The 136,765-nt window shown below is 45.0% G+C and overlaps 3 protein-coding genes and 1 long non-coding RNA gene across 11 annotated transcripts; all 4 read left to right on the forward strand.

Moving 5' to 3' along the window:
- Positions 1-11,180: 11,180 nt before the first annotated feature.
- On the forward strand, positions 11,181-31,186 carry WDR44 (WD repeat domain 44). 2 transcript variants are annotated; one of them, XM_015860411.3, is made up of 20 exons: positions 11,181-11,357; positions 15,109-15,142; positions 17,537-17,611; positions 18,088-18,718; positions 19,343-19,473; positions 19,573-19,665; positions 20,341-20,477; positions 21,095-21,178; positions 21,442-21,548; positions 21,922-22,073; positions 23,491-23,629; positions 23,725-23,789; positions 24,952-25,065; positions 26,473-26,595; positions 27,167-27,358; positions 27,587-27,688; positions 28,353-28,468; positions 28,748-28,875; positions 29,583-29,714; positions 30,108-31,186. In XM_015860411.3, exons 1-20 carry the CDS (start codon positions 11,281-11,283, stop codon positions 30,200-30,202), a joined length of 2,727 nt encoding a protein of 908 aa, XP_015715897.2. In that variant the 5' UTR covers positions 11,181-11,280; the 3' UTR covers positions 30,203-31,186. The 2 variants fall into 2 exon arrangements, with proteins under 2 accessions (XP_015715897.2, XP_085400655.1); XM_085544529.1 differs by lacking the exon at positions 11,181-11,357 and adding an exon at positions 11,393-11,856.
- A 3,675-nt stretch (positions 31,187-34,861) lies between these two features.
- On the forward strand, positions 34,862-101,443 carry DOCK11 (dedicator of cytokinesis 11). 6 transcript variants are annotated; one of them, XM_015860404.3, is made up of 54 exons: positions 34,862-35,061; positions 47,562-47,678; positions 47,916-48,005; positions 48,665-48,747; positions 49,207-49,276; positions 51,243-51,338; positions 53,121-53,255; positions 54,121-54,298; positions 54,769-54,848; positions 55,122-55,205; positions 57,172-57,312; positions 58,839-59,048; positions 59,487-59,609; positions 59,945-60,027; positions 60,747-60,869; positions 61,042-61,118; positions 61,873-62,057; positions 62,136-62,201; positions 62,381-62,473; positions 62,877-63,000; positions 63,574-63,695; positions 64,054-64,140; positions 65,100-65,189; positions 66,535-66,653; positions 68,624-68,693; positions 68,772-68,897; positions 69,433-69,504; positions 69,588-69,734; positions 70,195-70,278; positions 70,472-70,583; positions 73,403-73,581; positions 75,512-75,628; positions 76,180-76,255; positions 76,388-76,482; positions 78,787-78,898; positions 79,037-79,103; positions 79,436-79,483; positions 80,444-80,586; positions 80,775-80,890; positions 82,304-82,441; positions 86,708-86,890; positions 87,592-87,705; positions 89,100-89,315; positions 89,397-89,454; positions 90,904-91,010; positions 91,981-92,103; positions 92,739-92,852; positions 94,204-94,350; positions 94,964-95,174; positions 95,494-95,684; positions 96,305-96,405; positions 97,718-97,856; positions 100,374-100,386; positions 100,482-100,524. In XM_015860404.3, the coding sequence occupies exons 1-53, from the start codon at positions 34,960-34,962 to the stop codon at positions 100,377-100,379; spliced, it is 6,090 nt and encodes a 2,029-aa protein (XP_015715890.2). In that variant the 5' UTR covers positions 34,862-34,959; the 3' UTR covers positions 100,380-100,386; positions 100,482-100,524. The 6 variants fall into 6 exon arrangements, with proteins under 6 accessions (XP_015715890.2, XP_015715886.2, XP_015715887.2 ...); XM_015860400.3 differs by lacking the exon at positions 100,374-100,386 and having other exon boundaries at positions 100,482-101,443; XM_015860401.3 differs by lacking the exon at positions 100,374-100,386 and having other exon boundaries at positions 76,391-76,482; positions 100,482-101,443.
- Positions 101,444-106,882: 5,439 nt separating this feature from the next.
- IL13RA1 (interleukin 13 receptor subunit alpha 1) lies at positions 106,883-120,887 on the forward strand. The gene is made up of 10 exons (XM_015860421.3): positions 106,883-107,308; positions 110,379-110,536; positions 111,889-112,024; positions 112,939-113,059; positions 114,537-114,721; positions 115,077-115,228; positions 116,564-116,696; positions 117,113-117,209; positions 117,689-117,773; positions 118,150-120,887. Exons 1-10 carry the CDS (start codon positions 107,023-107,025, stop codon positions 118,267-118,269), a joined length of 1,473 nt encoding a protein of 490 aa, XP_015715907.2. The 5' UTR covers positions 106,883-107,022; the 3' UTR covers positions 118,270-120,887.
- A 7,996-nt stretch (positions 120,888-128,883) lies between these two features.
- Positions 128,884-135,779, forward strand: LOC107312658 (uncharacterized). Of its 2 annotated transcripts, none has more exons than XR_014945118.1 (5): positions 128,884-128,945; positions 129,283-129,356; positions 130,713-130,829; positions 133,121-133,212; positions 134,043-135,779. It is a non-coding gene; the product is annotated as an uncharacterized LOC107312658 (long non-coding RNA). The 2 variants fall into 2 exon arrangements; XR_001554533.3 differs by having other exon boundaries at positions 128,911-129,108.
- The last annotated feature ends 986 nt before the right edge of the window (positions 135,780-136,765 follow it).

The raw sequence follows: 136,765 nt of genomic DNA on the forward strand, positions 1-136,765 counted from the left end.
CTCACTGGGCTTTTCACACACAGACGCCATCTCTTAAAGCGTTTTCTTCTGCTCTGTGATGTATTTCTTTGTACTGCACACATCTACCTGGGGATTTGTACACTGTCCCAGAAAGGGCAGGTCTCTATCTATGGGCTCGACAGAATAAGACGCTCATTTTGCTGTTGTTGTAAAAACAAAAGGGGAAGTAAAATCAGTAGGGCAGCAGGATCCTACCCTGCGTTTCTAAGCACTACATGAGCACATCCTGCACAGGACTGGAGGCAACGCAGATGCGATGGGCAATGAGAGCAGCACAATGAAGGGCACCTCCTACTGCTGCACTGTTATCTGGGGATCTGGAGGCTGTGATGATTGCAAGGCTGTTTGCTGGGATTTAACTGTGCTCTCACTGCCATTAATGACAACAGCTGTTAAAAATGCAGTTGTTAAATGAAGGCATCTGGAGGATGTCACGGAGCATTCCCGCAGCTCAGCCCACTTCCCTTATCCCTGGAAATCCTCCCAGGATTTACTGCACCGTAACAGTGCCCATTCTCCTGACCCAGCACTGTCCTCAGGGTGCTGCACCAGGCTGGAGCAGCTCTCCAGGGCTCTGCAAGCTGCCTTCCAGACCGGCTTCTCAGACTGAAACTCAGTGCAGGTGTGTAAGATGGGAAATCCTAAGAGGAGATAAGCAACAGCCAGCAGGCTGCAGTGAGCTGCTTCCAACAGACCCTGCCCTGTGCTAAGGGTCCATTGGTGCCATGATGCAGCGTCCTTCCCAGAGACCTCAGGAAACCAGATTTACAGGGCTAAACTCATAAGAGTTAACTTGATTTTGTCTTTTAGCCTTTCTGAAATTCCTGTACTGAAGAGTCTGCATTTCTGAGTTAGGAAAGCACAGCCAAGGCAAGCTGTGAATGGAGTAATGGGGATCAGAGCTTGCTTTACCACAGGCACACTGAATGTGTTATTTCACTTGGTACCCAAGCATCAAACTGCTCAAAATGGGGTGGGGGGAAAAAAAGCTGCCAGGGTTCTACATTCTACAGTTAAAAGAGGCTCAAATTAACCCTTGAGAGCTGCCACAGCAGTGAGCAAGTGGATGGGTCCCAAAGAACAGAGTACACCCAAGCTCAGCTCTCATGCAGAGGCTCACAAGTTGGTTGCTTTTTCCAGCCCCTGAGGGAGGTATGCTTTTCCCTTAAGGAGGGGCTGAGCTATCTGATATTATTCAACAATAGTTTCATACCCCTATGGGGACCAGTGGCCTCAAAGCCACCAGCAGAGCTTAAAACTGGAGTCCCATCAGTATGGATGTGTGCCCATTTGCTCAGGAATCATTCCAGTCCCACTGGGAGCCGCCTCTGAGCCCCACCACATCCAGCTGCTGTCAACAGCATCAGCGTGTGCTGTGCTGCTTAAAAGTAAAACCAAGGTTGTTTCTGCCAGGCAAAACACTCCCTGTATTTATTTTCTTTAATCTGTAACTGTGATCCTCTGTTATTGTGGGTTTGGTTTGGGGTTTATTGTTTTTTTTTACACTACAAACCAGTTTATTTTTTGCTTCTCTGATAGTTCCATGCTCTGGGGAATCCCCCACAGACTTCTGGGCAGTGAGAGCTGAGGGAAGGGAAGGGAAGGGAAGGGAAGGGAAGGGAAGGGAAGGGAAGGGAAGGGAAGGGAAGGGAAGGGAAGGGAAGGGAAGGGAAGGGAAGGGAAGGGAAGGGAAGGGAAGGGAAGAGGAAAGGAAAAAGAGAAGGGAAAGCAGGGGCGGGTCGCAGCGACGCCTGCCTTCCTGCTGCCTTACACCACACACGCAGCCCGAGCTCTGCCCGCTGCTCACCGCGGGGTCCCAGCGCCACCGTCTGGGGACGCGGCCGTCCCCTGTTCTCCGCCCTCTGCCCTTCGCTTCCTTCCTTCAGCCCCTTCTCGTTCCTGCGCTGAGGCAGCCCTGCACCAAGCAGTTCGTCGTTGTGCCTGCGGGGCTGCTGGGAGGCGCTGACCCGTTGGCTCTGCTGGGCTGGGGCTGTTCCAAGCCCTCTGCAGGACTATTGAGGGCAATGACGCAGGTCAGGCTGGCAGGGCACTGGCACGCTGCAGCCTAGCCCTGCCATCACCAAACACAGCTGCTGGCTGTGCAGCAGTGCAGAGACCTGGTGCTCAGCATCTGGCAGCCCTCAGCTCTTCATGCCAAAGCACAGCATGCACGGAGCACGCAGGGCCAGAAGAGCATCGTGCTGCATGGCTGTCATTTATCCAAACATTGCTCGTACAAACAGCACAAATCACTGCAAAATAAATCACTGTATAACTTTAGTAACACGGCACGGATATGTGTACTTTATGACTGCTTATAAAAGATTCCTCTTCTTATTTACTGCCCCTTCCAGGGTTTGCTGAGGAAGGAAATAGGAAATGTTACTCTCTGGCACGTGTGAGTGTGGCTAAGATGCTGAGGAGGAAACGGGGCTGGGACTGGTGTAGAACAGTGCTTCCCAGCCAAGCTCCGTGGGGTGTTTCAATTTGCATTGCATTGGAAGGGCCCAAGACAGGCATCCCTATGCAGCCCTCCCTGCAACAGGGCAGCACCTTTCCCCTGGCTGCTGGTGGTGAAGGTCAGTGCTAGGAGAAGAGGCCATGAAAATCCCCATTGCTCCTGGGGGGAAGAGTTGAAAGCCAAACCAGAGCAACAGGGAGCATTGCTGTGCTTCCTTTCCATAGCTGCCAACCACTGTCCAGCCATGGCTCAGCTGTGCCACTCTGTCCCCAGAAGCCAGCAGTGGTGTGTCACTGCTGTCCCACTGGGTCACACTGAGAAGAGGGCCAAGCATGTGACATGCAGAAGAAGGTATTTCCCTCCCACACTAAATATAGGAGCAGAAAAACTGACTGTCTTGTTCTTCCCAAGGGTATGGAAAGGCTTGGAAGAGGCTTTTCCTTCACCTTCACTCCCAGCCACCTCCCTCGCCTTGCTGGCAGGGCACTGATGGGGGCTCAGCACCCACTGCTTGGGGATTTTCAATATCCCCCAATACCTGAGAGTGCAAATTGCCCACAGGCTGGCTCTGAGCAAGGGACACAATAACAGCCATCAGGTCCAGTCCCCCTTCCTAGGTCACACCCCAAACTCCAAGCAGCACGAGCCTATGGCCACAGCTGCTTCTTTCCAGCAGAAAGCTGGCTCTAAAACAAGTGACATCAACTTCATTGTTTCTTGGCTCCAGCCTTGAAAAGTCCAAAATGTTTTTGTTATTCCTGGTGTTAGTCACGCACACCATCGGGAGCCCAACCTGTAATTCTGGCTTTGCTGCTGCTATAAAACATTCACACTGCGCTCTTCTCAACCAGGAGCACAAACCTTTAATTTAGTTCCACTAGAGGAGTTTAATCTAGGACTATGACATTTCAATTACTTGGTAATATATCTTTAACATTTAGCTGTACACGTCTAAAATTAAACACAGAGGAGGAAAAATGTTGGACATAAGCAGCTGTAAGGATTTAATTTAAAGCTGGTAAAAGCTGTAAAATTAGAACCAAGTTCTAAACAAAGGCATTCAAAGTAAACTCTTTGGCCTGTTGGGTTGCGTGATTTATGGAGCTCTGCTCAAACTGAAATAGCTGAGACTTCCATTTCTACTTGCTTTTGAATTTCTGGCTGACAAAGGATATTGAAAGTTTCCCGTGGATGGGAAAACCATTCCTGAGGCACGTTGGGCCCAGCCTGGAGCTCACAGATGTTCCTCATCTCCAGGGCTTGGTGCAGCAATACAGGAAACCAATGGGGATTGTTTGCATTGCTGCCAAGAGCCAGGTGTGCTGGTTTTCAGCCTAGCAGTCTGTAAAATAATGGGATAAGCAACACGCTGCTACTTCTGCCTCTCACACAGAGAACACGGGCTCATTGTTCCCAGCTTTGGCTTTGTCTCCTGGTGTCCATAGGGGGCCCCTTGTTGCTTTGCAGCTGAGCTGTGAGCTCTCCTGGGCAGGGTGTTTGTCCAGTGTTTTGATGTGGCACTGGGGGGCATGATGGAGATGGGTTGGGGTGGGACTGGATGATCTTAGTGGTCTTTGCCAACCTTAATGATTCTATGATTCCATGCCTCACACTGGTGGGCTGCTGGCCCAGTGAGGCAACACATCCAGAGTGTAGCATTGATGTGCTGTCATACCCCAAGTTCTTGACACTTTGGCTCCTTCCATCTTGAGAAAACTTGGCTTTCTCAAGTGGTGTCATTAAGAAGTATCTCCAGTCTGACATTCTCTAACATTGCTGCTTTCTGCATCCCCATAAAAGGTTGTTTGTTGTGCACTGCCAGAGAAGTTTCTGCTGCTCTGTAGCGTAAGCACAATAAATCAGGTTCTTTTTAGCACAGCCTCAAGAGTTCCCTGGGCAGTTTTAGTCCTGCAGGCCCAGAGCAGGACTCAAAACAGCAAATGGATAACCAGGCTTTCCCAAGCAACCTCTGTTTCTACCCAGAAGTTATTAATGGGTACTATTTGTTTTCATTTCCACGGTGGTTGGTACTGGAGATCTCCAGCCTCAAGGATAACCTCTCTGGGCAGAGCTTTGCAAGGCAAACAGAGGCAGTGCTGGCAGGCTGTAGGGTGCAAGAGTTCATGAATAGCACAGGAAGCCTAGGGAGAAAGGAAGTAACCCCACCGAGCTGCAGCAGTTTGGAAGCAGCTCCATGCAGGCAGCTGTTGGGGTGGGAAATGGAGTTTCCCCACTTGGGCTTGCTCAAGCACATTGGTCCCTGTGGGCAGGATACAGCTGGGTTTCTGCACTTCCTGAATATCTTTGGGTTTATTATTAGTTTTTAATTGAAACGAAGTTGCAGGAAATTAAGAGAGGTGAGAATGAGAACGCAGGTGTCAGCAGAGGAGCTGCGCTGCTGTTTCTCATCTCAGCAGGGATCTGGACCTGCTGTGTGAACCTCAACAATACCAACACCAGGTTCTGGGAGCTGCTTCTACAAATGACCACTGATCTCTGTTAGCTTCCATAGCAGATATCAACACTGTAGAAGGAAAGAGATTTATTCCCACTAATAACGCATTCTCTGCCAGCAATGGAGAGTAAGTTAAATAGTGCTAGCTTTGTCTAAGAATAATGGATATAGGGCATATACTGCCCTTTGGAAGCTCAGAGGTGCTGTTGCTACTAATCTCACTGCTAGCAAAACAGACAGGCTGCTCTCCTGGCTGCCAGAGCATGCAACAAGGCTAAACGTGGTGCTCAGCATATCTTAAAGGGAAATACTGACTCATTAAGCATAATAGCATATAATAACCTGATATTCATTTACTTAATGTTCATGGCATTAATAGATCATATTGACCCAAATGTCAGAATAACTTTATCCAGTGTTCTATCACCTACCATTAATCCTTATCAGCTTTGTGGTCATGCTCAGAGATCTCCCTTGGGTATGTTTCCTGGATGCTAGTAAACAAATACATTGCCTCTGCTGGCTGTAATTAAAGAAATACATCCAGAAGCAAAGTGGGACCCTGTGTTATCCTTCAAGCTAAGTGCAATGGCACTCTCCCTGCTGGCAAGGAAAAAGCAGAAAAGAGAACGTGAGATAAACACAAGAAGGGCTCTGATCTGTCTTGGGCACCTCTGCTTTGCACTGCTGTCATCCCAGCCTTACTTGCACCTCTCTTTGCTGCCTTTCATGGACACACGGTACCACCTGGCTGTCCCTGCCCCTCTCTGTCCTCTACCAATGTTGCTCCTTGCACCAGGGAGTGCAACTCAACTCCAGGATTGCAGCAGGTGATTCAGTGAGCAGTTCTTTGGTGGATCCTTTCCAAACACCAGAAAACCCCAAAGGCCCATTTCAGATGGTTCTCCCACATCTGGCCAGGCAAGTTCGCAGATATTCACCATGTTCTGTTTCTGGGCACTGGAGAGAGCGGTAATTTAATAATTCCCTCTGGGACCTAGAATCCATCAAGACTCCATGAAGTAAATAGTAACTACCATCAAAAGCACAGATATATATAAACTGGGGTTAAAGTAATGCTAAGGTTGAGGCAGAAAACCATGAAACCAGGAGAATTTAAGGCAACTCCAACTCACCCAACGTGGCTGGGCATTGCAGTGTTTCTGCAGGAGCTCCAAGCAAGTGCCCATGTTCAGCACTTTATGGATGTTTTTGGACAGGTAACAGAGCTGCTGGCCAAGGTAGCCAGTGTGTTTGTGGAAAAGGATGTAAGTTTTAAGGAGAGAACTGGAAACTTGGAGTTGGATGGTACAAATACGAGCGCTGGAAGACCCAGGCTCTTGAGTTAGGTTCAAATACCTGCACTGGTAGACCAAGGCCTACAAGTTAGATAGCACACAGAGTCCTGAGCCCCCAGCTCCAGCAGGACATGGCAGCAGTAGATGAGTCAGGAAGAGAAAGCAAAAGTTTTAGTAGTGAAACTTGGAACAATGAAACCCTGGCTGCAAGACTTCAGTCACAGCCAGCTCCAGCACTGGACCTGCCAGCAGAGCTACTGACTTCCCCTTCCCTCTACAACCAGCAGATATCTCTGTGTGACAGGAACAGCTTTATTTTCCTCCAAGCAAAATTACTCATAGCCATTCCTCTCTTTGTGTGGTTTAGAGTAGTGGTTGCAATTGTTCTGTGGAGGAAAGGAGTCAGATAGAAACCCAGTTAAAGAATAGCTTGACCTGTTTGGTTGTAGCACAGGGCAGTCTGGGCTGTTCCCAAATCCCAGCAGAGGGAGTTGTCCAGGCACGTGACATAATGGACATGATGGCCACAAATTTGGGAAGCTTGCTTTGTATCGATTGGCTTTGCACTAATGGCACCTATAAAGCTGTAGGGAGCCAGGGGGTTGACCTCTTCTCCAAGGTAGCAGCAATAAGATGAGAGGTAACGGGCTCCATCAGCAGCAGGAGAGGTTCAGGTTGGGTGCCATAAACAATTTCTTCACTGAAAAAGTGGTGCTGCAGTGGCACAGACTGCCCAGGGAGGGGTGGGATCACCATCACTAGAGGTGCTCCGGAACACTGGAGGTGTGGCTCTGATGGATGTGATGATGGTGGGGATGGGTTGGACTTGGGGATCTTAGTGGTCTATTCAGACCTTAGCTTTCAGTTGCCATAAAACAACTTGTGGTGTTTTTGTGCCTGTCAAAATCTATCTGGCTGGGTTTTTTGTTTGTTTGTTTGTTTCCTTTTAGAACGCAGTCATTTTGGCTTAAATGTGTCCAATGCAGAAAATGTACACAATGTACTTCATTTGCTGCATGTCATTAGTTTTTCTGTTCCTACATTTCCTTTCAAACGTGAGCGTTCTGTACAGCCACGTCAGTAAAAGCTACTTGTAATTTTGGATTCTCTTTTAATCTTCACAAGTTGCTAATTATCCTTTCAAACCTGACAAAATTCAGTTCAAAGGAAGCTGCTCCCAATTCTTCCTTACAGGAATAGCGAATGCGCTTCTCTTAGCATGGATTGCTTTCATCGTGACTTTCGGTGAGCTGCAATGAAGAACAAAAGCAGATCTCCAGAGGGAATCATAACTCATGGCTCCGCAGCACAGTGATGTACCAACTCTGATTCATAAACTAGCAGCACACTCTTAGGCACTCAAAGACGGAACACAGAGCAAACAAAACTGTAACAAATGTGTACGAAAGCACACGCATTCACTGAGCAGCTTCAGGCAAAAATAATACGTGGAAATTTGGAGGATGGAGCATTTGCATTGGCAAAGGCTGAGACGCAATGCATCTGCACAAGCAGCAATTGTCAGTATGCCAGGAAGAATGAATAAAGAGCATGTCTGTGTAATTAAATTGGTTTATTTGCGAGGGCAGATGATGTAGTACAAGTCAGAGCAGCAGGAGAATTCTGCTGTGCATAGGGAGCTTTGGGAGGGCACCTCGGGAGGCAGCCAGGGCCCTCTTAACCATTTAAGTTGAAGGAGGGAAGATTAGGTTGAATGTCAGAGGGAACTTCTTTGCTATGAGAGTGATGAGGTGCTGGAAAGCTGCGCAGAGAGGATGTGGATGCCCCATCCATGGAGATGTTCAAGGCAAAGGCTCAGTTCCAGGCACCACACCCCCATGCCCATGGGCTGGAAGCAGGGCCCGGTCCATAAGCAGGGGAAGTACTCCCTGCTGGGTTTACCCAGGGTGGCACTGGCCTTTCCAAAGGAAAATGAAGCCAACAGCTTCAACTGCAAATCAAAATTGCCTGCTGAGCACCTTTCAGCTTGGACTGACTGCTCTGCTGTTGTGGTGGCCAGGCTGTGCTGGAATGCTGAAGGACCAGATATGTTGTGCCACAGAGAAATCTAACATCACACATGCCTCACATTCTGACTTCAAGCACATAACTCCTGCAGCCTGTTGCCTCTGGAATATAGGTGGCAAACAGAAGAAAAGTAGCATGGGAAGAACTGAGTAGGGACAGCCTGCAAGGTGCTGCTCACAGCCTGAACCTCCCAACAGCACCAGCTCTGCTGTCAGAGCACCTCTCCCTCTTAATCACATCTGGAAAAGATGCCATCCATCATGGGATAATATTTTCCAGAGGAACTCTTCTGCATTTTGCAGTGATATATATTCTTTCCTACAGTGTGACTGGTACCGAGCACTTTCCATGCTCCCAAGAAAGAAAGGCACATGTTAGAGTGCTGCACAGCCCCTGCATGAACACAAACCCATTTGCTGCTGGCATGAACAGCACGGCCATGACATCTTCCCGGTGTCACTCAGTGACAAGCAGCCAACAGATGCCTCTGTCTGTTTGCTCACCCACCACAGCCAGCAGCATCCACAGCCAGCATCACCAGAGCTCCCCCTTGCCCCATGTTCAGCAGACACTGGGTGTGTGATGTATGCTTGTTGGCTGATCTGATTTACTACGGAAGAGTGTTTTGTTGCTGCTGTCACTGGGATTCCTGTCTGGGAGCCCTCAGCTGAGCATGTATTTCACAGCACAGGTTTTCTTCTCCTCCATGCCCAAGGGCAGGTATTGGACAGGTATTGATGGCAGGGAGCAGCACATCCACTGGGACCACAGCAGGGGAAGAAACAAAAGGAAGCAAAAGGAGGTAAAAGTGATGGAAAGGAAATATATTATATTCCAGCATGCATGTACAAGGTATTCCTCCTCCTCTTAGGCCAGCAAAGGCTTGGTGCTCAGGACTTTAACCCAAAGAAAATCATCCTCCTTTAACTGACCACTGATGCCACCCCCAAGCCCCAGCACAGTTCCACACAGACATTACCTCTCGTCATCTTGTTTCTTGTACTCTTACAAAACACCATATCCTGGGGAACACAGCCACACAGACAAGCATCTCCAAGCTCTGAAATCAGATGCAGGAGACCTTGGAGTGAATCTTTGGTCAGCCATATGTTTTGGGTTCAATTTCTACCTCCCCATCCCATGGATGATGCGGAATCAGCATTTCTACCCTTGCATGTCTCCATGCAGTCCTGAGACAGGCAGGAGATCCCCCACTGGCTGTGGAGGTAACCAGTTCAGAAGATACTTCTCGTCCTTAGTTTTTAATGCAATAATAAAAATAATAATAATTCTACTTTAAAAGCTTATGTCCCTAGGAGACTAGATGAATCAGGAGACTGGTAATGTTCAGCAGAAGCTTTAAATCTACCCTGTATTGGTCTGTAGTGAGTATGTTAAGATTTAGTGGAAGGAAGACCTATCTGCCAATGTCAGCACTGCTAGCAAATGAGCTAGGAAACAATGGAGAGAGATTCCTGTGTTTCCTGGGCCTCCAAACCAGGAAAGCAGCAGCACACTCAGTGAAGCAAACGCAACTTTTTCTGCCAGAAGTCAGCCTGGCAATGGCCAAAGGTTGAGAACCTTCCAGTACTGCTCTTGGTAGGATGGTCCTGCTGACACCATGGGGTGCTGGGGACAGGCTAACATGTGAGCCCTGATTCATGGGAGGCCAGGGGAAATTCACATCTAAGCCAAAGGGAAAAGAATATATCATCCCCACATGAGGAGGGGAGCAGGCTTGTGGGGATACAGCTCGTCAGTGCTGGCACAGTAGCCTCAGTGCTCATCTCTGTCTGCAACATGGGAAAGACTGTGCCAGCCCTAGCAAGAAAACACTCAGGTCATCTGTAAATCCCAATCAAAACATTTATCTTCTGTCCCTGAAAACTTTGTCCCTATTACATTCTCGTGCAGCTCTCCACAAACAGCACAGACAACGGAGCTCTACAAAGCTCTGGCAGCACTGTGAAGAACTTGAGCTTTGTTCCTGCATTAGCTGCCAGCCAGCACTAACACCTCCTGCTCAGGTTCTGCTCTGGCAAGTGCATTTCCTGATGCTTAGAGGTGCTCGACAAGACCTCCAAAGCCAATATTCTATTTGCCTCCATGGACAAAGCTAGTCGGGCTTTACCACAGTGAGCTGTGGTTGTAATGCTCCTGTTCTGGAGGAGCTCTTTTGCTCTGATGCAAAAGGCTTTTGGAGCATGAAGATCAAGCCCACTGCAGTTAGACTGCACTAATAGCTACGTAGACCTGATTAAATCCCTGAGCTGCGTTTTTATTTTAGAGTTCCTTAATTCTGCAGCTATATAATCTCCTCCGTGTAACAAAACATGAAGCCATGCAGCTGCTCTCAGTTACTGACAGGCTGCTAAACAATTCAAGATGCTTTTCAATAGCTTTTTTGTTTTGTTTTTCTTTTTCTTTCCCCCCCCAGCTTCCAGAGCTGTCTGCCTTCCCATCTAGGGTTACATCACTGTTGTCTTTAATAATTCAGAGACCATCCCATTGACAATAATGCGATCAGCATGTTTGGCTGTCAGAGCAGGAGCAGTGAATAACAAGTCAGTAATGTTATGTACCACTAATTTGCCTTTATTTCAGCACGAAGAGTTTGAGATGCACACTGCTTATTTTTAAGAGGAACTGGCTGAATCAACTTGTGCTTTTCCAACCTGTCTCCTTCCTGACATCCCAGCTGGTTTGGCTGGGCAGCTGTATGATATTTTAAGGAAACAGAAAGGTGCAGCCCTACATTGTGTGCACATGAATGACGGCTGGGTTAGGGCACAGCTCCATAACAGCGCTGCCCCCTCAGCTCCTCAAGATGGCGCCCGCCATCACGCCGCTTCCTCTCCCCTCCCTCACTTCCTCCCGGCACGGGGCGGTGCCTCCTTTACTCTCGCGATACATTCCCGTCCCCCGCCTGCCCGTCCCGTCCTGCCCGGACGTGGCCGCGGCCCCGCGGCGCTTCGCTGCTGGCGGCTCGGCCCAGCCCGGTGCTGCCCGGCCCCGCCATGGCCTCAGACAGCGACACCGAGGAGTTCTACGATGCGCCCGAAGATGTGCACCTGGCGGCCGCCTCCCCCGCGCCGTGAGTCTCGTGCGGCCGCCGCCCTGCCCTGCCCTGCCTCCTCCTCCCCTCCCTCCCTCGGCCCGGCCCCCCCCGCCGTCCCGGAGCTTGTGGGGAGCTGAGAGAGCCCGGCCCCGCGTCCCCCCATCCCCACACAGCGGGTGATGGGGCGGGCTGGCATCGCCGTTATCCTGCTGGGCTGAGATGAGCCTTCATCGGGCTGGTGGGATGCGGGTCTCGGGTGGGATGTGCTGCGGTGCGATTTGGTAGCGCAGATCCCCTTTTGGTGATGGGAAGATGTGATTTTTCTGGGGCAGAAGAAGCGAGCAGGGTGCTGCCTGTTAAACAACTTCAGGTGCACTCTGTCGTACGGTTTTAATGGCGTTGCCTGGGTGTTAAGTACGATTCCGTGCAGTGAGTTCTGAACAGCATTTAATAGCACAGCTCCCTGCACCTGTTAGCTCGAAGCTGCCTCATTGTGTTGCTGCCATTAACCAAACGCGCTCCCTGTTTTTAAATGGTAATTATCTTTCTGGCTTTGTGCTCGGTGGGTTGTGTCAGCTCTGGTTTTTCACACAGTCTCAACCCAAACCTCTCCACGGTTTGACCTTCCAGGATGAGGTGCCACGTAGCTCCTTTGAAGAGCAACAAGATATGGGTTGTGGAATCCATCCGCTGGAGCTTTAATAATTGACCAAGGGTTTGTTTTAACCTGTGTCAGTGGCCATTGCATGCTTTGAACAAGGGAAAGTCCCTATAGTAAAGCTGTTCCTAACTTAGCTTTTTACATAGCCTGGTGAAAAATGCATCTCGGCACACAGCTCTGCAAGGTGTAGTGAGATTGAGTTAGCAGCATGTTGTTACAGAAACATGGTTATGCTCCAGCTTCTCACCTTGCCCAGGTGCTAGTGATCACCGAACCCTTCTGAGCTGTTTTAACTCGTTGACTGAAAGCAGCTGAAAACAAGGAACAGCAAAACCCTCTTCAGTGAGTTAAAACAGCTGCGGCCTGAGAGGATGGAGACAGGGTAGGGTGAAGGTGTGGGATTTGTGGCTGAAAACAGAAGTGGGAAGCAGGAAACTTCCATCCTTTGATCGAAGTGAGCCATGAAATCCGTTCCAGCTCCATATCTTACCTTTTATTTCCTACAAATAATGCTGTCTGTCCAGACTTGCAAGTTTCCCCCACCCATATTAAGTAGGGTTTGCTATGGAATAAATTAAAAGAAATTAAAACTGAAGTTCCTTTAGGTTTCTTATTGCTCTTCTGTAACCTATAAGAATGCATCACTGGCTCAGATTGATGGCATCAAATAAGGAGGTGATCTCAGAGGGCTTAGTTTGCAATAAAGGTACTGAATCTGTCATTCAGTCTGATATTCAGTCTGGATTAACAACACAGAGAGAGTGTTTTCTCTGAATAAGCTTTGGGATTTCCTGAGAGCTGATTTCATATTTACATTGGTGCTTCTTGGAAGCAGGCTTGTAGAATCGCAGTTGCATGGGGAAGTTTAGTAATTGCTCATATAGAGCTTCTGAAGTGGTGACTTTGCTCTTTGGCTGTTTTACTCATTACTGCTGTGATGTGTGAGAGTGGAATTTTCAAGCTGTCTGGAAGCTCCCAAGTCCCACTCATAAGTCAGTAACTATCAATGATCGGATCCCTCTCTCAAGGAAAGCCCCATATCCTTAAGTATCTGTACAGCCTCTTAAGGATTAATTAGCAAAAATGACAGAATTAGTTACAAAATGCCATGTTGTATTTGGCTGAGATAGCTCTCCTGGTCTTATAATGTGTGAAGTGTGCTGAAATAAAATGACTGCACACTTCTGTATTGCCTGTGGCGAGGCCTACGTCCTTCCCTTCTGCTGCAGGACTTTTGATGTGTAACTCTGCTTTTGGTATGGTGTATGGACATCTTGCTGTTTACTAGCTCCAAAGCAACGTCTGTTTCTGTAAGCAGTTCAGGATCTTAGGAAAAGAGATATAAGTGCCAGTGTAGCCAGTCAGTGATGGCATCTGTTGTTAGTGGAGTGGGGGGGGGAGGGAAGAGGCAGCATGGCAAAAAACATCCAGATTTAACCTCTGTCACCCTGCTGCCAAAAGGCTGTAACTGAAAAAAGGTCAAGGAAAAAAAAACTCAGCAATGATTCTGGGCAGGATCAGGAGGATGTCGGCTGGGAGAGATGAACGTGAAGTAAGGCGCACTTGTTTGGATACAGGTACATGACCCACTTTATTTCTTATGAAGAAACACAGTTCACTTACTGTGTAATGAGGAGTTGCTAAATACTATTGTTTGAGTGGGTGCTGCACTAGGGCTGCTAGTGGGAGAGTGGCCTTCTTTAGGCTGATCAGTACTGGGATGAGTTCTGCAGTTAAATAACTACAGAGATCTTCAAGTGTTTACTTGACATTTCTGTTAATCAGACCTGTGCTGTGTTTATGCAGGTGAAATAGGAATTTTCTTCCACTGTTGCCCAATCTTTGTAGGTAACTTTTAACTCCTCTCTTTGTTAAACTGCTGTTACTGGTGGTGTCACATAAGGATACTGAAGTTAGAGGCATTTTACTTTAAATGTAGTCTGCAAAATCTATTACAAAACGTTGTAGTGGAAATGCTAAGTCTGAAGCAGTGATGGAGCACCTGGTTGAAGGCAGGGCCTACCCAGAGGAGTTCAGGTGTATGTAATATACCTGAGTGATGGAAGGGGTGAAGCCAGGATCCACCCCTTCCCAGCCATAAGGGTTGGCAGTGGAGGTGAGGGTGTCTTGCTGGAGATCCCTGCACACCTGAGGCTTTCTGAAGGTAAGCGGCTTCTTTCCTTTGTCTCTGTGCCCACAGCTGTTTGAGCAAATCCTCACTTATTGCAGCCCGGTTTGCTGCTCTGCTGTCATTGCTGTGCTTTCCATCATGTTACAAATACATAATCCCATCATCCACAGAGCAATCCTGCATAAAAACAAAACTTAAGTTTTTGCACTCTTCTGTGTTGTGTCAGTGAAGCATCAGAATGGGATGCTCCTTTGTTGGGTGCAGATTTTCCACAAAGCTAAGTGTTTAGGAGTTAAGGAATTTGGGAAGGGCAGCTGCATTGTTTGAACCTCTCACTGTGCATTGCTATTGAGGGAGTGATCTGCCTGCAGCAGAAGGGAGCGTGCTGGTAGCTGGCAAGTGCTGTGATAGGAAACGGTACAATCTTGTCATCAAAACAAGACTCGGTGTATAAAGAACAGCATTCTGAGAATCTTGCTGAGACCGCAAGTTCGGGATGTAGTAAAAGTTGACAGTTCACTGATTGGTTTGCATGGTGACCTGAAGAGAAGTAATTACGTGATGCCAGTCCCCTGAGATACCTCCTTGTGTAATTAGTGAGATGAGGGGTTGTCTCTGAGTGGATGCTAATGCAACTTGGCTGGATCAGAGTATGCATTACTTGTAATGGGAAATGGTCTTAAATGTGTGCTTGGAGTAACATCAGTGCGTTAGAAAATGATGATAGAAATATGGTTTCTAGATGCTGGAGCTGAGGAACTGTCAGGGATTAGAGAATCTCCAGTGGGTTTGTGTGCCATAGGTAGTAGGACTCTTATCAATCTTTGGAGTGTTCTATGTAAAGGAGCGGTGTGTCAGAAGCATTCACTGCTTGTCTGGATCATTAAATATACCTCATTATAAAGGGAAGACCATCAGAAACAGTTTAATACGAAGCTTACTGTTAAGATTTCTTTCCTGGAACCTTGCATAAGTCTGTCTTCTCTTTCTAACAGGTCACCATCAAAAGTTGGATCCTTGGTATTGAAGGTGAGTTCCTTAAAATGAATGAGATGTGAGCATTTCTCCTTACCGTGGGTGTGCTGTGGCAGTGCTGACATCTCCTTGAGGAACGGTAGGCTTTCCTTGCTGTAGGGAGCAAATGTTCTGCTTGCCTCTTTTGACATTCCAGCTTTACTTTTAAGGAACATTAATGTGTCTTGAAGCTAATTTTTATTCTAAAAATTAAATTTGCAAATAAATTGAGCTGTACTTGACTGTTAGACAGCTGTCTTCTTTCAGGTGATTTGTGAATAGGAGGCACGTTTCCATGGGGCTTCGCTTTTTGGGTCCTGATTTATCCGAAATACTGACTTTACTCCCTTCAGCCTTCAAAATAATTAAAATCTGTGCGTGTACTTTGGGTGACGTGAAAATACAACACTATATTTAGCTGATGGAGATGGCGTTGCCACTTCCTACACAAGTAATTGGTGTGCTGTATCTGTGCACAGCGCAGCTGAATGTGACACCTGCTAAGTAGGTAAGGAGTTGAATATTGTACACATACACTGATTTGGTGGTCTCCTAAGAGCCAGCAGTAGTGGAGTAGAGGAGGCTCAATAGTTTGTCCTGACAAATCAAATGCTACATTGGTCAGCACTGGTAGAAAGCAGGTGATATCTTCCTCTGCAAGTGAATCAGTCATCTTTGTAATTTACAGATACCAGCTCCTGTGGTATCTCTTGTGGAGCAGATATCTCTTATTCTGTGTTCTACTTAATACTTTAGACATGTAACATCCCTTTATTAAACCTTCCAAGAAATGTAGCTGTCATTCTGACTAAGCTCAGTGCAGCCAAACTAACCTGAATGTCTTGTTGGCTGAAATGTAGAGGATTTTCATTATCAGGTTTTACACGTTAATTACAGCTCTTTCTTTGTAAGCATCTGCCTAAGTCACTTTCTGAAGCTGAAATGCTGTTCTCCCTCTGCCTGGTACCCTATCAGTTCTCTGAATGTGTGACTAATAGCATAGTTTGTCTTGGAGCGGGTAAGAAAGATTCCTGAAGTCCAAAGTCTAACAGGTGTGTGAGATTAAATCAACAATATTAGAAATTAATGGGTTACTGTAGGCACTGATTGCACTCCAATTCTTAAGTCATGTCTTTGAAGATAAATGTTTGGTGATTAAAAACAAAAAGAGAACTTCTATTTAGAATAGAAAAAAAATGTATGGAAGGTGGAGGAGAAGTGGACAGAGAGGAATAAGACTTTAATAATTACAGCTGTCTCTGCATGGGAGGGAGGAGGACAGTAATCCTGTATCTCTGCACAGGGTTATTTTTCAGTCCTGTGTTATGCCTCTATATAGATACATGTACCCTGATGTACCCAGTGTCTGTTGTTTCTGGGGCTACTAATCCATACGTATGATTGATTAAATATTATGCAATGCTTAAGACTCTTACGAGGACTTAAGAAATTATTTTGGCAAAAAACCCATTTTTACTGAATTATTCCTTGTTTAACAGGCTATGCCAAAGTGTTGTTGCTGTTTGTACATTTCTAAACTACACTTGAATTGCAGACTAACTTTGCATCGCTAGCGTAATATCCTAGTCATGCTGATGACGTATGTATAAAGTAAATAGTATACCAAACTTGAAATATTCATGCAGCTTTTCACCCAAATGTTCTGAAAATATTCTTGTGGGTTTTTTCTACTTAAGTCCAGTAATTCCATTTGTTGTGCTGCAGTTAATTTAGATTTCAGAAGGGTCCACATGAAGATGACTGATAGCAAAAATAGACAGTGCTAGATGTAGTTGTTGTAGTTGAAGGTAAGGCTCCATCTCAGAACCACAAAGGCATATTTATGACCACGTGATAGAACTGCCTGACTGAACCTGATTGTTTCTAATAATGCTTCTGTGATAAAAGATGATCAAACAGTTCTTGCATTCTTTCCCACAACCTACTGAAGAGCAAAATATGTTTTTGTAGCTTTTCTTTGCTCTAGATTCTTCAGTGTGTATGTTTCTCTAATCCTCACGCTGCCTTCAGTTTTATTTCAGTTGAGGCTGAACTCTCTTAAAGACATAGAACTTACATCATTTATAAAATATGATTTTCCAAGTAAGGCATGTTTGTCTTGGAGTCTTTCAACAGACTCCTGTGCATTGCAACAGAAACAAGCAGAAGGTGAAATACCAAATGCCGAATGGCCTTTTGTTTAGTAATGTGCACGCTGATTTTGTGTGTGCCATTGTGAAATAATCTTCATGTGTTTTGTGCATTACTTCTGCCAGATAGGTGCTTATTCCATAATGGCTGAATATGTGGCTGCATTATTTTCCTTTATGCTTAATTCAGTTTGTTCAAGCTGTATGTAATCTTAGTCAAGAACTTCTCACCACCATCTTCCTATGCCTTTTTTTATAGGACGTGGACAGCAAACTGCACAAAGTTGGAAATGAAACCCTTGTACAAGAAATGAAGCAAGATGATTCGAAAGAGGTTAGTTATGCTGCTTTATGCTTCCATCCTCACACTGGAAATGTGAAATAACACTGATGAGGTACCATCCAGAGACTAACAGAATGTGTGACTTTTGTTAGTGAGAATATTCATCTAAAGCAAACTCCAAGCAAAAATATTCTAAAAATGTATTTAAGATGTGCTAGCATTGAATTATTGGGATCTTACATACTGGTACGTGAAATCTCAAACAGCTGAACAACTTTTGACACAGAAATAGCTATCTCGAACTACTTTCTTTCTTCTTTAGTTTATTTTGTTTCATTGTTCAGACTCGCCTATTCCTGCATGGAGGTTCTGGTCTCCAGAATTTTTGGTCAGAATATGTTTTGTATACAAGGTAACTTCTCAATGAAGAGTTTTTCTGGTTACTGTACAAATGGAGTGGTAAGTGTTCCCTGGAAGCACCTACTGTTTAACAGTACAATGTTGGTTTCTTTTAATTATTTCCTTAGATTATTGACAGTATTATAGAAGAAAGCCAGAAGGCGCAGCAACTAGATGATGATTCTTTGGCTTCTAGAGGGAACGGACTGACTGTTCCAACTTCAGGTGCAAATGCTTGGATTGCTGGAGCAGGTATCATCAATAGCATTCCGGAAGTACCAGCAGCTAAAGCTTCGTTACGAGAAGATCCAAGTGAACCAGTGCATCAGAGTGTGTGTGAGGATGCTGAGTTGGAATCTGGGAAGCCTTTATTTACTTCTGAGGAACAGGAATCTGATAAACTAACAAAAGTAACAAATACAACCGACCATAAAAAGGATGAAACTGAAGCACAAAAAGAAACATCAAAAGATGAGGACATAACAGACAAGAAAGAGGCAAATACCTTAGAACAAGTGACTTCAGATTTATCTACCAAAGACCTTCCTACAACAGAAGAAATGCCTCCGGCAAAACCACCAAGGCAGCTTACTGTGGAACCCGATATAGTTGCTAGCACAAAGAAGCCTGTTCCAGCACGGCCACCACCTCCAACAAACGTTCCCCCTCCGAGACCACCACCACCTGCACGGCCCGCTCCACCACCCCGGAAAAAAAAGAGTGAACTGGATTTTGAAGTACAAAAACCTGTTTTAGAAGGCAAGTCATTTATTTAACTGGCTTCTTCTAGTTTTGTTTTCTGAGTGAAGGATTGTTTGATCTTGTGTTTTCAGCTTAATTGACCTGTAAGCAAAGAAAAGCTTTAACAGTTCCAACTTCTTAACAGTGTTAAAATATATATAAATATATAATATATATATGTAACCTTTTGCATTACAAATGCTTCTATTTCATGGACTTTCCTGCAAACTAACACGTTTTACCAAAAGAGCTACTTATGCAGCAAGGAGAATTGGCCATGTCAGAGCTGAAACTAAGGGGAAAAAGAGACTTCAAATAAAGTATCTGTAATCTCTGTTATATTAGAAATACAAGTCAAGGTGTAGGCTGAGGGCTCATGAAAATGACTATCCTGGGTTAATAGGAAAATAACCAAAAGAGGAAAAACAATTTGTTAGCAAAACTGAAGAAGACCAAGTGTGAAATCACACCTATGCCTCCAGCTATATATGAACTGTGTAGCTGTTAGGACAGATTTAGTGGTGGTTGATGTAAAACTAATGAACAGAAAGTTGTTAGAGATAATGTCAGGATTTGAGTAATCTCTGTAGCCTGTCCGTGGCTCTTGTTATGCTCTTTTTACTGATACAAATCTCTTTGCAGTTCCTCGAGAGAATTTCACAGCTGGTGGGCTTTTAACTCCAAGCGCAGTGGCAGAGGTCATGCCCAAGGATTCTCAGCCTTCTTTGGATTTGGCAAGTGCAACTAGTGGAGATAAAATAGTCACTGCACAGGTATTGGGAAATGGCTTCAAGTCTGAGAATCACAGTAACGTTTTCTGTCATTTCAGTGTTACAGTAGAGATTATGTATCTTTTGTCTGCAAATTTTCAGGAAAATGGAAAAGCAGCTGATGGCCAAACAACGAATGAAGTACTTGGACCACAAAGACCCAGATCTAATTCTGGAAGAGAACTCACAGATGAGGTATTAATAAAAGTGGTCTGTACGCAGTACTTTTTTGTGCTTGCTTTTTCCAGTCTGCAGAGTTAATTGCAGTATTCATACCTTGCTCCTGCATTCTGACCAATTATAAGCTGTGGCCAGAGGTTCGGATAGAAGGGATGGCATACTGGCTTTGTACATGTAAGGACTTTGTGGTTCTTGAGTCATGTAGTGATGTTTTGAAGCATCAGCTGTAATGGGTCTGGGATGCTGTGAATTTGTGCTTGTAGCTGTGCAAACACTTTGCAAGGTTGGTGTGAGGGAACATTAGCAGAGTTGATAATATTTTCCTGCACAGAAAACAGGAAGAAGTCAGCAGCAAGAGAATAACTCCTGATAATGAGAAATAATTTATTCAGTTAATAATTTCAGTTTATCCCAGTGATGTTATCAAACTGCTGTCAGCTTACTATTGCTCAGCAGGTGTATTTGTGCTCCAAAAAAACCTTTTTTATAGTACTCAATAGGTTTAAATACTCTTTACCTGTAGGCAAAGTTTCTTTGCGTGCTGACAGCAAGATTAGCTTGAACTTTGTAAAATATAGTGAACAACATGATCTCTCGCTACTGTAAGTGATCTGTAAGACCGCGTGATTTCTGTTTTGCTTTTGATGTCTATTTGAGTCAGCTTGATTTCACACCATATTTTTTCCATAGGAAATTCTAGCAAGTGTAATGATAAAAAACCTTGACACAGGTGAAGAAATACCCTTGAGTTTGGCAGAAGAAAAGTTGCCAACGGGCATTAATCCTCTCACTTTGCATATAATGAGGAGAACTAAAGAATATGTCAGGTATGAATGATGATAGCTTTAAGCTCTTTCTAATATTGTTTCTGTCATAATTTTTGCATACAGAGGACAGCTTGTGCAGGAGTCCCAATCCAGCTGTCTCTAATTTGCATGTTTAATTCTCTGTTCTGTATGAATGAGGTTAGTTACTGAGGCAACAGAATTATTTGTGGTACTTTTCTACTGTAACTGAAAGTTGCTGATAGTATCACAGTGTGTGCCTGTGGTCACTGTAGCTGCTACTGGGAGGTTTTCCTGCTCTGTTCAGAGCTTTGGGCCTTTCTCGTCTTTAAAACTGAATGTTGTTTTTTAAACTGAATTTTACATTTTGATGATCAGGAGATTATGTCAACTTAGAAACTGGGCTTATTTCTAAGGCCTAGATTGATACATATTATAAAAAAATTTGAATTCTTTTTCTTTTTTGCATTGCTGTTTTATTTCAAAGTTCACTTCCATAGAACTGTTTCTTTGGCATCTAGGACATATACACAGATATACTATCGAGATTTCTAAAAAGTGAAAGATCTGTTTTATTATTTGGTCCTACTTTACTAGTTTTCACTGTTTAGATACAGTAAAGATTTCATACATAGAACAACAACTTCTATATTTCCTAGTAACGATGCAGCACAGTCTGATGATGAAGACAAAATGCAGACACAGCAGACAGATACTGATGGAGGAAGGTTGAAGCAGAAAACGTAAGATGCTGTTTCATGTCCCTGTGAATAAATGTCAGGTTTCATTTTAAGCTCCCCTTCTTAAATCCAAACAAGTTAAGTGGTATCTGAAATTACCTAAGCCTATTTTTCTGCAATTAAACTTAAGATTACATGATTGCTGGCAAATTAAATGCTTATTTTTAGAAACTGTAGCAGAAAACAATAACAACTGTGTTGCAAATCAAAGTTACCAGTTCATAATAACAAAATATTGTGTTGAATAAATGCCCTTGCTTTTTAAGGACGCAGCTGAAAAAGTTCCTTGGCAAATCTGTAAAGCGCGCAAAGCACCTTGCAGAAGAGTATGGAGAACGTGCTGTAAATAAAGTCAAGAGTGTTCGAGATGAAGGTCAGTGACATGATTTTCTGTGCATTACCCCATTACCCTACCCACCAAGTACATCTGTTTACCCTTGGCCTTCTCAAATCCAAAGCTGGCTGAGGGGGGTCGTACAGTGATGTATGCTACCTGAGTACAGTTGGCTTCTTCAAGTTTGTAGCTTGGTAGGCATTCTGAGGTTACAGGGCTGGTGTATGGGAAATTGGTAATCACAGCCTGAACCTCTGATTAATCAGCTGATTAACAGTATTTTTGCTTCAAGATCTTACAACTGTTTATCAGAATTTGCTGATTCAAGACTAATCTGCCTCCAAAAGGTATTGGCACGTATTCTTGTTAGTAGAAACTGTGCTGCAACATTCGGAATTTGTTTTTCTCTTAGTCTTTCATACGGATCAAGATGATCCTTCTTCCAGTGATGATGAAGGGATGCCATATACAAGACCAGTTAAGTTCAAAGCAGCACATGGCTTCAAGGGACCTTATGACTTTGAACAAATTAAAGTTGTTCAGGATCTCAGTGGAGAGCATATGGTATGTCTTACACTTCCTTTCCACCTATGGCTTTGTTGAAACTGTTCAGCCTAAAGTTCAACTTTTAGACTTCATCTACTTGATGACCTTCAGAAATGACTGTCATACTTCTTCCTGAAGGGCAGTTCCACTCTGTAAAATTAGTATTCTGGCAAGAACCAACTTGACTGGTTTGATCAAATTTTTCAGGGAAGAGGGTGATCACATAATTGAGCATGAGAGCTTCTCCAGAAGTTTTCCTCAAAAGAATTTGTGTTGTGTGGTATTTGTTTTCCTGACTTCTGTAACTAGAAATGTAAGCCAAAAATAGGCTATGATCCACTAACAGAAGTGAGTACAGAGCAGCAAGTTTGACCCAGTCAGCAGAAACTGAACTTATGTGCCTGTGAGAAATATAAACATAATTAGTGAACTAAAATACCAGATAAGTTCTGCAGGCAGAAGTGGGAACAGATTAATATGATGTGTGAACTGGAATGATAAGGAGGGAAGAGACTGGAAAGTGATATTTTCAATGAGGCAGCTGTGGAGGGTGAGGAGCAAACCTCCCATCTGTCACTGTTTGTGGTGCTTTACGCTCACCTGTGGAGTCTGAAATGCCTTCATTCTAGTATTTGACTCCCAGGTACTTTTGCTGACAGCAGCTGTGACAACAATTGAAGCTGTCCCTCATCTTAAAGCATTAGGCTTAGGGTAATGGCATATAGCAGTCAGTTTGATTGGAGAGTTCAAACCTGTCCTCCAAAACAAACGTTTCTAGTCCTGAAGGCTATGCATCTGTGTCAGTTTCTATCAAGCCAGTAGTTGAGTTCTTAAACCAAGAAAGCTCCCCAACAGCATTTTAAAAGGGAGCTAGGTTGGCATGGTTGAATACCTGGTATCTGTTCATTAAGTAGCAAGGAGAAGATGGAATATTGCTTGTGTGGTACTCTTTGGACTTTGCACTGGATAAAGAATTGTCACAAGTTTTGCAAAATCTTCTTTTAATGTATGTACATAGTACTTGTTTAGGGTACCAGAATTATTGTAAACAAGCATGATTCCTCCAAGGGGAAAAACTGAAATGATACCACAAGTTGAGCTGGGATAAACTTCAAGCATAGCTACAAATACTCACTGCTTTTGCACATCAGCTCTGCCTTGCTGACCATTAGTAAGCTTACCAATTTCATGTAGAACACTGTGGTGGCACTGAGCTCCCTTAAAACTTCTCTTCTACGGTATTCTGCCCTGTATGGTCAGTCTTTCAAACTTTTTGCAAAGCATGTTACAGTATCCACCAGTTTTAACCATTACCTTTTAGTGCCTCAGTCTGCAGTTTGTTTCTGTGTATGTCCTGAATCACATCTGTTGATATTATAGAAAAGCATTTTTTTTGTATGGAAAGGCTTGAACCATGATCTCTTTATTTGAACAGGGTGCTGTTTGGACAATGAAATTCTCTCACTGCGGTCGATTACTTGCGTCTGCAGGGCAGGACAATGTAGTGAGAATATGGGTTTTAAAAAATGCTTTTGACTACTTCAATAATATGCGGATGAAATACAACACAGAAGGTAACATTCCATATACTGCTGGAGTTCTAGAACATTAGAAATTCTAATGATGTAGGAACTTAGTGCTGATTATGAAACTTCTGCTTCTGTTCTAGGCCGTGTCTCACCTTCCCCATCTCAAGAGAGTCTCAATTCTTCGAAGTCTGACACTGATGCAGGGGTATGTACACTAGTTATTGAGAAAAGAAGATGTGGTTGCACCGTTCTGTAATGCCAGATCTTCATCATTGCTTTATCCATTTTAAATTGTTCTTAGCCCGAAGTGTAGACAAAATGTTTTGTCAATATTCTTCAGTCAAATACAGTTATCCCACGTATCTGGGAAGCAAACAAGAAACCAAGTCACTAAACTTAATACATTTTGAAGTCTGCATTGCTTCACTGTGGCCTTCTGCAATTAACTTATCTCTCAGAGTAGATTTCTGGAAGAGATGCTAAAGGAGGAAAAAACACTATTGAACTACCTGGTGTAGTGTTTTGCCTTCAGAGCATTACTTACAGTTAACATCCAGCTTCATATTCTCCTTTCTGAGAAAGGCCAAGCTGAGCAATAGCATATCAGACGGCTGGTAGAGCATGATGTTGTTTACACATCTGCATAGAATAAAATGGAATGTTACAGAGAAGAAGTGTTAAGACATTGTTACTTATAGAATGTTCAGATACTTTCCTAATCTTGCCATTAAAATCAATACGTTCAGGATTTTTCTGTTTTCAGTAGTGTAAGAAACAAATGATAAAACCAGGGTTTAATAGAAGATTTTTAGCAGCAATATCATTTAATGTATGCTTTAGGTGGGGGGAGGAATCTGCCCTTACCCTTAAGTAAGTGAAAGGGCCATGTACACCAATGGTGTTGTTTTAGGTCTATTTTTACATGAGCTTTTGTATGGGAAATTCTAGTTTCTGTTTTGTCACCTGTGTTTGCTGAAAGGCCCTTTTGTTAGGAAGTTGGCATTCTTGATGTGCGTTAGAACACTGAAGCTTAACTCATAGTTTATTTTCTACATTAAAATATGCTTTTCAAATTTGGTGTGCTTGATTCCAAAAGATTCTTTGAACGTTTGCTTAAATTGCTGTCAAATTGATTGAATAAAAGCTGTATTGCTGGACAGTGTGAAGCTGCTTGGTTTTGGCATTTCAAGGCGATGTTTCACAGTCTTTGTGCTTTAAAACTACTGTGTTTATTGGTGCAACGTTATTTTGTATAATTTAAGAGTTCTTCAAGTTGTTATGGGCCCTATGCTTCATGTAAGCAGTAACTACTTGCTTTAAGTTTTCCAGCTAACGTTTTCTTGTGTTTCTTTACCTTTTTCTGACAGATTTGCAGTGGAGTTGATGAAGACCCAGATGATAAAAATGCCCCATTTCGTCAACGGCCATTTTGCAAATACAAAGGGCATACAGCAGATCTTCTTGATCTTTCGTGGTCTAAAGTAAGGCACCTTAATACAGGCTGCACAGTTCTCCTGTGTTTTCATTGTTCTCTTATATAAAATGCCATTGGAGCTATATATCTGAACAATACGAAACAATCATTGAATGTAAGAGACGGGGTTTGCAGAAACATCACTCCATCTGGAACAGCTGCAATAAAAGGAACTAACTTCTTGGACATCTCTAATTAAGGTTTTTAAATAAACAGGCTGGTAATACAGTTATGATGTTGTATTGTATTTTGGTACCGAAGTAAGTTAAAATGTTTAGAGTTGGAGGAAAGGAATTTTCACCGAGCTATTCTGCCTTTTCTGATTTATGGTGTTAATGGCTTTTCTTGCCTTCTGTGCGCTTCACTGTTTTTATGTAAAGCGTACAGATTCTTAACTATCAAAATCTTTCATGCAAACATCATTTGAGTAATTCTCTACGTTGGAAGACTGTTGCCATTTTGTTGAAGGTTGCAGTCTGGTTGCAGGATCTCAGGAGAGGCTCTCAGCCCTTCTCTGGAACTTGTGCTGATTTTCTCATGACTGCTTTTCTAAGTACACATTTCCACTTAGATTCTTACAGAAAAAATTTATAGCTGAGCTTTGGTGTTCTGGGCTTGAGGAAAGCACCACTCAGTAATGGAAATTGGGATAAAACATTTCTATCTGAAAGAATAAAATGTTGAATTTCATGGAAAGGGAGAAATTGATGAGACCTGTTTCTGTTCTGTTTTTCATCCAGAGGGTGGTGACGCACTGGAACAGGTTGCCCAAGGAGGCTGTGGATGCCCCATCCCTGCAGGCATTCAAGGCCAGGCTGGATGTGGCTCTGGGCAGCCTGGGCTGGCAGTTGGCAACCCTGCATATGGTGGGGAGGTTGAAACTAGATGATCATTATGGTCCGTTTCAACCCAGGCCATTCTATGATTAGCATTTAGGATACCACATTAAAGGAAACTTGATTTCTGAAGAGTTGCCTTTCCTGAAATGTGTCGTGAATAGATGTTTTTTTTTTTCTTGTATTTGCCTGTGAGAGTAGGCTGTTGTATAAAGAAGCTTCAGAAATCTCTGCAGTCCCACCCAAGTTTGCTCTGTAGTGGGGGTGGGGAGCCTGTTAACGTTGGTGTTGTATTCATTACAATTACAGTCAGTGCCCTAGAAATGTTGTACTTAAAAAAAAAAACTGCAGCATCTCTCAGCAAGTTACGTAACTTGGTAAAACAGTGTTAAATGAAAACTAGTAAATATATTAATCACTGATCAAACATGAAAGCTTTGTTGAGCTGATGTTTTTTGCAGTTGCAAGAAAGCTGTGTAAAGCATTATAATTCAAGCAAAAACGCATGGTATCAGATTGCTTCTGTATTTTGTTACTTCTGTGCCCTTTAGTAACCATGGAATCTTCCTGTTCCACAGAATTACTTCTTGCTTTCTTCTTCTATGGACAAAACTGTCCGTTTATGGCACATATCAAGAAGAGAATGTCTGTGTTGTTTCCAGCATATAGACTTTGTCACTGCTATAGCCTTCCATCCAAGGGTAAGTGTAATCCTCTTGTTTCTTCTAGAGGCAGAATTTGAGATTCTTACTCCTTTATTTATAACTTTAAAAAAACTTTGAATAATAGTTTGTGTGGTCTAAAAGTATCCCATTTTAATAATATTCTAGAACAGTGTTTTCATGTTCAGTGAATGTAACCAGGAGTGTCCATGTTTCACCATTTGTAGGAATAAGATGGAAATTGAACTGTCTGTAGGCTAACAGCATCACAGCTGGCTTACTTTGGAATAACTCAGCTGACAGGGTTAGCTTTTTTTCAGCTTGTGCTTGGAAGAAAAGATGTAATTGTAACAGTGAGCTGTGCTCCAGATTGAGGTGCTTTGTTTGGAAGGCTGCGTATGTGTAATATTGTAAAAAATCTAAGAAATTAAACTTCATTTGCCTGTAACTTTAATACCATCTTTTCAGTCATCACAAACTTCATAATCAACACATTTAGGGGATTGTGCAAGAAAGTTTGGAAATTATATGGGATGGGTTTAAGGAAATATGAATGCTCATAGGCCGTGCTTATAGCACAAGCAGAGATTAATGCAGTGTGTTTTCTCAGGACGACAGGTATTTCTTAAGTGGCTCACTGGATGGGAAACTCCGACTCTGGAACATTCCTGACAAAAAAGTGGCATTATGGAATGAAGTGGATGGGCAGACAAAATTGATTACAGCTGCCAACTTCTGTCAGAATGGCAAATATGCAGTAATAGGCACATATGATGGAAGATGCATCTTCTATGACACAGAGGTAAGGAAGTTTTTAGATTGTTTTCTTATATTAAGCAATAAACAGATTTATAAAAGTCACGCTTGTTCAGTATCAAGAGACAAAGTATCTGTTATCTTGATACTGAACAAGCTTGACTTGTTCAGTATCAAGAGACAAAGCCTGTTAGAACCTGAAGAAAAATATTGTTTTAAACTGAAGTTTTCACCAAATAATTTGAAATAAGCATAAATTTTAATTTCTTTTCAGCACTTGAAGTACCATACTCAAATACATGTGCGTTCTACCAGAGGTCGAAATAGAGTTGGAAGGAAAATTACTGGCATTGAACCCTTGCCTGGAGAAAATAAGGTACTGTGTTTCAGTAAAAGCTTGTCTCGATATTGGAGTCTTGCATTTGTATCTAATGCTCATTAAGTTTGTTTTGTTTGCTGTAACCAACTTAAATCAGGATTCTTTTTATACTCTTAAAATGAAATTGCTCTTGCTCCTGTTATGCTGTAGAATACTGACTGGTGATGAAATATGTTTAGTGATACTCTGTTCTGATTAATGTAAAGCTGAGAAAATGTTTATAGATTAAATGGCTTTCAGCCAATATTGCTTTGGCGTAACTAATGTCTCCAAATTTAATATTAATGTGGAAACATTATTCATTCTTCACCCTCATTCTTGAGGTGTTCAAGGCCAGGTTAGATGGGGCCCTGGGCAGCCTGGTCTGGTATTATATGTGGAGGTTGGCAGCCCCTGCCTGTGGTGGGGTGGGGGGAGTTGGAGATCATGATCCTTGAGGTTCCTTCCAACCCAAGCTGTTCTGTGATTCATACAGAAGCTGAAAAAATGCTGAAAGCTCAAGGTAGATATTCAGAAAGGTGTACTCTGTTCTTTGGAATCAGTCCTTTTGCTTGGCTTTGCTGTGAAGTCTTGTGTCGAAAGGTGGAGAATGAGCTCTTGTTGCTCCTTCGTGGACATGCTAATTACTTCCACTTCTAATTTTTCTTTCATTTCTTTCTAGATACTGGTGACGTCTAATGATTCCAGAATTAGATTGTACGACCTAAGAGATCTGTCTTTGTCTATGAAATACAAAGGTTACGTCAACAGCAGCAGCCAAATCAAAGCCAGCTTTAGGTAAGACAGTAATGGGGCAAGGTTGTTGTTGAATTTTAGTGGTACCATGGATGAAGTACAGAGGCTTTTGTTTGAATAGTTTGTGTACCTTGGTACAGATCTGAGCCTCTGAAATATCTTTCAGCTCAGAATACAAAGGTAACTGAAGGCTGTAATTCTACAATAAGATTCTGTGAACTTAGTCTGACTGCACTTGCAAAGCTGCATGTGATCTGAAGAGCCACTATAACACTTGAGCATCCAATGAAAGTCATGTTTTTTCCTTCTTTCTATCTTAAGCCATGACTTTACGTACATTGTAAGCGGTTCAGAAGATAAATATGTTTATATTTGGAGTACCTACCATGACTTGAGCAAGTTTACATCTGTAAGAAGAGACCGTAATGACTTCTGGGAAGGCATTAAAGGTAAAAAGTCATTTTTTTATTAAGATTAAAAGATTAAAAAATAAAAAACTGGAAGACAAATATTCTTCTGAGCAGGACTGCTCATTTAGTTTGAAGCAATTATTTACATTTTAAAAGCAAGGTGCATTGTAATTTTGGGGTTCTTAATAAGTGGACTCAAAAACCTGATCCTCAGCAGACTGATACATGTGATTAGGATGCATGGTTGGGATGGCAAGAGCTGATGTAGCTTGGAGCTTTTCCAGCTTCAGTCAGATTCTGAATGAATGTCATGTTTCACTGGCAGAGCTGAGTTGTGCAATCAAAACACTTATCAGCCCTTAGATCCCCTATGGAAAAGTGACTTTGAAAACAAATGCAAACATTTATTTACTTCCTTTTTTTTGTCATGTAATGAAAGAAAAAGAGCAGCTTTTCTGTTTATCTAGCCTCATCACCACTCAGTACATGGGGTTATTTGGAAATGCAGGACAGTGTTTATATTGAATGTGCTCTGGAGCTCTAGCCAATTAGTTGTGGGCTCTTAAAGGAGCTTCAGAGGAGCCTCAACGCTGTAAAACAATGATAATCATTCCTTGAATTATGAATGTGCTCAGTGCAGCTAACACTGGCATTCTTAGGCGTTTGCTAAAATGTGTGCCTGCTGATCTTATCAAATGAGCAGTCCCTTGAAACAAGGTAATCAAAATTGGATTGTCTTTCTGAAGCCCACAATGCAGTGGTCACCTCTGCGATTTTTGCTCCCAATCCTGGCTTGATGGTGTCACTGGAAACTTCTGATAAGCAAGAAGCTGAAAGTAAAGGAGAAGATTCTGAAACAGCAGACACCATTCCCTCTGGTAAGTGTTTAAGATGGCCTCTGATTGATGCCATAATAGAAGAAGAATACTTTCAATCTGGGAGGGATGTTTCTTTGGAAGAGGAGTCCTTGCAAAGGGCATGAATGTTCTGGACATCTGGACTGCGATTACACCATTAAAATCCAAGGACAGGAAGTGAAGGTTGTAATTGTTGCCCTGTGTATTTTGGCAGTATTCTTGTTAACTTGAGCTGTCAGGAGGTCCAGCTCTAGCTTGTCTGTAATACGAAAGTCCCTTTCTTAGAAATGCAGATGTTTCTTGAAGAAATGGATAGATAATAAGAGTGTGCTGGAGAAGGAGGAGCATCAGCAATTCTTTTAATGAGGGCTTGATTTATTTTTAATAAATAACAGATTATTCTCTTTCCTTAAGGAGCACTGAAGACAGATCACACAGAAGTGCTTTTATCGGCTGACTTCACTGGAGCAATCAAAGTCTTCATTAACAAAAAGAAATGTGTATCTTAATTGTTTTGCAACTGACAGTATAAAACCATGGTACTGTGGGGTTAAAATTCCATAAACAATGCGGGCGAAAGCAGAGTATCTAATATAATAATGTTACAGGCTGATTTATTATGAAAATCTTTATTTTATGGCTACTTGAATATTGGATTCATGGAAAGCAGCGTCTACCTAATTAACGCTTTGGCTTGTAGAATAGAAGGGAGTGTGTAAGAATAATGCTGCCAAACGTTAGACTCTAAACTTTATGAAAGGAGGTATTTTGTGATGTCGTTGTGAACCTGCACAGGTTTCTGCACGAAAACATCTTCACATCTGTGTGTGCCTTTTGGTTACATGCACTAAGTTTAAAATCCATTGGAGATTTTGGCATCTCCTATGGCCACCAGGTGTTGGGAGTGGTGAAGGTGGAGGAATGGCTGAGAAAATGCCGAGTGATTCGGTCTGATCTTTGCACAAAACCCCATTTGAGAAAGATCCTGAATCTGTAGTAGCTGTTGTTCAGAGTTTTAAGTTATGCAAGTCTTTTTGATGGGTCAGCAGCAACGTGTAAATGTTTTTATAAATTTCTCAACTTCAGGACGTGAACTTTTTTTGTTGTCTTTTAAGTGTTGTGGACTTTAGATTCCTTTCTTATATATAATTTTTTGCACACTGGAGCACAATACTTGTGTAAAGAATCCTCTCATTCCTTGTTCACGGGCACCAGAAATACGTTCACCTTCCAGATAAAATTAAGCTGCATTAGAAAAGTTCTTCTATTTTACAACTGTGTAAAATAAACTGTTTACATTTTTTAAGCATTGTAGCTTAAAGTTTTAAGTTCTTGTTTGTTTGTTTAGTGCCACTGAATTTTGGAAGTCTTTGTAAATATTCATATAAAACACCTATGAAGTAACATTCTGGGCACCATAACCCATGAAATGTTATTGATGGTCAAGTGTTTCAGAGAAAAAATGTCATTAAACTTGGTCACACACTTGGAAAGTGTTGCTTCTTTTCCATTTTGATGCCTAAATTTGCCATTTGTCTTAATAATGTTGGCTGCTTTATGACATCATTGATCTTGCATGCTTGTTTTTCTTTTTAGTTCCATTTTGTCCCATCCTGTCACTTTTTTAACAGCTCTGTCATGGGGAATGGAGAACTGGGACCTGCTATGGAGCAGAATGAAAGCTGTTGACATCTATGTAATCCAGAATATGCTTATAAAATACAATTGAGAATTTCCAGGAGACAGAAGTAAGGATATGTATGAATTAACACAAGCGCATCCCAGGAATCCACTGAGTGAGCTGTCTGTAGTATCAAAAACAATACAAATGCTTCCCTTCAAGACCTAATTTCTACTGTAGCTGGCTCCCGTCACAGTTTATTCTGGCAGCAAGCAGCTATGACTGGAAACAAAGTTGTTTCTCTACTACCTGAGTCTGTGAGAGTCACTGAGACACTTTGTCTCGTCGAGCTGGTGCATGTGCAAAGAACAGAAACAACAGTATTCTGAGCGGCTCTAAGAAAGAAGGCAGCAGACTGCAGCAGATTCTGTTGTGACAGGACGTGGAGAAATGGTCCCAAACTAAAACAGGCAAGATTTAGAATTGACTACAAGGGAAAAGTTGGTTATGCTGAGTGTAGTTAAGCTCTGGAACAGGTTGCCCAGAGGTGGTGGTGGATGCCCTGTTGCTGGAGACAGGGCTGGATGGGGCTCTGAGCAATCAGATTGAGGTGTATGTCCTGTTCGTTGCAGGGGAGTTGGGATGCTTAAGGAGATGGCCCTTAAAGATCCCTTCCAGCTCAAATTAATTTGTATTTTGGCAATGTCCATCTTCTATATGTATCTTTTTTCCTCTAATTATAGGTAATTATAGATATATATATATTTTGAGATCTGCATATAGGCACAATGGTTTTGGTTTGTTCTGTGAATATAGGAACAAACTGGATGGCTGGCAGCTGTTGACTGGTTCTCAATACGTGGTGCTGGGGCTGTGCTTCAGGGTTCTTTATGCTAATGGCTACAGCTACTAACTGCTTTCCTAGTGTTTTTCTAATAGTAGTGGCTTGCTACTGGGAAACTGCTAAGGCAGTTTTTCAGTTCTTGTGATTAGAAAGTGGCCCTTTTCCCATGTGTGCTTCAATGGCAATTCAGGCTTCTGTGTGGAAATCAGATCAGAATATAATGCTAAGTATGTGGAGCACATAAAACTTGTGAATTTTGCCTATGTTCCGCTCCTCTGTTTGGGGGTTCAGAAATCCTGAAGCAGCGTATGGGATTTGTGTTCCTCCTGTCCTTGAGGAGCTGTGGCCGTGCAATCCTGGCTAAGTCAGCAGAGGGCAGCCCTTTAACAGCAAGGAGCTCTTAGCCCAAAGGTAGCATCCATGTGCTGCTGCACAGCTGGAATATGCTCCCAGAAATAGTTCAGTGAGGAAAGTGAAGTTGTAATGGTTCTCATAACTGTTCCTCCCAGCAAAAAGTCATGCCTGGGTCTGGGTCTGAATCATGCTGGCTCAGTGCAGGAATGCAGGCCTCTATCCAACCAAGTGAAGCAACGGGATTAATCACCTACTTACGGTTAATCACTTAGTTAAGTGTTTTTCTGGGATAGGCCCATTTGAAGGTGATAAATAGGCACACACTGCAATGAAGGCAGTACAAAACAGGATTATTTTCTAATGATATTACCTGTCTTTTTACCTTGGATGGCATGTGAGAAATGAAGCCCTAAGCCTGCCTCTAACACTATGGCTTGTCTGATGGGTTCTTAGTGATGACCCAGGAGCCCCATATGTAGGGTTCCAGATTTTCTATCGGGGTCAGCTGCAAACTGTTGAGTCAGGCAAAAAAAAACTGGTTGCTTTAGCTTATCTTCCATGCTATGGAAGGCGGTAGTTCAGACACTTGTAAGAAATGCACTGGAAAAAAGAAACCCTATTATTTTACCAAACCATGTTTTGAAGAGTAGAAATAGTAGTGATCCCAATGATGACTGCGTTTTGTAAGCAGGCCTGTGTTTTCTGTCCTTTCCTGGGAACAGAACAACCCTGGAGACCTCGACAGGTGAAAATGTTGAGGCTGTGAGTTCAAGAAAGTTGTGCTTTCTGAGGTGCCCTGAGCAGTTCCATGGTGCCTCCAGAATCTTGCTGTGTTCTCACATGTCGCTGCAGTGCTGATAAACTACCCCTGACCTTTTTCCCCCCGTGGTAAAGCAGACTACAGCTGCAAGCCTTGCAACCTTGGGCTTCCTCTTGTAGTAATGCTGTGGCTTCTGTTATCTGCCTTAGTGATTGTTGTGCTTGAGACTTTTATTCTGATGTTCAGCCTTCCTGAGATAGAGCTTTCTGCATGTTGTTCTCATGTCATGTGTCCTCACTGCTTCTATTTTCCTTTTGTTTCCATGCTTAGCTGCACAAAACGGCCTCAGTTTGCTGGCTCTTCCTTGGTTCAGCTGAGTGGGATGGTGACTGGGCACAGCCCCTTGCAGGCACTGCATCAAGCTCATAACCTCACTGGGAACTTCTTGCTTCTGACTGCATAAACAAGGGGTGGGTACCCTAGGGATCATTTTATTTCCTGTCAAATAACCCATCTTGGTGCTGCTCTCAGAGCTTTCCCTAATCTAACAAACCAAAGGCAGGAAACAGTACTGCTGTGAGTGCTGGTTCCCCATCACTGGTGTTGCACTGGTTCTTGTTCTCCAATGGGGCCCAGGCTGTGTGAGCTCTCTCCTGCAGGCAGGGTGAGCAGGACTGCCCTGCTCTGGGGCCAGCAGCCATATAGAGACTGGTGAAATGTCTACAATGCCTTTGGCAGTAGGGATAAGGAAGTGAACCTCAGTGCTCCACAGCTGGAATTGTTTGTCACAAAGCTTTCTGCTTCCTTACAACTAGTTTAGACAGATTCTGAAAAGCCTTAAGGAGAGATGTTTGTGCAAATGCTAATGCTCCAGCTATTAAACTTCCTCCTTTTCTGTCCTTCATCTAGATATTTCATAATCATGTATAAACTGTTGGATTTGTTTTGCCTCTGCTGTGGAAGATCAGAGTGGTGTTTAATATGAAATGGTGTCTGCTGCCCCTTCCATGAACTGCTAAAAAGCAGAACAATAACTGGCTCGTATGCTTTAGGAGTCATAAATAACAGATTCTGTGGTGTGGATCATAATAGCTGTATTCATTGGCTCTCATAATCTAAACAGTTTCTCTGTATGTTGTGTGACTTACAGCATGCTGACAATTCCAGCGTGGTGCTTGTAAATAGGATTCAATCAGCCACAGCACACAACATGTGCAAATTCTTTGGACACATAGAGTGGCCTGGGTTGCAAAGGACCACAATGACCATCCAGTCCCAACCCCCTGCTATGTGCAGGGTCACCATCCAGCAGCCCAGGCTGCCCAGAGCCACATCCAGCCTGGCCTTGAATGCCTGCAGGGATGGGGCATCCACAGCCTCCCTGGTGTCACCACCCTTTGGGTGACGGTAGGGCAGCGCTATCTACAGGATCTCGTCCTGTTGGATGCTTAGCCTTACAGGAAGGCAACAGCCCTAACGGCACGGAAACCGGCTCTGCGGCCGGGGAGCGCCCAGCACCTGCTAAAGGGACAAAGCGGGGCCGGGCCGGGGCGGGGGCTGAGCTCGGTCCCTCCTCTTCCCCGCCCGCCGCTCAGCGGCTCCGCCCGGCCCGGCCCCGCCCGGCGCTGGGAGGCAGCAGCCCGCGGCGCGGCCCCGCTCGGCTCGGATCCGCTCGGACCATGTCGCCATGTCGGAAGTGAGGAAGTTCACGAAGCGGCTCAGCAAGCCGGGCACGGCCGCCGAGCTCCGGCAGAGCGTCTCGGAGGCGGTGCGAAGCTCCTTCGTGCTGGTGAGTGGCAAAGCGGGGAGCCCCGGTTCGGTACGGAGCGATACGGCGCGGCGGTACCTTGGGCAGCTCCCAGCCCGGGGGAGCGACGGCGGAAGAGGGAGAGATGGGCAGGGGATGCTCAGAGCGGGGGAAGAGGAAAGGGATGGCGGGGGTGGGCAGCGCTGAGCGAGGGATGGAGTGCGCTGGGCTGGGGAGAAGGGCCGGGCAGGGCGCGGCTGAGCCGGGCAGGAGATGGGGGAGGGCGGGGCAGGAGCGCGATGCCCTCCTCGGGTACTCCTTCCTATGGGTTGTGATGTATTCAGCTCCGCTTGCCGCCTGCCATCTCCGTGCCCATCTGAATGTGCTACAGAGGTGTGAGGATCGCAGGAACCGATGCTTCTGTCACCTTGCGTTACTTAGGTGGTACTTGTTTGGTGGGAGCACGAATCAATGAGGATCCATCTGTGGGGGGCAGTGAGCAAACAGAGACTGGAGCTCATGCTGGTGGGGTGCAGGCATGGTGAAGGTGATAAGCAAACAGGGTGGGACTGAAGGATACAGCCTGGCAAGAGCCACATTGGGCATTGCTGTGAGCATCCCAGGAACTGTGCCTCAGCATCTGGGATGAAAGCCACGTGTTTTATCGGATGCATTTCATCCCTCCATGTGGGATGCTGCAGCAGGTTGTCTTTGTTGTGTGCACAGCTGTGCAAATGTTGGCTGCGATACCCCGGGGGGATGCTGGGGGCAGTTCAAAGCTTCCCTGAGCTCTGTTGGATGTGTTTCACTATTGCTCATTGAATTACTCTAGCGTGCAATCACACTTGACCTTGACTTTGATGGAAGGTTAGGAAACAGGACATGCAGAAAGTGCAGTGCAAGTTGAGTGAATAAATCCTGTTTGTTCTCAAGTAGTACATTAAGTACGTTATTCGTGTGAGCCAAATAGATGCAGGGTTTTAAAAGTTCTTAATGAAATAGAGTTTTTGTGTAAATTTACTCATTCCTAAGGCCAAACAAAGTCATGGTGACAATCCAGCCTGGTTTCCTTCTGCCAATGCTGTTGTTTCCTACGTCCTTACAGGCTCCCATGGGGTTTGCTTTCCCTCTTTCATCAATACATACAGATAAATGCTTCGTAATAACTGATAGAACCTCTTGCTTAGAACCTCAAGAGCTTTGGTGTCCTACAGGCAAATGGTGGCACAATGTCTGTGCCGTGTGCCCTCTGTCAGAGCCTGGAGGGATGGATGGGATTGCAGATGGAAATAAATGAAACCCTGACAGCAGCCTACGGGAGCTGGCAGGGTTCAGCAGCCACTGTCTTTCTGAGCCTCTCCAGGGTTTCATTGCCTGCACCACCTCTGCCAGCTCTCTCTCATTCTCTTTCAGAATGGCAAATCCCCAGAGCTGCTGCTCTGCTCACTGTGTTTGCAGCCAAGCACCAGAGGAGGATGGGGCAGGTGGCTCTGATTCCTGCTCTTGGCAGAGTTTCCTGCTTTTGACAGTTCAGCAATAAAGGGATGAATCCCAGCACTTTGCATCCCTAGGAAGAGCCATAGGGTACTGCAGCCTACGGAGAGTGGGAAAGGAGGTGTGTGAGCTTAAAGGACTGTCTTGGTTAGCACTTCAGACGCCCTTGGTGATGATGGCTGAGGAGCATGCTCCTCAGGTTGCTCCATGGAAAAGGTGGTTCCTCTCCCTCCACCCTTGGTAAGAAAGGGATGGGATTGGTGTCCAGAGGAAACTACAAGGGGGAGCATGGATGAGAGCAAAGTGTGGGGCATAGATCTGTGTGCACCAGAGCACTCATCTGCCTCCCAAGAGAGTGGATGCCACAAAGCTCTATCACTATGTGCTGGAGTTCAGCACTTTGGGCACCCAGAGCACTCCCTCAGGAGGAGGAGCCGTCTGGAATAAGAAGCCATTTGCAGTCTGTGGATGAAATGCTGCTAAATGAAAACATCTCTGTGAGGAAAACCTTTAACGTCATGGAAAAGGTCAGCCTGCACGGAGCTGTAATTTGTGTGTTAGAGGAGATGCAGCTCCAGGCAGGAACACCGCGATGCTGCAAGGCAGAGAGGCAGCTCCCAAAGCATGGTCCTGCAGGTGCAGTGCAGCTCGTGTTGTGCTCTTTCTGTTCCTGGTTCCCCAGTTATACTGGTAGAGCAGAAGGAGAATTTTTATTCTTCTCTTTGGTGTGCAAACCTGGAGTCAAGTCAGTCAGGGCTTGGGTGGTAACTTCACTCCTTTGTGTCTGTGAAAGAGATGGGATGAAAAGAGCAATGGTGATCTGTCCCGTGCTTCACTCCAGCCTTCCCCAGGTGCCCTGGGGTACCTGTGTCCCTCCTTTGCACCAGTTACTGGGGTGCAGTCAGTGCTGCTCTTGTTACAAGTGGGGCTCTACTCCTGATCTGTAGCATCCAGCTGTGGCAGGGAGCCCAGAGACACCTCAGTGCCTGTGAATGAAGAAGGATGAAGTGCAGCTTTCACTTGGTGCTCCTCTGTTCCGCTTCCCATGCTGCTGTTCCCAATGTTCTCCCAATGGCATTCTGGCAGATTACATGCAGTTTGAACCTTGGAGCAATCAGTAGTAAAATACTGCGTTCAAACTACAAATTCATAGCTAAAGTGTTGAATTCCAGGAGAAGGATCCAGGTTGGAGCTTAAGGAGAGCAGCCAGAGGACCTTTGGCAGTGAACGGACACTCGTGTTCTTGGCTCAGGTCTTCAACAAAACCCTCCTTCCTCCCCTTTTCTCCACACTTGGGATGTTACTGACTACTATGGGAGGGGGGTGAGGAGCCCACAGGGAGCTGCCAACTAATGTTGGACCTGTGCAACCACAGTAGTGCCATAGGATGGAGCTCAGCCTATGCCCTGTGGATGTGGATGTGTGGTCTGGTGGAGGAATGCCTGCACCTCTCCTTTCTGTCATTTTAGCTTTCCCTCATTACTGCAGTGGTTCAGAGTTGAGCAGAAGAATGAACACTGTAATCTTGTGGTGCTGCAGCATAGCCTTCAGCCTGGGAAGCCGGACCAGCTGCCTGGGGTGACTTGTTTCTTTGGGTGAACCATAGAAACATTAAGGTTGGGAAAGACCGCGAAGATCTCAGGTTAACTGAAGATACCTTCACAGCTTCACCAAAGGACACGGAGTGGGAGTTCTGTATCTGAGCAGCAGGCTTTCCTCTCGCTGAGTGCTGGCCAGCTCAGTAGCGCTGCTTGGTGATGTGTGTGCCGTGCAGTGAGATGTGGCTGCAGGATTGAGCCCCATGCACCCAGGCATGCTCCCAGCTTCAGCCATGTGTCTGCCAGCACATCGACTCACAGCAATTGCAGCGTGGGAGATCATCTGTGTGCAAACTGAGCTGATTCTTGCCATCCAGATGTGAGAGAGCCTTCTCTCCCGTGTTACACGCTGCTGCTGGCAGCTTTGGCATGAGGCTGTGGGCTGCATGCCAGGAGGAGATGGGTTCTGTTTGATCCGGGCTGGGCTGGGCTTGTATGTACCACTCGGTTTCAGGCAGACACCAAGAAGGAGATAAAAAGCTTCCAAAGAGTGATGTTGGGGAGATTTTGACTGGAAGCAAAAAGGCGCTTTGTTCTCTCTGTGTTTTTCTAACAGCTTAATCTATATTATATGCAACCGAATTTATACTCCTGCAGAGGAGATCAGCTTTCTGCATAGAATCCTCCTTTAATAAGCTAAGTTCGCTTTGATCAGTGTGAAGGCTGTTTATGTGCAGTGCTTGTAGTGATCTCAGTGCTCAAGAGAGACACGGAATATATGCATGTTCCCCTTTGGGTGCAGTCGATATGCTGTGTTTGCATAACTTCAATAGCAAAAGAGACGTATTGGAGACATGGGAGGAAATGCTGCCCTTGCTTCAGTGGGAGTTTTGCCTCCGGAGTGCCACCACCACGTGCTCGGGTGACTTCTGTGGAAGTGCTCACAGTGAGGTTATTACTCATAGAAAACACTTAAACGCCTTCTTAAAATTAATCACTTGCCTTCCTGTGTTGGTGCTTTTGCTGTCAAGGACTGCGTTTAGCTCAGTGCTAAATGGCCCTGGGTTGCGCATGCAATGCAAGTGGTCAGGGCTGCTCCTTCCTGAGCGCACAGCAGTTGTGCTCTGGGTGAAGAGCATCACTTTGCAGCAGGCAGCAAGGCCCGCACATCTTGCAGCCACCTGGAGTTGCATCCTACAAATCTCCAGAGCATCTTCCACTGACACCCAGTCTGGGAGAGAGAACAGTGCCTCCTTATGCTGTGAAATGGGGGCTGTAGGATGAGCTGTGCTCAGTGCAGCCCCTTCCTGAGGTTTTTGGAGGCTGTGATAAGCTTCATGTACACAGTAAGTCTTATCTTTCCCAAAGCATCCTTGAAGTAGGTTTTCTTGAGCTCATTACAGGAAGGCTCTGAGGATGTGAGCTCTGTGCACACACCTCTTGCCACATCTCATGAACATTGTGGCTGTGCTTTTTGTGCTCATCAGGCAAAGCTGAGAGTGGTTGGCTGTGTTCTGGAGGCAGTGCCATGGAGATGCATGTGTCCCTGCACTGACAGCATCTGCCCTGACCTGCCACCGGCCGTGCCCAGAACAGATGGTTGTCAGCAGTGCTGGAAGCCGACTGCCAGCAATGCGGATGGAGATTTGGTGTGCTCAAGAATCCAGTGAGGGGATGGCTGTGGGGATTTGTTTCAGTCCTTCCTGGTATCTGGAGATATCTGCAGTGTACCCCTCCCTCCCCTAAGGACCAGGAGTGTTTGAAGTTGGGCTGCTGGAGCGCGTATTATAGCATCCTTTTATATAGGCAGCTTGGTGGCTCTTACATGATTCCATTTAGCTCTTTGCACACCGATTTATCATCTCTAATGATGCAAAATTAACAAAGCATTTGACATTTCTATGGCCTGAGAATGCAAATCACAATCGCACACAGCAGCTGAAGAGCAACCAGTCTTAGGGCTGTGGTTTTAGGTTTCCCTGCTTAATTGGCCTCCTCGCTGCTGTTCTGGCCAAGGAAGAGAAGGATGGGTTTGTGTGCCTTTGCGGGCACTATTTCATCTTAGAAATACTGGAGTATGATTCCCTGACACCATCTTCCTCCATCTCTTTCATTCCCTTAAAAACTGCAAATCAAAGCTCTCCCTTGCTGGCTGTTCCCTTCAGCGCAGCCCTGTCTCATCTTTACAGCTTTTCTCTGCCTCCCGCCGCTTCTCTAATGGGGTCAGGTCTGCTTGTTCCTAACCCCTTTCTCACCCCTCTCTCCTTTCTTGCTGAAATGCAATTTCTTTCTCTCTCCTATTAATAACTCCTGTCACGGGGCTGTCCTTGGGGAGTGCCTGTGTGGAAGGAGACCACTGCTTGGGTCCAGCGTATCCTTGCTCCTTCCTCCTGCCCTGACTCCATACTGAGTGACATCCCCACTGCAGCAGCCTGGCCTCTCTATGCCCTGAGTAGGGACATGGCAAAGGTGCAGCTAGAAGGGTGGCTTCTGTCCTGGACAAAGTTAGGACTTGGTCATGTTGTGGTGCTATAGCTATTTTTCTGTGACAGCCGTACTTAGAGTTATATTTTGGTGGTTTTTGGGAGCCTGGGACGTGGGTTGGAGCTGTGCTGTGCTAGGAGAGCACAGATGGAGGGCAGGATCACATCTTGCATGCTGAGTGCTTGGGGTGGATAATGGCTCAAAGTAAAACAAAAGCCGTGGCTCACCCTTTTCTCAGGTGTTTGGTGGAAGTGGTGAATCCGTGAGTGGTGCATTTTTTGTGCAGTTCACCCCAATGCATCTGCAGAGCCACTGAGTCAGGAGAGGTGAGAGGCAGAGGTGGCAGACAGCCACACAGAGCTTACAGGAGAGAAAACCATTTACCTTTGCAGCTACCACAGGCAGAGCTGAGGTGGGAGCTACGCAGACAACTTCCTGAGCTGTTTCAATCACCACTGATGTCTCTGGGGCTTGACTTCACTGGTGTGGGTGTTCACCTTATTGCTAAGGCAACCCAAAAACCCATCTGTGACTTCCTGCTCTGGTTTCCCTGCAGCAGTGATGCAGGGACTGGGGTGAGCTCCCAGCCACGGTTTTGCCTGCAGGAGTGGCTGCAAGGCTGGCTTGGCCCAGAGTATGTGGTTTCTTGAGTGAAAAACAAGGAGTTTTGGGAGCAGGCAGGAAAGGGAGGGGTTCTGCTTATGTGCAATTAATCGTTTTAAGATGTTCTGAAGTTGGATCTTCTGGAACTGGATGCTAAATATAAAACTCGTACTACATAAATAAATGATGAAATAGCAGTGACATCCGAAAATCACTTTGGGGTGCTCCAGTTAAGAGCTTAAATAAATAACAAGTATTATTGTTGTTGTAATTACTAGTTCCCCTTTTTTAGCATGCCTGTGCTTACAGAATGCTTTGAGAATTCACGTCTGGCAGAAACTCAGCTGTCCCATGGAAACCAGCAGCTTATTGCCAGTTTCTATTAGTGCTATTATTTTCAGAGGAGAAAATCAGAGCAGTGCTGCGTTTCCATCTCTCTCTCCACAGCAGATGCTCAGCTGGATGCAGTTGCATCTCTGCTGATGCAGGGATGCACTGAGCTCTGTTCTATGGGCAGCATGGCTGGGTTTGAGCCAGGATGTATCCATGAATGCAAGGAGAAGTGGGGTTTCGGGTGTATCTGGGGGCTGGGAATGCTGTGGTGTTCCCCAGCTACAACCAGGCTCTGGTGGTGTGTTTCCTATTTGACTGGGGTGCTGTTTTCAGAGGTGACGTGCACAGGTCGGCTGCAAACCCACCACTGTTAAACAGCTGCTTCCTTTAGCTCAAGTGATTGTGCAAATTTCTTTGCTTTCATGAGAAAAAGCCAGCATCTCTGTCCCTCGTGGCTGCAGATCTAAGCTTCAAAATGTGATCTCCTAAAGACTGTCAAGTGTGGAGTCCGCTTCTAAATAAGTGGAAGGAAAATGAAGGTTATCCTGACTTCCTATCATCTCTAGGCCAGTCTGAAGGTGCTTTAGACCCTGATTCACTTTTACTTGCCAGGACTGAGCAGTAATAATGTGTAAATGTTTATGTGTCTCTCCTGACATCAACTTGTTAATCATTTTGTCAAGCTTTCTCCAAGCGTTTATCTGAAACTGATGCTCTCAAAGACAATGCTGGTACCTGCAAACCAGAGATCCCACAATGCCAGAGAGAGGACCTGTTTGCTGCTGGGACAGAAGCAAACAGATGAGCTGAACCCTTTCCTTCCTTCCTTCCTTCCTGCCCAGTGTCTCCTGGGCTCTGCTTCTGTCCAACCCCTGTCTCCAGACTCAACTCAGCCTTCCCAAGAGCTTCTCCACAATAGCCATCCCCTCTGCCTGTCACCCCCTCATACCCCCTTGTCCTTCATACAAAGCCCTCCCAGGGTTTTGAGCCAGAACTGAGGCCAACTCTTCCTAGGTCACAGGGCTTTGCACCTCTAGCACAGCTAGGATTTCTGTCCAGGCGTTTGTCTTGTGTTTTTAAACCTCCTTCTCTCTAGACAGCATAAAAATAGTCTTGGCCTGCTCATACCCAGCCGTATTGACTGTTTTTCATCCCTGTGGTTTTACCATAGTCCATGTCTGTCCAGCTCGCCCTGGGCCCTGCAGTCCCATCCAGCTGACAGCCGTGCTTGCAGCACCATCCCACGGGAGCTGCATCTTTGCCTCCCTCCTGGCTCCTCCTCTGAACGTGGCTGTGCTGAGAAGCCTGCAAACCACTTGGCAGCAGAGAGGCTGCGCCGTGTTGTGCCTGCTGCCATCTGTGCTGACTAACGCTGCCACCCTGCTTGCCCTTCCTCCCCTGTTGCTCTGCTTTCACCTCTTTCTTCTCTCCTCTGCTTCTGAAGGCATAGGGCCAAAGACGCTGCTTGGTGTTGTACTGGGTTACGATGGTTCCAGATGTTGGATAGGCAAGCAAAGTATTTCTCACTTTCTGTTGTTCTCCCTTCTGCCCAGGCTCCTGGTATGATGAATTATATATGAAACTAGGCTTTTTTTGAACTTAGCGCTCCAACCTTCCTGCAAGCAGGAGCTAGAGCCTGCAAATGCGATCAGATGGCAGTGCTGGAGTTGGGGCTGAGAAAGTGAAGAGCCACAGATGTGCTACTTAAATTAAAACCTTCTTTAGGGTTACACGGTCTGAGAGTGCCATGACTGGCAGTCTCTGAACCCCTGCCTTTGGAAAAGCTTTTCTATGGAGTGAAATCCCTAACTTCCATGTGCCCATGGGGGTTGCCAAGTGGGTTTTTTGGTTCCCAGACTCCATATAAACTTTCCCATGACCTCCAGGTTTCATGAGCAACGCCCTAACTGGGGAGTTTTCTTCTCTGTTTGAGTGGTCTCTCTGCATTTGCAGGTTATGTGTTGTGGTAGGAATGGGTCCCTCCCTGGGCTGATGCTGCTCTCGGAAGCGCTGTGTCTGTGGTTGGTATGGCCAAGGGGTGTGTGCTTCCTCTTTTTTGCCTCTTGAACTTTGAATCAATTCCCCATTTTGAATTTGTCTCCTATTTTCTGTGTATTTCACCCTCTTGGTCCTACGGGATTCATTTTAATATCTGTGCTTTGCTAGGTGTTGCACCTAAGTGTATTACAAGGTTGCAGATGAAGTATTAAATGGGCAGTAAAATGCTCACTAGATTTTGGGAACAGCCTGAGACCATACACTGTTATGTACATATGGTCTGTGCTGCTTCCTGTTCTTTCAGACACTTCAGAGAAGCATCACTTTCAGTATACAGGTCACTTGTGTCTGTAGCTGCTTTGTGAGGGTGGGTTTGTGGCTCTGGGTCAAGCTTCACTTCTGAGGAATTGAAAACCTACCATGCTGCCGGGTGCTGCTGAGCCTTGGAGTGTTTTGGTGGAGGCAGGGATGGCCAAGCATTGTACCCACTGTGGGCCATAGGGGAGAAGTGAAAGCTGAGAGTGGTGCATTCACTATGCTGGGGCTCTGGGTTCTTTTGGGGCTGCCTTCTGCTGAGCAGGGGGAAAACTGAGCCGTCAGCCCACGCGGGGCGGGTGTCAATGCAATGAGCAAACTGAATAACGCAGAGCCAAACCAGCTGGGTTTGCCATCACATTGCTTTCTTCCCTGGATGTTGTTTGTTTTAAATGAGAGCAAGCCTGAAAGCACTGAAAATACACCCGTTTCTGATGGTTTTCCCTAGGCTGCTGTTTTAAAATAACCTCGAATTAAACATTTTTCCTTCACTTTCTGTACAGTAGTATAACTGTGGTTATACCTGTAGCAGTTATGGGAAAGCGCAAGCTCAGAAAAACATTATTCACATAATAAAAACGATACCACATTTGTACAGTTTAAATGCAGGACATTAGAAGGCAGGTGGCCGCTGTGTTCAGAGCCATAAAAGTTGAAAATAGAAATGCCCTTTCCAGTTGAATGTGTGAACCCTTGCTTAGAAAGCAAACATAAGGATTTTTATGGCTACAGACAGGAGATGGCTCAGAGCAGTGAGTCTGGGGACGTTTCTATGGGGTTTTCCTGGGGCCTGGCTCTTTGTGCTGCCTTGCGCTGGCGGTCGTGGGCATGTTTCTGTTGAAGCAATTCAATTGAATTTCCTGTTCAAATGCCAGCCAGATTGCTTCTTAGTGGAGAGTCAATAGTGTAATAGATGGGCTGTTGTTTTGCTCGTGCCATTGTCCAAGAGCAGCTCATGACCCAGCCAGGCCCTGCTCACCACCCATCCCTCATGCAGGCCCGTGCTTTGGCAGAGCAGCCCCAGAGCAGGCCTGCTTTGGCAGCACTGCACGTTGGGTTTGTTGCTAGACTGTTAGCATTTCTTTGCACTTGAATATTGGCTTTCCCTGTAGAGGAATTTGTGGTTTCTCAGACTCTAATTGCTTTAGTGTAATAGTTCTTCCTCTGCTTTCATAATGGCTTTGGTGGGTGCCATCTGCTGTTGTGACAGCACTGGGCGGCAGGGCCGGGTCTGCTCCATGCGGTGTGATTGAACCTTGCTCATCAGAACTAAGACTTCAAAATCTGCTTTTCAGGGCTTAGTGTTTTATCTACTGCCCTGCTGGGACCAGCGGGGGAGCAGGGGCTCCCTCCTGCTCTGCAGCTCTGTTTGCAGAGCCCCGACAGACTGACGGAGATGTCCGTGTTTCCGTGGCAGCAGGCAGAGGCCACACCACATCCTTTCCTCAGCAGTTGCTCTGCTTGCATATGGCTTGACCTACATCCTTTGAGACGTTGCTGTGGTTCCCCTCGTGGCCTGTGACAACTGACTCCGTTATGTCACGCAGGGTGCACTGCATGCAGTGTTGTTTTGCACTCGTGCTGCAAAGGGCCATCACACAGCTGAATTCAGAGTGCCCAAAGCCACTGCTTAACACCACGGCAATGCACAGGGCTCTTGGAAGGAATCTAATTCACCCTTAACCTAGGGCAGGGTGAGCTGGTGTGAGTTTAAGCAGCTCATGCAGGGTGTGCTGGTGGAATTGCTGTGGGGATGGCAGCAGAGCTGTTGAGATTTAAGGACACCAGACCTTACACCCACAAATGGGAGAGCAGGTTGTGAGCATCCCGATGTCTTAAGTCACATTAATGTGCCAGGCTTGGCAAATCCACAGCAGCACGTAGCGTTGTAATGCAATAAGACTGGTGCTTCAGATGATTAACCAAATTCAATTAAGCATTTAAGGAGTGTGAGGCTAACTGAAGAAAAGCTGGATCCCTTCTCCCTATCTTCCTGCTGGGTTTTAGGGACTCCTGTTTTTCTAGCAGTCCTTTTCTTCTACATGAGATCCCTGTGCAACTCAGATCTTGGAGCAGAAGCAGTGTTGGGACTGGCAGCTCTCACATCACAGCGTGGGCTCTCTTTGGGGCCACACTGCCCTTCCCCAGCTGTAACCCAGTGGGCTGCTCCCTGTGATGCTGCAGTACTGCTCAGTAGTTTTCTTTTAGGGCTGCATTAGGAGTGAGGCAAAGATTTCCAAAGAGCGATTAAGAGGGAACCGTTTCAACTGAGCAAATCCCTTCTGGATTCCTGCAAGCATGGAAAATAGACATTTGGAATGCAAGAATGCCTGAGGCAGGAGGTGTACTTTCCCCAGTCAAAAGTAAGACATTCTCTGCAGACGGTCAGAAGCGGGGTAAAACAGGTAACGCTGAGACACTGCTCATGTTGGTAACACAGGTTAGATTGCACACAGGCTCCGTGCTGCCCTCCCTCAGCAAGCAGCTGGGATGTCATCTTGCTGCTGGGATGCAGCCCTGAGAAACACGGTATGAGAGGTACCCTCCTTGCATTTCTGAAGTGTTTTGGGGAAAATATTTCACCTCGTATTTCACTGGGCATATTATGAGCTTGCCAGGTATGTGCCTGGAATGGAGGAACAGCCAGGGAGCTATGGGAACAGTTTGTCCAAGTGAAAATATTCAGTTAAGTTTGCTGATGATTAAGGAGATTCTGACATTCCTTTTCTAAGAGTGGGCAGCTCCACCTGCAGGGGCATGCTCTGCCATGGGTACCTGTCAGCCTGGCATCACATGTTAGAACCATCCATAGCATGGCCAGGCATCAGCAGACTTTTAGCTGGAATTCAAACAGAGACAAAACTGACGTATTGGAATTTCCTTCCTCTTTTATTGTAACTATACATGTGCATATGGTGTCATGCGTTTGCTTTTGGTGTGCAGAGTAACTTTCACAACTGCAGTGCCTGATTTGTGCTTACAAATGCTGAAGTCTAGGGCTGGAGAGCTGAGATGATGCTTTGGAAGTTGCCACACACCTTTGTGGTGTGTGTGGGCTTTTCTTTTTTTAAAGCTCTGTTTTCTGCACTTGCGTCATGAACAGAAGTAATGCAAGAGAAAACGTGCTGGCATTTTCCTAATAGTTTTTGTGATGACTCCAGGGATTTTGGAGAAGTTCCTCTTGCTGCCCAGCAATGTAAATAAGAGCAAAGCCAGGCTCTAGAGTTTTCCAGCCATGGGTGTGGTTTATGCAGAGGGCTCTCCTGCATTTCCAGAGGGATCTTCCTTCCACAGAGAGAGATCCCTGTGCTGGAATTGCAGGCGGCTTGTTCCCATCCTGCCAGCAGCACCTTTCCAAAGACTCTCATCAGCTCATCTATTGAAACCAGCTTTGTGCTGGTGCAGGAGCCTGTGTTGCTGCTGAGCTGTGCTCATACTGGAAGAAGCTGGAGCTTGCAGCTGTTAAAGCTGCGGCCTGTCCAGGAGGATTTCTTGCTCTATTAAGAAATTAGAGACTGTGCCTAGGCAAGAGCAGCGCAGTACTTGCTTTCTTCCTATAGTTTATAACCAGGCCTGAATAACTTAACCCCTTGTTTCCATCACTGCAAAGCATGTGTGCCAGTGCTTCCTTGCATCGTGCGTGCATCCAATTGTTGAGTTAATGGGCAATCCATTGGTAACGTGGTTTGAAGACATCTGACTAAATTATGTACAAGGTGTTGGCTACTAGTTATTTTATATATATTCACTTGTTACTCTCTTCTATTTTTCCTACAGGAAAAAACCAAAGTGGTTGAACCCTTGGACTATGAGAACGTGATCCTCCAACGCAAAGTTCAGATCTACAGCGATCCCCTCCGGGACCTGCTGATATTTCCGATCGAAGATGTGTCTGTGAGTTTGTGCTGGCTGCTTTTCCTCTTTGAGGCTCATTCATCTCCAGTCCTGCTTACCTTGGAAAATTTCCACTCTTGGCCACACGTTGATTTTGGCTGCGTTACTGACACATACAAGTGAAATGACCCCCTGGTGATTGAAATGACCCCCTGGGCCCACTGCGTTTATTCAAAACAAGCATCAAACCCTGGAGACCCAGTTTGCACTGAAACCATTTTCCTCTTTTCCCTGCAGCTCTCAGTCATCAGTCGGCAGAGAAGGACTGTCCAGTCTACAGTGCCAGAAGATGCTCTCAAGAAAGCGCAGAGCCTCTTTGTCAAAGAGGTAGGGGCAAAAGTCCACTCAGCTTCTGGCCACAGCACCTTTTCCCTTAGGCAAGATGCTGTAGATGCTGGTCTGTAAGGTTGCAGATTGTTTTTTCCTGCATGGGAAGAGCTGATTGCTGGCAGGGTGTTTGCACTAGTTAGTTCCCACATGCACCACTTGTGCTTTGCTTCTTCACAGCAGGTTTGTACTGAGAGAGTGTGTGTAGCTTGAGTTGTGAGGTGCAAGCATGCAGCAGGGCTGGGCTGCACAACATCCTGAGGGCTACAGGTTTGTTCTGCAAAATGCTGCTCTCTAGGACCTTTTCCCTCCAGGGGCAGTGGAAATAAGTGCAAAGTGACAGTCAGCCCTGACTGAAAGGCCCTGCAGTTCTGAGGGCAGGAAATCAGCTCTTTCTTGGGAAGCAATCCCCAACCAAATCACTGCTCCTTTTTTAAAGTCTCGGAGCTCTGTAGATTCAAAATCAATAGTTGTGTCCAGCCAAGATGCTGTGTGATTTTTGTCTCCGTGCTGAAAAGTTCTGTAAGTTCTGTGTGGCAGCACAAAATAAGTGAAGCAACCCTGCTTACTTCACCCAGCAGCCCATAACCTTCTGGACTTGTGCATGGTTTTGCTGTGGTTGCTGTAGCTCTCAAAGAGCTCTATTGTTTTCCTTCCAGTGCATTAAAACCTACAGCTCCGACTGGCACGTGGTAAACTACAAATATGAGGAATACTCTGGAGACTTTCGGATGTTGCCATGGTAAGTGTCACGCTCCCTTGGAATACTAATGTGTGGTCACAGGGCCGTGGTTTGATCAGGCTTAGGAGAAACAGTCAAAATAGGTCTGTTCTGAAGAGCCTGCAGGGAAGTGAGGCAGAAAGGGAGCAAAAGTGTTGATCAGATCATATTAAAATTTGCGAACATTCTTGCAGCCTGATCTGGCTTCACTTTTAGTGAGATGGAAGACAGATGAGCCTGCAAATGCAGGTCAGCAAAAACCTCTGCAGAGGCAAACAGCTAGAACAGGGAAAGCTAGTTGTGTGGTTTTTGTACCTAGCTTCTACAGGGTGCGCTTAGAAGTTGGCTCTCTCCAGCTGTAAGGAGTGGAGGCCTTCTAGCATCTTCTGCAGAACTTGCTGGTGTAAGTGGCGTGGGATAGCTGGTGTAGAGGATCTGTGTTTCCCAGTCATTAACAATTCAAATGTGTTGTGATTTCAGCAAATCCTTCAGGCCAGACAAGATTCCAAGCCATGTGTTTGAAATCGATGAAGACTTTGAAAAAGATGAGGTAAGGAGAAAATGTTTTACATATTCCACCCTAAGATCTGCTAAAAAGCTGATTTCAGAAGGCAAAGTCAGAACTCACTTCCCAGCGGTGGTGCTTCATACTACAGGTACGGGGCCAGAACTGAGTCACTTATGTAATTGAAAGTGGCACGAGATAATCTGCTGGAGCCAAGAGTCTCCTAAATTAGGTGGAAGATGAGCCATCAAGTTTTTCAAGGCTTTTCCATTTGATTCAGTGCAGTAATGAAAGAGAAGGGAAAAAAAAGAAGCCAAGTGACAAACTAAGTGAAATTCTTCATGGCCATAATTTAAAGCAGACAGTTTGGTTTCCAGCCACATGATGCACATAGATATAACTATATCAGGGTCCTCTTCTTCAAAAGGTTTGTGCTCTGCCTCATCATCTGCAGTTCTTACTTACTGCATATATCACATTTTCTGCAGAAGGAGGGTATCACTTTCCTATGTGAAGCTTAATTCACACACTTGGCATTAAGAATTCTTAGGTTACAGCGTAAGAAGTTTAGTCCGGCTGTTTTAAGATCTGCATGGCACTGAGATGCTGCTAAGGAGCAGATTTAGGAACAGAGAAGTTTCTTTCTTATAGCGCTGTAGTTCTGGAGCATTATTTCAGCGTGCTTTTAGTAAATGTTATGTATGTCCCAGCACATTTCTTGTTAGGGCTGAGATGGCTTTTTCCTAGATGGAAATGTATTGTCAGATCTGGCTTTAATTCTTTAATCTGGCTGTGTTGGTAGTATACTGTTCACTTGAGCTGTTACCTCCTTAATAGTATCCACTTTTGGCTGAAGACAGAGCTGTGTGATATCTTATCAGCATGCCCCTGAGAAAGTAAAGAGACCAAGATATGCTATCCAAATGTGGTGGAGATCTTGGTTTCTTCTGATCAGTGTCCCAAATACACAAACAAATGCAGTTACCGATGCTGGTAATGGAAGAGTTTTCCGAGTACCTTGGCAGATATTTTGGCATTTATGTCTTTTGGCTTGGCTGTATCTAAAGGATTCTGTTACAGTTTCCTGACAGAACATTTATGTGAGGATATGCAATGGAAATTCATGTAAAAGAATTCTCTTAATTCTCTGGATGAAAAAAAAAAAGTTGAAGCATTATGAAAGAGAAACTGTGGGTTGTTTTACCCAGGGTAATAAAGCATTAGAAACTTTTCGTTGGAAGTATGGCAAGAAAAGAGTTGAAAAAGCTGCTGTTTTGGATGCAGGAGATGATAATCAAGCAGTGCTTTGATAGCTCATTGGCAGATAGTCCAGGTCCACCTTTGCTGCTGAGTCACTGGAATGGACAGGGCAAGTTTCTTTCATCTCGTTTCCCTCTGTCCCTAGTGGAGGTCATTGCCAGGTGTGGGTGGAGGGCTGCTCTCCCTTTCTGGGAGCACAAGGCAGGACAAAGGTAGAAATCCCAGCCGGTGTGCCAAGAACAGTGCAGCTGGGTCACTTGAAACTTTCTGGTTTGATAGACGCGAAACAAGTCAGTCACATTTCAGCTAATTGGGTTTCGCGTTCTTTTGCCTCAGTTGAAAATGGAAAGTTGATTTATGCAAAAGGAAATGATGAAATAAATCCAAGGTGCTGCATTTTGCAACTGGCCAAACAGACCATCTAGAAAACGTCCTACTTCCCCAGCTTTTTGAAATACAACATGCATTTCCTCATTGCAAAACCCCTGTGCAGCTCTGTCAGCGTAGATGTATTTTCCCCTTTGAAAGGTGACCCAAACTAGTTTGTTTCTTTGTTGGAAAGAGATGACTCTGAATTTTTTTTTGTGATAACACTGTGCTAAGTGTGCATTCTACACTATGGGGTTAACTACGTCGTTGTGGTTAACAATATTGCTTTCCAGTGCAGACATACCCTTGTGTCCCAGGGGGATTTTACATGGGAGGCAATTAAGCTGACCTGCTGTTTTTCTGGTCTTTTGCTCTCTTTCAGGACTCCTCATCACTGTGCTCCCAGAAGGGCGGTGTGATAAAGCAAGGCTGGCTGCACAAAGCAAATGTCAACAGCACAATCACTGTTACCATGAGGGTGAGGCTTATCCTGTTTTAGGTTAATTGTGAACAAGATGCAACCTCTTTTAAGTTCGGATCCCATCTCTAAAGGCAATGGGAGTGCAGGGGTGGTTTCAGGCTTGGGTGTGTCCACCCCTCTTGTAGGGCATCCCAAGATGGGCTGGAAAACACAGTCTGGAAACAGCTTTTGATCCTTCCCTTCTCAGAAATTAAGCCCAATGCACTTCAAATCACAACAGGCAAGCTGAGCAAGGAGGCAAAGTGTGCTCAAGTAAGCCAAGATTGTTTTCATAGTAAGCAGCAGAGGCTAGGAAGAGGAAGGCAATTTAAATAACAAACAGCTGCTCTGCAAAGAAGACTGCAAATTGATAGTTTCCTTACTGGTAGGAAATATGTACAGACAGCAGCTTTAAACTGAAATGACAAGTCTTTGCTCTGAAAGCAGGGATGATGTCACTGAGACAGAGCACTACTGACCTCAAAGCAACAGCTGCCTTGTCTCTTGTTCTCCCTTACACATAATCTGGCCTGACATTGCTTTGGTTTTGCAGTGGAAATTTTTAATAGTTCCACCACAGGCTTTTGCCATGGCGAGAAGCCTGTCTGATGTTCCATCATGCAGCTGCCTTCTTACAGCACAGAGAGAATTCTGTGTAGTTATCCTCAGCTGTGCAGCTGAGGGATGGCTGCAGTGAGGTTCTTTGTTGGTAATTGCAGTCCCTGCAGCAAGCTACTCATCTAAATGATCCCAGAGGATACCATTCAGAGGGGTTGGGCACAGTGCTCCCTTCCAGTTCCATGCAAGTGGTTTTATTGAGCATGTGATTGTGTCAGCAGTGATGGGGGAATAGAATTACTGGTAGTCTCCCATCTGGGGTGAAAAATGTTGTGTTCTTTTGTAGCTATTCCATGTATTTAGAACAATGGGAACACTTAGAGCTTTGCGATGCTGCTCACCCTGGGGTGCTTTGTGGTTCTGCTAAGAGTGATATCCAGCCACTGTGAGATGCACCCTGTGCCTCACACACCTGCCAGCATATGGTGCTGCCTTAACTGCTGCCAAAATGCTCTCCTGAATTATAGTCCATTGCCTATGAGCTGACAAGTGCAAAGGAAGGTGTTCTGAGAGAAAGCTGGAGAGTGTGTTGGCTAATGAATTAATTCAGTCTTCATAACAATAACTCAAACATACAAATACCCCTCTCAAACCTACTGAATCTGGGGTGAGAACTGAACACTCTAAGCCAAAGCCAGCTCATGAAAATAGATGTGTTAGAAAAAAATGGCAGCACAAAACCGCAATAAATGAAACCACGAGCACTTGCATGGATTGCAGTGTTCTTTGGCTTGCATTTGAGTGCTAGGAATTTCCTCATGTCTCTTCCAAAGTCTTCTGGAGACTTACTTTGTAATTCTGAGGTCTTTATCAAAAAAAAAAAAAAAAAAAAGCTCTAGAAATACCTTCTGGAGGGTGCGATGAAACTGTTGCACTGATCTGGATTTGCCATGTGCAGGTAACCGAGGCCAGAGCCAGCTGAAAGAGGAGCTGGAAGCCCTGGGGCTTTGCTTTAGCTGGACAAAGTCATAATAACAACAAAGACATTAAAATTGAAGCATATGACAAAATCTCTCGTTACAAAACCAAGTAATTCTCAGAGGGGTGCATCTACAACACTCAAGGGTCATCAGTGCTTCTTGTTAATATTTCCTCAATAGCAGGAGGGCAGAAACTGAGGCTGTTGCTTGTGATATCCAGCAGAGTGAGTACTTCCACAAGTGAGACATTGTACTTTTGCAGGTATTCAAGAGGAGATACTTTTACCTGTCACAACTCACAGATGGCTCCTACATTCTTAATTCCTACAAAGATGAGAAAATTTCCAAAGAATCCAAAGGCTGTATTTTCCTGGATGCTTGTAATGATGTTGTTCAGGTAGGTGTGCCTGGAGTTGGGCTCATGCTTTGCAAGCTCAGAGATGGAAACGTTCACTCTGTGACACTGAGAGGTGAAAGAAAGGACTTACCAACTAACCCAAATGTGCAGTCCTTTGGGTGTACCACCCCTATAGTGACTGTAAGGTTTTAGAAGAAGGTATTTGTACTGAGCTTGGGTTGAGAGCCAACTGCTGTGCCTTCTGCTGTTCCTGTCAGTGCTGAAGCTCCAAGCACCAAGTGTGGCAGAGCTGATACACGGCAGCTTGAATTACTTTGGCTTTTTGCTTCAGCACAGATGAGTCAGAGCTGTGTATTTCCATTTATCTTTCTGAATACAGCAAACACAGTAGAGAAGATATCTTGGTGGTGCACAGGATGTACTGCCCAAGCTGCATCAGATTTGCCTGGGTTTCTCATTGGGAAGTGCTGTTTAAAGACAGAGATCAGAAAATTACATTGAACCACTTTCCTCTAAGATAGATTGCTCTAAATGTGCCACATTACTTAATGTGTAGGACAAATCCAGCTCCTGGCTTCTCTGAGTAAATATTAAAGGTCTAATGACGTAGGAGGGAGCTTGCTGCTGTTCCTCAGTGCATTGTCTGTGTTTCATTCTGGCTTAATTCCACTCTCAGAGTAACTCACAGCTGTGGAGCTGTATTGCATGTGATTGCAGCCATACAGCCCTGTGTGATTACTGCAGCAGAGGTGCCGAGGTGGGTCCTTGTGTGGCGAGGTGATTCTTCTTCCTGTCATAGTATTTCAGTTCAGGTTGTTTTTTCAGAGGGGAGCTTTGCAGAAAGTGCTGTGCTGATTTATTGAGGGAGGTGTAACACAAAACTTGCCCTTTCTTCTTTGTTCAGTGTCCCAAAATGCGCCGCTATGCATTTGAACTCAAGACGATAGATAAGTACAGCCACTACCTTGCAGCTGAAACTGAGCAGGAGATGGAAGAGTGGCTGGTGACTCTGAGAAAGATCATTCAGAGCAATACGGAGAGTTTGGTGCAAGAGAAGAAAGATACCGTGGAAGCTGCACAAGGTCAGTTTAATAAGTCAATACCTACCTTCAGCCCTCTCTAACATGAAGCAAGCAGGGTGCCTGCAGAAGCATCCATTTTTCTTTCTGGATTAATAGCAAGAATTGTGGCTGACAAAGGATGTTATGCCAAATGGCTTAGAGTAATGCAGACAATATTCTGAAGGATAAAAGTGGAGAGAAACATGACTCTTCCTCTGGATGGGGAATCCAAAGCAATGTTTCCAGGCTCCTGGAAAGTTGGATCTGAGCTGAAGTTCTGCTTTGGAAAAACCTAGCAGGCTGTTAATAGTACATTCTGCTATTAGTAACGTATGGAAAAATCTTGCATCCAAGTGGAAAAGTCTCCATAAATCATCTGTAAGCTATTTTTGTGCTATTGTAAGCAAATATTGTGGGATGCTTTCTGGCAGAGGAAAATAGAACGGTGCTCCTGCAGCCGTTTTGAACATCTGCTTTTCGTGTCCTTGCAGATGATGAATCAAGCACGCAGGGAAAATCAGAAAACATCCTGGAAAGCCTGGAGAGAAGCATGCATCCAGAGCTGATGAAGGTATTTTGTTTGCAGGGATCGCTCTCCCAGCCCCATCTCTAGCTCTCTAACCACATCTATCTCCTGCGTGAACCAGAGTGTAGCTGCCTACTTCCCTCTGCTTTCTCAGTTAGAGCCGCATTGCTTTACTTTGAGTGGTGCTGGTGGATACAGCTGGGAAGCCTTGCACTGTCACAAAGGATACCTGAAAAATATTTGTATTATTCCGTTTCCATTCTTTCATTTAATGGATGTGAGCCCGGGCAGTAATATCAATGCTTTTCTTTGTCCTAGTATGGAAGGGAAACAGATCAGCTGAACAAACTGAGCAGAAATGATGGAAGACAAAACCTCTTTTCTTTTGACCCAGAAGTCCAGGTAAACATTCTCCTGTTGGCAAATGTGAGGGTTTGCTCCTTTGGCGTCGTGCCTCCCCTATTTCCTTAAGCAACCACAGCATTTGCCTGCAAATACAGCATGTTTTTTTGGCAGGTTGGAGAATAGGAATTCAGCCCACATCCCTGTCAATAAGGTCTGAACAAATCAATGCTCACCCGATAGCTCAAATAAAAGGAGCACTCGCAGCGGCCCCACACGTGGCCTCCCCCCAACTTTTCTGGATTCTGCAATGCCTCTTGTTGTTTCTGCATCTCAAACCCATCATTTGGGCCTCTGGGAGGGTCCCACAGTAGGGCAGGAGCAGCAGAAGTGGGATTGCAAGGAGAGCTGCTGTGCTCAGCACATCTGAAGGAGCGAACAGTGACGCTAGAGGCAGACTGCAGAGTTTTCATATGTAGGAAGGTACAAGCAGAAGAAACTCCATGCACTGTTCTAATGCCCAAAGCAGGGGATTGTGCACTATTTGGTTTGTTTTCTGCTCAGCTTTGACCTCTGTGCTGAGCTCTCAGCCAAGACCCAGCTGTGGGATTTCAGTGGAATGAGCTGCAATTGTTAACACGGTTGCAGAGAATCATTCCAAGACCTTTCTTAGTTTCTGGTTCCCTTTCTGGCACGTTTTTGCTTGTTCACACCTGTGAAGAAAAACATCCCGGTTTAACAAGGAAACATAATTAGGCTTTAAAAAGTTTAATTGCACCAAATTAGCTTGTTTCTTGGCACTCCTTTAAGGTATTTGACAGACAGTCCTGAGGCATCCAGGAGAGATTTTGATGTTTGTTAGTTTTTTTAAGAGAAGCTGTAAGAAGTTTCCTATCATTTAATCAAATAATAAAAATATCATCATTCAGTGTAGAGCACTAAACTCTATTTTTTTCATTCTGCCTAGATTTTCTGCCCACAGAGCTCTACATCGTGGTGTGGGTCAGTCAGATCTGCTCTAAGACAGGACATCCAAAATCACCTCCCCAGTCAGTGCAGTGTGTGCCTGCTGCTAAGGAAACTGGGAGCAGGAATATATACCCCTGCAATGTACTTTACTCATAGAAGGGAAATGGAGAAAACAATAGGAAATGTTTCTCAGAATCAGGTTAATGATTGCAGACCGTTTTGCACAAATTACTTGACTGTGAGATCCGTGTCCCATGTTGGTAAGCAGGTTCTGCAGAATTTGAGGGAGAAAAAGCAAATAGAACTGTGCCAGATTGCCACTGAGAGATGTGCTGGTGTTTAAGGGGGTTGGTAGCTGTGTCCCTGGTGCCCAAGTCATTGGGAGTGGTGAAGGTTATGAGTCTTACTCTGGGTGATGGTATTTTGGTCACATATGCACCTGCTTTCTGAGAAGGATGGGCACTGAGGAACTAACTAGCCATGGATGTGCTGGGTTTGGAAGGGTGTGATTATAACCAAAGCTGTTGGGATTTCCCAGGCAGCTCTGCAGGCAGCCCTCGTTGCTAAACATGCCTCTTATTGCCGTGCATCTAGATATGCCTTCAGTTCAAGATGTTCATGATCCCAAAAGCATGTGCCTTCTCTCTATTTCAGGCACAGGGACCATCTCTTAAACTAGTCAAATCTTCAAAGTGGAAGATACTTTTCTGAGGGTAACGACGCCTTATATTCCGCTTTCTTCCCCAAGCTCTAAATGGTGTTTTGGGAAGATCCCCAGGGTTACAGCAAAGCAGGAAGGAACTGAAATCATTCTGAGGTTTAGTTTTCTGTGCTTTACAAACCAGATTGCTAAAAACTGATACATCCCCATGAATTCATGTCTTGAACACATTTGTGTAACATTACAAAGTGGCACTCATTTGTGAACATCTTGTACTTTTTGCACCGCTTAAGCAAAAATGGTCAAGGTTGTACTGGCTGCAGTGTTACCCCTTAACATTATCTGGGGGTATATTTTCTTTTTTAATGAGATTGGATGTGTTTGTTTGCTGTCTAGAGGCTGGACTTCTCAGGGATGGAGCCGGATGTGAAGCCATTTGAGGAGAAGAGCAGCAGGCGCTTTGTGGTCTGCTGCCAAGATTTGTCCCTCAACCTCCTTGCTCAGCTCAACGACCAGTCAGAGGAAGGACCCACCAATGTAAGGAGAGCTCTGGCATTTCCTGCTTTGTCTTCTGGCAACAAAAACATATGGTTGATCTGGATGGATAAAGGAGTCCCATCTTGCCATGAGCTATGGTGGCGCCTGGGCAGGTGGTGTCTGTTGGCTCAGGGTCTCTGTGGGGTTTGCCTGCCTTGGTATTCTGGTATATGTATTGGGATGGAGTTGCCCTAACGTACCTTGACCTGCCAGGAACAGGGACTACTAGGAAGCCAGAGGTTCAGATGCACAGGGAACAGGGAATGTGTTTGCAATATTCTGGATCCCCATGAAAGTCCTGTTAGTAAATAATTAAGCTCCGTTTCCAAGCCACCCATTGCTGTGTTTTATTTCATTTCCTCTAATGGCAAGGGATTTCCCTGCTCTGAAATCTCCTGTCTCCCAGACCAAAAGTATTCACAGCCACTTTATTATATGCATTTGTTATTGTGCCAAAGCTGTGCCTTAGCCTAAAAAGCTTTCTCTTGTATCTTCCGAGCCTGCAGCTCAGAAAATTGTAGCTAGCAATTATATCTCTCCCCTGCCTTTGGTCTGCCAGACTTGAACAGACCAGTCTCCTCCAGTCTCTTCTCCCAAAACATTCTCCCTGTTACCATGTCCTGCATCGGAGTCAGCCCTTGACACAAGGGTGCCCAGAGCAGCACATAGTATTGCAGGGCTGGGAGGCAGCAGCACCAGCTGACCAGTCTTCACTGATGATATCACTGTCCTGGTGGGGTCAGCCAGCACACCAAACGTGCTCTTCAGTCCCTCCCAGCAGATGAATGTATTACTGATAGCAGAGTGATATTATTTGATTGATATTATCAGTCCAGTGATAGACCTAATCAGCATGTTTTTAGTATTGAGGTAATGCCTCCAATTTATGCTGCAACATCTCAGATGTGCTACAGCCTCTCTTCAAGCCTTCACTTTTATCCTTATGTGGACAACACCTACTGGGATCAGTGAACTAAAAACACATGGAATTGTCGCCACTTGCATTGTGCTGTCAAGGTCAATAGCTACAGAGCAAGCTGAGCTTGGTGCAAGACAGTTTTCAGCTGTAGAGCAGATTCTGAGATGCAGGTTTTGCACATAGAATTCCCAGCCTTGTGCAAGCTCTCCTGGCTGGGAGGTGGTTTGCACCTACTTTGCTTCTGTGCACCTGTGTGTAGCAGCAAGGGAACGTTCTCAGTGTCTGCAGGTGGGTCATCCAGAGCTGATGGACTTTAGGCAAATAAGTGGTGTTTTCTAGCATGTAAACATAAACACTTCCTGTCTCATTACCAGGGTAAAACGACTCTAACTGATCGATTTGGGTATTTGGGTAAGATATTGAAAGGGGAAAGCGAATTTCCGTATTTAATAAAATAAGCATAAATTGGAAGAATCCTGAAAAATTCTGATAGACAAAACTAATGGAACAAGTAGATACAAGAGGCATGTCTGGCAGGAAGAGCAATGCATGTAAATGACCTTTGGTTGGTACCATGCGCTTTTTGACACACAGATTTCATTTGCAGGTTGAGCCCTTCTTCCTCAGCTTGGCATTGTTTGACCTGAAAAACAACTGCAAGATTTCTGCAGACTTCCACGTGGACCTGAACCCTCCATCTGTCCGTGACATGCTGCTGGATACATCAGCTTCCAAGGTGGAGGACGTGAAGGGGCGTTCGCCAGGCGAGAGCCTGGTGCATGGCATCCCTGAGTCCTGCCTGCGCTACATAAAACGGGTGAAGAACTGACTTTGTCCTCTTGTTCTGTGTCTCTGTGAGGCCATGGCTGTATGTAGCTTCATGTAGCTTCATGTAGCTTCATGTAGCTTCATGTAGCTTCATGTAGCTTCATGTAGCTTCATGTAGCTTCATGTAGCTTCATGTAGCTTCATGTAGCTTCATGTAGCTTCATGTAGCTTCATGTAGCTTCATGTAGCTTCATGTAGCTTCATGTTTTAGTCAGTCTCGGGCTGATTGCTACTGTGGGCTCACAGGCACCAGCTAGAGTTCTTCAGGAGCTGACCATTCTCAAGCCTTGAGATTTCCCATGGCCCATCCATGGCAGCTGCCAGAGCAGGGTCTGTGTCCCCTCTGGAAGGGGACAATCATGGCCAAACCCAATACTACAAGTAGGGTATCCCACTTGCTGACAGCCTCCCTTCTTGTCTGTTGTAGGGTGTTTTCTCTGTGACCGACCCACATGCAGAGATCTTTCTGGTGGCCCGAGTAGAAAAGGTGCTGCAGGGCAGCATTACACACTGTGCAGAGCCATACATGAAAAACTCGGACCCAGGGAAGGTGAGATGGGGCTTTGGGGGGCTCTGCTTAGTGATGCTGCATGCTGCTGTGGGCAGTAGCATGGTCTATAACGTGGAATGTTTCTGCTGCTCTTTAGCTGCTTTCTAGCTAAGTCTGCTCTCCATACATTCTGCTGCCTGTGCTGTAATAAATGTGCATGGTGTGAAGTGACAGGGATTTTCTATCAGCTCCTCAGGCCATGCTATGCTGTGTGTATGCAGCACTGTGCACTGTGAAACGCAGAGCATCTCCTCCCTGGAGAACGCAGTCCTCTCTTTTCCAAGTGCAGCGTGGAAGTAGTGGCACATGCTCACCTTCTCTCTTGTGTTTTGCAGACAGCCCAGAAGATCCATAAGGTGGCCAAGCAGGTGTGCAGCCGTCTGGGCCAGTACCGGATGCCCTTTGGCTGGGCTGCCAGGTTAGTGGCCTTGGACCACGGTTTTATTGGGTTGGGAACTGCTGCTGTCAGTGATCTGGGACAGCATCAGGCTGTGTGGGCTAAGGGCCAAGCTGCTGAAGTCACTGAGGCTGCATGGAAGCAACAGAGGGCAGAATCTGGCCCTGACTTCTCAGGCAGAATGTGGATTGGCCTGAAATACTCTATCTAGAATTAGAAACAAAATATTATGTAGTAAACAGTGCTGGGAAGACTGTAACCTTCCTGCTGACCTGACTTAAAGGCAGAACATCCCTGTGGCTGGGTTACCCTGTCCTGTGCTACTGTGAGAACTGGTGCAGAAATTACCCTCTGGCACCACACATTGCCAGGGAGGGGACAAAAGTAGAGACAATCAGCAGAGTTACATCTCTGTCTCTGACACTGCTTTAATTAATGTTCTTGGGAGCAACTGGACATAGTGACTGTATTCCATTGCTGTTATTTCAGTGTTAACTCCCTTAAAACTTACGTTGAAAGAAGGCCCTGCAGGCAAGTTCAGTTTTCTGCCAGTGCCTCCTGTTGCTAAACTGCCATTTGGTGCTGACACGAGGGGCAGTAATGGCATGGGAACACCAGATGACTGTCTTAGTGGACTGGGATTTGGTGGTGTGCAGCTCGCCATGTGTGTTCTGAAGCTTGATCTTCCTGTGCCTGCATCTTTACCATCATTTAGAGAATGTGTCTTTTCTTTTCTGCAGACCCGTGTTCAAAGACTCCCAGGGCACTCTTGATGCGGAAGGAAAATTCTCGCCTTTGTACAAACAAGACAGTAGCAAACTCTCAAATGAAGATATGCTGAAGCTATTAGCAGAGTATAAGAAGTAAGACTGGTGCAGAGGCCAAACAGGCCTTTTAACATACATTTTTAAGCAGTAGGTGTAAGCATGAGATAACAATTTCTAAAACACTCAGGAGGTAACTAAAAGCCCTGGTGATGGGTTCAGCCCTTGAACTTTCAAGATTCACCCTCTTGTTCCTTTCTTCCTAATGCAGACCAGAGAAGACAAAACTTCAGATCATACCAGCCCAGTTAAATATTGTCATCAAAGACATCCCCCTGGACTTCACAAGTAAGGATCTTGGATCTGAAAACAAATGCTGGTGGTGCTAGCCTTAGGAGTTAGTGCTTGTATGGGGAGCTTTTGTTTCATTAGCAAGAACATATTGGGATTGAAATAAGAAATCAGTAATTCCACACAACCACTGACTTGGTTTTTGGATGGATTCTGTGGAGAGATGGGATCTAAGTGCAGAGGTTTACTTGAGGGTATCACATTCTGCTAGGATGTCACATCCTAAATCTAAAGGAAGCCACCTGTCTGCTTTTGCCATTATTATTACACTGAGCTCAGATAACATTTTTGATCCATAACGTTACGTGTTCCGTTTGATTCTCCACACTTGTGGTGTGCTCAGTGTCACATCACAAGCTCTTCCCATATCCTGTCATGGATTCTGTCATCTGCTTCCCTCTTTAAAGGACTTTTTAGCAGGCTGCCTTTCTTCTCCCTTTCTTCCAACATCATCACTTGAGTTAAAAACTGTCTTGATGGAAGCAGAGGGTGGAAAAGTTCTGACACTGTGGGACTTGTGCACTTTGAGAAGTCAGTCTCAAGCTGTCATTTCAGAAGTCCATCTTCTTTGGACATGCGGTATCAGCATGTTTTATAAAGCAGTTACCTTGCTGCCTGGTCACACATGTGGCCTTTGGGCATGGAGAGAACAGAGTTCTTGGGAGCAATGGCAGTTTCAGACCTGCAAATTTCAGGACACGTGAGCTGTGCTTCCCATGGAGCATGTGCTCATCCTTTCCTTCTCTTTCAGACTGTGTGACAGCTTCTTATATTCCTATAAAGCCTTTTGAGAAGAGCTGTGAGAACATTGCTGTTGAAGTGGAGGAGCTCGTCCCAGAAGTTGCAAAATACTGTTATCCCTTCACTGTCTACAAAAACCACCTGTATGTGTACCCTTTGCATTTGAAGTATGAGAACCAGAAGGTGTTTGCAAAGGTGAGTGACTCGGTGGGCTCTGGAGTGATGCTGCTGACCTGCGGATGTGGCTCATCCTCCTCTTTTCTCCTAATTCAGGCGAGGAACATTGCTGTCTGCATTGAGTTCAGGGATTCAGATGAAGCTGACGCCAGGCCATTAAAGGTGGGTACCTTTTATTTCTAGTGACCTGGGACTGACATTTGTTTGCAGTTCTGTACCATATGCCAACCAGGCTGAGCAGAACAATAAGAAAACAGAGTTTCCATGCTCACTGTTTCCATTCAGTCTTCTAATTCAGGGTGGCAGCAACCCTGAATAAAGCTTCTTGTTTGTATTTCCAGTGTATCTATGGCAAGCCTGGAGGCCAGCTCCTGACATCCAATGCATATGCAGCTGTGCTGCATCACAACCAGAGCCCGGAGTTCTATGACGAGGTAAAGCAAAATGGTGGGAAATAAAACCTTCCTGGGTGCTACAGAGCCAAGCAGCTTTTCAGGATATATCTGTTTCCAGGGATGGGGGAAATACAGGTTAAAAAACAAACATCATCTCTTTGCCCTTCAGTAGAAGAACCCAGCAGAGCCAGAGATTTTATCAATGTTTAATGCCAGTCTGTTTTCTGCTGTCTTTACTGTCACGCTTTGTGCACTCCAATCACACACCACCATTAATAAGTAATGTGCAAATGTGCTGAAAATGTTAGTTGGGAGTTATCTAAGATGGCAGGAGTCTGTCTTGTGTAACTGCATAAAATGTAACATTTGTGAAATAAAATAGTACTTAAAGTATTATTCCATGATGAAAAATACAGCCTTACCTATCATGATATCATTTTAGATTAAAATTGAGCTTCCAATTCACCTCCATCAAAAGCATCATTTGCTTTTCACCTTCTATCATGTCAGCTGTGAAATTAATACAAAGGCAACATCGAAAAAACAGGACACCGTTGAAACTCAAGGTATGTTCACTGCTTACATTACTTCAGCTGGAGCGTAATATTTGACTACAATACTTGTCTATCTACGTTTTCTTTTATGGGAGCATCCTAAGACAAACTGTGGGTTTCAGCTGTGTACAGTGAAGCACAAGTTTTGCTGCTGGTACCAAACATTCATGCATGAATAGGGCAATTGGCAGTCAAGTCAGTAGCAAGCACTTGGCACAAGATCAGGGCCTCAGGGGCCGCTCCTGCCAACCCTGAGCATGCATAGAAGACTGAAGTCCTCCTTGTTAGGACTCCTTCCAGCTGGTTGTAGGGCAACTAAAGGACCTTTGCCACTTTGCTCAAGGCTTACACATCATTTCTTCTCCTCAAACCCATTACTGATCTCCGTTGTGCTGAATTTTATTCACTGAGTCAGCAGGTAAAATATGTTTTAGCAAGGCTGATGTGATCAGTCCTGGCCTGGTAGGAGCCACTTGCACAACTGTGAGTTGGATTTTTGTTGGGTGAGACACTGCTCTTTTTGAACTTGAGCTAACCATATATCACCGTGTCTCTGCTAACTCAGTCCATTGGTTGTGTCTGCAGTGGGATACGCTTGGGTCCCGTTGCTGAAGGATGGACGGATTGTCACCCTGGAACGTCATTTGCCTGTTTCATCCAACCTTCCACCTGGCTACCTGAGTCTCGGGGACACAGAGTCACGAAGGGTAGGGAAGACATTTAAAATGGGCTTAAACATAAAGGGAAGAGGAAAGCTGAGCTTTTGCTGCCCCTGTATGTTCTGGGCTTGTGCATGGCTGGAAAGATCATCACATCAGTGTAGCCCTCAAAACTGGTGGGTTTTGTGATAGGTTGGACTGGGCTGTTGCACATGATGCACAGCAGGAGAGTGGACGGGTGTTCTGTGAGTGTGTTCTCATGTGGACAACTCTGCCCAGCTGTGGCTGCACACCAGGGGTCCCCATCCCTCCACCCAAGCTTACCTTTAGAACCACTGTCTGCCTGCACACAGCTACCTTCTTCCCACAATCTGAAGCCAAGTGCCTGAATGTTGTCTGTTCACAGCAGTCCAGCACAGATGCAAAGTGGGTGGATGGAGCAAAGCCACTCTTTAAAATCAGAATCCATTTGGACTCGACCATTTACACCCAGGTAGGCTGAGCATGTCATCCTTGTTGACTACTAACACAAATGCAGAGGAAGCATTTGCTGTATCTCTGCTGCTTCTCTGCTGTTTGCAGAGCAGTGCTGTGATTATTCTCTAAAAGCAAGTCTGGGATTCATTGCTAGAGTTTTCTGCTTTGTCTGGGTCTGATGAGACAGCTGTGTGAGTGAATGAGCACTGGGAGGTGCTGGTGTTATCTTGGCCAGTGGCTCTGTAACTAGCAGGACAAGTGAAATATTTGAGTAAATGAGCTGCTTCAATGTCATGGAAAGGAAAAGAACTGGTGGAAATGAAAGACTTCCTCCAAACATCAGACTCTTCATTGGTATACAAAAAAAGTAGTGTTCTGACTACACCAGGCACTTTTCACAAGAAAACCAGATTCTTCATTTCCCTCTGAAACCACTTTAGGCTGTTTAACCTAGTCCTAAAGTGTTCTGCTGACTTACAGTGGTGATGGACTTCCCTAAGCTTCACATGACGTGCAGCAAAGATTCCCAGCAGAAGCTCCAGGGCACCGCCTGTCTGCACTGCTCATAGGGAAATGCCCTTGACAGAGCTTGTTGTCCTGTGCTGGATGTGATCAGCTGTATTTATGTTCAACTTGTTTTCAGTATAATCTAAATCTGATTTAAGATCTTACTGATGTTGTACAGCATGTTATCTCCCCTTCAAAATAAATCAAAATAAATTAATTTTAGCCTGGGAGGAGGAGGAAAAAGAATGGAGAAGCAATGGCAATCGTGAAGAGTTGCAGCAGTGCTGTAGTCCTGGGGGGAGTGTCAGCTGAGGACCAAGAGTGTCAGTGATAATGACAGGGAGCTTGCTATACATAGTCCTAGCTTGCTGCTGTGGGTCTATCAGTGGAGTTTCAGGTGTAAGCTAGAAAGCAGGGACTGACAAAGACTGAGGCTGCTGCACTGAACTTGCTTTTCATCTCTTCCAGGACATGCACTTGCACAAATTCTTCCAGTACTGCCAGCTGGTTCAGGCAGGTGTGAAGGAAGTCCCTGGAGAGCTTGTTAAATACCTGAAGGTGAACAATGCCTGTCAGTGGGCTTTGATTATGTTTTTCTGCATCATCAGTGAATACCCAGAGCCCTGTACTGTAGGAACATGCTAGGATCGGTTGTGCAATATCCTTACCTTTGCTTACTGACATGACCTTCTGCTGTCTGTGTGCTTCCTGCTGTCTTTCCCAGGAGATGAAACAAGTCAGCATCACCCTGCTGACAGCACAGCCCCATCCCAACAAACCTGTATGTCCGTCCGTCCCCACCGCTACATGTGATTGAAACTTCTCGAGCTATAGCACAACTCCTCTCTTTCAGGAATAAATCCATTCAAATCAGGACTTTTTTCAGGCTGAAAAAGATCAATGAGATTGTAGCTTGGTGAAGTTTGACCATAGATGATGGGCTGTAACCCCAGACCCAGCTTTTCAGCACTCACTGCGGCAAGACTTTTGAAGGGGTTGTGTTCCTTAGTTCTTCAGCATCCTTGCTTCATTCCATAGCTGCCTGTGTTTGAGATTGTTCCACTGGTGGAGATTTATCATCACAGAGTTACTGGGTGTGTTTCACATAGTGTACAAATAACCTAAGCAAAAATAGGCAGGTTTGGAAGCCAAGCATTAAAAGAGCAGTTGCTTTGCCCTCACTGCAGTCTGCAGACAGGGAGACATTTCCATACTGACCACAAGTGGGAGCTTCTTCCTTCTGTGACATCAGTAATTTCAGTAATTTAAATATTTACATACAGATTTAAGATTTAGATTTGCAGTTTAAAAACTGAAAATTAAAGGACATAATCTTTCCTGGACTCATGTTGTAATACTGAGGCAAAAGAGGTCTATGTGATGGGTGAATGGTGCATGCACCAGATGATCCTGACCTTCACCAGATCACTTAACTTCTCATAGCAAGCTGTGCCCTCTAGAGAAAGGTCTCACTGCAAGCTATAGGGCATCAGATCTTTGCGAAGGTATTTGGGAAAATGGGACTTCATCCATTTGGATGAATGGCAAGAAGAGTCAGCAGCAAAACTTCAGCCTTAAGTTCCGGGTTACTGGGGTCAGCTTATAGCATGTGACCTCCAATTAAGTCACAGCTGCCTTGGCACATCTGAGAGGAAGATTAATACCTGCCAGAAGTGATTCATGCTGCTCCCTGAGGGGAAGCAGCTGGGATCCATCAGTTGGAAGCAGGCAGTGAGCACTGCTCAGGGTCCAAGTCCCCCCGTCCTCTGGCAGGCTGACACCCACACCCAAAAGCATTTTCTAATGCCTGTTGTACTGCCCCAGAAATGTCTGTGGACTATAAATATTTGACATCTGCAAATTGTTGAACTAAAAGTGTCTGTGTTTTGAACATTTGTTTTAGTGTTTGCACGCCATGGAGATCCAAGTAATGATTCAGTTTCTACCTGTAATTCTTATGCAACTATTTAGAGTCCTTACAAATGTGACCCAGGAAGATGAAGTAGCTGTCAACTGCACCATGTGAGTGTCTGGTAAACCATCTGTCTTTGGTTACAAATGCAAAGCCACAAATTACAGTGCAGTGCGGGGTGGTTTCCCAGTACAAGGTGTTAAGTGGCAGTGCTGGCTGTCCACTGCTGCTTGTTGGTGTGGTTGTGCACCAAAGCACTCGCATGGCACATCCAGGTGGCACAGGGCAGAGTAGGGTCTGGGAGCTGCCTGGGGGAAACGTGTGATCTTAAACTGCTGAGAAGGAGTGGTGGGGACAACGAGGAGGTGAGGGCACACACCTGGGAGCAGGGGTTGGATTAATTGATTTATTTATTTGTGGCTCAGAGCCTACATTGCAGAGGTTTCAGGCCTTCCTCCAGCAGGGTTTGCTGTTGGTGTTGTGCAGTGTTGCTCAGCAGTGCCTGCAGCCCCCAGAGGGCAGTGCTGCCTTGTGCCCTGCTGATCCTCCAAGTGGAACTTGAACTGCCAGAGCACCTTTCTGTTCTACTTGTGGTCCCTGTGCCTGTAAACTGGTGGTGCATTAAACACATACAATTTCCTCCTCTGGCACTTCCTCCATACTGCAGTGCAGAGGGGGATGCTGGAGGTCTTGCTCCAACTCCAGGTCATGTGCAGCTAAAAGCATTTCCCTCCAGTGAATCCAAAGGTCAGAGGCTGAGCCCTGGGTCCCCGGGGATGTAGGACACTTTGTAGTCACAGTCCTGTAGCATGGGCAGTGGTGGCTCCTCCTGCGAGGAACACACTCCCACTCTGCTAAGGACAGAGGACACCTCCTGGCTGATCAGTTCCTGTGTGTCCCAATTTTTTCTGGCTTGATCCTTTCCCATTTGTCATTAGCTCTCTATTAATGACAACTGTTTTCCTATCTGGGATTTCAGAGTGGAATTTCAAATGCCGCCGTATCTGATAAACGGCTTGTAAACTCGCTGTGGTTTGGCCCGCGGGGTCTGTGACAGTGTGCAACAGTTTGTTGTTCTCTCTGACTTGGACTGGAATGTAAATCTCTGATATTGGCTTGGGAAACCAGGCTCTTGCTGCCTTCGTCAGCTACCTGGAGTGCTTCCAGAGGGCTGGCATGTTCTCCAGGGGCTGTGTGTCCCCAGTGAACTGTCAGATAACAGCTTGAAAATAATCCAGAGTGTGTAACTAGGGGCAAGAGAAGATATATATGCTAGTTCAGTAAAAAAAGAGCTTTCAGAAATAGTAAATTTGGGAGTTCAGCAAGAGTGTAGAGTTTGGGGATTCAGTATATAACAACCATAGAGATTTTTTTCCCCCTTCTCTGCAAAGATTTTGTGGTTGTTTTGTTTTGTTTATTTGCATCGTGTTTATTATTATTTATTTGATGTAGTGCTGCAGCTGTAATAGTCATTCATACCATTATTAGGATGGGGCTCACGATGAGGAGAAACTCAGTGTGCCATGAAGCACAGAGTGTGGATGAATCTGCAGCATGTGCATTAGGCAAAATTGAGTTTGTTCTCCTTGTAGCTACTCTGGAGATGCAGCCACTGTTGGGCAACACCAGCCAAAGAGAACTGGCTGAGAGCAGATGAACTGCATTGTTTTTGTTTTTGACTTACCTAACCCCTCAGTGTTGTTCAGGTGTCCAATGCTCACTGCAATATGGGTGTAAGTAGCTGCAGGCTTTCATGCTGGCATGCATGAATAATAGGATGTGTCCCCCGCAGGGAATCCTCCACTTCACCTCCTTGTGCAGGGAGCACTGAGCACTGAAGGCAGCAGGGCTGGCTGACACCAAGAGAAGAGGCTTTGAGTGCTCAGTGAGGAGGCTGAGCTATGGCAAGGATGGTGCAGCCACAGGAGCTGTGAGGGACCCTGGCCTGCAAATACTGGCTGAAAGAAAACAAACAGTGTTCAGGCTTTTGGGTGGAGCAGAATAGGGCACACATGGTTTCTGCTTTTGTGTGTGGGAGGAACTTGCCCTCACGTTGCATGCTGAACACGTTTCTCCCCAGGGTTCTTCTGCACATCGTGTCCAAGTGCCACGAGGAAGGCCTAGACCACTACTTGCGCTCCTTCATTAAGGTCAGTCACGGCTCGCTGTTCCATGCAGCTCCGTGCTGGAGCAGACACACTGCTGACACTGTCCTTCTTGCCTCCCAGTATGTCTTCCGAGCTGAGAAACCCAGTGTGACGCAGGCAAAGATGACCCATGAAATCCTGGTCCTTTCCATGGCCACAATCTTGAAGCAATCAGCAGATTTTCTCGCCATCAATAAACTGCTCAAGGTAAAGTACGGGCAGTGTTTGGTTGCCTGAGGTGGAAGGGAGGAAAAGAGAATCTGTTACAAAGCCAAACATTTCCATCCATCCAATCCCACCACAGGAGCAAAGCTACCAGAACAGCTCCTTGTATCTGTGTCCATGAGGTTCTCCCCTTGCAACAAAAAGACAAATTCTGGCAGGGAGCTCACTTTGTTAAGTCTCATGGCCAGCCATAACCAAGGGCTTTGCCTATTTTACCTCTTTTCTTCAAGCCAGACAGGGGAGGAAAACTGAGCTGCTGCCCCTCTGGGCATGGCTGGACCCCAAATAATGCTGGCTCCTTGCAGGGGTGCTGTGGGGTGCTGAGGGGATGGAGCCGTTCCTACCCCAGGTAGCAAAGTGTGCTTCCAGATGCCTTCCCACGCTGAGCTGGCTGCTGAGCACAGCCACGCTTGCAAAATGCCATCTGAATGCAAACTCTCCCTCCCACACTGCTTTTTCCCCACGTAGCGTGTTTGATCCTGTTGAGAAAAGTAATAGTATTTTTTGTTTGTTCCAGTACTCGTGGTTTTTCTTTGAAGCACTGGCAAAGTCCATGGCAATATATCTACTGGAGGAAAACAAAATCAAGGTAAAAAATGAATCTGTTCAATGCTGCACTACAGAACCACCACAAACAAACCCTCCTTTTTTACCCAACACTTTTGCTTTCAGCTGCCCAGGGCCCAGCGGTTCCCAGACTCCTACCAGCACGCCCTTCACTCTCTGCTGCTTGCCATCATCCCACATGTGACCATACGCTATAATGAAATCCCCGAAGAATCCCGAAATGCCAATTTTAGCTTGGCCAACTTCCTGAAGGTCGGCAGTTTCTTTCATTCTCCCAGGCTTTAATCGGCATTATACACATATATAGAAATAAGTAGCACACAAGCACATGTGTCTTTACTGTCTCATCCCTTACACTTCTTTGGTGATAAAAGCTTCAGGGAGTTTCTTTCTTCCCTAGGAAAGACACTACCTTTCTGATAGACTATGGCACTCTATATGCTATGTAGGGCATTCAGTCCTGCCTAGCAGCTGTTCAAAACCTGAGATGAAATACACATGTTCTTGTTTTACATATTTCTGTTGTTTGCTGGAAATTTAAGTGAGGTCATCTAAATAATCTCGGAAAAAAATGGGAGCAAATGGATTTTGGGAAGTCAGCAGCAACCCAGAAGATCAAATCTGGCTGCTGGCGGGGTGGTGGCATAGAGATGATTTAGGGTGATTGCTTTCTCTTTTAATGACTGGTGACGTTCTGCTTTGTCTTCTGCAGCGCTGTTTGACCTTTATGGACAGAGGGTTTGTTTTTAACCTGATCAATGATTACATTTCTGGATTCAGCCCTAAAGACCCCAAGGTGAGCAATACATTTCTTGGAAGTTCGTATGTGTCTGCACCAATCAAAGCTCTGCAGTGATTGTTTCATACCATGAAATTCTTGCCATTAATCACAGAGTTGCACTGAATCTGTGCAAGAAACACAACTAGAAGCAAATAAGCGAAGCTGAAAACATATTTTGTGTTTGCTCAGTTTTATTTCTTTTTCTCAGCTGCTGGTTGAGTACAAGTTTGAATTTCTTCAAACCATTTGCAATCATGAGCACTACATTCCTCTGAACTTACCGATGACCTTTTCCAAACCCAAGCTGCAGAGAGCTCAAGGTATGTCTTTTTTCAAGGGACTGGCTAGAAAGCTATGGTGTGTCTTTCTCGATGGCTTCAGAGCAAGCATAACTTGATTTAGTGTCAAGGCAATGTATGCCCAGGTTAGCCTGACTGACATTAATTTCAGGAGAAGATGCTGTTCTGGCAGTGCTGCCTTAGTCAGCTTCAGAATGGTCTGCAATTGGTCTGTACAGTATTTCCTACATTTACGTTTGCAAATGATTAACAACATCCAAAAGAAACTGCCCCTATTTCAGTCTGTACAGATTGTGCAAGTCTAATCCTTTGTACCCACAACTGCCAGTGTCAGAAGGGTGTCCCATCAGCTGGAGTCACAGCAAACAGAGGCACAGGAGAACAGACTGCATTCACTGCTCCGCTCTCAGCTCTTTTTGTGGCTTTCTGCTTTCAGTTTGAGCAGGAGTAGGGCTGTGCTCAAGCCTGGGCTAAACGCAGCCAGCAGAAGTCTTGAGCCTGTGCCAATCCTCAATGCATACCATGCTTATACAGTGGCACAGTGCACACCCAGCCCGTTCCCACTGTCACACCACACCTCCTCCGCTCCTGGTGTTGTTCTCTGCAGGGCAAATGAGGTTTGCATAGTGCTTAAACTGAAGTGTCGTGCAAATGTGGATAGCTGCAGCCATGCAACCACCGTGCTGAGTGCAGGACACACCTTTAACAGCCTCCTTCGGTTTATATAGACAGACCTTTATGCTCTCTGGGTCCTGGTTTCTCACCTGTGCTAGATAAATAGAATGCATATTGCCAGCTCTGGGTGCGAGTAGCCTGGCCAAGAACCAGAGAGGAAAGTGAAGTTTGGAATTCCCCATGTGAAAGCCCAGTGGATTTATTTTGGTGGAGGTGAGGAAATGTCTGGGTGTGCCTCCATGTGCAGCCATGCAGACCATGGAGTGGTTCCCTTTGCACCCAGGTAACACAAGCAGCAATAGCTCTTGGGTTTCCTTAATTCTGGTGTGTCTGATTGCTCTGAGCTTCCTCTGGGCCGGCTGCTGATCTCTTACATCAGTCTGGCTACTTGACTGGCGTACTTTAACAAAGTGCACTGCTAGAAATGGCTGAGATAGAGAAAAGCACACAGCCATGGTGCCTCCCCTCTGCTTGTTAGCAGCATGTTAACACAAGGGTGCTCTTCTTTGGTTAACATTCACCTTTGTGTTTGCAGTGGTGAAACTGAAAACTGTAGGAGCAGCTCAGCTTTCCTCCTCAGTATTACTGTGACCAGGACCTGCCAGTCAAGGTTTTGTTTTTCAAATATCCTCAGGTATTTGTGCCCTTGTGGTGGTAGCAAAGAACCCATGAGATTGCCAGGAGTTGGAAGTTAAGCAAGTGCCTTGGGAAAAAAAGCATTAAAACATGACACACTGTCCAATTTCTCCATGCCTGGAGAAACTTTACTTACTCCTGCTTACTTTTGCTGTCTTTATATTTGTTCCTTTTCTTTTTACTTGCAAATCAGATATTTTTTCATGTGCTGTGGAGCAGATCACTCCAGTAGGTCGGTCCGATTTGGATCACTGAGTCCTCTAATGTCCAATTAAATTAAATATTCAGTTTCCAGTCAGTCAGCTTGTATCCAGCTAATGAAGTAACCATGATGTGTGACACTTGGGCATTTGCTAACATGACTAACAATGAAAGCTAGATAATACTCCAAATTGCTTTCTCTTTCCTCTGAATCAGATTTTCACAAGCCAGTAAGGGCAATTTATGAATCAGCCAACAATCTGAAAGTATTTTTTGTGTGGAACAGTGCTGTTGGAGCCTTTGGGCCGGGACTTCCAAAGCTGTGTGTGTGCACCACAGGAAAGCTTTCACACCTGTGGGCTTTTCAAAAACACATCAGAGCTAACTAAGCACACGGGGTTTGTGCCGTCTGGGGGAGGAACACACAGCTTTGAGGTTATCCCTCTGGGAGGCTCAGTGCTGTAATGCAACAGTCAAACAGTGCCTGCTGCAGCTCTGATTAGGCAGATGGGCTGCCTGAAAGAGATAATGGTGTCAGGGCAAGGTCATCCGTAGCAGCCTGAGTGCACATGCAACCCACACTGAAATCTGTGTCTCTGTCGCTTTTCCGCTGCATTATCCGAGCAAGTCAGTGACACTGATGCCTTAACATGTTGCAGACACCCCTTTGATCACAGCATAGATACAGCCCGAATCCATGTGAGATGCAGAGTGCGAGTCAGATCATCAGGATGGTTTGGTACTGAGCTGCCTTTCTCCGTGGAGCTGTGCTCAGAGTTTGCTGGCAGGGAGCTAACGGAGCCTCACAGCTCCTGGCACACAGCTCTCTGGAACCCTGCCCTGCTTCCCAAGTCCTACAGTGGGGCTGTGTAAACTACTGGAGGTCACTTGGCACCTCGTCCTTGTTTGCATCCCTCACTTAAGCAGTGTTTGCCTCTGCTCTGCACTCTGACCCTGGTGCTAGCACGGGGTTCTTGTAGCTGTGCTGCCTTTCCCTGTTTCATCCATCTCTGACTTTACAACTGGTCCTCAGAGCACTGAGCTTTGCAAAGCATTGCGCTGCACAAATCCTTCCTTTAGCTGCTGCTGAGATGGTGAGGGCTGGAATTAATGCCTCGCCTGAACTGGGAGATAACACATTCTTTCATATTACTTAGTGGTTGAGAAAGCTGTCATCAGTTCAGGCTTCATTGAAAGATCACTGCACTGTAGAAGAGAGTGAGATGGACTGTACCCATGAACTGTTGTGACTTACTTGACCGTTCTGTCTCAGCCTAAACAGATCTTTGGAACAGTTCCCTTAACCATTGCTTTGCTGTTTCTTTCAGATGTAAATCTTGAATACAGTTTAACTGATGAGTATTGCAGGCATCATTTCCTGGTGGGGATGCTTCTCAGAGAAACCTCTGTTGCCTTGCAGGACAACTATGATATCAGATATATGGCCATCACGGTCTTAAAAAATCTCTTGATAAAGCATGCCTTCGACAACAGATACCAGCACAAGGTCAGGCATATTTTCTTGGCTTTTAAATGTAAAAGGTCTCAAATGTTATGGAAAAAATGTCAGTTTTAGATTTTGTATGGTGCGCTGAGGGTGCTCTCATTACTGTTCAGGGAGCTGTTTTAAGTTACAGTTAAGGCACTACAGGAATAGCTCTGAGAAATGGTCAGGAATACAAATAATGTGGTGTGATAACTGCAGAGCTCTTATCCATGCTGAGTATTTACATAATAAAGCCCTGAGCCATTAAAGGACCAGAAAGTGCCCTTAGCCAAGAGGCTGTTCAAAGTTAAGCAACGTCAATGGTCTTCTGGACTTGGACTTAAATTAATATCCTGCATTAAAGTACTATAATTAGGAAGCAGGGCTGATCTCTGTTACAAGTCAGCTGCATGTTTTGCCAATTAGTGAGCCAGAAGAGAGGATCTGTGGATTCTCACGAGATGCTGGATTTCCGCTGGGGAGTTTTCAGCTTCCTTTGGTCAGAGGCTCAGCCTGTGGTATTGCTGAGAGCTTGGAGATGGGCTTGTTTTCTTTCTTGATACTGATCCCTGCTGAAACATACGTCCTTGAAAGTGCTGAGCTACCAGCACAGACACTTACGTGTCCTTGCTGTAGGTTGTAAACATGCCTCTGTTTAGAGTTTAGCTCTTAAAATTGCTCCTCATTTACTGCATTCAGTGTTTTACCTTGGAATATGGATAGCATCCAGGACACAAACGGTGGGAGGCACGACTCAAATGCACGAGGGATTCCTGCCCCTCTGCATGGACTGGAGCCAGCTCCTCTCTTCTTCCTTCTCTGCACCTTCAGCAGCATAACTGGAAGGGCTGAGTGGAAGGTGGTCTTGTTTCTCTCTGCAGCAAGGAGCCTTGCATATAGAAAAGGCCAAACAGACTGCTTTTTATCATTTCAAAGCTTTATAAGCAATCTGCATCAGTTAATTCAAGTTAATCCCTTCCTCCAAACTGTTTTAACTAGAAGTGTTTGCTGTGGAGAATTCCCAACTGGAAGCAATATTCAGCACCTCTCAAGAAGCAAATGTTTTTATTTCATTACTGCTGGGTGTTGCACTTCAAAATGGAGCTGTGAAGTGCCAGTTAAAGAGTTAGGAAATCCGGGATTGTATGGAATCCTGTATGTTTGGTGGCCCTGCTAGGCAGGGGGGTTGGAACTACATGATCCTTGAGGTCCCTTCCAACCCGGGTCATTCTGTATTTCTGTATTTCTGTGTGTCCAGGCCTGGGGCCCTCAGCACAAGGATGGCATGGAGCTGTTGGAGCGGGTCCAGAGGGAGTCATGATGATGCTCAGAGGGCTGCAGCATCTCTCCTCTGGAGAAAGGCTGAAGGGGCTGGGCTTGCTTAGCCTGGGAGAGAATCCACAGAGACCTCACTGCGGTCTTCCAGCACTGAAAGGGGCTTATGAGCAGAGGGGAACTGACTCTTTACATGGTCTGATAGTGACAGGACAAGGGGGAATGGTTTTAAACTAAAAGAGGGAACATTTAGGTTAGATGTTAGGAGGAAATTTTTCACTCAGAGGGTGGTGAGGCCCTGGCAGTGCCCAGAGCTGTAGGTGCCCCATCCCTAGAGGTGCCCAAGGCCATGGATAGGGCTCTGAGCATCCTGATCTGGTGCCTGTTTTGGTGAGTGGCAACCAACCCATGCCAGGAGGGTTGAAACTAGATGGTATTGAAGGTCCCAACCAACCTAAGCCATTCTATGATTCATTCTATGATTCTATGATTTGTTTGTCATGCTTCCTGTACAACTGGGAATGTCATTCAGCCCCCAGAAGCCCTCATTTCCCAGAGCTCATTGCCAGAAGGGTAATACCCACTGGTGGCACATGCACACTTTGGCTGAAGAGTTTCCTTTTTTCACTTTGTGGAATCCCTGAGCTCTTACCTCTGTTCCTCTCCCCTTTTGTAGAACCAGCAAGCCAAAATAGTCCAGCTTTACCTGCCACTTCTGGGGCTGCTGCTGGAAAACATCCAGCGTGTGGCCGGCCGTGACGTGCTCATCTCCTGCACAGCTGCCTCCAGCCCCGTGAGTACAACCCAGCAACCCAAGTGGGCTTCTTTTTTTCCCCCCCATCCAGTAATGTGCTTGTTTATTTCATTTGACCTTTTTCCTGTGTCAGTTCTCTATCTGCTGCATCACCGTTTTCTTTGCTATTGTGTTCCTCTATGGCACACAACTTGCTGTGCAGAGAGGTAAGTCCCTCCAAGTGTGATGAGCTGGAACAGAACTCAGCTCCCATCTGCCTCCTAGATGGGCTCAGGCTTGCAGATGAGGCTTCCCTGTTTGTTTGGGGCAAAGCAGCAACAGGAGAAAAACAAACAAAAAAAAAAAAAGTCTGAATAAAAATAACATCAATTCAAGTGATGACAACTGAAAGGGAACAAGCTGCCATCACTTCCTTTAACGTGCCTTGCTGTTCTACTCCCAAGGGTGTTCATTTCCTTATTAAGGATGTGAGGAATTATCACCTGCGTTTTAAAAACTGTTCCAATTTTCCTTCTTATTCCATTATTCTCTTCTATAAAAGAACAGGTGTTATCTTCTGTTGGTCACAAAAACCTCATATTACTTTGCAGGCATCCAGGGATGAATTCATCTGCAATTTCGCATCCCCCTCAAACAGATCCAGCCTGATTGCGGACAAGGATTCAGGTAAATTAAGTCTTCTAAAATTCTACTTTTGCTTTTATTTTCAATGCAACTACCACCAGTCCTTGGCAATGTGATGTGTTGAGGAGTGTGGGTGCAAACTGCATCACTTGGGGTCTGTGCTTTTTTTTCCAGCAGCACTTCCAAATGGCCATGGGATGAAACGAGAGGACTCAAAAGGATCCCTGAACTCAGAGGGCACAACTGGTTCCCCGGATCAGAGTGAAAATGTAACGTATCTGGGGTTAGAAGGGACAGTGCTCATTGCACCTGCCTGCAGGTTGTGCACAGGCTGTGTTAGATAAGGGGGACAGAAAACGATTGGCAACAATAAAAGAAAGAGCTTGTAAATACCAGGGAGACCTCGCTGTGGCCTTCCAGTATTTGAAAGGAGCATATAAACAGGAGTGGAAACATCTGTTTACAAGGGTGGACAGTGATAGGAAAAGGGGGAATGGTTTTAAACTGAGACAGGGCAGGTTTAGGTTGGGTATTAGGAGGAAGTTTTCCACCCAGAGGGTGGTGACGCACTGGAACAGGTTGCCCGAGGAGGCTGTGGATGACCCATCCCTGCAGGCATTCAAGGCCAGGCCAGGCTGGATGTGGTTGTTCGTGGCCCTGCACATAACAGGGAGTTGGAACCAGATGATCATTGTGTTACTTTTTAACTGATGCCATTCTATGATTCATTGTATGATTCTATGAAATACCTCTGTTTGGAAACAAACAGATTAATAGTAGCAGAAGTTAGACTTACTGATCTGGTATGCTTTCCCTCTTCAAAAGCCTCTGAGACAAAAATGTAAGCGTTGGCAAATTATTTATGAATTACAAAATCCACGAGGAAATTCTCTGCTTCCACAGTGCACGTAACCTCACACAGATGTGTTCCTTGTGCTGGGATAGAGCTGAGCCCGGTCAGCACACACTGAGCGGTGCTAGGAACTGGTTTCAACACAGCTGGGAGGCAAAGCACTATGATATGAGACCTGGTGGCTGCTGATGTGAGAGATGAGATACTGGTAGGAAAATCAGCACAGGGTAATACTCACAGTCATAAACTTGCAGAAGGTGACACCACACAGAGGTCTGCCCGCAGTATCCAGATGGTGTGTGCTCTCCTTGTTGGCAGATTGCACGCATGGAAATCAGTATTTGTGCAGACCAGCTCCTGGTTTGCCTTCAGGTGCTCTCCAGATGTGTTGGGTTGGCACAGATCCTTGATGCAGCTTTACAAATATTGGCCCTTCCAACGAGCAAGGCAAAGCAATGCTTATCTGGGCTCCTGCTGGCTGTGTCCTGACACGCTCAGGAGAGGTGGGGCTCCCCCGGCAAGAATCACAAGGCTGCAGAACCAAGCACTGCCAATCGCCTGAGCATCACACTGCTCACATTCAGCAGAGCTCAGAGCATGTGCTTCCACCCTGCTGGCAGCAACACCTGGCTGGGTTTGCAGGAAGCGTTTGGCTTTCAGCTCACCTCATCCCCACAGCCAGGCACGCTCATCCATGTCCTTGAAGGTATATTTTTCAGAGTAGTAGAAAATAACTTCTCTGTCAGTGCATATCACTTCCTCGAAGCCCTGTAAGAGCAATGCAGCGTGAAGGAGCACAGCTTTAAGGCTCTGTGTGGGAGCAGACATTGTTTATTGCGGTTCTGTTGGAGTGTACGCTGTCTGGACAGTTTGGCATGGTCAGCAGCACAGTTCTCGCCATAGCACTGTATCTCCAGCCCTAATCTGAATGTTTAACTCTGTGTTCTTATGAATCACGTCCATAGCCTGCCCCAGAATAAACAACACATACGATCTGTGGGTCCGTTTCCAAACATGTGAGGCACAGCTTTAAGAGAAGCATCCTCCTTAGAGCTTAATTGTATCCGTTTGCCAGAGGATATGACTAGGGCAAGCACAGAGAATGCCAAATGACGTGGTACAACTTTCAAAGTCCCCTCTTTCCCATCGCAGAGTGCCCAAGCCTTCCTTTCCCTCAAACACTGACAACAGAAGGCTTTCACTTGTGTTTGCCTAACTCATGAAAGAGGAGGGGGAAAAAGCAAAAGACACTCCCAAAACTCAGGAGGAAAAAACAAAATGGTTCTGAAGAGGGAAGTTCCTGTTTCTTTAGTTACTGACATTTTGGTTTGATGTGTACATATTTAACAAAAAGATTCTTGCTTTAAACCATGAAAACAAATGACTTTTGTTTGGCAAAACCTGACTTCAGAAATCTCACAGAGCTCAGATGCTGTAGTGAGCTGGAGCAATAGCAAGGCTGCCATGCACTTTGCTGGATAAGGCATCCTTCTCAAAACAAACCCAGATGTTTGTTTTCTGGGCAAAGAAAGCTTTGGCTGGATTTCCAGACTGCCCATCTTTAGATGGGATGTGTCCAAGGCATCTCCTATGAGGTGCTGTTGAGGACAGGAGGAGCGCTGGTGCATCCGGCACATGCCAGATTGGTTGTGTCTGTGCTCAGGCACAGCCCAGATGCCCGTGGCCACGGGGCCTCCACGTGACATTCCTGTCCCATTAGATCCGCAGAAGCTCCACGAGGAGCAGCGTGTCCCACTGCAGCCGCCTGGACCAGTTTGAGATCCGCACGCTCCTGATGTGCTACCTCTACATTGTGAAGATGATCTCTGAAGGTTGGTGCCTCTTGCTCCTTATGGGGTATACCAGAGGGCAGCCAGAAAGACAAGAAGCAGTCATGGGCTGCTTGGGTCTATGAGGTCCCTTTTCTGTTAAAAGAAAAGAATCTCGATGTGTTTCTTTCTCTCTCTCAGATACACTTTTAGCCTACTGGAACAAATTCTCACCCCAAGAACTGATCAACGTCCTTGTGCTTCTGGAGTGAGTATCACAAGGCTGCAGTTCAAACCTTGCACCTCTGTGCTGGCAGCGAGGAAGAAGTGAGTGCAGCTGCTTCTCAGGATGCACAGAGCCCTGCAGAGCACTAGAAGGTCTGGCCAGGGTGCGAGGAGGTGGCACAGCAGCAGATAGCTGGGGAGTCAGCGGTACACCAGGGAGTTCAGAAGCAAGGGTCTGAGGTCTCGCAGTACATGAATATAGACCCCAAACTCTCACGTGTGGAAGAGTGCGTCCACTGACAAGGATCAGAAAGACTTTAAATGTTCTGATTGTTCCTGAATCTGTAACATTTTTCTTTCTTTCTTTCTTTCTAGAGTGTGTTTATTCCACTTCAGATACGTGGGGAAGAGAAATATCGCCAGGTACTGTGCACTTCAATCTGGGGTTGGGGGCCCTCCCCATGCTCCCTGCTGCAGCTCAGGCAGGAAGGGAGTATTCACACCCACACTGGGCAAACCCTAGCAGGCAGGAAGTCTGTGGGGCCATGCTGGGACTCAGCTCAGTGACATGCAATGAGCAGAGTCCTCTCCTTGTAGCACCCTTTCTCCTTCCCTCCCCTCTAGCTCTTGCACTAGACTCCCAGCCCCAGACACTCTCAGCTGCCTGCACAGGTTTGCAATGTACCCCACAGCTGGCTGCAGGTGAGACGTGAGGCATGGCTCCATCCTAGCCCTGTGAGCAGCAGCTCTGGTGTTCTTAGCTCTAAGGCAGGTGAGAGTAGCTCAGTCAGTATTAGGATGAGTCACATTAATGCATCAGAAAGAGGACAGGTCTCCAAGCAGGTGCCTCAAGTGTCATAGAATCACAGAATGGCTGAGGTTGGAAGGGGCCTTGAAGATCATTGAGCTACAAACCCTTGCTGTGGGTTGGGTGCCCCCCAGCAGGTCAGGCTGCCCATAGTCCATGGCCTTGTGCACCTCCAAGGATGGGGCACCTACAGCCTTTCTAGGCAACAGTGTCAGTTCTGGTGAGTGTCAGTGCCCTCTGCGTAAAAAATTTCTTCCTAACATCTATCCTACGTTTCCCCTCTTTTAGTTTAAAGCCATTTCCCCTTATCACTGTTAGACCATGTAAAAAGTGCTTACAAGCTCTCCTCAGTACTGCTCAAGTACTGAAAGGCCACAATGAGGTCTCCCTGGAGCCTCCTCTCCTCCAAGCTAGTTCCCTCAACTGTTCTTCATGGGAGAGGTGCTCCAGCCTGCTGAGCACCTTTGTAGCCCTCCTCCAGACCTGCTCCAGCAGCTCCACGTCCTTCCTGTGCTGGGGCCCCCAGGTCTGAAGCAACCCTTGTCCCATCTCTTCCTTCTTCCTTCCCCTTGCAGGGTGCACGACGCCTGGGTGTCCAAGCATGTGGCAGCCGATAGGAAATCACAGACTATGCCAGCCCTTCGCAGCAGAGCTGGGGGGATGCAGGCACGGCTTCAGCACCTGGGCAGCTTGGACACATCCTTCACACTCAACCACAGTATGTACGGCAGAGCAAGGTGTGCCCGTGCCATATTAGTCTGTTGAAAAGTGCATGTGTCCACTGGTCACTTGCTCCTTGTTGCCCAGGGATGTGGGAAGGGAGAACCTTCTCTGAAACAGCATTTTGATTTTGTGGGAGCAGGAGTGCTGAGCACCATTTCCTCCTGATTTGCTTTCTATTCACAGATGCAGGCACCTCTGAAGCAGATATTGTGCACCAGGCATTGCTGGAGGGCAACATAGCCACCGAAGTGTGCCTGACAGTCCTGGACACCATCTCTTTTTTCACTCAGAGTTTCAAGGTCAGCTTTGAAATCAAAAATGCCATAGAACAGTGTGCTGTGTGCCTGTTGCTTTCAGTGATCCGTTCCTTTAGACTGACAGATTGTGGAGTTGTTTACAGAAGTAAATCATTTGCAGCTTGTTGCATGGAATGTTTCATGAGCTTGCCAGGCAATTATGCAATATCTCCTAATTCCTTCAAAAAAGCAAGACTGGAGAAAACTATGTAGATGTTATGTCATGATTGTACACATTAGCAAAATAGGCAAAAAGGAAACCACCATATAGAAAGGAGGGACCAGTGGAAAGGGAAATGAAGGTCTGGCATGCTTTCAACAGTCACTGTTTTCTACCATTAATTGCTTAGATTTAGATTTCTGTATATTGCTGCATGTGGATGTTTCCGGGGCTGAGGCATTCCAGCTGTACTTGACAGTCTAGATAGAACCAGTGCCTCTGGTAGAGGTCTTCCCCTCTATGTAGTGATTCACATTTGTGGCAGTCACTGACATCTGCAAGAATCAGAGCCTCTGTGATGGAGAGAAGCCCAGGCAGGCAATCAAGTACTGACATACTGGTCTAGAAAAGCTCTTCCTTGAAGGTGGAGGAACTTGTGAGCAGAGATCCTCCAAAGAGCAGTGTGCTTTGCATGGTGTTGCAAGAATAGCTCTGTATTTCAGAATATGCACCACCAAGATTTCATTTTCAGATGTACTTAACAGCACAAAACAAATCATATCCTCTGCTTCTGTTACAGAGCGAAAAGGCCATCCTGGTGCTTCCAACTGCTGCATTGCAGTTTGGTAGCAGCAGAAGGATTTAGATGCAAGAGCTGAAGCGTGTTTTGTTTTCACAGTTGCCTCTTTTTTAATATAGCTGAACCACAAAACAACGTGATTTTCAAACCACAGGATAGGCTGCATTCCCTTCTGCTTTAATGGGCTTCTGCTTTGCTTTTACGGACATCCAGTGTCACCACACAGAAGTGTGCTGCAGTAAAAGTGCCGATGCTGTTCTTATTGGCAGCATAAATAATTTCAATTAAAACATGTGGATCGTAAATAAAACACTTCTTGAGACTCATAAAGCAAAATGGAGAGAACTGTGTGCAGTGTTGGTAACTGCCTGCTTCATTTAAAGTGTATCTGGGCCATTGGTGAACATTGGACAGAACACTGTCCAAACCCTAACTTGCTTTTGGAATAAGTGATGCAGTATTGACAGTGTCGTTTTATTCTCTTCTCTTAAAATCACCTCTGGCCAAATACTGTAAGTTTGTACTGATTGTGACAGCTTCTGGTTATATTTTTACTGAAGGCTCTGCTCCACATCTGGGTTAAGAATTGATATGATTAATGGTGCAATATTATCTCCATCATTTTCACCTTCGGGCACAATGTTGTTGCAAAGTGAATTCTCTCATTGCTTTCCAGGTCCAGCTCTTAAGCAACGATGGCCACAATCCCCTCATGAAGAAGGTTTTTGATATTCATCTTGCTTTTCTGAAAAACGGGCAGTCAGAAGCAGCTCTTAAGCACGTGTTTGCCTCCCTGAGAGCCTTCATCAGCAAGGTACGTAACACACACCTGTGGGATTTCTGTAGGCATGGCCAAGGAGACCAGTATCTCCCAGCCTTGGCTGCAGGTAGGAGAGGGTAGCATGGCTGAACCAGTCCCTGCACTTTGCTGAGCTCAGAGCCATGGAGCACAGTGAGGCTGTCCAACTCTCTGAGCTCAAAGCCACAGCTAACCACACCAGAGCAGTGTTTGATGCTATTGCTGGCATTTCCTTCCATGTTTGTCACAAGATACCACTTCTCGTAAGTATGTTTTCGATACCGGAGGTACACGCAAGTTCCATTGCTTCCAAGCTGCATGGTTATAATAAAATGAATGAAAAGCTGTGGAGTCACTGAACGCAACACTTTGTTAATGAGGTAAATTTGTGTGGCTTGAGATTGCAGCCAGGCAGCCCAGCATGTGATGGATATGCAGCAATTATTTCCAAAGGAGGTCTTGCACAACTCAATGAACCAAGTTTGTTATAAGACAGAGACATCTAAAGCTGTTTTTCAAAGATGGAAACAGCCTGTGCTATGAATGTTTTCCTGTAACCATGCAGCAAAGCTAAGAGCTAATATGAATATGTCTAGGACTGATGTTTGGTTTGTCCTGAGCAGATAGACCAAAGGCAGAAAATGCACAAGTCTCACTAGCTGGCTGGCTCCAGACATTACAGTTTCCTACTTGAGGTTTTCCACAAGGCTCCTTACGTCCTCCCACATTGGCAGCTGGCACCAACAGGAATCACTGCATTTTTCTGCAGGGTCTAATTTGTAATTATTGCCCTGTGTCTGTCAAGTTTTCTGTTTGACCATGGTCTACATAGCCTTAAAATACAGCCTGCTGCAGATCTACACACAGCCCACATGGACACAGTCTACCTGCTCCTCTCTCTCCTTAATTGGCTCAAACTTTGTTTAGCCATTAAAAAAAAAAAAAAGAGAGAGAAAGAAAAAGAAAAAAGAAAAAGAAATTCTGCCTGTAGCAAATAATAGATCTTCCTTGCCTTCTTGGCAAATTCTCTGTTTCAGTTTGCAGCCAAATCTACACACCTGTTCCATCTGATATCACCATCAGCCTTCACAGCCTGGAGCCCTGTGAGGGTTACATGATCGCTTTCCAAAAGCAATGGCAGCAGTGCAGGCTGCACTCTGGGCTGCTGCAAGGATGGGGGTCCGGGTGTTTCCTTGGGTTTCTGCCAGCTCAAACCCACAATGAATATGGTATTTAGGGTGGTGACTCACTGGCCTGGGCTGCCCAGAGCTGGGGGTGCCCCATTGCTGGAGGTGCTCAAGGCCAGTTGGAGTGGGGGGCACCCAGCCCACAGCAGGTGTTGGGGTTGGGGTTGGATGGCCTTTATGGAACCTTCCAACACAAACCAGTCTATGATTCTGCCATTCTATGATTTACTGGTCCTGAGATCTGAAAGATTTCTTTCAGTTAATTTCTCACATTTCCCCAATGACAGGACATGGTGTTGCTTCTGTAAAAGCAAGATATGAGCCCAGCAGATGGTATCTATAAGGAAGTGATTTCTTTGCCAACTCCATAACCACATGGGTCCCAAACTTCCTTTTAAGTCCTCTGAAGGGCTTTTCTAAGACACAAAGTGACGATTAAATAACTGGGGGTGAGGGCTGCATTTCACAGCAAGTGCAAGGGTGGTTTGTTTTCCTGCCAGCTTGTTTTGAAACACAAAAATCATGCTGTTTTGTTCGGAGTTGCATATCATGGCTAGCTATAAATTAGTGTTAACTTTGAGAAAGCCAAAATTGTATTATACCAATTTCCCTTTTTTTTTTTTTTTTTTTTTTTTTTGTTGTTGGCCTTCTTCAGCCAATAATTACGATGAAAAGAATCCCCCTTTTATCTCATGTCACGGCAAATGAATGCTGGAGGGAAAAACTGAGAGCTATTTCACTTCCTAATATCTGTCTTAAAAATACCCTTCTTCCTTCACTAAACCTGGTCATTTGCTGAGCAGGAGGCTTTAAAAAAAGATATGTCGCAAGAAAGCAAAGAACAAACAAGGTCTATAATTGTTTGCATGTTTGGTTTTGGGTCTAGAATGAATGCTGTTTGCGTGCATGTGTGCTGGGAATTTGGGAAGGGTGCGCTCTCTTTGCTGGCTGTGATAACATGTTGGAGGCATCACCAATTCCAGGCCCTGAAGGAACAGAGCAGCACAGCCTTGCTCTTTTTCTGCAACAGGTGATTGTATCCAACCACATCAAGTCTTGCTTTCTCTCCCTGCTAGTGCAATCTCACAGCAGCAGGCTGGGAATTTCACTGTCTTCTAGGCTGGAAAAGGCAGAAGGGAGCATAAAGCTGTCTGCCCTGCTTTACTGGGGTTTATTATGGCCCCTGGCAGCTGTAACTCAGCAGCTGGCCATAGCTACGGCAAGCGCAAACCCTTCAGGTGCTGCCTGGGTGCCAGGAGTGATAGAATGTGCTCAGGATCAGTCTCCAGCAGGGAGCTGCCTAGGGGTGCAAGCTCACTGTGAACAGGGCACAGGTTCTCCTCTTGGAGAAATCACAGAGAGAAGACTGGGGCTTGTTCTCCAGCAGGTTCCCAGGCAAAGTTTTTCCCTTTAGCATTGGGTTGGAAGTGTCTGATAAGTCTCTGCAGGCAATCAGTGATTCATGCTGAGAGTCAATGCCTGCCATATTCCCTTGGGTATCCCTGTGCTGCCCATGCACTCCCAATTTCACATCACCTCAGCCAACTCTGGGCTAATCCAAATTCTGAATGTGACCCCATCTCACAATGGGGGAAGGACTGAATTACGACAGGCAGCAGTTACTTAATAGCTCCTTGCTCAAGTGCACACTTGATCCTCTTGGCCCCATTTTATTCACTTCTTTCCTCCCTTTTCTTTTTTCTTTTTTTTTTTTTTCCCCCTGTAACTATATTCAACAAGAGGCAGAGATCACCAAGTACTGGAGCAGCGTCTTCACGCTCTTTTAACCTGTGAGGCCCTGTCTAGTGGTTGACTGCACCCAATGGAGTACTCTTCCTAGACACAACTCCTTGTTTCCCACTTTAAAACCTGTTTACCAGCGTGCCATTGTGGTGGCCTCAGCAGTTCAGCTTAGTTTGGAGGGGATCTTTTCTTAATCACATATAGTTAGCATAAAAGATAGAGGGCCAAGGTGACAGCTCCAGACTCTGTCTTGGAGGATGTGAGTGAATACTTTGTCAGTATTTACTGTCATCTCCTATGAGGAGAAGGTGGTAGAACAGAGAATAGTCTTGTAGACCATGCCCAGGATGATACGAACTAAGCAAAACTCTCCCCTGCATGGATAAGACCCGTGGTTATGGCTGTGCTAGGAAATCAGAGTGCCATCCTGCAGTACCCCAGCAGGCTCTGGTGTCACCCCCTGCGGAGGTGCGGAGGCGGCTGCATGCCAGCACCAAACCCTTCCTTCTTCTGCTTCCCTGTGCCCAGCCCAATGCAGTGGGGGTGGAAGGAAGCAGCGTGCAGTGTCCCCTCCCCACCAACCACCACTCCGACCGCAGGTGGATTGGAGTTCCAGCAAGCCCTGCACAAAGGTCTGCAGCTCTAAAATTGGTGTTTGCTTAGGCAACAGTTGTGCTACAAGAGTGTGGGCCATTGGTCTTCCCCTTCCATTGCAAATCCCCAAGCCCTGCTCCCAACTGAGATGACTCGCACTGCAGTTGGGCTTTGTTCTGCTGCTTCCTGGGGCCAGCTCAGTATGGGAGACCAGGGCATGAGTCACCATGTGTGTTGGGGGCTCTGGGACAAGTGTGTGCCTTGTTTGCATACTGGAATTCCTGAGAGAAGTCATACTTCTAGGTATTTCTTTCTGGGCTGTGTGGAAGTAGTGCTGCAGGCATCCAAGGATGTGTTTGCCAGCTGGCCCTGTTGGAGGGCTCTGGCAGATATCTCCCACAGCAGTCATTGGTGGGACCTCTCCTCTCTCTCTGACTGCCTATGTTTAGGGCTTTTGTAAGGGCATAAGACAGAATTCTGTCTGTCTGATGTGCTGAGAATCTGCCACTGAACCCAAATGTTGTTTGGGACAGGGATAGATAGACATGCACAAGCACATCCCCAAAAAGCCTGACAGCTAAGGACGGCAAGGAAATGTGGTTAAAAATGGGCCCTGAATGTATTCCCACAAATCAGTATTGAGCACAGCACTCTGGCAGGAGGTTTTCCAGTGTACCATCCTATGTTCTTTCCCATCTGAGCCCTGTAGGTATTACTTTGTGGTGTATATTTTAATGTTTGCTTGTCTCTTGTGAAGTTTCCCTCAGCGTTTTTCAAGGGAAGGGTGAACATGTGTGCTGCCCTCTGCTACGAGATCCTCAGGTGCTGCACTTCGAAGGTGACCTCCACAAGGAACGAGGCCTCCGCTCTTCTGTATCTGCTGATGAGAAATAACTTTGAGTTCACCAAAAGGAGAACGTTTCTGAGAACGCACCTTCAGGTGAGCAACTGGGGAGAGGAAGGCGGTGGGATGCCTCAGCTGTAGCGTCTATCAATGTAGCTACATCTCAGCTCCTGTCTACAGAGGAGCTTGTCCTTTATTTCTAAAAGGAGAGATCTAATATATGGACAAAAAGCTTCTGGATTTCCTGGCTTTGCCTAATCCCTGTTTTCAGTGATTGGCCCTGAACCCTTTGAGTGCAATACGGTGCCATTAAGCACTCCATGTTGTTGTTTTTTTGGAATTCCACCTACAAGACACACCTCTGCTTTGGGTGCTGGCTGGGGTGGGGTGTGAGGGTGGCATAAGAGACACCTTTAGGGCAGGAGGAGGGATTTTGCTGGAGCTGCTTTTGCAGTGTTACTTTTTTGAAGCAAATTTAGGTACCTAGAGGTGCAGATGGATGCTGTCTGGATTGCAGTAAAACAGGGAAGGTGATGATAACTGCAGTACTTACTTCTGCATCAGCATTTGTATTAAGACTGTTAACTCATCAGTTCTGTCAACTTGCTGTTCAGCAAAACATTTTGGCCCTCTGATGAGTGTTTGTGCACAGAAGATCAGACAGTGAAGCCACAACAATGGCCCTTGCTTACACTGTGGGAAAGATACAGTGTTTTATATGAGCTTTTTATGTAACTGTGACAATAAAGCTCTTCTATTGGGCTCATTTAAGTAGTGCCCCTTTGCTGTCCCAACAGATAATAATTGCAGTGAGCCAGCTGATAGCAGATGTGGCACTCAGCGGTGGGACGAGGTTTCAGGACTCCTTGCTCATCATTAACAACTTCGCAAACAGTGACAGGCCTATGAAGGTAGGTTGGAGAAGAGAAATCACATCATGTGCTATAGGCCATTAATGCGAGATGGGGGATGCACTCGAGAAAGTCATGTTTAGCGTGAGCTTCATTAGTTCTAACTGTAAAATTTATAAGCCTGCACTGGTAAGTAATATTAATAAAGTCCTCTTTTGTAGACACTGATGGTTGTATTTCTTTGGAAAATAATTGTCTGCCTTTGTGCTGGAATAAACAGCTTCTATCCAATCCATTGAATAATAAATGATCATTACCATTTGCTCTATTGCACCCAGTATAGCTGCCAATGCTGGATTGAGAAAAGCAGGAGAAGTTTTATCATTCAATGAGCTAAAGGAGTTGGAGCCTCAATTAGGTGCTGAATTGTGATATAACAAAATTCTATTATATATACCTGACAGAACCTCTGTTCCCTTCTGCACACATATGTTGATAGGGGTTTCACTAATCCCCATTTTGCTGATCTTATATTACATCATGCAACTGTTGTTATATCCAGATTATGTTCTTACATAGGGGCAAGAGTACAGGACAGATCTCCCAGTACAGGAGAGATTCCAGGACACTGAAGATGGTGCTGTGCACAGACACAGACATCACTGAGGAGCTGGCATGTGGGCGACGTGAGCCAGGCTCAGCACAGGGAAGAGAAAGATGAGGGGGCATCCAACTGGAGGTTTTAGAGAAGAGGAAGTCAGACTTGTCCCAGAGGTGTAGAGAGACAGGACAAGAGGCAATAGGCACGAGATGCTACAAGGGAAATTCCAATTTTACATAAAGAAAAATGACTTCCCAGAAACGTTCCCTTTTTGGAACAGGGACCAAAAAGGATGTTAGATATTTTTCCTTGGAGATTATCAAAACTTGGCTGGACAAGCCTTGATCTAACTCGGTGCTGATCCTGCTCACAGCAGAGGATCAGCTGGAGCCTGTGTTTCTTTAATGCATTCCTGTGGTGAGGATGCCCGTGGGACTTTAGGAATTAAAGAGTGACCACATCAGACACTAACAGTCCAGATGGTGAACTCGGTGGAAAATGCTTCAGGAACGGTTTATGGTTCCGTTCTGTGGTGTTTGCATGCAAGGAGCACTTCTGTCCCACCCTCACCCAGCTTCTCAGCTTGCAGAAGTACCTGCTGCAGTTCAGCATAGGAATAGCCAATGTCCTGTGCATGCCCAGGTGTAAACACTTCTGATTGCATATTAAATACTGTATGCTGTGTGCGCCCTGAGTTCAACAGGTGAAACTGCAGTCAGTGTTATCTCCTATGCTTTGCTTTTTAGATTGGCAGTAAGTGGAGTTTTGGCTCATGGGTAACAACAGTCACTGAAAAAGCCTGCCACACCTTTTGCCTCTGTGTTTGCTTCTAATTAGATTTGTTTTGTATCAGGCAACTGCTTTTCCTTCGGAAGTCAAAGATTTGACAAAAAGGATCCGTACAGTCCTTATGGCCACTGCCCAAATGAAAGAACATGAAAAGGATCCAGAAATGCTGATAGATCTACAGTACAGCTTAGCTAAATCCTACGCAAGTACCCCAGAGCTACGGAAAACATGGCTGGACAGTATGGCAAAAATACATGTGAAAAATGGAGACTTCTCGGAGGTAACTCACATAATTAAAAACATGGTGCTTAGCAAGACAGATGTGGAGATGACACTTTAATTTTCCCTTTGTGCTTTGCAGGCAGCCATGTGTTACGTTCACGTAGCAGCCCTTGTTGCAGAGTTTCTGCACAGGAAAAGTAAGTACTTGCTGTTTGAGGCAATGAGGAGATGAGTGACAGTTTGATGAATGATTATTTGTAGATATCTTCTGAACAAGCTAAAAAGGAAGAAAAAAAAACCTAATGTATTATAGTGTGATGAAGGTATAATATGATGAATATTTTCAAAGAAAGTAATCCAAGTGGTACTGAGCTGGTCAGGTCTTCTTAAGTAGTCATGATGGCACTTCACTGAGTAAAATAAGAACCAACACATCACATCTTGGTTTAAATGTTTGGATGTATTTCACACTGGGAAATGTGCTCATGGGGGAAGCCCATGTTAAAAACTGTCTGCCAGTATGTTCATCAGAAGTGTCACTAGAGTCAATATGGGAAACTATAGGAGAAAGTAGTCAAAATTTAGTCAGAAAATGAGGCGATAGCCTAACTATACAAATGTGTAACCTAACTATACAAATATGTAAAGAGCAACCAGGAAAAAAAAGGGTGTGTTGTGGTTTAATGCAAAACAGGAAGCAGGGACAGACTCACGTGTTCTCAAGTGGCAACACAACAGTTTTGCAGGTTTTATTGTAAATATCAATTCTCCAGTTGATACACTGACCACATTTCTCATCTCTGCGCGAGGATGTAGTGCTGAAAGGGTCTTAGCCTCCCACTGCTTTTAATGTTAGGCTGCACAGAAGACAACTGCAGGCATTGCCTTAGCAGGAAGAGTCACTAAGGGCCTTGCTCAGGGGGCTGGAAGTTCCTCTACGTTCTGTACTTTGTGTTGGCTATGTGGGAAGAATCAGAACATGCTTATTTGATACGTATACAGACTTCACATGGCTGCAGAGGGGAAAGTGGTCATTCTTTATGTGTGCACCAGAGGCTGCTGACCACAACCCCCATGTGACACAAACACAAAGGAGAACTTGTTTAAAATAAAAGGAACAAGTCAAAGGGAACATCAAGTGAATACCTTGAATTATTTCTGTCACTGACGCTCTTTACGTATATGTATGTGTAAGGCTGGAATTGGTTCAGTACAGGCTGAACTACTCAAAGCTTAGGGGTGCATCAAGAAGTGTGCATTTTCTGCTAGGGATGCACAACCCAGTCACTTCCTACCCAGCTTTCCAGCATATCATGATCTTCTGTGCAAAAATACACCCTTGTTATTCTCTCCTGACTTTCAGTCATTTGCAGCCCATTAGGTTGGTCAAAGCTGACTTTGGGTAGCACACTGGAAGATCTGTTGTGCTTGGTGTTAATCATGTATCAGAAAAGACTCCTGTGGCAAATGGCTGGGGAGATTCTGATGTGTTCAGTCCTATTATAGCAAATGAGCAGCAAAAATGGTAGTCAAGTCCTCTGCTCCTTGTAGGACTTCATTATCAATAGACTGCTTCCTTAGCCATTGAAGTAAGATATATTTGAAATAAATTAGTCCATGAATCCGTTTGCCTTTGTCTACTATAGAACTCTTCCCCAGTGGATGCACTGCCTTCAGGAAAATCACTCCTAACATTGACGAAGAAGGTGCAATGAAAGAAGATGGCGGGATGATGGACGTACATTACAGTGAGGTGAGGTCACATAGCACAGAATGCAAGAGTTTTTGATAACCAATTAAGATTTAGTGTTAGACTCACATGAGCTGTAACAAATTATAATTGCACACTGAAGTCTGCATAAAAGACTGTTCCGTGGCAATTTCCCAAGAGAAATCTGCACTGATGGATTTTTTTGTGTGTGCAATTCAGATACGTAAATCTGGTATCACTTTTTGGTTCCTTTGAAAGGCTTTTCTGGCCCTGTGACTGAAAAATCTACACCGCAAACTTTGCTTACCATGTTATGCAAATGCTAACTCTCTCCAGCACAGGACAACACAGCATAGTATTTTCAAGGAGGTACAGAAGGTTAGAAGTCAAGCTCTGCTGAGCAGGAAGTCAGCTCAGGTTCCCCTTGAGTTAGGGCTGTGCTGCCATGGCAGCAGAGCAGTCAGAAACCAAAGCAGGGCACGGGGGAAGTGAGAAGATCCTCCTGTAAGTAATAAAGACTCACAATTACTTCTGCACCACCCCTGTGCATTGGGTGAGCCATGTGGCTGAGCAAGGTGGCTCTTGAGTGTGCATTCTGCTTGTATGTCCGCTCATCAGTGCTGGGCCTGGGGATCCCCAGCAGCACATCTCACTGCTCTTGTACACACGGTCCTCAAGTGTGTTTCTTAGACGTGTACCCCCCCTGTTCCAACACTGTCACCTCCGTATCCTCCCAAAACTTTGACATGTTCTTAGGAGGTACCTAAATAACCAAGGGATACTTGCTTACTATTGTGCAAATGAGTTATTAAGAATTAAGCTTTTTAAAAATAGGGTGGTTTTCTTTTTTTTCCATTCAAAACTTACAGAATACCTTTGAAAAGGCCAGGAACACACAGTGCTCAAACTTCTGTAGCTCTGGCCACAACAGTGGAACTTAGTAAATTATCTGAAGCTCAAATTGATTGATCTTCTTTTTGACTTAACATCACCCATTTGGTTGCTCTTGTAGGAAGTCCTAGTGGAGCTGCTGGAGCAATGTGTGGATGGTCTGTGGAAAGCAGAGCGTTACGAAAGTATTTCTGAAGTTTCTAAACTGATCATTCCTATTTATGAAAAGCGGCGTGAATTTGAGGTATGTGTTTTGAACTCATTGGTGTGTGTCGGGTCATTTCACAGGTTGCTAGGAACAAAGTGAGGTGCTTGTATTTCTGATGTTGGATTAATGGGATGGTGTCAATGTAGCACACGCTGTGCTTCAGTGCTGGTCATTAAACAAGTTAGTGAAAGATAATGCAGTGAAAGGAGTTAAAGCTTTGCTCCTTCCCAGCACCTGGTGTGATCTGTGCTCTGGTAAGGTTCTGCTGCTGAACAGTGCTTCCCTTTCCCCCCCTCTCCCATGACCTATCCACATCAGGACCGCATCCAAATCTGCAGCTGAAGTTTGGAGAAGTCTTGATCTATTTTTTTTCATCATAAAACTGGTTTTAATTAGGAAAAAAAAAAAAGAGAAGAAGAGCACTGATGAAAATACTGCAAGCTTCTCTACCCTTAAAGGCTTAGTCAGGGAACGTGCTGAGACTGTATCTCCAGTCTTCTCTCTGGGGACAGCAGTTTTATTACAGCTTGTAGTATTTTTCAGGCCTGAAGCCTGAAATTCTGGTTTGAATCCTCCAGAGGATTGTGTTCAGATATTTCAGTAGCTTCCAACATTAGTTAGAATTTCCTACTTGAAGTTCTGCTTTAAAAACATCAAATTTTGCTTTCCAGAAACTTACTCAACTGTACAGAACACTTCATGGGGCATATGCTAAGATACTGGAGGTGATGCACACAAGGAAGAGGCTTCTTGGAACCTTTTTCAGAGTGGCATTTTATGGACAAGTGAGTATAGGCACAGGCTCACCAGCTACTGCTCACCTGGCATGCTGCCCCATTCAGCTGTTTCTCAGGCAGGTCTTAAGCTGAAAAGCCTTATAGCACCACGGCATGGGCTGCTGCCTTTAGGGTACCTTCCAACCCAAGCCATTCTGTGATTCTAAGTAGCTGGAAAAACTAAGATCTAATGCTCAGAGTCTCGAGGAGTGTGATCTTGTCACATCTTCTGAGCCTGAAGGCAGTTTTTCCAAAGACTCTAGTGCAGAGTGTTACATCTCATCTCCCACATGTGTTTGGATGTTCTTCTTCAATTTGTGGACCCATAACTCTGGGGGAAATGCTGATCACCTCTCTAAAAAATGCTATGTAAATGGCACTAGCCCTGACTTTCCCCATTCCTTCTTTTAGAGCAATTGATGAGTACCCCTGAAACCATCCTGGGTTTGTACCTTTGAACACCACTGTCACTTGAAACACAATATAGCTGATCACTGAATTCTGCTGCAGCAAACATTTGGCTCCAGACTTTGTACTCTTGATATGTGAAACAGATTAAACTGCTAATTTGGTTGTCTAAAATCTACAGAAATATCTGGGTTAAATTACACAAGCTGGCATCATTCTGACAGCCATTACTTGATCCAGTTTTGTGCTTTACACCTTTGCCAGCTTTATTTTATCAGCTGCATGGAGATCCTTTTAGCAGCCTGTCACGACTCCTGACCGAAGCAGCTTGACGAAGCATGAGGCTTTCCCACTGTTTCCGTTACAGGAAGGACTGGTGATGCAAGCACAATCTTTGCTGCAAGTTTTTCTCTACTTACCACAAATATTCAGAGTTCCACTTCCCTGAATACAAGAGAAATCAAAGCAGCGGAAGCACGTTTCTTCATTTATTGCTTGGAGTCCCCATTGGCTTACACAAAACCCTCTTGTTTCCACATTTCACATGGCTCTGCTTTCAGGCCTTAGAAAACTTTGTTTTTCTACTTGTTCTGTATGCTTTGTTTTTGTGCTTTTTGTCCTAGTTGCCTCTTTCCAACCTTTCTCAAAGACAACCTCTGGCCAAACCCCTCTGCCACACTGTTTGGATTTCTTGTTAGTCATACTCAGGCCTTTGTGCTTAATGATGATGTGTTTGTGTTGGTCGAGGATAACATTTCTTTACACAGTATTTGAAAGAATCTGTTAGACAGACCACACAGAGTCTTTGTGCCAACCGTAGCCTTGTAAGCCTCACTGACATTCTGAACTGTTAGTAGGAGGTTGCTTTCGAACCTGAAATCAAATCTGAAAGAATGTTTTCCAAGCAAAGAAACTCATCTATTCCTCATGACTTGTTTGTGGTTAATGCTAGACGTTCTTTGAAGAAGAAGATGGGAAGGAATATATCTACAAAGAGCCGAAGCTGACAGGCCTTTCCGAGATCTCCTTCAGACTTCTTAAACTTTATGGAGAAAAATTTGGGTCGGAAACTGTAAAAATTATCCAGGATTCTAATAAGGTAAAATTAAACTGCGTAAACAAGCGAGTGAAATGCAGTGAACATCATGGCTGCATAGCAGATGAGTGTGACATAAATATTATTCTCTAGGGTCTGTGATTACGTTGGGCATAGAATATCTACCTGTTCATGCTCACTGCAAAGGGCTGTACACTCCCTTGGGTTGCAACTATGGATTCATCTGGGTTACTAAAGGCGATACTGGAGACCTCAAAGGTTTTGTGCAAGCCTGCAGATTTGCATGCTATAGCACAGTGCTGCACGAGAGGTAGCTCGTGGCCTGGAACCAACATGGTTGTATTAGATAGCCTGAGTAACGTGAATGTTGCTGCATTGATGGATAGCGTGACATGGCTGCTCCTTCCAGGTACACCTTTTTCAACACCAGATGAGGTATTTTTTGTGCTGCTGCCTCACAGCCTCTTGTGTCTGCTAGCTCACAGTCTAGCCAACCCTGCTGAGGTCAGAGGGGGTGCTTGATGTGTCATTCACATACATGCAATGGGGCTGGGACAGGAGGGAATCAGTGTGTTCATCAGGTCCCAGGAGGTAAATTAAGCAATTGTAATTACTAACCTTTGTTTTCCTAGTGTCTAACTCTCTTGTTTCACAGGTCAACATTAAGGACCTTGACCCCAAGTGCGCTCATATTCAAGTGACTTACGTGAAGCCCTATTTTGAAGACAAAGAAATTTCTGAAAGGAAGACTGAATTTGAAAGGAATCATAATATCAACAGATTTGTATTTGAGACTCCTTACACTTTATCTGGAAAAAAGCACGGCAGTGTGGAAGAACAGTGTAAAAAAAGGACCATTCTAACCAGTAAGTTAAAGCATCTGAACATGAGGCAATAGGTACCAGAAACTAATTATAGACTTATTTTAGCTCATAAAAATGTCCTAAGAGAGTCAGAAATTCTCTCCAATGCTTAATCAGAATTGTAGTATAATTATGTGGTTGGGAGGGGGAATTTATCTTACACTTCTATGGGCAAATTTTTATAAATGCATAAATGATGCTGTTAATTTAGAGCTTTGTTTGGGATTTCACTCACACCGAGTAAAACAAGGATCTGTCTGTATGTACTTCTGTTTACTGAACAGCCTTTCAATCCATAAACTTCCTTTGCTGTTTCTGCCAGCTTCGAACTCCTTTCCATACGTAAAGAAGAGAATTCCAGTCAATTACGAGCATCAGGTTAACTTAAAACCAATTGATGTTGCAACTGATGAAATAAAAGACAAGACAGCAGAGCTGCAAAAGCTCTGCTCTGCCGCTGAGGTTGACATGATCCAGCTGCAGCTCAAATTGCAAGGCTGTGTTTCTGTGCAGGTAAGACTTGACAGCTCTCGGGAATTACACTGACAGACACATTTCAGAGAGTCATCTTTTCACAGCGTGACTCATTTGCTTTCCATAAATGATTAACTGCCTAGTTTGCAGCCATCAGCCATCAGCCTGCCACTTACACCAATGAGTAGCTCGAGACAATAAGCATTTTGTCCAGTGGTGTTTGCAGTGCTAAGTGTTACCGTACATTAACTGGCCTTGGAAGTGTGTTGAAATATACTTGATTCTTTAAGATTGCACTGGTAAATATCAGGCAGAAATAACCTCTCTGTGAACCTGACTTTTTTCCAGCCGGATACATGGCTTTAAGACTCAGACCATACTGCTTGCCAAGCAGAAGTGTGAGGAAAGTATGAGGAAACAGACTCCCTTCCTCCTCTCTATCTCCATTTATCTTTTGGGCTTTCAAAACCTAGATAGAAAAACTAATAGTCAAATTTAGAGACTTCTGCTTGCGCTGGTGATACTAGTAGTGCAGAGCTGGTGGCATTCAAATAACATGATAATGGTTTTCAAGTCTTAAAAAATGGTTCTAACCTTCTGAAATGCCCTTAGTGACTCAAAGCTGTGGCATAAATGACTTTTTACTTCTTTGGTTCCAGGTTAACGCTGGTCCCTTGGCCTATGCCAGGGCTTTCCTAAGTGACAGCCAGTCCAGCAAATATCCTGCTAAGAAGGTGAATGAGTTGAAAGAAATGTTCAGGTAGGATTTCTAATGTAATAAAAAATGCTATTATTTTTCAGGTGTGTTTTTGCATGTCCCCAAAATCAGCAGATGCTGCATGCTCAGGAGTTTCTTACAAAGATCCGTGCATCACAAGCTGCTCAGACACAGGGAAAAAAGCCAATATAACAATATATGTCAGGTCTTAGGGTTGTGATTTCCATGTTTGAATGCCTTATTCAATTATTTGCATCAGTATCTGAGCTGGTAGTGTGAAGAAAGAGTGTTTGAAAACCAGAGGCCTGGTAGTCGTGTTCAGGGCCCTTTCATATTGTGCATTGTTTTCCCATCTTTCCAAAGGGATTTTTAACTACATAATGATGGAGTGTTTTGAAACAAATCCCTTTCTAGTTTGTGGGGAACCATCATTCTTGATTCTGTCTCTAATTTTGGACAATACACGACTTGCACATGCATTTTTCTATCTCTCTCCAGCCCTTCACAGTAGGTGCTTTGAACATGGCCTTTTACCATTTAATTTACTGCTTGGGGCTGGTGATTCCCATTTTACCCACTGGTAACTTATGAACAGAGCAGCATTTCGGTCAATCCTGTTTACCTTCATCAAGTGACCAAGCAAACCGTGGAATGAATCAGTAAATAATCTCTGCAAATCTGCCATGCATGGCTGCAGAGCAGAGGTAATGTTTTTCTTTACTTTCCAACCCTGCTCTGCAGCCAGGAAGAGAAACCAAACAAAATCTGTTTCTCACACACATACACACACACACACAAAACATCCTGGAAAATCCCAGAAATGCTTGTGTTTTTGTTATAGCCTCAGTTAAAACAATTAATTAATTGATTAAAAGGAGAATTATGCATGTGAAATGAAGAAAATGAGTAACCATGAAATGAGTAGCTGTGAAAACAGTATTAGAGCTCCACGTGATCTGAATTTCTTCCTGGAGGGTGTGCCTGCTGTTAGCAATTTGACCTCAGATGGACCAAACCATGCGCACCTGACCATGGCCTTCCTCTGTTTGTGACCCCACTGGCAGCTGGTTGGGCTCCCCTGGGATCTGCTTGCTGTGTGTGATGCACAGGCTCTGGAGAAGGTCAGAGACCAATGTGTTGGACTGCAGGTGTGTGCCCCATTTAGTGCCTATGTAGCCTCCAAGGAGCTCCTTCAGAAAGCACAGTCCTGCGTTGCAGTCCTTCCCCATTCCCTGATCCACTGTGCTCAGGATGGTCCTTGAAAGTGACTTGGAGAAACAGGAAGATGTGGTTGTCTGCTTCAGTAGAGGACTGGAAAATGGTCATGCCTAAAGTTCATTCTTTTCCTCCCCAGGAAGTTTATACAAGCCTGTGGAATTGCTCTGGAGCTCAATGAGAGACTCATTAAGGAGGATCAGGTTGAGTACCACGAGGGACTAAAATCAAACTTTCGGGATATGGTGAAAGAGCTTTCGGACATCATCCATGAACAGGCATGTACTGCATGTCGGGAGCCTACAGAAGTGGTTCTCTGTGCTTGAAAACTAGCTAATGCTGAAAACTCACTGAAAACTAATAGGAAACAGCTCATGTTATCAATGACATGATTGGTTTTCCATTCCATCTTAGCTGCGTGAACAGCAATAAGCAAGGGTGACAGAGCATTGGAACAGGGGGTTATGGAGTCTCCTTCTCTGGAGATATTCAAGACCCACCTGGATACTTTCCCATACAACCTGCTCTGGGGAACCTGCTATAGCAGGGGCTTGGACTCAATAATGCCCATTCCAACCCCCACAATCCTCTCATTCTGTGCCAGAAAGTCTCATCCTGGTGCTGGTATGAAGTCTGGAGTCTTCAGTGACTCGTGTCATTGGTTTCCTGGTCGTCAGAATTCTTGTGCCATGTTTGGCTTCGTGTTTTCTACGTTGCAGGAAAGCTGTGATAAGTCACAGATTGAAATTCTCTGCCCAAATTTCCATTACCTCAATTCTCTCCTGCTTTCCCTTTGTTATTTTTATTCCCTTTAAAGGATACTTTCTTTGAACATTGACTGAATACCATCCATCTGCACACACTGTGGAGATATTTGTGCTGCTTTCCATCATCTGTTTCAATGTTCTTTTGGGTCTTTCTAGGAAAACACAAATGGAAAGTAGCATCAGAGAGGTGCACACCTTCCTACTATTGTGCTGTGAAATACAATGAGAACTCTCTGAAGTAGCATCTGCTTTCCTATTTTGCCTTCTTTATGACCAAAAGAAAGCTCACGGTAGTCAAATGGCAGCAAGCATGTGAGACGAGCAGTGCTGACTGTGTTGTGATTCATAGGTCTTGAAAGTTAGGAGAGAGTTTCCAAAATCTCCTGCTGATGTAATGTCTTTTGTCTTCTTATGGCTTCAATAATATACAGCTAAACTTCATTTATTTGCCTTTAATGCAACAATCCCGTGTGTGACAGTTAATTAAAACTACAGCAGTCCCTGAAAACAGGTAAATCCCACAGTAATTGGAGCAGTTGTTCAAAGGAACACAAAGAGTAACCAAAGTGCACTGGGCTGCTTTTTCTAAGTCAGACTTATGCACAGTAAAACTGTGCTCAAAGGCTTAAAAATTAAAAAGGACCATACCATTTCAGGGGAACAGGATGTAGAGTGTCATGATGGGGCTGAATTTTATTGTAGAGATATAAAACAGGATGTGTTTGTGAACAGGTGACTGCTGTGTCCCCTCTGTGTTGGATTTCCCTGCTATTCCACTCAGGACCACCTTTCTCTTAGCAGTCTCTTCCTTTAGCCCACTCATTTTTTTTCACATGCATGGCCTCCCTTGTTGACTTCGCTGCTGAATTTTGTTGAGAGCTGTTTGTTATAGGAGTCGCCACCTGCTTACTCCGTGCTGTTTGCAAATGCACTCCTCCAGGACATCTGATTTGCATGCAGCTGCTGGAACTTCTGTGGTTTCTGAATTCTGCAATAGTCAAATGGGAAACAAATCACTCAGTTCTGCGCTGTGGCAGCACTACAGTTAAAATTACCCTGGAACAAAGAAGTACCGTTATAGCATGCCCAATGTTTTTTACATATTTACAAATGCAGTCCTGTTCTCTGATTAATGCGCAGAATAGTGCAGCAACTGAAATGTCAAGGTGATTTGCTCATCTGGAAGGGTATATTTTCACTTTCTTCTGTGGGTCTGTAGTTTTGTGTTAAAATATGGTGATTACAAGCACTGTTCTTAATAGCAGCTCTTAAAAGACGTAGATAACCACTGACCTGAACTTTGTACTGCCATCAAACGAGCTCAATGTCTGACAGTCTAAAACAGCAAAACGTGCGTTCCTCTCCTGCAAAGTTAGTCAGTTAAACATGAAGGTACATTATATTCATTGAGGGTTCTCATTACAAACAACAGGTCCTTCCCTAATTGTGTTCAGTGTCACAAAGCACAGGCAGCGCACTTAGTGAAGGTGAAGGGTCAGTCTGTGACCATCCTACTGATATTTTAATTAATGGAAACATGAAAACAACTGATAAGCTGCAACCAGATGGGCACAAGAAGCCTCCGAGTGGCTGAACACTGGGTGTCCAGAAGCTGTCGCTGATGGCCCATCATCTCGGTTTGCTGAATGTAAATTCAGACAAACTGTGATGAATCACGGGGTAAAAACACACTCAGCTCTAGGACATCTCTACTGTTGCGCTAAGATTCAATGCTGTAAGGCGTCCTTCAGGTTAGAGAGTGCAGAGTCTTGCCACGTGGCACAGATGTAGCGGTGTTTGCTGCACTTAGCTGCATATATCCCCCATGCTAAGTATTTAGATCTGATTTTTATTGACACTAGACATAATTTTAAAGTTTTGTAGGAGAAAATTGTTTCTTTCCTAGACTGGATAGTCATAACCAAAGGCTATCTGGTAATGTATAGAAGGGTGTATAAATCTGAATGCCACAGAAATCGCTAAATCACTGTTCTTTCTCATTTTTGTTATGCTGCCTTTGTGAAACAGCTCTGAAGACAAGGTTGGATATCTCTTTTCCCATACCTTTTTAAACAACATTCTTACAGTAACAAACTGAAACCTATAGTGAGCTTGTTGCTGTTCTGTTCTGTCTAGATGTACCACGAAGACCCGATGCATTCGCCGTGGATGCACGACTCCTTGCACGTCTTCTGCGCCATCAGCGGCACATCCAGCAATGGAAGCTACTGCTCTCTCAGACCCACTGCTGAAATATAAACGTGTTGGTGACATTGTACAGAGCTTTCTCAGGAATATTTGGAACTGTCTAAAGGATTTTTTTAAATCCACCATGAGCAGAGGTTTGGTTTTTTCCTCCCCCTTGAGTTTACCGTGCTTTCAGACAGGGTTCTTGCTGCTTCTGCTGAGCGACATGGAAAGTGCCTGGACATTGCACCACTGTGCTTCTTTTTTACCTCTTCTTTTTTCTTTTAAAGCTAAGTCTATAACCGGACATGGAAAGGCAGTTACCCAAGTATGCATTGAACTGCAGAACAAGGAATTGAAACGATAATGGTACTGTGTAAAGTTGTACAATGGGATATAATAAAATGTAAAACTACTCTGTAAATAGAAAGAGCATAGAGTATATAGACATTAGCACTGTACAATATTTGCTGCTAAAAGCTTTTGGGGGTGGTGGGGAGGGAAGTGGGAAGGAGAAACTGTAGTCACTGTAAGAGATCTTCCCCTTCTAGAAAGGGACCTGGGGCCCAGATGTCCCCAGTTGCACTCTCACAATAAGAGTAAAGTCAACCCTGGTCTGGAATAGCTAAAACTTCATTAAGAAATGATAATTGTTGTGCATCCTCTGGGCAGGTGGTTGTAAAGTAGCCTCCACAAGGTCTGGATTTTGTCTATCTGGTTTAAATTCTGGCTAACCTTTTCACATCTACAAAAGGATGGATTGTAGCCACTAAGGACAACCCGAGAGCTTTGTCATTTGATAGTAGTTTATCCTCTTTATCATTCATGGTCTCACACAAATATAAACTCTGAGGACACCTGAAAGTGGGTTGGGAATTACAACATTCCAATAAAATTATTGTTATCTGTGAGATGTGTAGTTTAACAGAGTTCATTGAAATGAAATAGCTCAGACCTGACTGGTGTTAACATCACATGACGTGTACGATCCTTCCCATGGAGCAAATCTCGTTTCTGAAAACATGTTATTTTTGTCCAACAGGTGTTGGACAAAATATATTCACCATCATTCTGTTACTGCTTTTTACCCTCCCCACAGCTTTGATACATTGGCTCTGTCTCCGTAGGGAAGGAGAAAACATATCAAGAATTCTTTTATCCAATAACATTTTTGAAGTCTGTGTTTTTCAAAATCCCTTCAGCTGTAAATACAGTTGCAGTTGTTCATATGGGAAAATTTGGAATTCTTAATGATATATAACAAAATGCCATAATAAAAGGACTCCAGCCTAGCTATTTTGCTTGGCTACAGTGCTGATAGAATGCTAAGCTTCTCATTTCTGTCACAAAAATTATCTTCAAGTAGTAAAAGGGCAACATTCCAAATGTTTATTGAGTGTGATTCTAAGTATCTGAAATTGTTTTTTGAGAAACAAATGTGATCCATGAATCCACCCGTGAGCTGTTGCAAGCAACACACAGACATGGCAATGTGACCAACAGACCACATTTCTGCTTGTGTGTGCTCTCATGCCAAGCAGGCTCTGCATTTAGCTTGCAAGAAAGAGGAAGAGATTAGGACATGTGAGTATGGTTTCCTACCTTATTGATATGAATCTTTCAGCAAAGGACATCAAAGGGCAGGGAATTTTCCAGCTTTCTAAAAGGTGATGAAGCTGTTTTATTAGTGGATGCATTAGAAGGTTTTTCTGTAGCTAGTAATACTCCACATACTGGTACTGAAGACCTGTTTAGAAAATACCAAGAAATAATGAGATTTGGGCAGACTAAAACTCCTGAGCTGTAGCTCTTAAATAGCGCAGAGAATCTAATTGTTCTCCTGGAGTTGCAGTGAGATCCTTGTTCATGTCTCTGTATGTCTCGGATGTTCCACATTATCATGCATGGATGAATTTTCAATTGTTATTCCTTATTTTTGCTGAAATTCCAGCAAAATTCTTGTTCATGTCTCTGGATGTCTCTAAAGTTCCAAGCTCAACTTTTGTCTTCTAATTATGTTGCTGGTCTTAGAGTTGTCATTTCAATGTAATGTTAATGTAGAAAGTTGTAAATCTGCCAAAAAAAAGAGAAGTATTTAATTCAAGTCCAATTAGCACACATAGAACTAATGAATAACAAAAAACACTCATTCCTTAGGGATTTGTCCCCTGTTCTTACAGCTAAATAATCCAACTGGATGGAAAGCAGAAAAATCTCAAAGGAAAAGGTGCATTTTTGACATGGGATATAATGACGCTGTTGACAAACCAGCTTGGCCTTGCTTTGTGTTTGTGCCAATCTGAAAACAATAGGGAGTGATCAGTGTGACTGCATCCGTCATTACTCCTATCTTTGAGCAACCCTGCCCGGAAGGTTCTCCCATTTTCCCTTCCTATCCTTTTCGTAGGTAATCGTTACCATTGAAATAAGCCCTCCGTTGTTTTTTTCTTATTTCTACTTGCAGTAACTTAATTCACAGACAGCCTTTCTAACATCCCTATAGCTGCACGTACATATTCTACAAGTAGAACTAACAACTAATGCTGCACAATTGCTGTTCGACCTGTCAAGTTTCCAGAACAGACGCGTTGGTCATTTTGCAATCACTCTGCTGTTTGCACAAAGGGAGAAGGAGTGAGTAAGGTGCCTGGCAGCGAGGACTGGGAGCACCATTCTCAGCACTGGGACTTTTTTGGATCGTTGTGTGTTAGAGCCAAACAGCTTAAGGCATGTAGAGCTGCCCAGGGTCTGCCAGCACTCTGTACACAAGAACATACCTTAGAGATTTGTTCACCTGCGTGAGATGGAGCTGGCAAAGCATCAGTATTTACTGTTGCCTCCGGCACGCGGCTTTTCTCCCTGCGCACAGGTTAGAAAGTGGTATCTTAAGACATCTTTTCAACGTTTCTTTCAAAATATAAAAGCCTGGGACATGGAATTTCTTGCAGCTGAGGATATTTCTGCACCCTTCTTAATGTTCTGAATTTCTCCCAAAAACAGAACTTTTCATGGGATGGGGTAATAGATGGGAAATGGTGGCTGTGAGGATGTCTGTAGTGTGTGACGTGTCCACCTTGCTCGTGTGGAGCCAGTGATGTCAGACGCATAACGTTTCAGTTCTTCTGGATGTTACTTACTGTCTTTGTATGTGATTAACACCTGCTGCTGGCAAGTCGTAGCAGAAGTGCTTTTATGGTGTGTGTTGGGTGTCCGTGTGTTATACAGCACCTCCCATTCACCTCTGTTGTGACCCAGAGTAACTTTGGCACTAAGTAATACACAAAGCAACTCCATAGATTCCTGAGATGTTCCTACCTCGCTCTTTTTATCCTTGTCTTGTTCTTGGAGAATCAATAATTTGAGCAAGAAGGGTAAATTCATGTTCAATTCAACCCAAGCTTATTGGACACTTTATTCCAGTGCATTCTCAAAAACTACAAAATGGAAAAATAAGTGTTGCAATCAATATACCTTGCTTTCTTTTTTTCCCTTTCTCTGAGCAACAGAATGGGAGAACTGATGCTGACAGCACAGTTAAGATGCTGGGGACCAAAACCCTTCAGACGTGCCATTGCATGCACTGTCTCCAAGGTTAAAAAAAGCACCTTCAGATGTGTAAGTGCACAAAGTCTTAGGATTAGACTGAATTATTTACTGGGAAATGGAAGATGTTGACTCAGAAATACCACAGGAGCACAAATGTCACGTGTCCTTCTCCGAGGATCCTAGAAATGTGATTCTTCAGGAAACCAATGACTGAGACATAGGAACATATACAGATTTAGAACAAAGCCTGATTCACCAGTGAGGAAATAAAGTGGCAAATCTGCCTGTTTTCCTACAAAAGTGTTCAGTAAGTTCATGATCAGGGTTTTGCTGTGCTGTGTAATTCCAATTCTCAGATCAGGACTTGTGCTCTTTGGGAACACAACTCCAGTCGCTCTGCTCCCACTAACTCAGCTGATGGGTAGGTTTAATTGCCAGGATAAAAGAAATATTCCAACCCAGGCAGTTGCAGCAGCTATAATGGGATGTAATGGGAGTCAGTAACAGCACTGCTACCACCCTACTTCTATTATTGCTTCTGCTGCTCTCCCATGCAGGATTCTTACAAGTCTTGGCAAAACAGCTGCAGAATCAGATTCATTCCCACCTGTTTGGGAACAATGGGAGCTGAAGGAGCCACTCCCTTGCCAAATACATAGGTGAATCAAACAGAGCTTGAGCTGAGCAGAGAAGTTGATCCATGCATTTATAGTACCAATGTTTTGGAGAGGGATACGATTTTTTTTGCACAAGCATGCTTGGTTCCACACCTACCCAAAAGGGCTCTTTGAGGGATTTAGATTTTATTCCACATTATTTCTGGATTCTATAGATGCTAGTAGCAGCTTGCAGACAGCTCACAGAGTTATGAAGCTGTTAGGAGCACATATACTTCGAAACTCTTGGCCTGGCCCAAAGAATACTGAGGTCAAAAAGGGAGAGGCACGCTGAGTCAGAGAGGGTTTTTTCAGCAGTGTTTTTTTGGATGCCTCTGATCCAACTGCATTCTAATCAACCCGGCTCTTCTTTGAATTGACCCCATCCATCTTTTGAAGAGCCTTTAACAACATCAACTGAGATCTGAAGTATCCACAGAGGCTGCTGCAAGGTCAGACAAGATGAGGGAAGAACTTTGTGATCAACGTGGGGCTACTGAAGATCTCTGCTCTCAGAAAGGACAGTCCCACCCTGCCCAATGCTGCTCATCACTTCTGCTTCTTCTTGCACCCAGTCACCAGGCAGCCACACTATGCCACGCATCTCATTCATCTTTGAACCTGATTTAAAGAATGAGTACAGGGGGGGAAGAGAAAGGAAAAGAAAAAAGCAGCACTGTTGCTCTTTGGAACTTGTCAGCAAAGTCACTGCTCAGCCCTACGACTGCATGGCTGGACGTGGCAGGAGCACGCGGCCAAGGGCAGCTCGCCTGTGTGATCGGACACTGATGTAACCAGATGTGATGCCATGTGCCAGGTATTTAATAGAGCCTTTCAGAAATACATCAGGTGTGTCTGCATGAGGTCCAGGCACCATAATGCAGATTCATTAGCTCAGAACATCAGGAAACATGGGGCTTGCAACAGCAAGATGCAGGACGGGACTCACTGAGATTGGGAAACAGGGAGTCTCCGGGAGGTGGTGAGGATCAAAGCGTTCAGCAGGAGCTCCAATTGCACCGAGACATGGATGGGAAAACTCATAGCAGAAAGAGCTGGGGCAGGGAGAAACATTGCTTCTGCCTCCGACTGCAGGCAGGCAGCCAACAGGCTGAGCTGAGCCCCGGCTGAGTGCCTGGTGCCGTGTCCTGGGAGATAGAGTGGACAAAACAGAAAGAGGGAAGGAAAGAAAACACTGAGAAGGAAACTGAAAGCAAGAGAGAGGTCACTGGGTCTGACCGGCCGTGCTGTGCAAAGATCATCCGCAGCAGCCATAGTCCACATCAGCTACAGGCAGCTCTACAGCCTGACAGTATCGTCATGTCCTGCAATGTGAAGTGGTGATTTCCATTTGTTTATAACTGTAGGTCCGTGGATGCTTTCTAGCAGCAGTGAGGAAACTTGCTAAACCAGGACTATTTCCAGGACTATCCAAACAAACAGGCAGAAAAGAAAAATCACAGCAGTGGCACAGGACATTCCGCTCCCGACCGTAAAAAGATCCGCTTCCCTTTTTCTAAATGGAGCTCTGCAAAGCAGATGAACTCTTGCAAAACTCGAATTGCTGAGGGAACACCGAACAGTTGGGATGAGTGGGAACAAACGAGCCTCGCTAATCGGTTTCGGTTTGCCTTGAAATTTAGCCAATGTCTGCTCGCTGTTCCATGCAATTTTCTATCTGTGTCCTGGTGATAACCAGGAGCAGTAATGCTGATCACAGCAACACAGGGTCAGAGGCAAATGCCTTGTCCTGAATGTTTTCTTATCCTGGGATGTAACAAAAGGTCACTACGGGGTATTTCCACCTCTGTGGAAAACTGGGAAAACTACAGCCACGTCACACCAATAAAAGAGAGCAAAAAGCGACCTTAATCTTGATTGCAAAACTTCTGGAGCAAAGGAAGTTTGGGAAAGTTTGCATAAGGAAGAGCTGGCGTAGCGGGTGGGAAAAGGGAGCAACGCACGTTTTTAGTACAGATGGCAGCTACAGCAATGGCACGAAATTGCAGGAGGGATTTGGAAGCGAGGGGTTCTGCTGTGCGGGGAACTGAAAAACTGCGTGTAACATCACGAGAGCTACCAGGGGACTCACTAACATGCTGTATTTCGACGTTAGCATCTTGGGCACGTTTCAATAGAGGTCAGAGCCAAGTTGTGGACAAGCACTTTTACTCCCCCAGCTGCAATCTTTCCGAGCTTACGGCAGCGTTGATGCCTGGACAGGATCCCTGGGAGGCACAACAGAGGTGCGGGGCTGCCGCAAGGCTCCACAGTGCGGGCGCAGGGGGATGAGGTACCAGCGGGCAGCAGGCACGACCAGGGGCCGCCCAGGTGGGACCGTGTTGGCCATCACCGCCCTCCGAGGCCGCTCCCCTCGGCTCGGGTTACCTGGGCGGGCCGCGGAGCTGCTCTTCCCGTCTGGCCCGGCCCCCGCGACGGGAAGTGGGAGCGTGCGGCACGGCTCGGACGGACGGGGAGGAGGAGAAATGGAGAGCGGCGGCTCCTTCGGGGCTCCGATGCGGTGTCGGCTGCTGTTCTTCGCCGCGTGTTGGGCGCTGGCAGCGGCGGCTGCAGGTGAGCGGGGCCGGGCCGGGGGGCGGCGGGCAGAGAACCGGGATCGATGCCGGCGGGGAGCGGCTCCCAGCCAAGGGCTGCGGGTGGACGGACCGACGGACGGCTGGTTAGCACAGCCCGCTTCGTGTACCGAAATCAAATGCTTTCGTTTCGTGGCTGGATAAGCTTCAGCGGGATCGGCACTTACTCTTACAGAAGCGGAGAAAGGAGATGCTCGGAGTTCTACATCTCTTTCCCTCCAGGGCAGCATCGGATACTGTTGGTAGCTGTCTTTTAAGCCCGGCGGTTCCTGGGGCTGTCGCTGCCGTAACAAACCCGAGCCGAAGTGGTGCGGGCATTGCGGCGGATCCCCGCAAATAGAGCGCGATGTGCGCTGCGCTCCGGGCGGCAGCGGTGCCTTGAGCTGCCCCTCGGCATCTCGGCTTCCTTCACTGTTGGAAGGGCGAGCAGAAAAGCGGTGAGGGTGCGTTTTAAGAAGCGGGGGGTGTTAAGAAGCAGGGGGTGAAGCCCTTTGCTCGCCTTGATGGGCCCGTACGGCCGTAAGCGTTTGGGAATTGCTGCTTTATAACCGGCTGCGATTCGCTTTATAACCATGAAATGCTTCTTAAGGTAATAAAGGAGGACAAGGAGAAGTTGTTGTTCTTTCTGCGATATTTTTACAGTAATTTATACAAAACGTTCGTTGATGTTTCCACCTTCTGGCTCTTCAAACGTGTCGTGAGGTTTTGGTGCTGTTGGTGTAGGATTGTTGCAGCTCTGCCGTTTGCATTACTGTTGTGCTCTACTAGGAGCTGTCACTGCTCTGTTTGGGTTTTTTTTTCCTTCTCTTTTAAAGATTGAATCTAAAGCTATAGAATGGTTTGTGTTGGAAGGGACCTTAAAGATCACCCTCATCCAACCCCCAAACAGTCACAGTCTTTAATATGTTTTGTGTTTGGCCATTGTGGTGTCCTGCCAAATTGCTTCGCTGATGAGATTTGGATAACAAAGTGTTAGATTGCCTCTATATTATATATAGATGTATGTATGTTGGATTGGATGCTCAAATAAAAGCAAACTTTTAGCTGAATGAACCCACGCAATTCTTAAGCTTTGGCTTCAATTTAAGGCTTTTTGGATTTAAGTTTCTTACGCCGATGCATTTTGTGTATTTATAAACCCTGAGTGTTCCCAGTTCTCACAGCGGGCAGTCACGAATTCTCGCCAGACCTTTTAAATGGTGGTCACTGAGAAAACTCACATTTTTTTTAATGCCTCGTGGCTTTTGTGGGTGATTTTAAAGAAAGCTCGTGAAAGGACATTGCTCAGAGCATGTAGTTGTGTTGAATAAATATTTGGAGGCAGGTTTTGTTTTCTTTGCGTTATCTAAAGGGCCTCCATGAAGCAGCACTTGGCGCTGACAGGCTCAGGCCCTGCTGCTGTTTGCAAGGGTTTTGCTGCGGAAGAGGCAGTAGGGAAATATATTCTGGTGTGGGGCAGGTGATGGGGATGGTGTTCTGGCTCACTGCCTTGGTTTGCTGGTCCAGAACGAGACAGTTGTTTTGTAAGTTTGGTGATTCAGAATTGCTGCGTATTCTGCTTGAAATAATAACAATCCCACAAGCTTTGTCTGCTCAGAAAAACCAGGAGTGTTTGGGCTAAGGCAGCAAATCCCGGTGATTCTTCTCATTTTTGTTCTGAATGTGAAATGTCACACATATGGATGCACAAATGGTAATGTCTGAGCTCTGCTGCTGCTTTTCCCTTGGCTGTGCAAATTCGAAAAGCCCTGTGGCTGCTGGATGCGTTTTCCTCGAGCTGCAGCAGAAATGGCTCTCAGGACATTTAAGATAATGGTATGGCAGACACTTGCTGCAGAATTCTTCCTGGAGGACCCGTTTTGCTTTTCCATTCACCACCTTCCTTCTGCTAGCAGAAGCAGATGTGGTTGTGCATTCAACTGGATGGGAGATCTCATACCTATGTCGTTGTTTTCCCCTTCCACGCGCATTGTCCCATATATTGGAGAGGGTTTTGGGACACGTAGCACCAGTTGGTATCAGTTTCAAGTGTTTGTGGAGCTGCTGCGTAGCAGGGACACTCCTTCCACAGCCAGCAGGTAGCAATGAGACCTAAATGCAATCAAGAACCTGTCTCATTTAGCCTCTTAATAACTATCTTTTAGTAACTTGCAGAGGGTTTCTTAGGGAGTTACCAGCTGCTTTCTCTAGAATGCACCACACTTTAGTTTTCCTTGGCAGTTTTCTACTTTCTGTCTTGTTTCCTTCTCCATCTGACCTTCGAGCTCTGACAGGCTGTTAGCAGGCAGTGACTCAGTGCAAGGGTCTGGAAGGTTGGAGGCCCAAATGGGATCATCCCAGCACCTCTGAGTCACTTTCCTCTACTTTCCTCTGCTTTCCCGTGCTTTGGAGGAGGCAAAAAGCATTTACCACTGAAGCGCAGCCGCGGTAAATTACTACTTCTCCATGCTTAGTTGGCTCACTGTGTGAGAGCTGGGTGTTAACTGTGGGTGATTGAAGAAGTACTGTGGGTTATTTTCTGTTTGACTAACAGATTAGATTGATTAGATTGGGCTGAACTGTGGCTCTAGCCTACAGTTGTTGCTTACGAGTGGTGACAGCTTGTCTCTTTGTCAGGTGCTCTTTCTGAACCTGTACTGATGGCTGCACTGGGGGTAGGATAAAGTATTAATGGCTTCACAGACTCAACATATATTTGCAAAAGATTTGGTGTTTGTGGTGTGAACTCACTACAGGAAAGAACTGGGAAACACAGGCACTGAGATTCATCTTTCCCTATAAACATTGGTTTCTTTGCTCCAGGCACCGAATGTTGTGATTTCCTTGGAATTACTTCATAATATTTTGTGTGTTTCTTATAGTAATTTAAGCAATCAGTGGGCCTGGTTAATGGGAACGGTGGAAGTGTTTTGGTGGACAGTAGCTTATCCAGTTGCAATTAGGAAATAAGGCTGTCTGTCTTCTTTTCAAGAGCTACAATTGTGTCATTGCTAATGGTGAAATGTGGAGCGGTGGGGTTGTTATACCGGTAACTTCTCTTTTCTTTTTAGAAGAAAAAGCTCTTTCCCCTCCATCCAACCTCAACTATTCCTTTATCCAAATCTGCACCTTGAACTGGACGTGGAATCCCCCAGAGAACATCAGCAGTAGCTGTGACCTGGAATATTCCAGTGACATCCTGATCGATGAGGTCTCTCAGCACAAAAATGTGAGTTCCTCAGGTCCTTCTGTTCTGCTGTGCTCTGGTGAACGTGTTACTGTGATAAAGCTTTGTCTGTATATGTTGTATTCTCGTGTATGTGTAGACATGTTAAGAAGGGCAGTTGTGATATAACTTCTAATTCTTGTCGTGGGGTCAAAACCTCAAAAATGGGTCATGCCAGCATGTGGAATATGCAGACAGAAGAATCTGTCACTCTCTGATAATGGAAATGCTCCTGATAGCACAGAAGTACTGCAGTAATAATGTGAGTGTGTGTGTGTGTGTGTGTGCCTGCCCTGCCCCAGTGCCATGATTGCATTTACTCGTGGGCACTGTGTTATGAAGACGGCATGAAAGAGATCTTTTTCTCTTCATAATGGTGTTTGTTTGTGTCTTCTGCTTTTCTTTCTGTGCTGGGTGTTTTGCGTCCTCCCAGCTGTGATTCTCGGTGTGTAGATTAGCAACTCTTTGATCACAGTGACAAGAAGTATTTCTGTGACACCAAAGGAGCTGTAGGAGAGCTATCAAGATAATTTTCCATCCATCAGTAGTTCCATACAGTCAGAATTTGAAGTGTGGAGTGCACACCAACCATGGGACCAGCAGGGCTGCTGTGCTGGGCATGGTTCAAATGAATGCAACACCCCTAAGGATGAAGTAGTCCGTTGTTGTTGATCCCCGGATGTTGTTCATATTCCTAATGGCCTTTGCACTGTGACTGCTGTGTTCTGTCTGAGAGCCCCAGCATGTGCTGGGATTGGAGCAAGGCTGTGGTTTCACAAACAGATGAGCTGATGAGGATGGCTGGATGCTGTTAAAAGGGTTATATGTCATTTCTGACACCCTCTCCTCTAATGATCGCCATCAGACCTTTCTGTGAGTCAGTTGAACTTGCTAACTCAGCAGGAAGATATTTACTTCCTTAATGGTTTTAGTAACTGGAAGCCTGCTTGGATTACAAGTGGAATGGTTTGTGGGAGGGCTTAACAAACATTAAGGACAGCAGCAGTGAAATTGCTGTTAGGTCCATGCAGATGTATTACCGGATTATTTTCCTCTTGTGTTAACTCTTCAATCCCTTACTCCCGCTGTGGTAGTGTTCCTTACTCCTGTTACAACAGACATGAGCAAGCACACAGAATTCTCTTGTGCTGAGTTGTGAGCGTGTCTGATAAGGAAAACAAACATCTGAGTGACATCAGTCCTCCCATGTGCGGTCAGACGTTGGTGTCACTGGGCTTTGAGCTGCTTTTTTTTTCTAATGGACTGAAATGTGTGTTAGTATTACTATTAATTTCTGTGTGTTTGAAGCCATATTCCAAATGTTCTGGTTTTCTTTTCCCCCCACCTAAACCTAGGAGTGGAGAAAGAGTCTCTTTCGCGTGACTGATACGGTCTTGAATAAGGAGATGCGTTTCAAAGTGAGAAGTGAATGCAAGAACAGTAATGCCACCAATCACAGCCAGTGGGTGGAGACCTCTGTTCCACCAAAAGGTAACGCAGAACAGCTAGGCCTGAGGCTGGCATGCGTCTCTGGGGTGAGGAGATGGAGCATTATCTGCGCTGTTGGAACAAAGTATCTTAGAGATCAGAGCAAAATATGTCTGAGAGAGATAGCGGGGTAAAGGGGAGGTCAGTTGGCAGAGCTTAACAGAATGGCACACAATGGCATCTTTTGATGCTTAAAGTCTCACGGACAAGTTCTTCATGTTTAAATGTGCTTTCAAGGTGTGATCGCCATCATTAATCTTCTACCTGCCATCTTGTGGCTGTGAGATAAGAGGGAACTTAACATTGACTTAAACCTGCTTGTTAGTCACTCACATCTAAGTTTATTTCTATGATTGGATGTTTAGAGGAATCAATGGAAATTGCAACTTATCCCAGCGTTGCATTTGTCTGTATTTAGGAACTAAAGGTATTTCTATAATCACAGAATAATTAAGGTTGGAAGAGATCACTAAGATTATCAATTCCAACCATTCAGAATAATGAGAAAGTAATAAAGGTAAATATAATTGACTGTTTTTAAGGTAAGTGTCCATAGTAACGATGATAAAGCTGAGTACTGTGCCTACAACCATTGAGTAATTTAATTCCTTTTTAAAGTATCTGTAGCTCAATAGAAACAAAATATTTTCTTGACTCATCACCTCAGGTAACTGAGTAGTAATTTACATGGGGTGGAAACTTTGAGTATCGCTGTTATAATCAATGACATTCAGGATCTGTCCTGGCAAGATGTCAGTGAACGACTGGAACTGATGATGTGTTGTGCTGGAGCAACACGAGTTGGGATGTTACTTTCCTTCTGCATGTTTTCAGTTACGTAAAAGGGGATGTTTGATTTTTGGAAAGCGGTGAGAAGACTTTGCTGGTAAAATGAAACTTTCAAACTCTCCTTGCAGGTGTTCCAGGTACCGCTGCTGTTGGCTTGAGCTGTGTCTGGCACAACCTGCAGTACATGCTTTGTATGTGGCATCCTGGAGAGAATGCAAGTAGTGATACCAATTACACTTTATTCTACTGGTTCGTATTAACTTTTTATTACCAACCCAAAGCTGCTTTAGCTTTAACCTGTAGCTCTACACTGCTTAATGCATTTTATTTCCTGTTACTCTGAAACATCCTGAAAGCACTGTGTACAAGGGTGTCCTGTCCAACAGAAAGCTGCTGCTGGAAGCTGCAGAAGTTGCTATGCAGAGTCCAGGGAATTGACATGTTTATTATGTGAAGGATTTGCAGTTTCTGAAGCCCTTTTACTGCCATTTCTTTGTTTTTCTAATAATGGATTCAAATGAGGAAAAAGAAGAACTGCACTGAAGCTGTATGTTAGTTCCTCTCCTTGCAGCCCCATAAGCGTGGGCGATTTAAGTCAGAATCTCTCACTGATGCACGTCAGCTCTTAAATCACTGGAAAATGGTATGGAAGCATTAACATTGAGTAGTTCTGTTTGTATCTTATATGTCATAAATAACTGATTCACGCTGCAAGCAATGACGAGCATCTTTTTATCATCATCTGTGCTTGCCAGCTGACTGCCATAAACAGACTCTTGTTCCAAAGGGGGGGGGTTGGAGTGCGGTCAGAAACTTGGCTGAAGGGGCTGGTGGGATGCCATGGATATAATGTTAGCTGAGAATAAACAAATTGGGTCAGTGCACTGCAGTCGTTGCTGAAATGGAGGCTTACCAGAGCAGGTTGATGCACCTATATAGCGCTGTCTGCTCTGAATGCTTATCTTCTTTCTAGACCCAAATTAGTGGTAAGAAGAACAGATACAAGAGGGAACCAGAAAATAGGATGGGCAGTACTGCCTTTGGCAGCCCTTTGGCAGGGCAGTGTGAGACAGGGAAGCATCATTCCTAATGTGCTCCTAAACAAAGCCCAGGTTGCTGGTTTGACAACATTCCCTTCATTTACTGTAGAGGGAAAGTTGTTGGAATGTTTTCAGTGGAACTTGGGGACACAAGGAAGAAGGCAGTCATCTCCTCGCTGCTTCTGGAAGGGAATATGTGTTGGAAAGCAGATGCATGCAGTAGGTGAAATGTGTCCATCTCTACCAAGAACGACCCTACTGTGGAAGGAGACTAGTCCTTCCTGCACTGCGGAAGGAGATTAGTCACCTCATCACAAGTGAAACCATTGTCAGGAAATGATCTTGATTTGTTTGCTTTCTAAACAATCTTCTGTTTTTTTTCCCTTGAAATTGTTTTCCTATGGAGAAAACAAGGTCTCGATCTGAAAGCATTCATCAATCTGATGCCTGGCAATAAAAACACTGTGACCTGTCTCTCTTTCAGCTGCTGGACACTCCTTATGAAAATAATACGCTTCCTGAAGCTTGATATGAGTGGAAGGTTCTTACATACAATTAATGCTAAACAAAAATACCCTATATCACAACTTAGCATCTGCCCTTAGGATTTGCAACAGATGTATAAATAAGCTTGCCCCTTGCTCCCTTCTCTTTAGAACCTATTTTTTTTATTATTATTCCTATAGGTTTGATGGTTTGGAAAGGCATAAGGAGTGCAAAAATTATTCTGTGAGCCAAGGAAGCTTTGAATGTGCCTTCAATTTTACCTTCCCTCGGGCTGCCAATAGGTACCCATCGATCAGTATACTGATTAGAGATGACTCTGAAAATATTATGCCTGTGTGTGTGACTGAAAATCCTACCACCCTTGGTGAGTTGAATGCCACGTAGAGGGGGGTGGGGAAAAAATGGTGGAGGAAAAGAAATTTGCCTGTATGTCAATGTGGTTTGAGAAATAGCATGATTAGATGTTCCCTTCTTCTACTGATCTTTGGTTTAGAAATCATATAGATACGGTTTGGTTCTCAGGAAGAGTTTTCACTCCTTTCTATTCTTACTCTTTCTTTGTTTTGATTCTTTCTTTATTTTTTGTTGGTGCTTTTTCCCCTTTCTGTTGCTAAACTGATATATGTGTAACGTTATGCAATGTAGGACTTCTGTTCATGTTTGTAACCATTGCAATATTGTTTTTAATGAATTCTATTTATCTCTATTTTGTATGTCAGTAAAACCTGCCACACCAACAATAGTTAATCTATCATATGTTAACAATGGAATACATCTGCAATGGAGTGAATCGGGTACAATTCCAGCAAATTGCCTCAGTTATGAAGTGAGGTATCACAATGGTGATTCGACCACTGCTCAGACAATTCAAGTAAGTTTTCATTGCTTACATCTAACAGTTGTTTGGTATTTTTCCTTGTGCATAGAATCGTAGAATAGTTTAGGTTGGAAAGGACCTTAAAGATTATCCAGCTCCAACCCACTGCCATAGGCAGGAGTGTGCCTTCTATAACTGGTGGTGATGATCATAGTAACTCATCCTTTGTTGTTTAGAAATGAGTAATGGTACGTACTGCACGTGAATGGGTTGGTTGCACTAGCTGAAAGGATTGTGTGGATTTGATAGATTTTTGCCCCATATGGTAGTTTTCCAGTAGCAATATCTATACAACATGATCCATTGTAGTCTTCCAAATCCATGCCATTGTCTATTACTAAGCAATAAATTGTAATAACTCTCTGATAAAGAGCAGTGTATTCAACTAAGTGACAACGCTCACCAGGAAATATACTGCAGTGCATAAACTTTCTTCTCTTTGATCTGGAACTTTGGTCTGGTGACGTTGAGCTTGCCTGCTATTGGCCTTCTCTCTGCCAAGTGACTTGTTTGTCCTTGGATGACATGGGTGAAGTACCGTGAAGCAAAATTAATTGCACCCAAGAAGACACAACTTTGTATAGAAAGTCATGGGGGATTAAAAGTGACAGCAGAGGGTGGGAGTAGAAAAAGAGTTGTGCAGTCTTAGATATACTGATTTAGACATACATATAAAAACCGTTGACTTCAGTGTCTGGATGTACTCATGCCTGAATCTGTGTAGTCAGACTGACTGTGCTGTCTGATCATAATGGTAAACAACAAGATAAATTCATAAGCAAGGTGCCAGTCTCGTCCAGCAGAGCATCTCGTTGTTTGTCCTACAAAAAATTCAGCAAGCTCAAATTATGTTAACAATTCTCAGGGAACTGGCCTCTTCTATCAAAAATATGTGAAGTTCGAGCCCAGCTCTTTACAGAGACATGGCAGAAGAGTTTTTCATGGTCAAAGTTAAATCAACACTGTTGCCCTGTGGGTCAGGCAGTGCAAATTGTGGATGTTTTGCCAAAAATAAATAAATAAAATGCACCATGCCAGACACTAAGTCTTAGTTTGAATCATTTTTTGCCAAATGCTGTATGATAGATACAGCAGTGAGTCAGCTTAAATCTTAGCTTTGGAATCTCTGTTCAGGCACTCTTTGCTGGTTAGATGCTATTGTGTCCTTTTCTATGAAGTTCAATATTCATATGGAAAGATCTTCCATCAAAACATTTGTATTATAATACTGCAAGAAGGAAATTGAGTGGTAGTTGTTGTTGTTTTTCTTAAGAAACAAAACTATATTGGTAATCATACAAAGCAAATTACCTTTCCCTTTTATGCTAGGTTAAGTTTAATTCTACGTCAATCCCTAGTGTTGATCCTAATAGCAAGTACACCTTCCAAGTGAGAGCACAGCCAAGGGTCGAATGCTACAGCAGCAAGTTCTACAGTGAATGGAGCGAAGAAAAGAGCATTGGTGAGAACAATTCTTCCTTGAATTTGAGTTTATCTGTTAGGAATCTCACACCTTGCCTGATGAGTTAATGGCTGGGTCATCCTCCTACGTAGGTATTTAACTTTGCATGAAGAAAGATCAAGGGAATTCTGTTATTGCTCATGCTTCTGCGTTATGGGTTGCCATCCATCTAGGTGACTGTACGGCTCTTTCAAGTGCTGTCATTTCTTCAGCTCTGAGTCTCTGTTTCTCATTTTCTTGCCAGCTGTATCTACATTACAGTATCATATTTTGAAAAAATGGGTCCTTGCATGTCTAAGTATTATTGTGTTTGAAAAACTCTCTGTGAGTTAATTAGACTTAATTTATTCATTGTCGTGTTTTTCCAGAAAAACCTCCCAAAACATCCCTAACCTTCAACTATTTTTGTCTTCCAGGTGAGAATCCAAACTCTGCATTCAATTTTATTTTAATAATCACCATTCCATTAATAGTGACAGTGTCCACAATAATCCTACTTGTTTACCTTAAAAGGTAAATAATTCTATTGCTTTATTTACGGTCCATTACTTCTGACTGGTCTTTGATTTACACTGAAATGCATCCGTCTTACAGTTAATTACTCATGATGTGACACATTTCAAAAGTAGCATGCATTAAATAGCACAAATAGCAGCACCACTGTGCCTCCTCCATTGGAATTAGATTAGTAGGCCAAATAGGTGCTCTGTTTTCCCTTTGGTTACATTGCTTATGGTTAGATTCTTGTTGTAGGGTTGTCACATCCTCTCTTCTTAAGCTGTGAAGTCCAAATTCAAAAGTAGTACATATGAAGTGTACATACAATGGAATTAAAGAATGGGGCTGCAGTTGTGCAGAAGCTAAATGTGAGCTGGTGGTATCAAAGCTGACCTCACACATTTTCTTCTCTGTACCCAAGCATGACTTTGAAATGGTGATTTTTTTCTTTTGTAACTAATTAATCTGAAGTTTTTCTTCTTCATTTTCTAAAGGCTTAAGATATTAATTCTTCCACCAATCCCAGACCCTCGGGAAATCCTGAAGCGCATGTTTGGGGAGCAGAATGAGGATCCCCAGGTTGGTACAAAGCTATTTGGTGAGCTTATCTATGGAGCTGGAATCTGTAAGCTTCCACTTTTCTTTTTTGATACCATCTATCTCAAAACCAACTTCATAGAATCAAAGAATCACCAAGGTTGGAAAAGACCTAAAAAATCATCCAGTCCAACCGTTCACCTATTACCAATAGCTCCCACTAAACCATGTCACTCAACGCAACATCCAGTTGTTACTTGATATATGTAAGGCCAAGTAATTGCAATGGAAAGCTGTATGGAAGCAGTTACCCAAAGCTTTATGTTGTGAAACTGGTCTGTTTTCTGGGGGGCTGAAAAAAACAATTCTCACAATGAATATAAAAAACACTGCTTAAAACGTTACTCTTCTCTTCCAGAGCTGTGCGAAGGAGGACAGTATGAATGGTTATGACAAGTTAATCAAGGAAGAAGAAATTCATTCTTTAATTTTAATAGAAGCTCCTGAATCCTCTAATTCTGAAAAAGAACCCCGATAAACTGTTTTCACAGTAGAGGAGAAGGGAAGACTTCAAGAGTTGCTCCTTTAACTCAGGTGACAGTGTGGATGTGAAAAGGCCTGCAGACCATTCACCAACTCCTACATTATGGAGTCCTTCCTGAGCCTTATCTCTTTGATGCTCAGAAGATGCATCACCGATGTTGGCCGTTCTTCCATCTCTGCTAACAAAATTCATCTTGGATCCTTGGAGATGGACGTGTACATAAATTTCTCCTGACTGCATTGCAGCATTTCTTGTTCAGTCTCCAACATTCTCTGCCCCATTACTTCACATCTGCACCTGTGTTTGTGCCACGCAGTAGTTTGTAAATGCTGGCTTCTTTTTATCAGGTTCTGTTTGGTTTTGGAACCTCACGTGCTGTGAGTTCTCTGAAGTGTTTGGCTTTGTTCCTCAGCAGGTGAGGCAGGGCGTGTTTACAGCAGGTGAGTCACTGTTGTGCTGCACACGGAGCTGCCAACAGATGGGATGCAGAGCAGTGGCTGTTTGGGTGCCCTGGGCACAGGGTCTCCAGGGGACATCTGTGGACTGATCATCCCTAGCTGTTCTTCAGCCGTGGGTTGAATAAACCCAGCATGATAGTTGCTTTTTTTCTTCAGATACGTGCGAAAAGCCTCCTTACTTTCCAGCTGGTATCCAGACTGTTAGCACAGAAGAATCGCTTTGACTTTTTTGTCCATTCAAGTGCCTTAGATACAAGGCCTTCTTGAACTTTGAGTGTTAAGTAAACTTTTTAAGTGATAACCATTATCTTTACCTCTGTTGTGCAGTGGCTGGTGACTGTCACCAAGCGGTCATCCTGCTCTGGCCATATTGGCCGAATGACTATAGAAGCTGAATCACGGGGAGTTTTTCCAGCAGAATTTCCAAGGTGGATGCATAAATCCTAAACCACAGAGACTGAAGACAGAGACTTCAAGATTTGCCTGTACTGCTGTGCTGTCGGATTTGGGGAAGGAGATGATGGCAGCCTTGGCCTGCTTTCTTGGGGGCCAAACTTTGTTGTTTCAGTAGCGATCATAGGATTGTTAAGGTTAGAAATGACCACTAAGATCATCTGCTTCGACCATACGATGACATTTGGATTCCAGTTGAGACTTTGCAGCTTTTTAAAAGGTGCTTATTTGACTTCAAAGCAAAAATTCATGAATGAAATTTGGAATGAAAAATCATGAATTAATTTTATTTATTTTTTTTTTTTTTTTTCTTCACGTGGTTTTATTTTGAGGTTACTTTACCCCAGAAGAGCCCAGCAGAAGTTTTCTGGCACAACTGTGATGTTTCTCTGCACTGAGTTTTTGAGCATTTAGATTGTGAGCTGTGCTGCAAGGCAGCTGATAGCAGTGCATGGTTTGTGCTGGAAGCAGAGAGATGTGGGGAGAAAGGGGCTGTGGGGGGGCTGAGGGGCTTCTTGCTCTTCCCTCAGCATCACAGTGTGGGTGTGTGGGTTGTTGAGACCCTTGTAGCTGACTGGGAGGAGATCTCCAGAGGTTTACTAGGAGCTTTTTCAGAAACCACTGATGTTTTAAAATCCAGCCCTATCCTCAAGCTCAATTCTATCAAAATCTTGAAATGAAATACTTTTTTTTTTTTTTTTTTGGATACTATTCTACAAGAAGTAGCACTAACAGGGCTATAAAAGTACATCCTTTACCCTCCCATGTATTTTCTCCCCCTTGGTAGTTCCCAGCCCCCGCTGAATCACTCAGATATGCAGTTCCTTTCAACATCTCCTGCCTACCTCCAGCTGCTGGTGGTGGAAAGGGAAGAAGTTCAGCAGAACTTACAGATCTCATACTACCTTAAGTCTTCTACTTACAAGCATGCTAAATATATATATATATGTAATTGGTTGATGAGACAATACAAGATGTCTCAGGGATTTCAGTGCGATAGAATGACACTCAGGTTATACGGAGTCAGCTAGCAGCACTGTTTGGTATTCCAGAGGCAAAAGAATAGCATGGGTTGAAAGTTATTAATATCGTTCATCAACTTAATTCCTGCTGCCATGCAATGTTCATGAGATAATGATTTCTCACATCTACCTCATCTCAAATGTTGCTCATTTTAGATCGCTAGACAAACAAATGTATGATTTCAGTATCAGTAATCATAACATAACGTCAAGGTTTGTGGCTTTCGGTATATCAGTCTAGGAAGATAATCCTTGGTACTTTACCCTGAGTTCTTTTGGCTTTGTTCTGATGTTTATAGTAAATCCAAAGTGTGTTTGTTTGGAAAACAAAACAGAAATCCCTTAAGGAAAATGAGGGGGTAAAAACAGACTTGGAAGTTCTAGGCTGAATGAAGAGCTTAAATACAGAGCATGGTTTATATCGACAGAGAAATATTTGGGGTAATCCTTTGTTTTCTGTATGATAGCAATTTTACACACTTCCCAATGGATGGGTGCACTTCCTGAGCTTGTGTTTCAGCATGCAAAGTGTCTGTGTGTGTTGTGGTCTCCAACACATCTTGTTTACGGTGAAGGTTTTCTCCCCAGTTTTGCTATTGTTTGTGTGCTGTTTGTTGCAGTTACTTGAGCTGTACATTTGTTTAAAAACTAAATAAATACAGTGGAATATTTTTCGATACAGGTGTGTGGCACTTCCTTCTTGGCTTCAGAAAAGCTGGCAGTGGTTTGGTAAGGAAGCATGCTTGAGGCGTGCAAAACAGAAGCAAAGCAGAGTGTTGCTTTGCCACCTCTCCTCTCAGTGATCCCAGCCTGTGTCATCAATGGGCAGTGCTAGGACTGCTGGTTTGGGGCTAAGATAGTGTGGTGGAGATGGAGCTGTGCGCACAATACACGCTCTTGCCGTGTGCATTCTCATTCCAACGCCATTTTCTTCCATTGGTGTGTTGTTCCATAACAGTGAAGTAATAAAGAACACCTTCTCAAGCAGCAATTTGTCTTGCTTTGCTGTAACCTTAGGAGTAGTTTGAGTATTTTATGTGCCTGTTAGCTGCTGAGGTAATTAACAAATGTCAAGTTGCTAACCTGATGATAGCCATTGCTTGGCTGCTTAGACCCGCGTGTGCACAAGTGCCAAATAAGCACATCAGCAATGGCTTGTTTGAAAGATTCCCTGTAAGTACACGTTGTTCCCTTCAGTTCAGTGGGCAAATCATTCAAATGTAAAGAACAAACTGGGAGGATAAATAGCAGGGCTATTTGGATTTTTGTTTTCCAGTTCTGCAGTTCTCATGGCAGCAATGAGGAATAACGATTTTAAATGCTCTTCAACAATTGCTCTCTGTTTTTAATACATTGTGCTCAATAGAAAATGATTGAAGCTTTCTCTATCTGACATGTCCAGAAAAATCCAACACCTGATTTACTTGTAAATTTTCACTGCTCTCAGTTAAGGTATGGTATGACATAGTTGGGTAACTTAAAAGGAATCAGTAGGTGGATACCTCAGTTGTAAGTTAAAGTATTTCGGTGCTTAACAGGTACAACCATTCACAGATGGAAGACTTTCCAGTGAATGGAAATACCCAATAAATTTAGTTTTGAATGAGCACTTGCTATATTCAGAATTTCCACTGGAAGGAAAAGGTTTGATTTTTCTTTTCTTTTGTTAAAAGTCTTTCAGTTTTGGAGGGATTTTCCCCTCACCCCAAGAAAGAGGTGGGTGATTGGGAGCCCAGGTATGGCCACGGTACTGCAGAAACCCCCCAGCACTTTGCTCAGGCAGCTGCTGTATGCCCCAGCTCTGGAGTGGGTGCAGTGAAGGTGGAGAGAGCAGGAGGTCAGCCAGAACTATGGAGAGCTCGTTGAAATGGTGACCAACTACTTTGGTTTTGCTCACTTGGTTTTTGCTGCAAGCATCCATTCAAAACAACCCCCAGTGAACATGTTGCCAGCTGTAGAAATGTGGCTTCTAGATAAAAGCTAGAATCCAAACGCAAAATCAGATTAAGGTCTTTCAATTTGGACGAGTTTCCTACGAGCTCTGTTGAATCATGGTGAAAGTAGATGACTGAAGATCAAGGTGATGTAACTGAATCCACGCTATCACCACAGCAAAGCGATACGGGTTTGGGTGGGAGGCACAGGGGAGAGAAAAACTTTCTTTCAGGTCCGGAAACGTTGCACTCAGGTTTGCAGCGTGAAGATCTTGAAAGCTTATTGATGGCTTCTGGGTCTTCTGTTGTGTTGCTTTTTCTTTTTTACCAGTTAGATTGGTTTAGGTTAATGAAATAATTTCTCTTTGCGGCAAACCTAGCATGCTTATCATTAAGGTATCCTCTCTACAGCTGTGCTATAGTTATTTCCAAGTGGTGCTCTTACAGTAATAACTCAGCAGGGAAAGCTAATGACTGCTGTCACTGCAGAGATGTAACCCAGCCAGTGTATTCTAGTAATTTCTGCTCCTTGCTTTGCTTTTGCCAAGGCACTAAAGTTATTTTGACTCTTGCACAAAGCATCTACAAAGAGATGATGGTTTTCCAGCTAACCAGCCTTTCGAGTAATTATCCTCTTAGCCTCTTGCACTGAAATTTTGTTGTACTCAGCTTGCCCTAAATGGCTAAAATAGTCTCAACTAAAAGCAAGAGATTAAAAGCAGAGACAGAGGCTTGTTATGCTCAGGCAGTGTCACTTCTTGGAACTCAGACAGATCAAGATGTTAGCAGCATACTGAACCAAAGTTAAATTATTGCTGTGCTTTTAAGAAGATAATAAAGTTGAATGTGTGCTTCATCCTGGAAAACATACTGATTTTTTAAATTTTTTTTTCATTTTTTAGGTTGTGCACTGGGTGTCCTTTCCTACCAATCTAATCAAAGATGAGTTAGATTACAGAATGGCACCAGTGAGAAAAAGCTGATAATATGCAAAGTCCACAACATGGAAGTCCAGTGCTTTCCTACTGCACTCAGCATGGTACTGCCCTTTCTCCTCTGCCAACTCGAGCAAGTTGAAGGGAAGGTTTTCTGATGATGATAGTGGGAGCACTGAAATTGGCTCCTAGTCATCATGTTTTGCCTCTTGGAACCTTTCTCCCTCCCACATATCAAAGCCTCTGAGCATCACCTATTTCCTTCCTTTACACAAAACGTCACTGTAGAAACTTAGAAAATACCAACGCGGTACTTCAAAAAGCTATGAAACTGCTCAGCCCTTCAAATGTCAATGTGTCTGCTACAAGGAACATAACTCACAGCGTGGCTATTTAATTTTTAATTTACATTTTATCATAGAATTACCAAGGTTGGAAGAGACCTACAAGATCATCCAGTCCGATCATCCACCAATCACCAATAGTTTTCACTAAGCCATGTCTGTCAACACAACGTCTGAATGTTGTTTGAATACCTCCAAGGTTGGTGACTCCACCATCTCCCTGGGCAGCCCATTCCAGCACCTGACACTCTTCTGGAGAAGCAGTATTTCCTAATGTCCAGCCTGAATCTCCTTAGTGCAACGTGAGGCCATTCCCTGTAGAACTATCACCAGTTACACGAGAGAAGAAGCTGACCCCCAGCTCACTACAACCTCCCTTCAGGTAATTATATCATCTTTCAAGAGACCATTCAAATGTAGGTAAGCTTGCCTAGATTGGCAAATACCAGAGCAGTATCAATAGCTGGTGTTTTTCCAGAGCTGATTTTCATATCCCTTTTAATGCATGAGCAGGGCTTTGTGGCTTGTGTTCCATCACCCATTGGCTGAGGCTTTTTGGAGCTGGAGGGGCTCTCAGGGCACCACTGTGGCTGTTTGCTTGCAAAAGAAATCTCCAGTGAAGGAGGCTCTCCCAGGCTCCTATTCTGCCGTATTTGCCTTAATAAGAAAGCTCCCCTAGTAACTGACCTAAATTGAATTGCTGCAAATTGAGTTGATTACTTGTCCTTCCTGCCATTGCCGGAGTCTGTGGCTGTTCAAGCAGCTGTTCTGCACTCCTGGATGACGCCCTGACTTCAGTCTGCTTTCTGTCTTCTGCTTTGAAAAGAGCATGGATCCTTCAAACTCACTGCCTCAATCATATTTTCTAAGCAATCTGTCATTCTTCTGATCTTTTATAGTACCTGTGCTGTGTTCTAAACAAAACTGCATCATCCTTGAAACAGAACACTGTCCTTGTTGGTCCATCAGTCCAACAGCATTTCAGGTGCCCGCAGTACTGAGGTAGTTCTGTGCTTAGGGATTAGCATGGCCCTGCCCACCCAAAGGCATGCACTTTGCTCTCCAGCCTGTTCATCTGGATGTGTCTTTATTTGCCTGCTGAAGCGCTCTTAATACAGATAATATTTTATTTTGCAAGGACTGAAACAAAAGGAAAATGGAATGCACCAAGCTTCACTGGCTGTTCCAATCCTCCCCATTGGGTCATGAACCTCTATTTCATCTTCTTTTATCTTGCAGGGTACGCACAGGCTCTTTCCCTACCTGCTTCACCCTCTATTACAGGATGCCCTTAGCCTTAGTGCAGAGCAGAGGCAGGGCATGCTCAGAGGGAACGAAAAACATCAGGTCTTCCTGAGATAGCGACCACAAATGACAGCATACACAAAGCAGGCTTCGTTACCACTGCCCTGCCAAGCCAGACTGCTGCTTCTTGCCTTGCAACCTCGTTGCTCTACCAAATATGGCAGGAGGATGAGATCTGGTGCCACCTATTGCTGCATGTTTATTAGTCTTCGCTCTGAAAACACATGGAAGTGGATGCAGTGTGGATTTTTGCTCTGTTGCTGTGTTCTCAAAGTAGAATAAGAATGGGAAGTGCACTATAAAAGCAGAATGCTGAGGTTCTGGTCCTCTCTTATAAAATAAGCTGTAATTAACAGGAGGTTTTCTTTGCCAGTACCCACCTTTGTGCAGCTGGTCTTTATATCTTCGTATTTATAGCTGCAACCTTTTATTTTATCTGTATGTTGGGAAGCTGTATAGCATCTTCTTAATGCACGTGGACTTTGCAGTGTTTTTCGTCTCTTTACTTAAGCAAAGCCTTCCAGAGTAGCTAATTCACAGCATGAGTGTGTCCCCTGTGGATTTGTAGATGCCTGTAACAGTGGGATTAGAGTTCATGTCTCTCCTGGGGTGACTGAGGTGTATCTTTCACAATCTGGAATTGACTCAGCACTTGCACAGCTTTTCTTCCTCATGAGGAAATGTAACATCTTGCCTGGGTTGGGAAACGTGACTTTTTTTTAAGCAACTGGGAAGAGGAAGCAGCTGAGAGCTCAGTCCCCAATGCAGAGCAGACCTTTCAGCTAGTGTCCATCCCACTGCCCCGGGCGGGACCTGATACTGGCAGCTCCCTGAGTGAATGTACACAACCACATACAGTCCTATTCCAGATGGTCTCCAGATGTAAGACTTATTCCATTTTCTTCATTGCAGACATGAGTAAAGGAGATTCTGGATGATTTTGTGAATGTGCTGCAGCTTATCTTGTCCTCCTGTTATCTACCTCCTGATTTGCCAGTGGGTTATCCACTTTTCTTCCCCTCAAGCCCAACACTATGGTTTGGCCTCACAGAAGCTCAGCAGTGCTCACTCTCTTCTCCCACATTGGGATGGGGTGAGATTCAGACATAAAGGCATGGAAAATCCATGGTGAGAGCAAAGCAAGCAGTTTGCTCACTGCTTCCCACTAGCAGCTCAGTCCCTTCCAAGAAAGCAGTGCTCATTGTGCCTAAGCTTCTTGGAAAGATGAACCCTGTCACAATACATGTCCCCTCCCTTCCTCCTTCCTCCCCCCCAGCCCTGAGTGCTGAGCTTGCTGTCACACAGGATGGGGCAGCCCTTTGGCCAGCCAGCTTCTGGCTGTGCCCCACGTGCTGGCAGAGCAGCGTGTGAAGCAGAGAAGTCCTTCACTCAGTGTGAGCGCTGCTCAGCACCAACAAACACTGCTGTGTTATCACTGCTGTTTTTATCAGAAATCCAGAGCACAACTTCTACGGAGGGAATTAACCCCATACGAGCCAACACGACAACATCAGACAAGCAGAATAAGTGATGCAAAGCAGCACTGCCTTCAGCACATGCAGCTCATGGTAGTGAGCAGTGCTGGGAGCAGATTCTCATCTGAAGGCACCTGCCTGGGATAAGTGAGTTACGTGCGGCCTCTACAGGAACAGACACACACTCAGCAATTTCATTGTATACAGCTGAAGTGCCCTAAAGTGCTTCTGAGTGCTAACAAAGTTAAGGTGGAAAGTTGTTGCTGTGTTTAAGCTAAAGCCGTGTACTTTCTTCAGTATGATTCCTGAACAGTTGGAGTAAAACTTCTCATTTTGACAGGGGGAAAGAAAAGCCTCTATTTTTAAGGCTAAATCCAGATAAAATTGAGAAGTTCAGCGTGTTGTGTCTCCAAGAGCACAGAACCCAAGCTGGCTTACTCAGGTTGATACAACACAGATACAGATGGGTCACATCACACCCATTTTTTTTTTCCCCCTCCCTTGGATTCTTTGCCTTTTTGGTATAATTGAGTCAGCCCCTGGTTCTCCCTTGATTATGAGGGAGGTAAAAGCTTTCTAATGGAAGCTGATGCCATTTGTCTCTGGGACTCCGAGCTGAGAGGAAAATGTCAAACACTGTGAGATGCATGGCAGGCCTTGGTGTTACTTGCACCTCATTTACAAACAGTCAGAGGCACTGCTCCTGCCAGCTGCAGCTTGAACATGCCTGGAGTTATTAATGCTGGAGGACAACTCGTTCCTAGGGAGAGCCCAAGCTCCTGCTCCAAATGCTTTTCTTAGCTCGGAGGCACATGGAGGAAGGTACCATACTTCCCATGCCAACAGAAAGACTGTGAGCACTGTGCTGAATGAGGTGCTGATATCTGCAGATTTGTGCCTTGTGCTCCCCCACAGACACTTTTTTTTCCCCCCCCCACACTTTGCAGACAGGGGATGTGCTGTTTTCTCTCACCTGGTATTCATTCACAGGTCTCATCCATCTCTTGTCTTACAAGCTGGAAGGACACCTCCCCTGCAAGGACAGGCTGAGAGCTGGGGCTGTGCAGCCTGGGGAAGAGAAGGCTCCAGGGGGACCTGATAGCAGCTTGTCAGTATCTAAAAGGGGGTATAGGAAGGAAAGGACTGACTCCATAGCAAAGTCTGTTGTGATAGAGTAAAAGGAAGTTGTTTCACGCTAAAAGAGGAGTGATATAAAGGATATAAAGGAAAAGTTTTTTACCACAGGGGTATTGAGGCACAGGTTGCCCAGAGAGGTGGTGGTGACGGTCCATCCCTGAAGACACCAAGGTCAGGCTGGATGGGCTCTGAGCAGCTGATGGAGCTGTGGGTGTCCCTGTTCAGTGCAGGGAGTCGAACCAGATGGCCTTTAAGGGTCCCTTCCAACTCCATTGGGAAAGCTGAAAGTGCTCGGAAGTCCAATAGTGACAATGGAGGGGGTGGGAAATGATGATCCCCCCTCTGCACCTCAGAGAAGTCACGCTTGCAAGAGAAATGGAAGTGTAAAATCGGAGTGTAATCCAACATATCGCTACAAGGCGATCAATGAGCAGGAGGGAGCCACAACGGTTGTGTGTGTTCGTTTATTCGTTGATCCGATGTCAAACCCACTTTGTGCACAACAGCGCAGTCGGAGCGGCGGGGCTGCCCGTACAGCTGGCACTGCCCAGGGCCGACACTGGGGGGCAGGAGTCTCCCACGAACGAGTCCGCACTGTGCTGCTCCGTTCTTTCCCAGCGTGGCATCTCCGGGCACTGCATTCCCACCCCCAGGAATGCATGCCGTGCCCCCACCCCGAGCACCCCGAGCACGCCCTGGCACCCTGCACGCCTCGCAGCTGCTAAGGCTGGGTGTGCAGGTGTGCCCCTGGGTATACAGGTGTGCTCCCAGACGTGCTGCAGGGCACGGACTGCAGAGGGGCTGGCGCTGATCACAGTGCATTGGAGGTGAATGGAGGCTGTGCATCCCTCCTGCTGTTAGGATAAAACATTAGGGCGTGCATCCTTCCTGTCTGAGAGCAGCTAACAGCTCCTAGGAGACATTCTATATGGGAATGTAGTCGTTCCATGGCATATTTGTGAGTTCCTCATGCTCTTTCCCCTTCTGGGCTTCACAGCCCTCATCCCAACCACTTGGTGGGGAGTGAAAGGTCTTTGTCAAGGTGCAGAACTCAGCCCAGTGGTGAGATGGAGCAGGACAGGTCCTTCGCAGTGTGCAGCTGCTGGGCACTGCCTGCAGTTCCATTCAGCTTCCATTTTCAAGTGAGCAAAGTGGTCGTATTAGCCCAGAGTTACTGTGTGGACAGGGTGTCTCAAGTTCCCTTCAGCAGAGAGGGCTCCTGCAGTTGTCTTTCCTGATACTTTAACAGCCTGAAAGCCTGAATTAGTAAAGTACACCTGGGAAACACCCTAGGGGCACAGCATGGTGCCCAGACCCTGTTCAAAAGCCTGAGATGACAGGGAACGATTACATTTTATTAATAAGCCACTAATGACAGTCTCTCTGGCGTTTCCTGAAAGTGTAATGTGTTGCCTTTGCTTTGCCTTCTGCTCACAGAGTGCTCTGATGTCAGCAGCCAGAAATCCTGCTAAACCGGCCTAACCTGCATATGAATGAAAGTCGGTGTAATCTGCTCTTATCTCTCCTCCGCCCCCAAATCCATCCACTTCAGGCATCAGAGGAGGGTTAATTGACTGCTGAGCTTCCTTTTGGTGCAGACACCTTGGGTGACTTGGCTATTTTCTCTCAATTTTGTTTCCTAAACAAGTCAGTTGAAAGGCAGCGCTGGTGCAGGTGGTAGTGCTTTGTGATAAGTATCTCTGAAATAACTGGGGGAGAAGTCTTGCTTTGCCAAGTACTCGCTGTCGGTAGTTGTGCTGCCTCTCTCAGGTAACAGCAGTGAGAATTAGCACTGGGAGGGATAATGATTGCTGCTTGTCTTCTCTCTCTCCCCTTATCCCTTAAAGCAGAGACAAGTGGGGACTTTTGGGTGGAAGGGACTGGTGTGGAGTGGCTTGTCAGGACACATTAATCAAAGTGGGTTGAACTTATTTACTTATACAGGCAGCTCTGGAGCACACCTGAGGTGTATGGGTAGAAAGCCACCAGGAGCAGGGATGAGGACTCCCAGCACACAGGTGGGTGCATATCTCCTTGGTGCCATTTGCTGCTGCTGGCCAAGTCCCAGCTTCCTCTGCAGCCCTCCATCACAGAGATTTCCACTCCCTTTGCCCATCACCACAAGGAGAAGTGAAAGAAAAGCACTGCGGATTAAGATGTGGCCCTAGAGCTCTTCCTTCCCGTGCTGTCATGCCAACAGCATGCTGTTCATTAGGTTGGTGCTTTCCAAGGGACAAGTCGGTCAGCAGCCACAATGCATCCATTGGGGCTGCCATAAACCACCACACCACAGCAGAGGGAAATGTGCTGGAGAAGGCATATGGGTAGGCTGGACCTATGTCACCCATGTGTGTCCTTGCAGGGCATGTTTCAGGCCTTGATTCTGTCACTGAACAGTTCACAGTTACAGTAGGGCTATGGCCAGCAATTGAAGTGCAAACATGCAGGCGCTGGGTAAGGCTGGATGAGGGACTTGTCCTTTCTGACCTTATTCCTGCAGATTGTTGACCTGTCTCCTCCTGGAGCTGGTAGGGGAGGAGATCACCCTGCAGGGTTTCCCCTTGGTGGCAGCAGGATGTGGAGCAGGCAGGACACGTGAGGGTGCCTGCTTACCCTGCCTGCCAGCACCGACACCCATCCCAGGCATCCCAAGCCAGAGGCGCAGAAGCACACAACATGGGCAGCCAGCAGTGACAGAGATGACAATATTTCTGAAGGCTGGCACTGTGTTTCTTCTTCCTGGCTTGTGCAAACCCTTTCAGGAGGCTGCCTTGTTCCTCTTATCTGTAAGTTGATGTTTAACCAAGTTAAGCATATTTAGCTTTAATATTTCTTCATTGGCACTATTGTCTTTGAGCCTTCCATCTTCTCCCCTGAATTTCTCAGTCTGTAAGCATCGTGCTTGATTTGCCTTGCTATGAACACAGGCTTGCCAAGGTAATACTGTACTTCATGTTCATTTTGTTTGGTTTGCACAAACTCCCGGATTATTCCTGGTCTTCTGTCCACACTATTGTGATGATGGTTGGACTAGATGACCTTGGCCATTTTCCAACCCTAGTGAACCTGTGATTCTGTAAATGAACAGAAAGAGGAAAGCTCAATAGATAAGTCTCCTAAGTAACTCTATTCTTCGTGTGATTCAGCAACTGCCATCAAAACTGAAGAATGTCATAGGTCAGCTATCCTTTGAGTTCAGAGAGTAGAGGAGAGATGCAGGAAAGGCAGAATGAAAGTAGAAGATGCCATATTGTGCTGCCTGGGAACAATCAGACTGGCACAATGCAAAACTACGGTGTTTCAAATTTTCTTATTTGAAATTGCAAAAACAGAAGGGTTCTGCAAGACACAATTCTACTGTGTTTCCTCCCCAGGGTTACAAAATCTGCTTGTAGGTCCCCATGCAGCTGCAAAGGCAGAGCTGTGCCCTGGTGGGCACTCTCCTAGCAGAAGAGCTTCCAGGGAGCTGGCGATAACCTTGTCAAGGGAAGGTGAGTCCATGTTTTCACTGCATTGTTGTGCACTTTTTCCTATGTGCAATAAATACAGTTTTGATACATAAAATTGGTGAGTGAAATAGAGTTAGTCACAGGACTTCCTGACAAAGCTCAAAAACAAGCTTTCCTCACTTCCTTCTTATGAAAGTTCATCTCTCCTCTGCTGCACTGACTTCTTTGTTTCCCTCTTCTCCCACTTATCCCCTAATTCTGTTTGGTATCTGAGTCAGTCTAGTAACTACTTTGCCTTGCAGCAGCCTTTCCAAACACAGCAGGAGGATGAGGCTTTAGAGTGTGCTCTCAACACATCTCCTGGGGGTCCTTTTGCATTCTCTGTCAGGTGATTCTGCTGTCTTCCTCATTCACACACTGAGAAAGAGAGAACCAATGGCCCATGTATTCAGCAGCTCATTAGCAGTGAATGGTAATAGGGTCTGCAATGCTTCCTCTTCCCTATCTCACTCACATCCTCTGTGTACTTGAACCTTTGTAGTGGCAGTTTCCTGAGCTGAATGCACTGCTTGTAAGAGAGGGTACTTACCTAAGTCTCCCTGTTATTTACATCTCATTTAGAAGCATGGCTACCTTCTTGGATGCTGTACTAGCACGCATTGAGGATGCACCAACTGCTGTGAGCTCTATAGATGCAGCTGTCTGCCACCCTCATGCCATTTAGTCTCTCCAGTTAGCCTTGCTTACCTTGATCCACATACTTATGCCTGACTTCCTCATCAGCACGACAGGTAAACGTATGTAGAACTTGGATAAGATAAAACAGCTCCTAAAGCAGCTGGAGAAGTAACTTCTGAGTCATCTGCTCTTGGTCAGTCGTAGCTGGAAGAAAAACAACTCCCTAAGCACGGGGCTGTACTTGAAATTTCCCTTCCCTCCTTCAGTCTCTACCACTGACCCCACTTAGGCCATCTCCCAGTGTTGGTGTCTAGGCTTTATCCATTCCCACAGAGAGGCCCTTGCATGGAGTTCTTTATGTTTTACCTATGAGGCTCTGCCCATACAAGAGTGATTGCAGAACAGAGACAGAACTGCCAGCTCTATTGTCACCTTGTTTGCTCTTCAGCCCAGTTCTGGGCTGATTTGCAGCATTGCTTGAGTCAATAATGTAATAGTTAATAGTATAAATGTTAATAGTGAAGGTATACAAGGCAAATATACCACTGGGGTCCACTTGCTGCTGCAGTATTACTGTTCCAACTGTTCAAGCTCACTGTTCCTTTTGGACTCAGCTTGCTGGTGGGTAGCACTTTTCACTGCTAGGAAATAGGAATGCAAAGGCAGACATGGAGAGCAGAGGGCTCTGCATTCAGTGCCCTGTTCTGGCCTTGCAGAGGCTGTAGGCAGAGACAAGGGCAGTGGATCTCTCCCATTTCTAACAGCTCCCTGAGGAGTTGCATGATTCTTTTAACTGAAAGCCACCAAAGCCTCCCTGCTCCTCACACAGGTGCCAGGGACAAGTGCACTTCTACAGCCACATCCCAATGCCTTCTAACTCTTCCTGCTTTGAGGCAATAAGGAAGAAATTGGCTGTGGGTTGGGGTGATACCAGCTCCATGCAAGAACTCACGGTGCTGCAGTCTCTCCCTGTCTGCCAACATCACTGCAGGGGCAGTGAATTTCTAAGCTGTATTCCTCCAAGGAAACCATGAAGTTATTTCCAGTTTTGACCAAAGTTTTCTCTTCTGAGCATCCCCATCTGTGCTCCCCACCAGGCTGTGGCCACTCCGCCAGCCCGTTTTCAGCAGGTACCAATAGCTGTGATGTGCCAGGAGCCATTGGAGGGCTGCCCGTGCATTTTGCAAGCCCCGTTGCCACGATACTGAACACAGAGCAGATGTTTATTTCAACAGAGATGGCTTTGATTCCTCTTCAACTTTTCTCTTGAGCTGCCACCATGTGTGAATGCTTCTTCCCAGGAGCCAAGCGTTGTCAGGCCCAACAGGCAGCCCTTGTCTCTGCAACCAGCATGAAGGGAAGTGGGCTTGCGAGGCATGTGGCAGGGCAGCACCAAGCAAACTGATGGCCCTGGCAGGCTTTAAGCCTCCCAGGAGGGATGAGATGGGCTGAAAATGGGTGTGCTTATGTATGCATGTGTCTGTATGTGTGCACAGCTGTGTGTGTACATACAAGTGCTCACTTGGCTCTGGCAGGATAATGACAGCTTGGCAAGGCAAGGGAAAAGCGGCCTCCCGCTCTCAGCTGGTGCTCCTAGGACTTCATTGTTCTAGCTTCCCATTTTCCTTCACCATATCACTGTTGCCTTGCTGCAGGCCTGGACCAATGTGCATGGGGTGATGAGACCACTCTCTTCTGGATAGCAAGAGAAGCCAGACATCAAAAAGATCAAGGATGCAATAAAAAGGTGAACAGATCCATTTTCTTTTCTTTGACAACAGCAACAAATAAAAACCAAAACAGTAGCTGCAAGTGAGAATTGCTGAGACAAGCTACCATTTCTTTCTGAAGCTGTCTTTCCCACTCCTCTTCCCACTCTTCTTCCCACTCCACTTCCTATTCCTCTTCCTACTCTTCTCCTGTTCCTTCTTAAAAAGTTCCTCTCTCTCTTTAGTCTCTCTCCCATAACCATCCCACCCCTCTGTCTCTCCCCACCTCTCAGCTGGATGCTGGCAGAAGGCTGTTTGGGGCTATCAACCTCTGTGGAGCAATTGCTTTTTCGTAAAGAAGTTCTTTCACATCCAGTTTCCTGTTGCTATTTCCTTACATAGAAATGTTTTTAATTCTATAAATACCGCATGTATTTTACTTATATATATATGTCTGAGACAGCTACACAAAGAAGCTCTGCTGATAGTTGGGTTGGCATTTTGTTTGCCCACTGGCAGGGCCTCTCACTCACTTCCTTTACCCCCTCCACTGCTGTGGCCAAAGTATTTTTGGTATTCCAAGTGCGCGAGCTTTGCTGAAATTTTGGTTTCCTGCTATGGGGGGAAATTAGAGCAGAGAAGAGTTATTTAAAAGTATAAAATGTATTTGCAAGCAGGGAGGAGAGCATGTGAGAACATTCCTTCGAGAAGATCTCTGTTCTGTGATGTTAAACTACCGAATTGGATGTAATTACATATGTGTGTGTATAAACACACTGTTTATTTTACAAATGAAAGCATAAGTAAAGTGTATTTGTAATGACAACGTCAGAAACACAACATTTAACACTATCTCACTTCTGCACAGGGCTACCTTACAGAGGACCAGCTTCTTTAAGCCAAACACTACACTGAAACGTGAAGGTCACCAGGACAAGGATCTTTTTATGACAGAGGTGGAAAATTTGCCCTTGAACCTATGGACAGCCCATTTGACTTGTCGTAATCTTTAGTCACACAGTGACTCAGCGTTCACCACACGGGTACAACAAGCATTCACTGTTAGCTCAGCACCTGCGTAAAGACAACTTACTGATATTTTGATTATGTCAAGGAATAACTCCCAGGAAAAAGATGGTGAAACTGAGGTGCAGGATTATTTAGGGCTGTGGGCACCGTGTCTCCCTGTTCTGGCAGGGCAAGCTCTGCCTACAATGGCGGGAGGGTTCTTTCATTCCAGCTGTGTATTATCTGGCCAACAGTTAACCCTCCAGTTTGAGACTTGAATGCAGGAACAGGCAGATTGTGCCAGACTGAGTACCTGTCTGCCATGGCAGCCTGACTGACTGGAGCCAGTGGCAGCAACTTTGGGAATAGTGTGAGAATGGAGTTAAGCCTGGGCAGTGCTTGCACACACCTCCAGGGTTTTGCAGCTCACATTCTTCCTCAACCAGAGGTGCTGGTTTGATAAATAGTGTTTCCCAATGTTTTGGTTTTTTTTTTCCTTCTTCCATTACAGTGTCCAGTCACTTCTGGCCTGTAGCAAAGAGTTCCCCAGTGTAACTATACCCTCTGTGAAGAAGTACCTACTTGTTTTGTTTTGTATTTGGCACCTGCTTGTTTGATTTAATGATTGTTAGTCTTTGCATGGAAGGAGATGGTGAACAAGCATCCTTCACCCACCCTTTCCATTCTAGGTGTTTATCTCAGCCTGATTATTTTCCTTAAAACTCCAGGAAGTGGCAATTAAAAAATAGTTCAGCTATTTCTAAGAAGACAGCAGGAAGACGTGCCATTTTGCCCCTCTAAGAAGAAATGCATCCCCTTGCTTTTGTTGGAGGATGCAGAATGTGGTAAAGCAATCATCACTGTGTCAAGGATGTGCTATTGTGGTCTCAGGGATGAAGTTTGGACACATCATGTGAGAACAGGAATCTCTAGACATTCAGCTGATGCTGGCAGAGGTGGGCAGCTGATCTCTCCCTATAATCCATTTGTGCTGTAGGAGCTCCAAGCACTTGCTGCCCAGGGAAACGCAGAGCTGGAGAAGGCTTTTTGTAGCCAGTTGTTCTGGTGGCATCAGGCTGCAGTCACTATGATGGGAACAAGGGGAACCTCTACTTTGTGTCCTGGCACACACCTATGTGCACGTAGGCAGTGGGAGGCTGGAAATAATTACACCAGATCACAGAGGAAATAGAGAAGGGTGGATGCTGCAGGAGCTGGGGAATGGGGGGAGGCAAGGAGCTTGGATGCAGGGTGTGGACAGGGAAGTCAGGGGAAGAAGTGGATGTTTCTAGTCCAATTACAAGGTTTAACAATTTTAAAAGATGAACTGGATGTAGACATATCCAAATTTGGACTGATGAGATCTACATCTATCTTCCACACTATGGGCTACCAGCAGTTCCCAGAAGCAGTACTGGAAATTCTGTAGATGCTGAATGACTTGCCTCTATGACAAAGTGACTCCTACTGCCCATGAACTAGAGATTGATTTATGTCAAGGAATGGAGCAATTATATCCTTCTGAAAACATTCTCATTCTTCCCTTTACGTCTCTGGTGTTCTCATTAACAAAATAAATACATAGCTTTCTTTCTTTTTTCTGGTCTCATTCAACTTTTGACATCCAAAACGTCTTCAGTGGAGGGTTCCAAACATAAAGACATGAAAGGTATTTTCTTTTATCAGTTTGAGATGCAGTTTTCTGCTTTTATGGGAGAACCCTTTAGCTATGCTGCTTTTATTGTGAGAAAGGTTTGAGGAGTCCCTGGAGCCCACAGCTATAAAACACAATATTTTTCTGCTCACCGGTGTAATTACATTCATTTGAGTTTGGAAGTCTGAGAGAAATCTCTGTTGTGTTTTATGGTAGGTCTAAAGCAGCTGATGTGGTACAGGTAATCCCAAAGAGCCTTGTGTTTTTACCAGCTCCTTGCAGTCCTCTGGTGAAGAAGCTGCTTTCACACCAGCAACACCAACATGGCAGTTGAATGCATGGTACAACAGAAGGTCTGATTTGGGCCGCGTTGCTACTGTGAGGCCCTAAGAGTTGTCCTGTGTGGATTATAGACAGAATGTAAGTCTTAGAAAATAGCAGCAACAGGCATTTATGGGGCGGGCTGCAACGGGGCAGGGAAGGCCTTTCATACAGCAGTATCAGCAACTGACCATCTGGCTTTCTTAATAAACAAATTAGATCTTGCTAATTACAGAGTGGCACACACTATTACAACCCTTTTCTTAGATGTTATGGTGCCAGCCTACCTCACTCCTCTGCCTGGCTTGGTGATTCAGTCCTTACGTGCCTGGCTGATTTCTCAAGATTCCCTGGCAGACTTTCCTCCCTGGCTGTGCTCCCTGTATCATCCCAGGGTTTTCTGGGTGTGTGTGTGGCATAAACACTTTGTGCCACGCATCCCAATAGTCCTATTCTTACTCTATTAAATACATCTGTTACAGACCCCTTGTTGTATGTGGTTTTGTGCAAGCCTGAAATGCATAGAAGGCTGAAAGTCTCAGCATATGGCCCTAAAACAGGAAGCATGAATTGGCAATTAGTACTCTCTGATTTAAAGTAAAGAGGTA

The sequence above is a fragment of the Coturnix japonica genome, chromosome 4 (assembly GCF_054131305.1).
Source record: "Coturnix japonica strain WE chromosome 4, WE-NBRP24, whole genome shotgun sequence".
Lineage (NCBI taxonomy): Eukaryota > Metazoa > Chordata > Aves > Galliformes > Phasianidae > Coturnix > Coturnix japonica.

Bases quoted from the DNA above. Each gene is read 5' to 3' on its own strand.
- WDR44 (XM_015860411.3), top strand. From the start codon at position 11,281: ATGGCCTCAGACAGCGACACCGAGGAGTTCTACGATGCGCCCGAAGAT. The intron at 23,790-24,951 runs GTATGTACACTA...TTTTTCTGACAG, and splicing joins AGTCTGACACTGATGCAGGG to ATTTGCAGTGGAGTTGATGA. The intron at 25,066-26,472 runs GTAAGGCACCTT...CCTGTTCCACAG, and splicing joins TTGATCTTTCGTGGTCTAAA to AATTACTTCTTGCTTTCTTC.
- DOCK11 (XM_015860400.3), top strand. From the start codon at position 34,960: ATGTCGGAAGTGAGGAAGTTCACGAAGCGGCTCAGCAAGCCGGGCACG. The intron at 60,870-61,041 runs GTAAGACTGGTG...TTCCTAATGCAG, and splicing joins CTATTAGCAGAGTATAAGAA to ACCAGAGAAGACAAAACTTC. The intron at 61,119-61,872 runs GTAAGGATCTTG...CTTCTCTTTCAG, and splicing joins CATCCCCCTGGACTTCACAA to ACTGTGTGACAGCTTCTTAT.
- IL13RA1 (XM_015860421.3), top strand. From the start codon at position 107,023: ATGAGGTACCAGCGGGCAGCAGGCACGACCAGGGGCCGCCCAGGTGGG. The intron at 113,060-114,536 runs GTTCGTATTAAC...TTATTCCTATAG, and splicing joins AATTACACTTTATTCTACTG to GTTTGATGGTTTGGAAAGGC. The intron at 117,774-118,149 runs GTTGGTACAAAG...CTTCTCTTCCAG, and splicing joins AGCAGAATGAGGATCCCCAG to AGCTGTGCGAAGGAGGACAG.